The 121,896-nt window shown below is 42.3% G+C and overlaps 1 protein-coding gene across 6 annotated transcripts; it reads right to left on the bottom strand.

The window, feature by feature from the left end:
- Positions 1–2,307: 2,307 nt before the first annotated feature.
- On the bottom strand, positions 2,308–82,906 carry LOC149859743 (phytanoyl-CoA hydroxylase-interacting protein-like). Of its 6 annotated transcripts, none has more exons than XM_090058429.1 (6): positions 82,825–82,903; positions 82,348–82,421; positions 19,719–19,915; positions 11,904–12,078; positions 9,855–9,972; positions 2,308–4,267 (listed from the first exon to the last, which is right to left on the bottom strand). In XM_090058429.1, the coding sequence occupies exons 3-6, from the start codon at positions 19,881–19,883 to the stop codon at positions 3,733–3,735; spliced, it is 993 nt and encodes a 330-aa protein (XP_089914555.1). In that variant the 5' UTR covers positions 19,884–19,915; positions 82,348–82,421; positions 82,825–82,903; the 3' UTR covers positions 2,308–3,732. The 6 variants fall into 6 exon arrangements, with proteins under 6 accessions (XP_089914555.1, XP_089914550.1, XP_089914551.1 ...); XM_090058424.1 differs by lacking the exon at positions 82,825–82,903 and adding an exon at positions 21,682–21,738 and having other exon boundaries at positions 82,348–82,410; XM_090058425.1 differs by lacking the exon at positions 82,348–82,421 and having other exon boundaries at positions 82,825–82,906.
- Positions 82,907–121,896: the final 38,990 nt, after the last annotated feature.

Genomic DNA, 121,896 nt, shown 5'->3' with positions numbered 1-121,896 from the left:
TGTTGTTTCCATCTTCTTCACTGTCTTTCTTTTTCTGCTTCTCTACCTTTCCATTTCACTTTCCACCTCCTGGTTATTTGCCACCACTACTATTATTTTAAGCTTTGGGTTTCTTTCCTCTATTCCTTATACCCTGACATTAATACCTTGAGTTAAAGCATTGATCAGGCTTTCAGCTTCATCTTGGCAAAAGAGACCAAGAAAATATTGATGGAATTCTACCGCAAGATTTAAATTATGCAGCCCATCTGAATAAGATATATGATATTATCCATTGCATGCAGTTCTCATCAGCACTGACACTTTTTCAGATCATGGTGAGCCACTACACTGAATACATTTTTACTTCTTTACTCCCACAGATGAGCTGCACCTTCCTTTTCCATTTCCAATTAGTCCTTCACCAGCTTTAAATTAAAAGTCTAGCAAATATCATCAAATGCTTCACCCTGAATCCCTGTCATGAGAGAAGGACTAATTAGCACATAGATCCTTTGTATATGGGGTTCACACAGATACGGAACAGTGTTCAACTGTGGGATCAGCATGTCTTGAAATGCTGTTGACTTTCCTGGGGCCTAGCCCAATGAATTATATGGTAAATTATATGGTATATGGCCTTTTCACTTTGGAATAATACCATGCGTAGTATGTATAAGTAGGTACAAACATGCTGCTTAAAAGTGTGTTTATGGAGTATCAGTGCTAAAATTTGCAGCAGTTTCAAAAAAGTAAAAATATACTAATTTTGGATGAGCAGTTTCTGGATACTACATGCAAATTACAAGTATCTCTGAGGGCAGTCTTTTCAAATTTGCTTAGGGAGAACAGGTTCTTACAGTAAGGAGAGGAAGAAGGGGGCTGCAGCTGGAAAAATTCAGGGGGTGCAAAGGGCAAAGGGGCTACCTGGTCCCTTAGATTTATTTATTTATTTCTGTAGCAGTGGGAAGGGGACAAATTCAAGACAAATTTCCAAGAATTAGATTCAGTACCTGGAAAATTATAACAAATTTATAAATTTTCCATATATAGAATCTAATTATTAGGTGTCATCTTAGACTCAAGTATATACAGTATAGTTTTTTGTTAAAAATACTTTCATAAACACTGTGACACCTTGAGGTTTAATTAATATTGTATTAATGTATCATCATAGTAAAGTAAATCCCCAGCTTGCCTTTCTCTTCCTTTCCACATTTCTGGTTCCAGTTGTTGTACTGAGCATTTGTGTGTTGTTTCCGGTTGTTGCACATTGTTGCAATTTCCGGTTGTTGCACACTGAGCAATGTGTGACATACATTTAAAATTATTGTTATAGAAAAACTGGTCCAGATTCTGCTATATTCACTGATACTTGTGTAGCATTTTTTCTATGCATTTTCTCCATGTATTTCAGTGGTACTTCTTGTAGAGCGAGACATCACTGCATATGACCAAAGTTAGCAGATACTAGGCCTTTGTAAATTACTCCTCACACCTCAAAGAAAATACTAATTTCTGAGTCCTGGTGTCTGTGTTTAATAATTCAGGCAGGTATAGTCTTATACCTGATAAGACAGGTGATTTATTGCCAGGGCAATAAGCTTCTTAGATGACATTGGAAAAGACGGCTTTAACTTTGTAATAAATGTTTTGTTTCTGAATGATTGTAAAATGTCCTTGCATATATTTGTAATGAGCAATTGCTCACCCTTTTTTTTAGCTACAAACAACAAGTAAAAGTGTGTGCGTGTGTGGAGGGCAGGGATTTGTATTTTGGTGTCATTGTCATTCTGCTTTGGTTGTTAACATTTTTAAGTCTACAAATAACTTTGAAACAATGATTTTATACATAATACAGCTTTAATTTATGAAGCCTATTATTAGTGCTAGATGGTTCAGGTTCCTTATTTGCAGAATTTTGTGAAGGACAGCCATGCCACACTACTCACTTGCATAATATTGTTGATTTCAGTGAGACTACAAGAGAAGGAGGGGGTGAAGGATTGTGATCAAGCCTTTTTTGTTTAAAGATGTACTGGTGCAAGTTTTTACTCAAATGACTAACCAGTGGTGATAAATTAATTGTTACAACTACCTAAAGAAGTCAGATTCATGTTGAAAGCTACCTTATAACATAATGCTCTCAAGAGTTTGTAAGAAAACGTCAAGACATTTTTAGCTGTTATTTTTTATACTTGTAACTCATTTTAGTAAAGATATACCTGGTAAGAATCGAATTAATTACTTTGATCATCCCATTAATTTTAAAAGATATAGTGCAGGTGGTTATTTTGATAATGACATTACATATTACAAGCAGGAGGAAGAAGATTCAGCTGAAGACCATTCTCAAGGCAACCAGGAACCATGATCCAGCTCAGCATCTTGCTTTCCTGTTGAGAAGCATCTATGTTTTTCACATGAGGAAAATGAGCCTGCGGTTATTTTACCCTTGGATGAAAAGAAGGCATTCCAGCAAACAGCCCTGTCTCTGTCTAACTTACACGAGGCCACAATGTGAGTGCTGCCATTTTTCCTACATTTAAGGCTTTTCTGTACATCCTGAAGGTACAGCGTGATCTATATTTACTGTGACAAGCTAAGCATCTTGGAAGCTCTAGAAAGCAAGTAACCAGTTCCTTGCATCTTGAGAGGAGACAAGTACAGGATACTTATTTGTAATAGAAAGATACTGTACTAGTTCTGGGACATATTTAACCTAATTATGGAAAACTGAAAAATTAGGTTATGTTGCATCATATTTAGTGTTTCATTTAAATTGCCATTTTGTATTAACACACAGCACCTGTTTTCTATCCTAATGAGAAAAGGAACATTTTTTTTTTTTACAGTCTAATATATAACAATCATGTTTGTACTTTATTGTATGTAATGGTTCAGCATGATTTTAAAGAAGTACACATTTTAAAATAGTTTGGAGGAAAAGGACAAGTGTTGTTTTTATTTCTGTGATATTTGCTGTTTCAGTGTATTGACTTGATTTATAACTTAACTTTTATTAATCAGAATGATCTTCATAAATCTGTTTTAATTAAAGTCATTTAAGAGCAACAGGAACAGATACACAATTATTTGAAGTTTACAAACCACGTCTTTGATAAGAGAAAACGGTTTCATGACGTATACAATTGCTATTAAAATGTAATCTATATATTCTATATGATTGTATAACATTTTATACATCAATACAAATAAAATATTTTTCTATTATATTTATTATGTTGAAACATGTTTTTGTTTCCAGTTAGCTAATATAAATAACATAAATAATACTGTCAAACAACAAGTTGGAAGTGCTGATATTTCTAGGTTTTGAGATTTAATCATGCTGCAATTACAACCTCTCATGCTATCTGCAGTTATCCCAGTATTTGTTCAGTAGATTAAAATGAATGCATATATAAACACTATTTATAAGCCATTATTTTTATTTTGTTAAAGCAGTTTATATAGGATTTTGTTATGTTTGGCAAGAAACAAACAAAAAAAAATTATTGCAGCATCTAGATATAAACAGTTGCCAAGAAGAAAATCAGGACTCTTAATAGTTTAAAGCATTTGGGGATGAAGGGGAAGGAGGGAGAAAAGAAATATTAAAAATGCTATTAAAGAATTTGAAAACTTGTGTTTGCTTCTGGTGACAGCGGCATGTACATGCTTCTGAAGAGAACATCTGACTATGGAAATGGACAACAGAGGTTCAAAGGCTCCTAAATAACAGGGAAGTAATTAACGTCCAACACTGATGTTGCAGGTCTTGCAGCTGGGATCTTTCTTTGCATTTGCAGTAGACAAGCTCATTAGCTGATGGCCAGTAATTTCTGCAACCGTGCCAAGGGATAGATCCACGGGATCAGTGTAAATTACTTCCAAAATAACATCCTGGGCATGGTGGTAAACCATGATGCCATCTTCTTCAGTGCAGGTCAGAAATTTATTATCCTTTATATTTAGCTGAGGAAGGCGCTGCTTACAGAATTCATCTCCTGGTGATCCAACCGGGGCAATAACAAGAATGACATAGTGATAGGCTGTGTACATGCAGTAGAAGTCTCCAAAGTATAAATTAGTGTTAGGGTTGAAAAGTTTTTCAGCTATGATCTCAAATCTGTATCGTCCATAAGGTGAATCTTGTGGTGGCTTTCCAGTGTTAAACTCAGTGTTGCAGCTAAAAAAGATGCCTTCCAACTTCCCACTGATTGGAGAGCCATGGCTACCACTGTTATCCTTGACAGAGGGCTGCATAATATTTCCATGATGCTCTCTAAAAATGAATGACTACCATTGTTTATTTTGAAATGACACAAAAAAACAATAATTAGTTAAAACTACTGCTTTGCCCTGTCCCCTTTCTTTCCCAGAGGAAAGAAAGAGAACCTGTTAACTAGAAAAGTAAGGTTACAAAAACCCAACTTTAAGATAAGTAAAAACCAAATAAACCCAAGTTTGGCAAGAATTAAAATATCCATGAACAAACTGAATGAGAGAAGGAAATGTTCTTCCTATCTTCTCTCCTCTTATGAGTGTGAGCTCTTGTAGCTGTGGAAGCAGAGAGTAACAAAAAAACCAAGAACCCTATCAATTAATCAGCCAACTTGTTTAAGCAATTAATACATTTGAATTCAAATGATGTTTGTTCAGAAAATTTAAAATTCTTCTGGATAACATATTGAATAAAGGGCCAAGTGGTGGGTCCATAGCTGTTTTTTGCACTCGTGCTATTTGGGACTATTTCTATTACCCTCTCCCATTTCTGCTTTGCTTGTGTGAAGAAATGAAATTATGACAGTGGCTCAATACAGCTTTTATCCCAATAGCCTAGAAACTAAAGCATTTGTCCTGGAATCAGGGGAGCTGGGTTATAGACACTTCTTCCTCCCCTCCCTCCCAGTTCATCCCAAGTGGATTTCAGCCTCTGCTCCTGCTTCCCACCAGGCTTGAATATAACTGTATAAGAGCACTCTCAAAGCATCCAAGCCTGGAAGCTGGTCTACTGCACCTTGTATTTAATTGTCCTGGAATAAAACAGATAAACAGCATACGGAAAAATCTTCTGCCTTACTGGGAGCAGGGATCCAGGCTGCTCCCACTTTTATATGGCTGCATATATTTCAATGAGCCACATATTTGCTGCTACATTCTTTTCATTTTCATTCTACATAGCTCCCTCTTTGGTCTGCTCAGTGAGCCAGCTTCAAGAGAAGAGATGGAGAGTACTTTGTGCAATACCTAAGCCTGATGGTGCAGGGAGTTTGCTGGGAAATACAGGAGCAAATCACTGGGGAGCCTAGAATTCATGTTCCCTGCTGACTGAGCAATTGCACCCATCATTAGGATATTAGGATATACAATTAGGATAGCTACTAGGTAGGAGGACTTTCCTCCTCAAACGTCTAGTTGTGGTTTATCTCTGAATAAAGCTTTGTGTTGTCCTGCAATTACACATTCACCTGGGTGACTAGTCTCCCCAGGCAGCTGAGGAAGAATATATCCAGTAGGCAATTGTGGGCTATGCTGAGTCCCCAAAACTGAAGTTTCATGGCTACATACTCACCTAAGCATGTGATGGGGACCCAGCCCTCAATACAGCAAATTTGGCTGTAAGGATCTGGCCCTCAATACAGAAAATTTACCTAAGCGTTATTTTTTTAACATTTTTCAGTGAGACCTACAATGGTAGAGGATATTTTCTTCTAAAAGAATCTGTTTCCCTACAGTGCAAGATAATGCAGGAGCTGATAACACTACCAGCTTCTAATTTGGCTGCTACTGACTGACTTCAATAGGAATAGCAGTGAGACTCTAACTATGAAACAACTTGGGTCACTTTTCTACAGCCAGACACCTCCTTCAGCCACTAGTCCTATGAGTCCTACCTTTTTCATAAAATGCTGTTTTCAAAATGATGCAAGTCATTTGATGTATGAGGTCATTTCCTTTATCAAACCTGACTGATTCTTTTTTTCTTAAACTCCTTGTTTTTACTCAACAGACTGCTCCCTTATAAATCCTGCCCTGGCCTACACCTCAAACCTTATTTCTTCTTTTTCTTCTCCACATCAGCACTTATTTTTGGCTTTTCTTTTCTGTTGCCTTCTATCATGGAGGTTACTCTGCCTCTTGTCTTATGTCCCAAATCACCATTTTGTCTTCATGCTGATCCACCATCCACATTATCCCATTTAACATTATCCCATAAAATAATCCTCATGGAAAAAGTACCTTGGACTCTCTTATTTGGTGTTTAAATGCAACAAAAAACACAAAGAAGTTCCATCAAGACAATGCTTTGTAAATACCACATCTTTGACCACACCTCGTATCAGAATAAGAGCAAGAAACATGCTGGCAGACTGACTAGATGCTGAGCCTAGTGAGGTACTTATAAAAGGACATTAATGTTCCCTGTATAACATGCCCCTTATGTCCCTGTCCTTAACATAGACATTTTGAGCTGCTTAAGTTTAGTAAACTGGGTTTTGTTAGAACATTTACATTGTTTTCAGCAAATCAAATGCATGTGTACAGCACATCTGTGCCCTAATGAGACTGGTGTCCTTTAGCCAGTCAGAGCAAAGAGAGAGTGTGTGTAAATAAAAATATTCTATAGATAGATACATAGGAGTACACAAATGAGCACTGCTGTCACTGAAATCAAAAGGAGATTAGAGGGTGTTTAATATGATATATATTATCTATCAATAATATTTTTATATTAACTCCCCGCACCCCAAACCTCCTTGTGGATACAAACACCAGAGAAACCTTTGGATTTTTCTGTCACTGGTAGAACTGAAAATTTGCTTGCTTGTTTGCAAGGTTGCAGAAGATTCCTAGTGCTTTCATGCATGCTAGATCTCTCTCTCTCTCTCCCGTTGCTTTGGAATATTTTTTAATTTGTTTTCTGGTATATATTTTAACCTGTGACAATCCCAGCTACAATTATGACTAGACTTTAAAAAAAAAAAATTAACAAATTAACGAACGACATTGAACTAATTTTGTACGTGCTTATGGAAAGCAAATTTAGTATCAGCTCCTGAGATGAGTGTGAGCATTGATTGCTATTAACTTTGGAGGCATCACAATCATTGAACTATGCAAGAAGCTCAGGTATGAGGATTGTAAATGCAGTAAAAAAATAAATTTGCTTCATCGCTTACAGTGCCACTACTAGCGATTATACCTCTTCTGCCTACTAGAACATCTCATGTTGCTTCAAGGTAAACACTATATACTCACTACATCTCACATGATCTCCATCTTTATTGTTACAGAATTACCACTTAGAACAGAAAGGGTCTGGAATTGAGATCAGGAGTTTATAAACAAAACAAATACCAAAAGATTATAATCTTTAACAGCCACCTTCCTGCAACCTGAAAAATGTGCTTGCAGATGTATATCTGTGGAAAGATACTGACATCCAGTGGCCAATTAGACTAATAAGATAGTCTTCCACAGGGATTCAAGCCATTTTACGTGCGGGCTATTTATAGAAAGCAGTTAGTATTTATTAAAGCAGCTGTTACTGTACTTATATGTCATGTATAAAACATACATTTGGGAGCTAAGTTAATGGTACTCCAGAATACAGTTATATTGTCCATGATGCCGTCTGTTATGAAATGCATTCCAGCTCCTATCTAGCCCCAGCACATAGCATTTGACAAGCTAGTTAGGATTCCATGCAAATCCATCTGAGCTCTGTTAAATCACATAGCTTTCCCAGTGTGAAACCCAGCTTTCACACTGGGATATGAAATGCTAATTAGAACTGAAAGGTTATACAGACTGTGATTTAGTTTTTTAGATATATGTTGTGGCTGCATTGAAGTTCACACTAAAAGAAAGTGTATTAGCAGTCATGAATATAATGACTTTATTTCCAGAAATTCTTACTGAAGTGTTTAAAAAAGTGTAAATGTACCTGATTCCTGTAACAACAGATACACATTTTGATATATTCCAGCTGCCACTTGGTACATCACATTAACATAAACTCAGTAAAATTAAATTCCATTTTCCTTTCAGGTAATGTCTTAACAATCTATCCAACTTCTTTACAACAAGGAAAACTAGCTCAGGCTAGAACCTTATGAAAAGAAGGAAAGAGCATGCAAAACAGAAAAAAGATACAGGACAGCCACTTAAATAATACAGCTATGAGTTCTCACTCTTTGAAGCAGCAAGTCTAAAACTGAATTTGTCCACAACTGCATGTCCAATCTAGCCAAATATCTCTGAAAACAACAAAATTAAAATTCAGAAGTTACTGTGAGATTTTATTCGGGGGGGGATCCAGGATAGTTGCAAGGTTTTACTAGGTTCTCAGAGAAACTAAAAAGAACACAATTCATTCTACAGCCCCACTGCTCTCAGTTTTGCCATCAATTTGATTTGCTTAAAAAAATCTGGCAGAAACACAACACAAAGCCACAAGACTCCCATCTGGTAGGTACAAAAGGTACACAGAATGCCAAATCTAGAAATGTCTGATCATGGGTTCTTATCACTGGACTAAAAGGACCAATTCCATTTTATGTTGGTTTCATTTTACTGGTATCAACAGGAGTCATTCCCATGTAAAACTGAAGTTATGCAGTACTAAACTAGACCCTGATGAAGGTGCAGTCAGAAGTGACAATTTCTGTTTTATCTGGCCACAGAAAGCAGCCATGACCAAACAGAAATGCACATCTGCAGACTGCTTTAGAAATGGCTGATCAGGTGGAAATCTGAACAGTCATTGCATGAGGGTTCAGATAAAGATGTTACAAAATACAGCACCTCCTGTAGCTTGTGTCTGCACTTCCTCCCAGTCTGTTGCTAGTTTCAGAATGGGAAGGGTGAAAGGGAGCAGAGTGAATTTGGTTTGGGTTATTTTTTAATCCCCCACTGGAGGGTGGGGGGGCTCCAATCGACACAGTCCGCCCTCCAGCACCAGCTGGGGAACACCTAGAATGAACTCCTTCTGCTCCCTTCCCCCACCCCCATCTGAAAGTAGCACAGGCTCACATGGAGGAGGGGGCCATTGGTATGGGCAACTGGCTGCAAGGCTTGAAGCTGTAAGCTAGTTTTCCCTCCCCCTGGAATCAACAGGGAACTTCCTGTTTGGTCCAAGGGATTGTTGTAACCCAGAACACTTCCTGTAATGTTCCTGACAATGTTACAATGTAAGAAACAACCATGTTAAAGCCTGGTCAGAGCTGTTATTATTCTGCACAGCTTTTTTCACATGCTTTGAGGGTACCCCAAAGATAATATTAATGCCACCACACTATTTTCCTAAGTTGGTTCCTGAGTTCTAACCACTTCTTTGGAGGTGAATTAATTTATATTTAAATTGGAACCTTGTCTAGCCTTGCTGTTTGTGCAAAGGCATATTGCCCCTTCAGCAATAATAGATACGATAACCTCCACCTAATCTCTTTCATCAAAAGATACACATTAAGATACATTAAAGTTTCTGAAATAGGGTAGATAATACTGGGGTTGCATATGCATAATTACTCAGTGTTTATCTGTAAAAAAAAAATCTCTCTCTATGCATGTTTATATTAAAATGTCTTCAGAGACTTTAATTAGGACAGATGTCACACTATGATAGAGGCTCTGCACATTCAGTTCCTACTCCCAAAAACAAACTTTTATTTCCAGTCCAAATTAAGTGCCAACTTGTACAAACTTTTATTCCTGAACAGGAAATGTAGTCTCACACTTTCTGCTGTAAAACTGAAATGGGTGCTCTCAGTTAGTATGCTTATTTTCATACTAACTACAGTCAAGTTATAATATCTATACTGTACCTCTCTTAATTTGCACCATTGATTCTGCATCTGTTTTCTTACCTGATATAATCAAAGTATTCTTTGTGCTGATTCCGATAAAAAACAGAAAGTTTGAGCATACGTCCTGCAATTACTTCGGCTTTTCCCAGAAGTTGTGTTAGGTGAACTTTTGAATAATCTGGGAAGAAAAGAATTTGTTAGCAAGGAAAGAAAAACACCATTATCTCCTAGTTTTACAGTCTGAATTTACTTTAAATAAGATTCCTTTAAATAAGTGAAACAGGCAAGTTGAACTGATTTAACATCAACTAGCAGGGCACAGCCTGCAATAGAACCCAGTTGTTCTGCCCCAATCTAGTAGAACAAGCTGCTTCTCTTCACTATGTCATAAGTGCCTGATCATAGGTGGGACAAAAAGATCACAGTATTACAAAAAAAGAAGTTCCAGAGCTCTGATCCTTGTCACAGGAACTTGCTTAAGTTTTTTTACTATGTAGAGGAGGGCTTTCACATGGGCAGGACCTAAAATACAGAGGAAAGCTTATCCCCACAATACTATGCAAAACTGAATTAAGAACCAAAGGTACATTATTGGAGCACAAAACCAAACACATGGAGTAAAGCTGGTGGTGCCTTGAGGTATTCAAGGTGTTTAAGGTGGGCACGAGGGGATGCCTCAGGCAGGGCAGCTGCTGCAGAGAACACTATAAAGAGAAGTACTTACTTATACCTTTTCAGGAAGCTGCATATCCTGTTACATAGCTGTCTGAGCCTCAGAAGAGGTGAAAGGGCAATACTGCTCCAAATGGTTTCAAAAGACCCTCCCTCTGGACTGGACATTGCTGCCAGGCACACAGGCTAGCCAGCTGGCTATTGTCTACATGCTGAGACTCAAATCCTGGAACTTGCCTTGAGTTTACTTTGCTATTGATCACAAATTAAATTAAAATCCAGTTCAGTTTGCCATTAATTGTGAAGTCTCTCAGGAAGCCTAATCCTATTATACCCCTAAAGCACCTAAGTGCTCCTGTGAAGGAATCAGCATCCAAACAGGATAAAGGTAGCCAGGGTGCCTGGCAGCCTACAGGCCAATTGTGTTGTACTCTGGGGAGATGGACACAACTTGGCATGTTTTGTTGTCTCCCATGTATCAATAAGGACACTTATGAACTGTATAATGCACCCTGTCAGGCACTGCTTGAGATTGCTCAAAGACAATAAGCAGCAATGATTAAGTGATACCTGCACACAGTTAGTGCACTAGTACAGTGTGCACCAGAAAATCTGGATGGCAGCCTTTACATCTTTTAGCCAGCAACCCAGTGGTTAGAGCACTTGCCCAGGAAGTAGGAGACCCAAATTTTAAGCCACTTGCCTAGAGAAGGTTTGAACCCACATATCCTACCTCCTGTTACCATGTCACTTCCTAGGTTAGTGCTGTAACCAAAGGTGGGCACCAGCCCTGGCACCAGCACCACAACCTGGCTCCACGCTCTTGTTTCTATGTCTAACAATCCCTGACTCTGGTCTCTGTACTGCATGCATTACAGGAAACTATGTAGATCTGCTGCCTCCTCCCAGGAGGAACAGCAGAGAGTGATAGTGTCATTAGGCACCTTGGTGGCTGCCTCAAGTCTCTATTAAGCTCGGGTGAGCAAATTTGTCAACACAAGGGACTACAGGGAACATTTTAGGCTAAGGCAGAAATACCTACATGCAACCTCAGAAATTTAGGTATACAAACAGGAGCTATGTTGTTTTTGTGGGAATTTATTAGGATGCTGTTTAGTGGCTTAGGTGTCTAAAGACTGTCTAGCTGGCACATATATGCAATTTAAAGACTTAACAGGATTTGGCCTGAGTGCTCTTGATGAAGAAGCACTGAATGGGAGGTCTGACTTTCTTTTCCCCACCTAACAAAGAAGCAGCTTCAGTTTACATACAAATTTCCAACCCTTCCATTTCCAGTTTTGACGAGTACCGGAGATAAACACTTATACTGGACTAGTTTATCTGACTGACTCAAACAGAAGATAAATCTTTTCATGTAGCACACTTGATCTTTGTTTTATTTATATTCCTCTATGATGTATATTTTTCCAAACTCACCTGCTGTACAAAACTCTATGATTTCACTCCACTCAGAAACAACATAGTCCCCATCAATTTGCTTTGATGCAGTCTGTACTGCTACTGTATATTCTGTTCTTGGGCTCAAGAACCAGTGTCCACGGACAGTCATTGGTAGAGGAACAGCTTTTGCCACCAGTTTAGTGGGTACATCCTGATGGGATTCGAAAAAAAAATCAGATCAGTCAACTAGCAAAAAAATGGACTCAGAAAGTCATGTAAGTTAAGGTAATTTTTGAAGGTAAGTTCCTGTAACTCTTTTTATTCCTCTTATCTGCAAATCCAACTTGCATTTTTCACCAGTGTCCCAATTAAGTTAACACTGATGCAACAGAATGATAGTATTAAGTACATCATAGAATATACAGAGAAGATGAATTTGAGGGAAGGTGAGCAGGATAAACTTTGATCACAGTAAAGGATACTGATAAGAAAATGCTAAAGATGTTAAAAAGTTAGACAGGTCTGGGGCTCTTCTCAGAGTCTTAATATAATTCTGACTTCAGTGGAATTCCTTCTGATCTACATCAATGCAAGGGGATAGCCAATAATTAATTTCAAAACAAATTAAGATACAGAATCTTAACTAGTTCAAAAAATAGTTCTGCAAGTGTTAAAATAATCAAACCACTTTTCCTAAAAATATCACTGGGAAAGTCAAACACCCATGAGCTGACTTTGGGTTTTATGTCTATCAAAGAGTTTTTCTGTGTTTTATTATTCTAATCTGCTTAAATTGTTTTATTTTGTTTTTCTGTGTCAGTGCTTCAGACAACATCATGCTGACAAGAAAGATGGAGGTTCTCTCTCATAGCTAGGGAAGTTGCTCACAAGATGCTGAAGTGCTTGATCTCCACAATATCAAGGACTGCAGCTTAGCTCTTGGGAGGCAGATGACATGTAATGTTTTTTTTCCTGTACTCTACAGTAAACAGCTAATTTCTGCAACCTACAAAACTGTGGATAAAACAGTAATCCCCTTAGAAAAGGCTTTCACTGTTCCTGAGAACTAGATGTTCAAAAATATTAAGAAGCAGATTTCCAGTAAAAGCAAATGGCCAGTGTAAGATTATAATCATATCAATCCATCTCAAACTGTGTCGTACTGGAATAAGATTCTATTTAGGAATAGCCAAGTAATGTTAGGATTAAACAGGGTTGCAATGAATCCAAGACCTGCATTGGGCACTATTTCAACAGGAAGTGTCAGTATTTACTGATGAAACAATACAAACACTGACCATCACTGAAGGAGCAGAAGGATGAGAACAAGGAAATCTAGATTTGCAGAAAGCACAGCTGAAACAAAAAGGGTGGGATGGTTGCTTTGGTCAATTGATGAGAATGAGGGTAGAATCACTAGCACTAAGGATAAATGGTAAAAAGGAATCACAGAAATAGACTGCGGCAGAAGGAACCATTGGAGGTATTTGCTGCAAGTAAGATGGCCAGGGGTCATATCAGATGCAGTAGCATGGCACAGCTTCACCTCCTGTTTGGCTGTGTTGCAAATGAGCTCGTGTTACAAGGTATGCCTGGAGTTTCTCCTTTCCCATGATCTAGAGCCCAGGGTGCGAGTGCTTCCATTGCTGCTGCCAATAGTTCCCTCCTTCCCCCTGCTCATGAATTCAGCGGTGAGGAGAAGGAGAAAGGTGAACAGCAGCAGTATTTACCTCCTGGACTCTGGGACCATAGAAAGCAAGGGAGCATGCAGGGCACAGTGAAAGTTGGGAGGCTGCACCCCACCCCCTTCGCCCTATTCCTGGATCCACAACTGATTATGGGTGGTAAAAGGAAGCCACCGCTTAAAATGGCTGCTGCCATGTGATCAATAGCTGCTGTAAATAAATCCATATTCACACAGACAAGAATGACATCAATGCAGCCGGACAAATAATAGTAAAAAATCATGGCATGTTCCCCCTTTTTTTACTTTTCCATTATTGTAAGTGATTTCTTATGATAAACAATTTTGGATTGCTTTATTATAAATATAGTTCTTTTCTCTTCCCTGCTTTTTACATGAACACAACTGGAAGACTGTAAAACTCGTTGGCCTGTGGCTGTCAAGAAACTGAACAGTGATTAGCTAAGAAAAGATCTGAATTGATTTGATTTTTTAGAATCTTATTTGGCTAATCCTGGACTAACAAAAACACTTAAATGCTAGGGAGAAAAATATCCATCTCGGTTGATCTGCCTCAAACTGATATCTGCGAATTGTAAGGTTTTGGGGATAATTTCATCAAAATACGTGGAATTACAACTGTAAAATTACTGTCATGCTGTGAGACTTACTTACACATTTCGCCACTGCAAGTGAGTTATCATTGTCTTTAATGGAAAATATTAGGTAGACTACAGACCAGAGATTTGAAGGACGCATCTGAGGATCATACGTATGTATGTTTCTTCACATACCCCAGGGAAACTATGCAAATAGCAAGAGGAAAACTATGCAAATAAACCAGATGAGATTTCCAAGACCATAGGTCTTAAAGTCATAGCTAGATCCTCATCAGAAGTCTTTTATCAAAATTTCACACCTTCCATAATGGCTGCAAGGGATGTTCAAAGTGGGTGGGTTGTGGGGAGTTATAGGTGTTTGGAAGACCTTATTGGTTCATTTCCATATTTAACTATTTGGATTTATTTTTAAGGTATAACTTTAACTTTGAGTTTGAAGAAAAACAGTCATCTCTTTTGGAATTTTCCTTTTAAGTAAGTGAAATATAGGAAGAAAGAAAAACGAAAAACATATCATTTTAAAAAACAGCATTCAATTCATCTCCCTAAACCATATTTTTTATGAAGATGTTATAGGAGTCTGTCCAGATTGTTAATGGTGCTGGTTTCAAAGTCAATAACCTGGGAAACAGAAATCATTGTTATTTAGCCTCCTTATAATATTTCCTTTGGACATGCAAAAAAATTGTCATAATCCCAGAACATATCACACATTCGACTATTTCCACCATGAACTTTGCCCTATTCCCGCGCACCTGAAAATGCATATTTCCAGCTATCACATCATGGTATGTCAGAAAAATTCTTCTAAAATAACAGAAAAGCACTGACCTACCTTTAGATACAACATTAGATCAAGGAATTACCTTTAGTATGTTTAAGAGGGCTAATATTACACTTTTTTTTTCTAATCTAAGGGATTTCTTTTAAGATAACTGCCTTGACTTCAAAAACAAATATGTCATTTGAGATTTCACTTGGTACTGTCTATTTCTTCTTTCAATCTCTTTGGTTATGATTCTCAGCTGTGTCTCTAAGGAAGTGCAGAGAGAGTGTTGTATCATTTCTGCACTGCCAAGATTTTGGAGCACTTGTTCAAGCCTCAGCAGAAGATAGGACAGCTCTAGTATATTCATAGGCTCCAACAATTTCCAAGAGTTCACACAGCAGAGAATAGGCAGTGTAGTGTATGCAAGTCTCATCACCAGATGCCTCTTGTTGGAAAGATCTGACTGTTTCTTAGCCTCTTTTTTGCCACAGAATCAGCAAAAGGGGACTGGAATACATCCCAGATTGGGAGCCTTTATCTTATAATTTTTCTTCTTCCATTTTTTCCCAGTTTTCTTGTTTGTCAGTTTTATTAGTAACAGAACTGGAAGCCAAGAATCAAACATGATTTGCCAAAAATTTTGTGCCCTGTTGGCTCCTCATGGGTGCATCCAGACATGTGTGGATGTTTGTTTCCTCAGGGAAAAATAGCAGTGATGCACCTTGGGCTGCTGCTACTTGCCCCCAAGGAACACCCGTGCCACACACACTTTTGACACACAGCAAGCTGCCCCAGGTGGGGTAGGGGATGTCCTAGGGCTGCAGCCATGATGATTCTGCTGCATAAAGCCTGGCTGGCAGCCACAGCACATCTCCAGGCAGCCTGGGTCCACTTTTCAGCAGTGTGCACTGGCTGAGAATGCATTGAACCATTTTTTCTCCCATGGTTTTTTTTTTACCCTTGGATATCTGCGGGGGGGGGGGGCGTGTAAAAAAAACCCCCATGGACAAAACCCCCCAGTGCAGTGCACACTTGGGCAGCATACCCTTGTAGCATGGAGAACACCAGACTGCATGGTATGTGGCTTGCAGTGTCACATACCACATGACCATGCTCATCTGGATGAACCACATTTGTTCACAGTCTAAAGTGAAAATGACAGTTGAGAAGAGTGTGGTAAAGCTTGATAAATGCTTGTAAATGTTTGGAGAACCTCCAATGAATGAGTAAATTTTATTATGTCTATTTTAATAACTACAGACTAGCAAATATTTGTCTTTTTCTATGAATAAGACGATACTATAATAATAAATAATACAACCCCCCTTCCCTAAGGATAAATATTATCCCAATATGGAACATTTAACATGTTTTATAGCTGTACCTCACAAAGACTTAATTCCTCAAGGATTTTGGAGCTACTTATTAATGTTTTAATTTGCACTGGTTACTACAGTCAACTAACTGCAGGCAATGAGAACAAAAACATTTTGCTTTTTTCCATGTGGGCATGGGGCAGCAGTTGTAGCCTACCCCAGGTCTAGAAGGAGGGAACGCTCAGGCAGAAACAACTTTGCAAAAGTGAGGAATAGGTGACTTTCCTTCTGAATACACTACTCCATTAACAAAAGAATACTGAAATCAGCCTTATGGTCCAAAGCCCAGTGGATTCAATAGAAAAAAAATAATTGATTTTAATAGGTTTGAGACCAGACGTTTGTCCAAAGATAAAAATTGTCTCTCACAAAGGAAGATGGCATGGAGTAGTAGGTAGAAGAGATACTGCCAAGGAAATAGTATTCTGTTCCTACCCCTGTTTCAAATTACAGTGTTACTTTCAACATGTTGCTCAGCAATTGATTTTAAAAAAGGACTTAGACACCCAAAATTTAAGCGGTACAATGCCTGACTTTTAGGCATATAGTCCTTGGACTAGAATCCAGATCCCTGAGTGAGACATCTCTGTTCCCTGTACAGTGCAATGGAGAAATGAGGAGCCTTAAAAGAGAACTCAAAGTGACCAGCATGCTCAGTGGGCAGCTGCCTAGAGCTGACCAACATGCACTGCTGAGGAGAGCATTAGTCTTAAATGCTACTTTTCAGGTGTCTTACTCAAGGCTACAGAAAGGCGTCATCTCCTACTCAGGTTTCATAGCCTTTAACCCTCTCTGGAAGGTGATATATGTTTTGTCTTTTAAGAGTTCCTAAAAGCTGCCAAGGAAAGAGGAAGCGAGGCAATGGGAGTGATGGTAACTGATGGTAGTACTGACTTCCCAAAACTTTAGTAATGGTAATACTATAAGGAAATCTTTGCATGTAGTCATACCACGGAACACTGAATAAGCTCCCATTCCTATGCAGCAAAGAATTTCAGTAATTTCTAGATATGCCAGGTGTCCTGTAACAGTGGTTGGCAACAAAAATTGATTAAAGGAAGTACAATATGCAACAGAATGCATCATTGTCAAACTACTAAAAAAAATGTTTTGCATTCTGTACTAAACAAATCTGCTCCATCCTTCTGACCAGAAGAAATCCAGCTTTTATCAGGTCAATATATTTCAAGTTAAATCCAATAACACAAGACAGATCTTATTTACTCTTCATTTTAATTAAGTGATCCAATCACCCTCATGTTGTTCTACAAAAGCAATTACTCATTTCCTTAGTCTAAGCAGTTTATCACAGTGAGGAAATAGGTAACTGCTGAGAAAAAACAAAATAAAAAAACTACTTGCAATCATAGTTATACTACTAACATCCAACAGTAGATTAATTGTGATTTATGTTTTGAGGACAATGTGCTCCTACTTGGACAGCATAGTTTTTTCATAAACAGATTTTACATTAGTTGTACTTGGAAAGCAATCTGAATTATGAGAAGCAAAGCAAAGAAAAAAAGAAAAGATTTCACCAACTATGCATGTTATTGGAGGGAAGATATATTTATATATCCAGCATAAAATGGGAATTTGACTTCAAAGGCTTCCAATGCAAAGCAAGATAAACAGCGAGAACAGTAATTTTAATTCAGTTGGTGTCACAATCATAAATGGGTCACAACATTAGATGCTGTAAACTGGAATAACTTCATCAATAATCAGTAGAATTATGCTAATTTACACCAGCTGAGCATCTGGATCAAGAAAGTTTCATGTTTTAAAACTCAGTATATAAAATAGCATTAATGATTTTGAAGTAAGCACACATGGCAGTTGCAGAAGTAAAACTTCTTTCAACAATTCTTGTAAAACAACCAGAATGAAGCAGTAAAGGAGGATGGGAAGTTTATAAATATGATATTAATAAGAGTCAGAGTAATAATACCTTTGAAAATAAAAAGGTCAATTGTATTCTATGGATATGTTTCTTAATTAGTCCACAATCTTTTAATGGCATACTTGGTAACATTAAAGATTTCATGCTTCACTCTTTTCTCCTTGGGGATTTGTGCTCTGATAGCACTTACATTTTACGGATCTTGCCTACACAATTTTAGTTAGCAGATGACTGTGCTTTTTCTCTGTGTCCTTACTTCACCTCCATTTCAGTTCTTTTATCAGAATTTCAGAACACAACTCATAGTACTTCAAGATCAATAAATTTTTTCTTGGGTTGAAAAGTACAGAATCTACCCCAAGAGCACCAATAAATTTCAGTGTGTCCTTTTACAGGTATTTAAGACGAAATCATGCCAAAGTAGTATATGGGTCACAAATACCGAAAAAGGGAGAAATAGCCACTTCATCTGAATGAGCACTAGGTGACAGAGAAGCACCAGTAGAACCCTTTTGAGAAACAAATTGCAATTTTTGAGTTTTGTGTCACCCGTTTGAAGACATCATTGAATACAAAAAGTTAGAGAAAGCATAAGTGTATAATACAAAACCTAGAGTTGTACAGAAACAAGAATTTCTTTTTTGCCAGATATTCTGCAGGTGAGAAATCTGTTTTTAGCTCTAAATCAAACAAAAACAAAGCAATTTGGAATTTTCTAAGAAATTAAATTTTGGATAAAAACTGTTTCAGATCCAACAAAATGTTTTACCAAAGACTTTTACTTTCTATTTTATCTTATATTAAAATTTAGCCTAGACAGTCTAAAAGAAAAATTGTTTCAAGTAAAACAAACTAGTCAGAGGGGACCTTACAAATTAGTCAGAGGGGACCAGCAGGCATTGGGGGAGTCCCTGTTCCCCCAAGCACGACCAGGAGTGACTAGGAATAACGGTCACAAGCTGGCAGAGGGTAGATTTAGGTTAGATATCAGGAGGTGCTACTTCACGGTCAGGGTGGCTAGGATCCGGAACCAACTTCCAAGAGAAGTGGTGCTGGCTCCTACCCTGGAGGTCTTTAAGAGGAGGCTAGATGAACACCTTGCCGGGCTCGTCCGACCCCAGTACTCTTTCCTGCCATGGCAGGGGTTGGACTCGATGATCTGCTTAGGTCCCTTCCGACCCTGCTAACTATGAAACTATAATAAATAGTTCAATTTTTAACCTGTTAAAATGGAGCATTTTGATACTGTCTAAATTTTAGATCTAATTTTTTCTAAATTAATTTGGTTTAAATTGATAAATTATGAAAAGTTTCAATTTTAATAAAATGGCACTTTCTGATGAAACTATTCCAAACAAACCTTTTTCAATCATTTCTGTCAAGCCACACCTTTGTAATATGATCTGTACCTGGCTGCCCAAAGTCCTCAATAGAAAGGCTTCACAATACTTTTTATATATATATTTAAACATGTGTCAAGCTTGCTGTTAAAACATTACCTTGTGTTTAAATTTGTTGGAATTCTTGTTCTCCTTCTTGTTTAAATCAATGAAATAGTGAGTAATACGGTCCTTAGATTTAGAATCCATGTCCCATGAAATCTTGAAAGAGTCACATGTGATGTTACTTATTTTGATGTTGTGTGGCACAGGAAGTTCCTCCATCTCTGCAATCCCACTGTCTTGTGATTTATTCCCTGTGCAGAAATAAGCATTAGATAAACAGGCACTGGGATGTGACTACTGGTATTCTTTTACTAGAGATAAACAATGGTATTGGCCAACCATTCAAAAATATACCCAGTTAAAAAGCTATGATCAGGTCCAACTATGTAAGCCTGGTTCAGACTGCCGAGAATATATTCGCTTTGAAGCAAATAGAGTATAAGTAAGGATTTCACAATCTGGTCCATAATATAATATAATATAATATATAACATAGTTGTTGATTCTTAGGGATGGCTAAAAATTATTAGTAGCTAATAATAAATGGCTACCATCCAACCTCCATATCTGGAAGGAATACAATTTGAAATAATTTGAACTGATATTTTTAAGCATCAAGTATAAACAGTTTCTATATTTACAGGTGGCAGGTAAATGTAAAATGTAAAACCTGACACCAGCATATTTATAAATTGTTATATTTATCAAACTGTTGATACTATGATAATTTGGTTAAATTACACTGAACAATAAACACAAAGACAGCTGATTTTAAAATTTGTCCTACTGTAATATTTCATATAGTGCAGCAGCTCATGCTAAAATGAGGTAGTCCCTTGAACTCCTACTTATTTAGGACTTCCCAGTAGCATTGCCTCCAGTAAACATTAAATTCAGAAGGATGAAGTGATCTTTGTCAGACCTGAACTGTGTAGGATAGGGGAAATACAAACAAATAATACTGGAGGGTCAGGAAAAACAGAGAACTGAGTGGGTAGAAGAAAGAATACAGCAAGCAGTGACAAGGATAAATAGAGAGGTGAGATGGCTCACAAGGAAAATGAGAGAAGCATCGATAAAAACAGGGAGGGAGGTAAGAGGCTAGGAAATACCAATGAAAACAAGATGGATGTTAGAGGAAAAGCTTCTAGACCTTACCTAGATTAAGAAAATGAGGTGCGTCGCAGAGCACTTAGGTGCCCTGCTTCTTCAAAGAGTGGAAACTGCTAGGAAAAGAGCCCTAGCAGTGAGTGGGGAGTCCCAGCTGCTGGTTACCAGGGCAGAGTGAGCTAGTGGCCCATACCTGCCAGTGGTCAGCTGACCAGAAGGGGCAGAGCCTGGCTCACATATAAACCCCAGATCTGAGGCCAGGACAGCAGTGCCTTGTCAGCAGCTGAGCTGAGTGACAGAGCACCCCGGTGCTGCTTGAATGAGGTTATAGTTGGGTGGCTGGAATTTATGTTATAGCCCAGGGGCTTGTGTTTTGTTTACTGTTTAAGACTGGTAGTTTGGGTGAGGCTATTAGGGGATGGAGGAGGTCTCATAGGGGACCCATGGCAGCATGGGGACCTGAGCGCCAGAGGGGGTGCAGCATTGGGGGCGCACTGAATCTGAGTGCAAGAGGGGGCGCAGCATTGGGGGTGCCAATGAGGGCACAGAGCAAGATGGGGCCATGGTAAAGTGATGGTTGGAGCCATGCATAGCCCATAAGGCTAGGGTGTGCCAGAACACCCACTGTAGAACAGGAACCCCAAGGGGTCCAGGAGCCCATGGGGTCAAAGTACAGCAAAACAGTGTCCAAGATGCCGTAAAGGCAGTCTCCCTAATGTATATTTACCAACAAAGATGTGGCGGGTGAGAATTGAGGGTGCCCTTTGGGCCAACTTGGCATGGGAAGGGGGCCTTAGGGAGATCATGGCCATCCTGCAGGACTCCGCGCCGTGACAAAGTGTGTTCTCATTTTTAAATGCCAGTTTGTATAGGGGAAAACAGTGGTGCTTAAAGGATGGTATATTACCTGGTCATGGCTGATTCTAGGTTGATTCCAAAGACTTCATCACAACGAGCTAACATCCTTTAGGGTATGAGATGATCAAATACAGTTTCTTAAATACAGTTGACAGGTAAACTGACTTTTTGACAACATCCTAATTTATACAGATTTTTAGCATTGATCGGGCATCTCTACACAAGATGTTTATTGTGGAATAGACTAATTAGCTCTGCAGTAAGAAGAGCTAATGAATCTAGTCCACAATTAGTCTGCAATAGCTCCTGCGGTGGAGTTATTTACTTTGCAGCACTGCATGCTGATGGGGCTGGCTGGGGCATGACGGTACTACTGTGAGGGTACTGCCTGCTGGCTATCCCCACACAGCCAACCCCTCTGCAGCATGTTGAGCCACGTTAGAGCAGCCCCAGGGTGGGAGGCTAACCATCTCCCACCCCTGGCTCCTTGCCAGCCAAGGCTGCTTTGACCAGACTTAATATGCTGCGGTCCTGGGCACACATGTAAATGCAGCAGCTGGGAGCAATGAACTCCAGCACAATAAGCACCAGAGTTTATTGCTCTACATTTAATAAGCATATGTAGTCACGCCCACAGAAAAATATGTTGCCTTTCTTGTTTAGAAGCCTAGTTTTACAACATACTGAGGTGCTGAGCTTCCAAATTCCCAACCTGCAATGTGCAAATCTAGTCTAGGTAGTTAATATATTAAATCATAACCACCTAAATGCATTTCAGTGCCAAATGAGGTGCCAGTGCAAGTCCAGCTGTTGGTGGTGAAAAGCCCCCATCACCAGAAACCACAGCTGTAATTGATGTTAGACAGACTCATCAAACAGACTGAGAACAAAGAGACACGGAGACAGAACCAATGGTGTCATTCTTTCTTTCAGTGTTAGGGGACATGAGTACACAATCAAATGCACTTTATTCATTTTATTTTATTCAACTGATTTGCTATCCTTCCCAAAGAAGGCTCACGGTGGCTTACAAAGGCTCAGGCAGCATGCATGAGTATGTTTATATATGTTTGTATGTGTAAATACAGAGATCCACACACACATAATAGAACAATATATGCATGCATTATGTCCATGTGTTTCTTTTTATTACTCTGTAGCTTAGCATTTGATACCAGCTTAGTAAGTGAATCATAATGTATACCTATGTTCAATTATTTTATTCAGCTGGCATCAAAATGCCATGGGAAATACTACAGTGCTATAAACTACGCAAGAACAGTTCCTAATACAGCAAATAAATAAATAAATAAGGTAAGATACAATTCCAAGGAGCCTAAAGTATGTGGTTGCTCTTTAGAGCTTGACATGTTGCATTACTGATACCAAAAGCAGAAGCTTTATAACCTAAAGTCCGATGGGTGAATTTTTAAATTGATATGGCAGGGCAGTGGAAATGCCAAATAACCTCATGGTAATGATGTGGGTGAAACTAAACAGAAATTGCATTGGCATGAACGCTCACAAAAAATATATATAAACAACATAAACATCATAGAAGTCCATTTTTTCACAGAACAGCTACTCAGTTTTTGATTGCCTGATTCTTATGCTCAAGGGAATCTACCAAACTCCTTTAAAAGGCCAGTTTGGGAACAAAATTCATAAACTGGCTAGGCATCAAGAACCAAGGGCTGAACACTGGTATTAACTTTATGACATAATATAATCTCCCTGATTCCTGAAATTCTTCTTCCTCTCCTTTGATAGGCCTTGGTTTCCCAGTAATCAAGCTTCTTTTCTTCTATTAACTGTCTGTCTGCTAGTTCTGGGAATTTCTCCCCTCTCCAATTTCAAAGCACTAAACAATGTTTTTAATCATCACTGAGTATCCTTCACTCCTCAGACCCGATGAAGAATGCCAGCTTGTCCAATAACAGGTAGCACTCCAAAAGGTCCTTGTGAATTACAAATTGCTCATTCTTTTCTTAACTCAATATTTTCTATTTTAACCACCTAAACATATTTACTCATTAAGTACAATAATGCATCTTATGTAAATAGTAAGGTCTTATTGTAGTCTGCAGAACTGAATTCTAAGCCATGACAATAACTGTAGCAACTGTAACATGTAATTACTTCACACAACTATCTGATGATGATGGGTCTCCTCCTTTGGCCTTTCCCCTAAAATATATGCTTGTTGTTTGGAAGCATACATAAAGAGCACGTATAAGACAATTCTGTCATTTTTCCTTCCAGATAATTTCACTTAAAATTTTCTGACTAGTATACTCCAGGGTTTGGCAACTTTTTGCCACTGGGGGCCATCACTTGCAAACCAGCCCTCACCACAGGCTGTAAGTTTCCACAAGTACTTATGCCACGAGCCAGATCTAATCTCTACGGGATGGCTCTGGCCTGTGGATTGTAGGTTGCTGACCCCTAGTGTATTCAACTGCTGTCTAAGAGTCCATATTGACCTTTACTTTTCTAATATTTTGATTATGGTCCTTAAACTTTCCAAGTAATCAAAAGTATGGCTGTTAGTGGTAGGCATAGTGTGGAAGGGTGTTGAGTTAGGGCTGTATAAATGCAGCCATCACTTGCCTTCTCTCCACTGGATGCCTGCTACTTATCCCAGACACCCATCGCTGCCTCCAGATTCACTCTTGTCCCTGGTCCCACTGCAGCTGCTGCTGGCCATGCAGATCCAGGCTGGAAGGTATCCCATTGTCTGGATCTGACCTTTGGCCTGGGTGACTTTGACACCCCTGAAAAGCACTAGGAAACTAATCTACAGTTTAAAAAAAGTGGTGGGCAATTATTTTGGCTAGAGGGCTGCTTAATAACTTTTGGTGAGGTGTGGAGGGCCACAGTGGTGCCCTGCCCCCTGGCTGCCATCTTGGGACTGGAAATCCTGACCTTTGCCACTCAAAGTCCCTCCCCTTGCCCCCAGAAACTCCCCTTTTGGGATGGGGTCTGCCATCTTGGAATGGGAAAAAAAACAAACCATACACTAAAAATCAAACATCTACTATAACATTTTAAATTTTAATTAAAAAAATATTTTGACCTGATTTGTGTTTGTGTAGTGTACAGAGAGGTGACTGTATAATAAAATAACTCATAATAAAGATTTACTCTTGAAATTGTGTGTGGGGGGTGTGTTTGTGTGGGGAGCTGTGGGTGTGGGGTTTGTGGAGGGATATATGGGGGTTTGTGGGTGTGTGTGTGTGGGGTGGTGGGTGCGGGGGGGTAGGATTTGTGAAAGAATGTGGGGGGGTGGCCCCCAGACACTTAACAGCAGGTAAGGGCCCCCCAGCAGAGGTCTGGCTGAGTTCTAGAGCATCACATGGTGGTACGGAACCAACCTGGCCTGGTCCAAAGGCACACAGCTCCCAGATAGTGCCAGGAGCCGCATGTGGCAGCACAGAGCCCACCTGGCCTGGCCCAGTGGCATGTGACCTCTGAAAGGCCACACCTCCCACTGACTTTCAGAGGGGCAGCCACAGGCCAGTAATTATCTTTTGGAGGGGCCCCACAGGTTGAATAGGATGGCCTGATGGGTCAGTTCCAGCCCAGCGGCTGTATTTTTCCTGCCACTGGTTTAAAACCTTCATTGTTGGGGAAAATGTCCTTTTTGCAGTTTCACCCTTTGATTTCTTGGAAAAAAGTTTTGTTTCACCCTAAGAAAATCATCTCCTTACCAGACATAAACAGTACATGTGTGTATATGCCTGTCTCACATAGCTGTCATTAAGTTCAGACCTAAGCTAGTCTTTCAAATGGACTATACCCATATACTTACTCCCATGATCATGATCTTATTTAGCACATTCATGTCTTCCTTTTCAGTCAGTTATTTCATCTCTTTAATTCTTATTACTGTTCAGATCCCTTCTGATTTGGTAGTATATTTTACAAAATGCCAGTTCAGAAATATACACAATGTTCAGGTGCAGCTACCGATAAAGGATTTTACCCTCCTTGGTCTATGATGTGATATTTGCACTGCAAGCTCATATTTAATTTGCTATCTACTATATCCCTTGGGTCTTTATGAGAACTTCTGGTTTCCTAGTAACTCCATCCTATTCAATATCTATGTTTATTTTCCCTTACATATCCTAGCTGGCATATTTCCAGTTTGATTCTCATTTTTGCATTACTTGACCATTTGCATATGTCAGCTCCTTCAAATATTTCTGTCTCTTGGGTGCTATGCATCACTCAGTCTACTATCATCTCCAGAATTAAAAACTGCACTTGCAGTTCTTCTTTCATAATCCTTATCAAAGATGCTAAAATGGAATCCCATGCTGTATTCTGAAGCATCTCGTTGATTCATTTACAACATGAGGCACTGGCTTGTGTCATTATTCTTAATTCTTTGTTTACTGTCCTTCAGCTAGTTTTCAATCCACTGTGACAGGACTATTGTCCAAATAAAATTAATTTCTCAAATAAATTTCATGAGTCTATCAGATGCTTAACTAAAGTTTAGTCATATGAATACTCCAAATAGTGACCTAATATCCTATTTAATTGTATGGAAGGGTACCTCCATTTTTTGTTTTGCCTTTAGTATATCAACCTCAGAGTTTTGTTTTCAGTATCTGTAGTCAGATTACTTAAAAACAGTGGGTAAAATACAATCTGCTGCAGAGGCCTGGCACAAGGCCTATATGCTTGTTAACCAGAACTCAGCCAGCACCTATCCATTTAACTGGTGCACAGGCAATATGGGTAGCAGAGGTCTAACAAATAGTGCAAAAGATACCACACTTGTAACTTTCCATTGAAAGATTCCTTTTGTTACCTGCTCTTTAGACAGCTTTTTTTATCTAGCACCCAATTTTCTCCTGAGTGCTGCCCAGTTGTCCATTCTTCTCATACTGGCAGTAAGAAATGAATTATTATATTTTCTCTCCTATAATATGTACCCACATATAATACACACGTTGTTTTAGGAAGGTGGAATGAAGGGGGGGAAAAGCCTCTTCCTTGAAAATACAAAGTAATTTAATATAACAAATTTATAAAAAGCAGCAATCTTTACAAAAAACAAGTTATAAAAATGCAAAACAACCACACAAGCTTTGTGGATCCCTCATCCCTCATTACAATATTGTGGCACATAGCTAGCAATGCAAAGGGTTGGGAGAGCCTATCACTGCTCCATTAACATCCTAGCAGCTGCTGGTGTTTGACTGCTAGCTACACACCACAATATTGCAATAAGGAATATATGAGGCATTTGCAAAGCCCCTATGAGATGCCCTGGACAGAGTGAGAAGGGGGAGGGATGTGGGGACTACATATTATGTAACTGCTGGAGGAAGAGCCTGCAGCAGCCTGGCTAAGAACGGATAGCCTGCTCTCTGACCCAGCCTGCTGTGAGCTGGCTACAACTCCAGCTGGGGACAGATGTACCTGAGCAGTCTTGCGGTATGGGATCCTCCTGGGGGTGCCTATGGCTAGTCACCACTCTCCATCTTGGCTGGCAGCTAAATGGCATTGCTGTACTTCATCACAAATAATGTGTAACTAGATTTCTAGCAACTTGTGTTTTTTGGAAAAAAGGTGTGGGTTATATGCAAGAAAATATGATACACAAGGCATCCATGCATTTTCATGCTACTCCAGCACAGGAAACAACAAAGGGCTGGTGTAAAAAAACATGTCACAACTCCTTCAACTGCAAATGGAGAAAGGACTAACAACCAATTATTGTCAATATTAAAGGATGGCATACATCCTTCCATGAAATTAGTGACATGTATTCTAGACCCCCCTGCTTTCTACAAAAATCTGAGTCACTTATTTAATAGGTAAAGGTCAGGTGATTCTTGACCCTTCTAATCAGAAGCTGAAGAAATCACTTAACTTTGTGTTGTTCACACATTGAATATAAGGCTTTTGTTCTCAAAGCTCCAGAATAAACATGAAATGCCAACTTCACTGAGATCAACTGGAGAACCAAAAGATTAATGCTTTATGCTTCTATTCACAGGGTTCTCTCTCTGCCATATCCAGAGTTAAATTTCAAGTTAAATTGTCTAATCAATTTTAAAGCAGCCATGATAGTGACTACTGCAGCTGAACAAAAATGCTGGCAAATGAGAAGCAAATAGATTTGTATTTATATACCCAGCTACACATAATTACATATGTGTGTACACAGGCCACTTAAATCAGTATTCTCCCAGTTACATAAATGTTATCTATCAGTTACATAAATTAGCCGAGTGAAAACTAAAGGAAATAGAGATGTTTCTGTTGGTTGTTCATGGTTTTCACTTGCAGACAAATTACAGGACTTGGGAGTTGATAAGACCAAGCTGGAAACATAGATTCATAGATGGTAGAGTTGGAAGGGACCTCAACAGATCATCCAGTCTGACCTCCTGCCTAGGTAGGAAAGAGTGCTGGGGTCAGATGACCCCAGCCAGATGCCTATCTAGCCTCTTAAAGATCTCCAAGGTAGGGGAGAGCATCACCTCCCTTAGAAGCCCATTCCAAATGTTGGCCACACTTACTGTGAAGAAGTTTCCTGATATCTAGCTTAAATCTGCTCTGTCAGTTTGTGACCATTGTTCCTTGTTACCCCAAGAGGAGCCCTGGTGAACAGAGCATCTCTGATTCCTTGCTGTGGCCCCCTAATGAATTGGTAGGCAGCCACAAGATCACCTCTCAGCCTTCTCTTGTGGAGGCTGAAGAGGTCCAGGTCCCCCAGTCTCTCCTCATAGGGCTTGTCCTGTAAGCCCCTAACCAGATGCGTGGCTCTCCCCTGGACCTTCTAGAATCTATCAACATCCTTCTTGAAGTACAGCGCCCAAAACTGGATGTAGTACTCCAACTGCAGTCTGACCAATGATGCATAGAGGAGAAGTATCACCTCCTTGGATCTATTTGACATGCATCTGCTGACGCATGATAAAGTGCAGTTAGCTTTGCTGATGACTTTGTCACACTGATGACTTATGTTCATCTTGGAGTCCACTATACTCTGAGATCCCTTTCCACTTCTGTGCTGCTGAGAGGGCCACTTCCCAGCCAGTAGGTGTGCTAGATATTTTTGCACCCTAGGTGCAGCACTCTGCACTTGTCCTTGTTGTACTGCATGCTATAGCGTACTGTCCACTTTTCTAACCTGCCCAGGCCTGCCTGCAATCATTCCCTACCCTCTGGAGTGTGCACTTCACCCCACAATTTAGTATCATCCACAAACTTGGACAGAGTACACTTCACATTCACATCCAAGTCACTGATGAAGATATTGAAGTGTACAGGTCCAAGGACTGAACTCTGCAGGACCCCGCTACCCACGTCCTTCCAGGTCAATACCGACCCGTCTACTACCACTCTCTGAGTGTGACTGCTAAGCCAACTTGCCACCCACCAGACCATGTAATCATCTATGTTACAGCCCCTTAATTTATTTATGAGAATAGGATGAGATACCATATTGAAGGCCTTGCTAAAGTCCAAGAAAATGACATCTACCTCTATTCCTGCATCCAAACATTTTGTTACCCTGTCATGAAATGAAGCCATATTGGTCAGGCATGATCTACCTGCTACAAATCGATGCTGGTTTCCCTGCTGCATTATTTTTCCTGCTGGACTCCCATAAATATGATCCTTCATAATCTTTTCAAAGACCTTTCCACGGATGCAGGTGAGGCTGACTGGCCTATAATTACTCGGATCCTACTTCCTCCCCTTCTTGAATAGCACAGCCTTGTCTTCCCTCTCTGTCACTAATTGCTGCTCCTTGTTCAGTAGGGGTCCTATATTGCCCTGCACCTTCCTTTTACTTCCTACATACCTAAAAAAAACACTTTTTGTTGTCTTAGAACATGTAGAAGAGGTATGGGAATTCTTCTGAATTTGTCTCATCACTTGGGAAACAAACAACTTAAATCATTTAGTCTAATGTGGTAACAGGATGAAACACAAAATTCGTAATGAAACTTCTTGCTGAACAGTAATTGTTATGTGTTCACAATTGCCTCTCACTTTCAAATGGGAGAAGTCCAGAGGATGGAATACTTGCCTACTGACTTCTATTTAACAAGAAAAAGGTTTTCTAAGGTACGCACAGAAGAAGTCCTAAAAAAAAACAAACCAAAAAAACCCCTCACCTTCAAAACATTTTGAAAAATATTTACAGCTCAGGACATGATTTTTATAAAACTGGAAAAATAAAGTAACAAATGCTTCTGGGATACGATGATCTCAAGTCATGAAGTTTTAGCTCTGATATCATCCCCCACAGTCAAAGCAAGAATCTAATATTAGGCGCCATATAATTATCTTTAAATATACCAGGATTAATAAGCAGCAACATGTACAACAGTAGTCTCCAACCTTTTTAAGTACCGGGTCACTTTTTGAATTATAGTGCAACCCAGGATCTACCACGCACCATACCCTGCCCCCCCCCCAGCAGGTCAGTTTGTTGGGGAGGGAAGGCGGGTGGAGGTGCAGATCAAGGCCCCTATGGTGAAGGAGGGAGTGGGGCAGAAGAAGAAGTTCAGTGCACACAAACCACTTTCAAAATGGCTGAAATTGGTTTAAAATAAACCTGGATGGATGTAGCATCAGATTTTGCTGATTTAGTTTAAATTGGCTTTTTGAACTTCTGTCCCAGATCCCCTCCAGGTTCAGGTGAATTCACAGTCCCCCAGCATCTCAGGGTGCTTTGCACCTCCCCTGCAAACTCACCCTCACAGGATGGGCAAGCTAGCCTTGGCCTAAGCTGTCTGGTCCAGCAGAGCCAGGAGGCATGCTTTAGTGCCCCCCAGCTTCTGGCCTGAGCCATTGCAGGCATGTGGTTACAATTCCAGAATCAAAAGTGAATGTCTGTTCATTCGACTATTGGTTTCATGTGATACCTAACACTTCATGGACAAGCTGAGAGATTGCATTTTCAGAATATTTGTCTCCTAAAATATATTAGATCTGGGGTGAGGGGGACATTTTCAAAAGCTTAAGAAATAGTGGCAGAGACTTGCTTGAATTGTGATTTTAGTACTTATTACACAGTGAAGAAAGTTCCTACAAATACTGTTCATGTTCTCAAGGCTTTGTTTTGCATTCAAATGCCTCTGCACTTCATTGAAAAAAGATTTTAAAGCTAAAAGCTTTTTAAGTGTTTCAGAACACCCAATTAGAATTGATCTCTGTGGGTCAAGTTCAGGGTTTTAGTCACCATTGCTTTAATGCTCAATAATTTGCTGAACAGATTTTCATTTAGGTTTAATTTTAAGTCTCTCTTTTTAACATAATTTTGCACCTATGATTCACTGGAAGTCACAAATAATAGTAGATATCTAGCATTCAACTCTACCACAGCAACTGAGTAGAGTCAGTTTCCTATGTATTTTCAAGAAGACTCTGAAGTACGTAAATCACTTTTGACTTCACCTCCTATAATACTTAGATGTTTTTGGAAAAAATTTCTCTAATACTTGCATTTATGCTTTAATAAAAAGGTAGATGAAAATTAGAAATACAATTTCTTATTAATCCAAAGCCTATTCTAAATATGTTCTCCATTATAATAATTTTTGAGACCCATATATCATGTCTCAGTTAACATCACTGAATTTGCTTTATGCTAATAAATCAGTTATTTCAAGAATAAAAATCTGCTATGTTCTAATATATGTCTTATTTTCCTGTTTTCCTTGTGCTTTCTCTTTATAGAGAATCTCAAAATTATCAAAGATAATTGTTTAAGTGAATTGTCTAGATAGAAATATAATTTAATAAAAAGTATTATTGGTATGTAGGGTATCACCTTGTATTTGAAATCACAGAAAATTAGGGTTGGAACAGAACTCAAGAGGTCATCTAGACCAACCCACTGTTCAAAGCAGCACCATCCCTTACTAGATCATCATTGGTTCAATTTATGCAACTTAAATTAAGCTGCGAAGATTGAATCAATTCAGCCTGTGACATTTTGACTGTTTTACCAGCACGCCTTTTTTTTTCCCCCCTTAGTCTTTTGGTTGTTATTGTTGTCTTATGAATTTAATGAGGACACTATACTATGCGCACATGCACAAACACATGCGCACAATCAATTCCTTTCTTCTGTCCTATAAAGTTAGGGGGAAAACTTTCAAAAAGAAAAGGAGAAATTTAAATGTGAAACAGGACATATATCTAGAACCCTGAGAATAATATAATGGATATACCATTCTTCTCTAAGAAAGGTCTATAACATAATGAAAAGAAAATTAAGCTGAAATAATACAACAGCTACTCTTTTCTCCCTGAGTTAGGGAGAAAAAAGGCTTGCATCCATGACATATTGAAGCTTACACTGGTTTTGTGAACAGTTGTTAACTACAAGGTGAATATACTTGATGGATGTTAAAGAACAGGCATGATGCTATCTGATGTGGGATCACAACACTTGCACTTTCTGCCTTGCCACACATGCATGGCAGGAGACATGATTATAGTAATCTACATCAGATCCCATCAGAACTTGGATTTGACTTGATAGTGGAATTCTAATGTATTTAAATAACCATAATTAATTTCATTTTAAAAAATCCTTTAAAATAGGATAAAAGAGGGTTTATCATATTGCAGGGGGAGCCTGATACTGGGTTCCCCCTGAACTAACAAGTACCAAACTTGGTTACCAGCTGGGAAGCGCACCAGGCGCTTATGTGGCTGAAAGCCCAGTCAGTTGATTCTTGAGTTCCCAGCTGTGGGAGTCTGCAGTGTCCTCCCCTTGCTGGGAACTCTGGTTAGCTACCAGGGCTGCCAGCTGCAAGAAGTACATTGGTGCTCCAATCATCTGAGTAAGGCTCCCAAATGGGGGAGCACATGGTACACTCCCTGGCTGGGAGCCCTGAACAGTTGATGGGTCTCCTAACCTCTGGAGAAACACAGGAGCCTTGAACAGCTCTAGTGTGCTCAGAAACTTGGCACTGGCCACACATTCGATTAAAGGCATGATAGGAACCAGTCACAAAGTTACTATACATATTTTGTATAACAACTTTGTGGCTTATTCCTCATTTTATCACACCATTAATTGATAAAATGTGTGGCCAGATCACTATCTAAAGTATAATGTCTGACAGGGGCCTCAGAGGTATAGCCAGGTATTGCAGCACCCTGGGCAGAGAGTGGTGGTCAAAATGTGCTGAGTGCCAGAGATCAGGGGGTAGGGAAAAGTCTTACCTAGTACCTCACCGTACCCTGGGTGCTGCTGATGAGGCATGTGCTTCAAAGGCCAAAGAAAACTGCTTTACATGTTGACAATCAGCATGCAGATATACTGAGATTTTTCCTAATTTACCTCTTACTCTTGTAAGGCCCCATATCAAGGTTGAAGAGGTCATGCTTGGAACTCCTATTGTAAGGCAACAGTTCTAGCTAATATGTTCACATTAATTACCAGGCATGAGCACATGCAGGATTTACTAAAAGGGCGTGTGGTACACTGCTTCTCAGACCATGATGGGATATGGAAGCACCCAGGAAGTAGGAAGGACCCACTCCTGCTGCCACTGTCCCTGGGTGATCTGGGGGTGGGGTGACCCAGAGCTACTCCTGCCGTGTTCCAGCCAGAGGCTATGGGAAGTGGATGTGGGGTGCGGGGCTCAGCCAGGGCACCAATGGCAGCAGTTTCCTGCCTCCACCCTCTGCTCCCTGCACACCCACTCTCCCCTTGGTGTCTCCTGCTGGGTGGGAACAGGAGCTGGAAGAAGAAATCTGCATGCTACTGTCCCCAGCTGAGCCCAGCCCTCACACAGCTCCAGCCCATGAAGGAGAGTGCAAAAATAGTTCTGGGGCTCCCCCTATGCCTCTATCAGCTTGGGGCAACAGTGGAAGGGGAGTGCAAACACTGCTGCATGCTCTCTGGATCTGCCTCTGCCCAGACAACTTATACTTGAGAGCAGCAGGCACTCCAACTGCAAACACTGCTGTTTTGGATAACACTTCCTAGGTGATATGAGCAGGGAAAAGGACCATCTATGTCTAGCTTGGAACTTCTATACTAACACATTATACTGACAAAGTGCTCCTAGTATAGACAGCTCATACTGGCAAAGAAATGTTTTCACCAGTATAGCCTACTCCACCCCACATCCTCAAGCATAGCAAACTCAAGCACTGCAAAAATGCTATTCCATCTATCTGGGAAACTTTTGCTGTCACAGCTATGTCAGTCAGTCATCACATTTTTCCATAACCCTTACCAACACAGTTTGGCTTAGAGCATTCAAAGCTTGTCTGCTTCATAATAGTCCACAACCCTAGATCACCGCAATATCCACTTCTAAAGAAAGTAATATTTGCATTCTATTTGGTGAAGTAAGATGACACTACAGTAAGTAGCTCTTGCCAGCATATGCTGACTGCAAGATAAATTTTTAAAACAAGCTTTAATTAAAAATGGAGTGTCTGAGCTGCTAAAAGGTAGCTAAAGTGGTACGAGGTGCAGGCTTATGAGGCTGTTAACCTTCTTTTATCCTATTTTAAAGGAATTATTAAATGAATTTAATTATAGTATATGTTTATTTTAAAAACATTAGAATTCCACTATCAAGTCCAAGTCCTGACAGCCCATTGGGCTCTTGTGGTTTTAGGCATATAGGCTTCTGCAGGCAACTTACAGAAGGGAGCAATGTAGCTGGCATCACAACTGTCCACCTTTGACTTCCTAGCCCAAATAACCTGGTACCCATTTACAGCTGTGGAAACCAGAGACAGCCTTTGGCATGAGTCTAGGATTTCACATTATGCCTTTGGAGCAATAATGAAACATCATGACTTCTCTGTCACTGTGTCCCAGAATTCCACTATTACTCATCCTAAAACTGGAAAACCTATGACATATTAATGAATGTGGCAAATTACCAAACAAAAAAGAAGTACTACTGTATTTAAAAAGCATGGATTATGTATCACTACATGAACTTTATTAATTTATTTAGCAATTGAAATTTAAATAGTAATGATAATATGTTGTTACATGCTAGTAAGTACTGTCATATACCTTTTTAAAGTATTTATTACTACAAGACTCTATTACATCTCCGTAATATTACATTAAATAAATTAAAGATGGGTATTTTTCTGTGGGTAGGTTCTCAACATTGGATAAGTGAAGACTGTAAAAATGTAAAAGTATTTTGTGTTCCTTATCATATACATTTTCAGATTGCTATGATAAATAAATGGGTACCACTGATCTTTAAGACTATACCTGAAAAATTAATAATAGAATAAAGATTATCTAATAGGTTCAGGCACTGACAGTATCACACTGGGCAAGTCACATGGGCCCAGACTCTGATCTCTGTTTATTGGTCTCACATAACTGCACCAAAAATTTAAATTTAAGTTAATGTGTGACATTTAGTTTTCTTCTGCTTGCAAAACTTAACTTTATTTTACAAAAGTATGTAATCATTTAGACAAAAGTTATATTCAGCAGACACATGCAAGTCCATTAACAAAGAGCTTAAATTGGATTAATTTTGCAAACCACATCCTCTTTCATTTTACTTAATGTTCCTATAAATTTAACACAAATAGTAACTTGTATTTAAAACCCATAAATTAAATCATAAACATTAGAAGTCTGAATGCTATACACCTCTCCAAGTGAGACTAACATTAAGTTTTAAAAATAAATTCCATCATTAAAACAGAAGCGTATGTTGAATATTCTTTACTTTATATTATCATATGTATTTTAGTAGCATTAAAGTACAATCTGCTCTCATGTTTTGTTTTAAATTTTATCCTAAAGGTCAGAGAAACATATGCATAATTTCCTTCTAAAAGGTAGAATGAATGGGCTTTTGAAGAACCTAACATGTTTCTTTCAACTATGCTTCTGTTCTAGCACTGTGGCTGACCAAGAATAAAAGAACTATTTAAATATTACGTTTTACTGATGATTTTGGTGTCCCTATGTCTCCTGATTAGAATACATATACATGTAAAATGTAGAGATGAAAATATCTTTTAAAATAATATGTATTTTTATTATAAAACCAAAATAGACAAAATCCTTCTGAATAAATAACTTGAAAGGATGGGAGAGAGTACTAGAAATGTATTTGAATAAAGTAAGAATCCATATGCACTGCAAAAAAAATAATGTTACAGGAAAAAAATTGATTGTGCATCATGGTTTTGATTATGCAAATATTTACACACATATCTAATTAATTTAGCCATGCAAGAAGTCCCATTGAAATGAACAGGAGTGCCCAAGGGAGCAAAGCTATGCAATGCATTTTTGCCAAGTTGAGGTCTGCAATTTTTACTAATTCAGTGCGATGCAGAATCTAGCAGTTTCCCAAGCTATCATATATATTTGACTTGCAACATAGAAGCAAATTCCATAAGTCAATCAATACCAAAATCCAAGAGAAAGAGCAAAGCATCTGGTAATACTTCTTCCGGTAATATAATAGGAAAAGGAGGCAAAAGGATAAGGAGAAACTAGTTTTATGGTTTCGTTTATTATCACTAGCTAAAAATGTTATGGTTCAGAGAAGATGTCAGTTAATAAAACAAGGGTAGTCAATGGTTGTTTTTGAAAACATCCATGCAAAACAGGTTATTAATTCAAGCATAAATAAAACAAGAACACTTTGCGATAACAATAAAATAAAATTGATTAATGATTCAACTACAAACATTACAATGAAAACTGATTCAGCTACAACCATTACCATGAATTCTATACAAATCTAATATATTAAAAGAAGCAGTTTGCAAGGTCAATTACAGCATATCCCTCTACATATGATCATGGAATCATAGGAAGGTAAAGCTGGAATGGACCTCAATTCTTAACCACTCTCAGTCAGAAAGTCCTTCCACATCTCTAAGTTAATTGCTTTATTAATTTTGTAAGGGGCCTATGGTTTCTTTGGTTTTATTCCTCTTGAAGTACTTCTAGAATACTTTTTATTGCCTTATGTATCTTGCCAGCTGCATCTCAAACTGCCTTTGCCTTTCTAAATTTTTCTCTGTATGCCCATGCAATACCTTAATAATCATTACTAGTAATATGACCAAATTTCCACTTTTTGGTAGGATTTCTTTTTTGAGTTTCAGCTTATGGAAGGGATTGCTGTCTAGCCGGGATTGCTGTGTACCACCTATTCTTTAATTGCATCAGAAGAGCTTGCCTTTCTGCCCTTAATACTATCCCCTTAAAGTACAGCCAGCTCTTCTGGACTCCTGTTCCCTCAGACTTACCTCCCAGGGGATCCCGTTTGCCAGTTCCCTGAGTTTATTAAAGTCTGCTGTTCTGAAGCCCAGTGTCTATATTCTGTTGCTGTCATTTCCTTTATTCTCTTAGGATTCTGAACTCTATAATTTCTTGGTCATTGTCACCCATGTTACCTTCCATTTTCACCTTGTATGCAAGAAGCAAGTCGAGAACAGCTTTCCCCTAGTTGGTGTCTCTACCATCTGTAACAAAAAATTATTCAAAGAATAACACTCCAAGAATTTGCTGGACTGTTGTGTTTCTCTTCCAGCAGATGCCCTGATAATTAAAGTCCCTCATGAGAACCAGGTCCTGCAATTTGGATGCTTAACAACATACAGTACAAACATTTTAAAGAACAACTTAGAAAAGCATCTTCTGTTGTTTCAATATAATTACCATATCTTATATTTTCAACTACAATGCTGAAAAATTTCACTTAGAAAGTTATCATATATGGATAAAAAATGGTACTATTGATTCAGATAAATTATAAGTTAAGAACTGATATCAAAGAAAAGAAAGTATAATGGCTAATTCTGGGCTGCATTTAACCAGCATTAAATAAGGTATTGTATGTCACACAAGCACAGAAGGCCATGTATGCTGACAACATAATGGGCCTATGTACTATATCCAGTGACCTGCCAAAGAGAAAAAAAAATCTAGATGTGTAAAGGTGTTCCGTATTCCAGATCTCCAACACACAATATGCTAGACATCCTCAGCCTTGGAGGACCCCCCACCACAACCCCCAAGCAGTACAAACAGAACTGAGACCTAACTTAATGAGACATCTCGACATTCCCCCATTATGGGCACATCCTAGCTATGCTAATCTATCTCACTTATAAACTAGCTCTTTCACATTATCCTTGAGTATAGGTAGTTCTTACTTATGCTGAGTTTGTTTTGCTTTCTTACCCAAACAAGAAAGAATTAGGACTCAGAGTGACCTAGACAAATTGGAGAACTGAACCAAAGGAAATCTCATGAGGTTCAACAAGGACAAATGTCAAGTTAGGACAGAAGAATGCATCGGTACAGACTGGGGACCAACTAGCTAAGTAGCAGCTCTGTAGAAAAAGACTTGGGGGTTACAGTGGCAATAAGAAGAATATGAGCCATCAATGTGCTCTTGTTGTGGAGAAAGATAATGGCACATTGGGCTGTGTTAGTAGGAGTGTTGCCAGCAGATTGGGGGAAGTGATCATTTCCCTCTCTTCAGCACTGTTGATGCCACATCTGGAGTACTGTGTCCAATTCTGGGCCCCCCACTACAGAATGGATGTGGACAAATTGGAGTGAGAGCAGTGGAGGGCAACAAAAATGACAAGTGGGCTGGGGCACATGACTTATGAGGAGAGGCTGAGGGAACTGAGCTTATTTAGTTTACAGAAGAGAAGGGATTTAATAGCAGACTTCAACTACCTGATGGGAGGTTCGAAAGAGGATGAGCTAGACTGTTGTCAAATAGAATGTTGAGTTCTCTCTCTAAGTGTATCATATTACCAAGCAAGGATATAATAGGGCCTCTCTATACAACTCTGGTGTGTTATATATGAAATGTTTCATTCAATTCTTTGTTAGAGTGACTGTATTTGAATCTTGGGGAGCACTGGATTTGCAGCTGAATAAAGGCTTTCTTCTGTGTCTCAGCAGAGCTGCTGACCACAAGGCAAGATACAAATGCTTGGGCAAACAGTTTTCTAACAAGGTTATAGTGTTGTAAAGTATAGGGCCCATTGTGTAATAAGAACAAATGCAGCCCACCAACTATCGTCAGGAGATAATGCAGAAGCAAGATGTTGCAGATGAAGAAGGAGTCAGCAAGAAACCAGAAAGAACCAGCAAGTGACCAGAGGAAGCCGCGGTCAAAGTCTCGAGTATGCACTTTTAGCAGAGAGGCAAGTAAATGAATAAAATGCATAGGCAATTCCATGCTAATTAAGTAAACAATAAACAGAGGTGGAGCTTGAGATGGGAGGAGAAATGGGTGAAACAAAAGGAGGGATGAAGGTGGAATGAATGTTAATGAGCTTGAACCAAGGTGTATAAAATGTGAAAAAAAACTCCCAATATTCACAGCAGATCCCCTGGTTCATGGGCTGTGTGTCTGTGAGGAACCTTTGCCCAAAGCTGTCTCCATTTTGAATAAAGCTGTTGTGAGCAACGTGTGCTTGCTAATGAGTAACAGGATCCATTAGCAATTGGATTGTCATCTAGTCATTGGGTGCCACATGGAGTTGGAGTTTCATACAATTCTTCATTTCATTCAAATCTTCATGCTTCTTTATAGACAAATTGCAGATAGTTTGGAAAAGAAAAAGATAAAACGGTCAGGAGGATGGAACAATTATTTTAAGAGGAAAAGTTAAAAGAGCTTAACACATATTAGCTAAAATGCCTAACAATGAATAACATGTGACTGCAGAATGTAACCAGAAACAAGGAAAAGGAACAGGAAGGGAAAAAGGATAATTACGGTAGAAGTAAAGTAATTGAATTGAATGAGGGGAAATTTTAGTTAACAGTGAAAAAAGTCATTTAAAAAAAAGAGGTACAGTTGTTGATTGTAGAGTACAGTCTCAAGACCTAGAAGTCCCATGTTTGGGCTATCAATTGAACAAAATATATGTAAACATGAAATAACCTAGTAATCATATTTAATCTTTTGCATATCTAAACTCTAGAAAATTATGAAATTGTTGATGAAGGGACTTCCATTGTAAGGTCCCTTATGTCTTCTACTCAGCATCTGAAGATCAGCAAAAAAGTCTGTTTCTCAGAAATACTGAGTCTTTTCTCTCCCCTCTCATGGTACACTATTTTGGGAAGTGTTTAAGAAAACATAAAATTCTTTCTTCACAGCTCTCTAAAATTTCTTCCATGTCTAACAATAAAAGATCTAATATGTGAAAAGCACAGACCTGGGCAAAAGTACAAATGCTGAAACTGTAATAGGTAATTTTTTGCACAGCTCAGTAGCTGAGCTACTATGGTTATTTCTTGACACACACAAGCAATAGTTGTTTAAAACCCTAACAGCAATAGAAATTCAGTCATTTGATGGGAAACTCTGTGGAAGAACCATTTCCAAGCTATCCACAACAACCTGGGATATAGTTCATAAATATTTCCAAAGGTATTTCAGTTTCTACCTCTATTTAAGTGTTCAAATTCCTGTTAGCTAAAAAAAAAAGAGAAAGAGAAACAAGCACATGAATTTTGCGCTTTAGATATTTTAAGAGATCTGTAGACATCTCTTTAGTATGCTGGAAAGGATGACAGCAAAATGGGACCTTTGTACACGTGTAGTTGGGATGGCCATAATTGAAATATTATTGAACTACCCTAAACTCAAAACCTATAGTCTTCCTTCCTTTTGGGATTCAGCCTAGATTTCCCCCTCTTGACCACCACTGAGACTTATAGAATCATTACTGGAACAGTAAATATTTTTCTAGATAATGCTGGAAAACAGCATTATAGAATGGATCCAAAGATTAGAGGATATCTTTTTATTCACCCTGTTTGAAAGATAAATTCCCACATTATGATGCTCAGCTACTTGACCACTATTCCACCAAACACTAGATTTACCTACCAGACCACTCTGCTAAATTAACTATAATAAAAACAAATGCTGAATTAATAAAAGGAAACAAAACCAGACTGAAAGATGTAGATAATGCTGACAATGTTATTGGTTAATAGTTGGAGGTTCTGCGTATATAAATCAGGAGAGAAATGCTTCCCCGGGATAATATAATGCACAAGTACAAGGATTTTGGATTAGAAATGGTTTGGGACTGTGATCATATCATTTATACAAATGTAAACTCCCTGATGCTTGGGAACTTGGTTCTAATAAGGCCATCTAAGCTCTACCATAATACAGCTACATGCTAGAAAAATATAAAACTATACTAAAAGAACATTTTAAAATTGCAACCCTGCAGCAGTTGGAAAATATCCAGAAATAAGGGGGCCTCTGTATCTTAAATTGTATGAATGAGTTATGATTCAGTCTTTAATTACATGATCATGTACTATTTTTTCCACAAGAATCCTGCTTCATTCAGTGTACATAATGGATGTTGCTCATTTAAGTGAACTATTTAGTTCAAGACAACAATTCACTATTCTGTTTTCTCCTTATTGTTTTATTTGTAGACCTAAGCCCTATTAACTGCACATTATTCAAATCCTGCCCTCAAGACAGAATTATTAATTTCCCCATGGGATTTTCTATGGTGCTTACTACTACATAGTAACTATTTCACAAGCACATATTTTGACAATATCTTGTAAAATGAGTGGGGAATTTAGGTATGTAGAGATTCCGGGTAATGTGGGGCCCCTGTAGGACACACTAGGAAATTTAGTCATCACACCACATGACAAAGCCAACATATTTAAAGATTTCTTTGCCTCCATTTTCCTGACTAGGGACCAGAACAGTCACCCCTCCCTCTTGGCCCCCCCTTAGATCCCAGGGAAGGCGCACCTAGGCCAAGGGTTAGTGAGGAACTAGTTAGCAAACTTCTGGAGGGACTGGATGTATGCAAATCAGCTGGTCCAGACAATCTCCACCCTAGAGTACTGAGAAAATTGGCTGAGGTCATTGCGGGACCCCTGGCACAGCTGTATGAGCACTCGTGGTGCTCTGGTGTGGTGCCACAGGACTGGAAAAGGGCCAATGTGGTTCCCATCTTCAAAAAAGGGGAGGAAGGAGGACCCGGGAAACTATAGGCTAGTTAGTCTTTTGATCCTGGGCAACCTTTCAGAAAATTGTTTTGGCGCATACCCATGAGGGGCCAGCAGGGTAGATTATGCTTAGGGGCAACCAACATGGGTTCATTAGCGGCAGGTCCTGTCAGATCAACCTGGTGACCTTCTATGACCAGATCACCAAATCCTTAGGATGCAGGGGTAGCAGTGGACATAGTCTTTCTGGACTTTCGGAAGGCCTTCGACACCGTCTCTCACCCTGTTCTCATTAAGAAACTGGGGGGCTGTGGTGTTTACATCCACACAGTCAGTAGGGTCGCCAACTGGCTGGAGGGCCACACCCAGAGAGCGTGGCAGATGGGTCATTTTTGACCTGGAGGGATGTGGGCAGTGGGGTTCCACAGGGCTTGGTCCTTGGGCCTGCACTGTTCAACATCTTCCTCAGTGACTTGGACGAGGGGGTAAAAAGCACCCTGTTCAAATCTGCTGATGACACCAAGATGTGGAGGGATGTGGGCATGCTAGAAGGAAGGAATGGGCTGCAAATCGGATCTAGACAGGTTACAGGGGTGGGCGGATGAGAATAGGATGGGATTCAACACTGACAAGTGCAAGGTGATGCACCTCGGGAGGAAGAACCAGCTCCATACCTACAGGCTGGGGAACTCCCTTCTCGTCAGTACAGAGGCAGAAAAGGATCTTGGAGTCATCACTGATTCCAAGATGAACGTGGGCCGGCAGTGTGGGGAGGCAGTCAGGAAGGCCAACCATATCTTCTCATGCATTCACAGATGCATCTCAAGCAGGTGATACTCCCCCTCTATGCAGCACTGGTCAGGCTGCAGCTGGAGTACTGCATCTAGTTCTGGGTGTTGCACTTCAAGAGGAATGTGGGCAACATGGAGAGGGTCCAGAGGAGGGCCAGTTGCATGATCAGGGGGCACCAGGGCAGGCCCTATGAGGAGAGGCTACAGGACTTGAACCTGTTCAGCCTCCACAAGAGAAGGCTGAGGGGGGATCTAGTGGCCTGTTACAAACTAGTCAGAGGGGACCAGCAGGCACTGGGGAAGTCCCTGTTCCCCCGAGCACTACCAGGAGTGACCATGAATAATGGTCACAAGCTGGCAGAGGGTAGATTTAGGCTAGATATCAGGAGGCGCTACTTCACGGTCAGGGCGGCTAGGATCTGGAACCAACTTCCAAGAGAAGTGGTGCTGGCTCCTACTCTGGGGGTCTTTAAAAGGAGGCTAGATGTACACCTTGCTAGGGCTGTTTGACCCCAGTTCTCTTTCCTGCCATGGCAGGGGGTTGGACTTGATGATCTGCTCAGGTCTCTTCCAACCCTAGAAACTAGGAAACTACTGTCAACAATGCGCACTAAATTTTGGATGTACAGCTTTCAAAGCACTTATACTATGTACAATACTTTTCAAAGGTCTATATAGGTGTTTACAAGTCCAAAGCATAATATAAATTGCAGCTGTGAGTGCTCATCTCTTCTGAAAATAAGATCCCAAAGTATCAAGTCAGGTTCCCAGAAAATTAACTTACAATTAGTGACCACAAATGAAAACCATGCTTTAAATATCTTGCCCAGTAGTATATGATTTTTGTGGCAGAAACAATGATAACCTCCAATTTTCCATGGCAGCATTCAGCTATCTTAATCATGCTTTCTCTTCCTGCAGTCTCCTCCAACCCACTGCCTTTATTCATTACACACTTCACATCACAATTTCTCCAACAAATGCACAAGTCTTCCTAAAAAATATTCTTGACCTAGCAATTCTGATCATCCAGGATATGACCATCCAGGAAATCTTAATTCTGGCATTTTCTAACTTCTGCCCTCTTAACTTTGCCACCCTAATAAAGTTATTTTAACATAGCTTGTATGTGTAATATCCTAGGTTTTCTCCTAAAACCTCCTCCTCATACCTATGGGCTCCCTATTACTCCCCAGACTCTCAGTTTTGCCCTCTGCAGTTTTTTGTCCCATTCTACTTCCCCTTACCATTAACCCTTCCACAGCTCTCCTCTTTCTCCTTTTTGAGGCTACTGCACTCAGACCTGTGTTAGAAGAGGGGAATTCTAATCTGTACTACAAGGCAAAGTGAAAAAGCAAAAACTTCACTGTACTGCAACATAACAAGGCCCACATGGGCTACCATTATTGTGAGATTTGTCACACTGACTTCTGTCACATGAACCAATGAAGCAACTAATGACAATAGCACAGTGGTCAGCAATCTTTTTAGGCTGTGGGCTACTTCAGGTCAAAGGCAGGTAGGAAAAGAGGCACACTGCCACTGCTTTCCCCCAGGCAGCACAGGAAAGCAACAATTATCAAAGCCCCACACTGCTGAATACTACCAAAACCCCAAGCCATGTCCACAAGCTGGGTCAAATGGCTTTGAGGGCCAGATCCAGACCATTGAAAGTAACTCTTGCCCATAGTAGGCTGTCATTCACTATGTGGACAAGGAACAGAGAAGTTTGAAATACTGTGCTAGTAGGACTTGCAAATATTTGCTGTCACAGGAATGGTGAGATTCAGGAGTCTTGGGTTTCATTTCAGGCTCTGAAAGGGAATGTATGCTAATGAATTCTTTTGCCTGTTCTGCCCAAGCTTGATCTCTTCTTTCCTAATCCTCCAACTTGTCCCATCTCTTCTTTACCCATGGCTCATTTTCCCAGAGCCCTTGTATCAGTTCTAATCTCCACTCATCAGATTTTTCTCTATCCCAGTTTCCTTGCCCACCTACCTCCAGTTCCATCTTTTGCTCCTTGCTCCCTTTGTATCTCTCCTGCATATCTGACCTCAAATTATTCTTACCAGCAGCTACCAATCTCATACTCCTCATCCACTTTCAGCCTGTCCCTCCTCAATTCCTTAGCCAAGGCTCCTTGCCAAGACAATCTTATTCCCTGCCCCTTATCAGATCAAACTCCTCCCCTCTCCACCTCCTTTCCTCTGGCCCACTTGTTCTCAGTTAGTCTCCTTGCCCAGCTAGTACCAGTAATTCCTCTGACCCTTGTAATGTCTTCCTCCCCATACCTATGGGTTCTCAGTCCCTCCCCCAACTCCCAGTTTTGACTTCTACAGTTTCCTGTTCCACTCTACAGTTCCCTCAGCTCATCTCTCCTCTGAATTTTAATTGGGCAACTTCCTTCTTCTTGCTGCTTTTGCAAATAGAGCACTGATGGCATAAGTGAGCTATACAGAAAAAACGAAACAAAACAACCCACAATAAACATTATTTTTAATAACTGCTTTACTCTGGCTCTTGTGTATCCAAAGGTAACCCTGAAATCAGGAGTATTTTATGTTTTATGTTCAAACTACTGCAACATTTTTATAAATACATTTTTTTCAAAATGATTATCACATGCCATCTTAGCTTTATGCAGCTTAAATAAAAGAACACTTTTTAAAAGATCCCAAATCAAATGTAAAGTCTCAAGGTGACTGTTTTAAGTTTAAGACACGGCGCTATGGAAGCCTTGTTTTCATGCTAAGGAGAAGCATTAAAAATACAGTGTTTTAAAATAAATCATAAATATTTATGCATGTAAAGCCATTGGCTAAATATAGGTAATCAATTAAGTGCCTAAATACACTGAAAGTATAATTTGCACTCTTACCTAGAGAGCTAAATGCTTCCAGGCTTGTTTACTTTTTTTGTTCATTTTAGCATGTATTTTTGGTACTTAAGTGCCATCTGTAGGAAGCATTAAAGTATGCTCAAGTTCAATTCTGTGCCCAATTAGGTATGCAATTGTATATTTATATGTGCAAGGCAGATGCATCTTTTTAAAAATGTAGACCTCTATGCATGAAGCAATGACCCCAAATTATGTAGTGGCTTAATATGCATCAAGATTCATTTGTACAGCAGAATCTAGAGAATAGAAAAATTGTTTTCTGATTATGTGAATTTAAACTGGAAATATTTTGACTTTAAAACAACCTAGAAGAAACTCTTTGAATCTGCTGGTCTCTATGAGACTATTTCGTAAAAACCAAGCACTGCTTAAATACAGTATGCTGAATCAATTAGGAGTCTGCCACAATTAACATACTAGACTTAGTTAATAAAGGTTACATAATTTATCAATTTCCTATTCACTGTAGTATCAATAAAAGTAATCACATATAAATGGGGTACTTTGCCAAAACAACAGCAATATATTCTTTCAGATCTAGGAGAAGATGTAATTGAAGTTAACGTTAGCTGCAATAATAAATTGTGATATCAACCTACAACACAAGCTCTATTTCTACTTGTGATTTACTTCATATATAAATTTAATTATAAATCAAATATAAATCTGTGGTTAAAAATGCATGTTTGTTGTTGTTAGTAAATGTAACAACAGAAAGAACTATTTAAAAATAACTTGACAGTCCCTTTAATACTAAAAAACAAGAGTTTTTTAGTCATTCATGGGATAGTTAGCCTCAGTCATGGGATAGTTAGCTCAAAAGTACTGGAATATTTCATAATGACATGTCCATAGTAAAATACTAACCCCCCCCCCCCCCCCGAATCACCATTTCCATCAATACCTACAATATGGATCCTCCTACAAAAAATCCACTATAGAAAAAAGTTAAATGAATTCAAGCAATTAACGTTCAAGTTGCTCAGTGAATTCACAGTGCAAACTACATTCAATTGAGCTTTTCCTTCCTCACTCAAATTGCAGAACACCATAAAATGTTCAAGCTGTTTATACTACTTAATGGCAAAGAGGAAGGCAAAAATAATTTGGGTGACATCACAAATGGATTTAGCAGCTGCAAGATCATTTTCTCAGCTATTTTTTTGTCTACACAGAAGTTTATCTCATATTATATTAATGCCATGCATCTCGCTGAAGCCACACTGCAAATAATATTAACCTCGCTTCCGATGCTTAATCTTCAGTGTGTGTGGCTAATATGGTCAGTGGTTTCCTTTTGGCCCCTTATTACAGCCTCAGAGTTGTTTGGTTGTTGCAAATCAGCTAGGGCTTAGTATGGCATCTGCACTGTGAAACAAAACTTCATTCACATGATACCTACCCAGGGCCCTTCTGCCAATCTGGATCTGCCATCACTACAGACATGGTAAAGGAGGTTGTTTGCTCCTTCCCAGCTTGCCCATCTCCTGTTCCTGGTCCCTCCCCAGTTCTGCTGAGCTTTTGGCTTGGGACTCTAGGCACAGAACAAAGGTTGGGACACAGCTTGGGCCACTGGACCCATCCGCCAGGCTTGAGCCACTGCCCAGGATGAGGGACCTTGTCCACGGTGCTGAAGATATGTCAACGCCTCTTCCCCCGCCCTCGCAGACCCTAACTGGGAGCAGGGCTGAGGTCCCTCGACTCCTTGAGGATGATGATGTTTCTTATATGGATTATATGACATTATTACTAATAATCTAACGCTATACTATAATATGCAGTAATAATAATGACAATGATTGAAAGAGCCTGATGACAGGCAACAAGTTTCCATGCTGCACCCGAGGCCTCACAAAGCAGGGAGAGGCCCCGGCCGTGACCAGCCCGCGGCGCCGAGAGCCTGGCGCTGGGCTCCGCACCCCTCGCCCGCCCCTGGCTCCCCTCGGGACGAAGACGAGCCTCAGTGCCTCCGCCCGGCGCCCCCTGCCCGGCTTTTGTTCCCGGCGAGGCGGGGGGATACACACAAAGGCGGGCTGCTCTCACCGTCCCTCTCACAGAGCTGGATCGCCTCGAGGCTCAGGTTCTTGATCACGTCCTCGCAGGGGCTGGCGGGGCTGCTCGCGCTCTGCTCCCGGCGCGGCATCTCCATTGTGCGCGGCTCCCGGTGTCCCTGCCCGCGGGGCGGCGGCGGTGGTGCAGAGCCGCGCGCGGCAGTGCTTTCCCAGCTCTGGCGCTGAGACGGCGCTGGCGGAGGGCGGCGGCAGGGCTGTCACTGCAGTGGGGCGGGGAGGGGGCCGCCGAGACGCGCTTCGCACAGCCCGGCTCCGCGCTTAAAGGGGCCGCCGCAGCGCTCTCTGAAAATGGCCGCTGCGCGCGAGGCCGGACCGGAGGCCCAACGCCCCACACTTACCATGGCCCGGGGAGGGGCAGCGCCTGGCCCCGCAGCGCTCGCCTGAGGCTTCGTGGCGCCCTCAGAGCCCCGCGGCCCCCGCCCAGGCTGGGCCCTGCCGACCACCGACCCCTCCGCAAGGCCGCGGCTCGGCCTCTACCCGGCCCATGGAGCCATGGGAGCACGCCCGGGAGAGGCCCGTCAGGCACACGAGGCACTGGGCCCAGGAGGAGGAGGCCAGGGGCCTGCACCAGGGGTGCAAAGGCCTGGTCAGACACACACGGAGCTGGGGCCAAAGTGGAGGCACCCTGTCCAAACACTGGGGGCCAGGGCACAGGGGCCTGATCCACCACATGAGAGTCAGGGCAGGTCAGTGCAGTGCAGGGCTGCTGTTGTGACATGGTGTGTGGGACAAGAGCCTGATAAGGCACTGATCAGGCCTTGGCCCTGTGTGCAGCCAGTCAGGCCCATAGACTGGATCTGCTCTGTGGACCTGCCCCCACCCCATTCATCCAGCCTATGGGGCCAAAAGGTTGGGCCTCACAGCTCTAGGATGAATAAGCTGGGGCACACATTTCAATGTGCCAGCTCTCTATTGAAGAGGAAGGTCAATGCAATTTGCCTCCCTGAAAGCTGTTTGCTTCAGTTTGCTGACAGCAGTTTGGTTGTCCCTTTTTAGACATGGCATTGTTTTGTATTTTAAGGCCTTGCTCCACACCTTTCAGTTCCTTCCTTTAGTGTCACTCTGCCTAAGGATGTGGAAAGCAGAACAACTATACTATAGCACAGAACAAAAAAGTTAGAGCTCTATTTCATGCATTCCTCACACACTACTTCACTGCATTGTTAAAATGTTTTGAAGGGCAAGGAGAAAAAAAAGCCCAAGGTGCACCAAAGCTAATTTTACCAGTCTTTTGTTGGAAATAAGTTTCCGTACTCTTGACAGGATGGTTATTTACTGTCAATAATTTCATGAATGAGAACCATGGGGAATTCTTAAAGCTGAAAAGCTTTTCATTGACATTTGGAGTTTTTTTTTTTATAGCAGTGTATTTTTTTTTTTTTAGTATCAGAAAATTTTAGCTCTGCCACACTTCCCCTTCTTCCTCCTCCCTCCCTGCTCCCCAGCACACCCCTTCAAAAAGCCGGTAAATGAAGATTAAAGAATAAACCTTGGAGAGTCATTTTGATAGTATGTCAAGTTTTTCACTTTCTAGGTTGTGGGTTTACATTCAGATCAGGTTGACAGTACATGGATATAGCTTTAATAGATTTTTAGGGTTGGAAGGTACCTTAATAGATCAGTGAGTCTGACCCCCTGCCTTGGGCAGGAAAGAGCATTGGGGTCGGATGACCCCAACTAGGTGCTTGTCTAGTCTTTTCTTAAAGCCCGCCAAGATAGGGGAGAGCACCACCTCCCTTTGAAGTCCATTCCAGATTTTGGCAACCCTCACCATAAAGAAATTTTTCCTAATGTCTAATCTAAGCCTGCTTTCTGTCAGTTTATTGCCATTGTTCCTAGTAACCCCCCAAGAAGCACTCTGGTAAACCCTATTCCTTGCTGCCCCCCTCTCTCTCCTGATGAATTTGTAGATGGCTATAAGATCCCCTCTCGGCCTTCTTTTGCAGAGGCTGAAGAGACTCAGGTCCCTCAGTCTCTTCTTGTTGAATCTTACCTGTAGATCCTTAACCATATGAGTTAAGGACCCTATCAAGGTTATCCACATCCCTCTTGAAGTGCAGTAGTCAGAAATGGACACAGTACTCCAGCTGTGGTCTTACCAATGCTGCATAAAGGGGAAGCATTACCTATTTAGACCTGCTTTTGATGCACCTTCTTATGCATGGAAGAGTGAGGTTGGCTTTACTTATCACTTTGTGACATTGATGACTCATATTCATTTTGGAGTCAACTATGACTCCAAAATCCCTTTCTCTTGCTGTGCTGCTTAGAAAGTCACCTCCCAGCCTGTAGGTGTGTTGGTGATTCTTTCTCCCTAGATGCAGCACTTTGCACTTACCCTTGTTAAACTATTCTGTTCTGCCCACATTCCCAACCTGTCCAAATAGCCTGAATCTGCTCCCTGCCCTCCAGTATGTTTACTTTGCCCCATACTTTGGTGTCATCTGCAAATTTGGACAGAGTGCTTTCTACACCCTCATCCAAGTCACTGATGAAGATATTGAACAGCACTGGTCCAAGGACCAAACCCTGGGGAACTCCACTGCCCACATTTTTCCAGGTCAAAAATGACCCATCCACCACCACCCTCTGTGTGCACCCCATAAGCCACTTCTCTATCCACCTGACCGTGTAGTAATGTACGTCACAATCGCTGAATTTATTTATAAGAATGGGATGTGACACTGTATAAAAGGCCTTTTTAAAATCCAAGGAGATTACATCTACCTCAACTCCTGCATCTAAGCATTTTGTGACCTGGTCATTAAAAGAAACAAGGTTAGTCAGGCAGGATCTACCTGCTGTGAAGCCATGCTGGTTGCCTTTCAGCATTATTTTACCAGTTGGACTCCCACAAATGCGATCTTTAATACATTTTCAAAGGTTTTTCCAAGGATAGAGGTGAGACTAACCAGCCTGGATATGCTTATTAGCTGCCAGTAAACTTCCAGAAATGAACTGCTACACATGAATTAATATCACAGTGCTCCCTTTTGGCACTTCTCTTGCAGTGCCAATAATATTAAATTGGTATCCACATGTCATAGCCACAAGTGTTAGAATAGTGAAACTTGTCAATTTGATGTAGGATAAAACCACCGACTCATTTCACAAAAATACCACACAACATTCAAAATAGTAATACTTTTTGGTCACTATCAAATTCCAAGTGATCCGAAATGGTAGCTAGGACAGAACAGGCCCGTATTCAAGTTAATCTGTCTCCCTTATTTGGGGGGGAGGGTGGAGTGGGGTGCTGGTGCATCTTCAAGGTCCCTGCTTATGTTAGTGCTTACCACATGGGAGCACTTTTCCACCCAACACTGGGACTACCCCTGCCTCCAATGCTACAAATATAGGTTAATGAACCCTGGGGCTCCCTTTTCACAAAGCCCCTTCCACACTCCATCCCTCCCTCACTTTCTAAATCTCTCCTTGTCTTCCTCCTGCTTTTCTTCTCCCAGACCAAAAAATGAGAGGGTGTACAAGATAGTTCAGATGAAGAATTAAGCAAGTGGGATGGAAAGCAAAGGGAGAGAGTGAAAAGGGGAGTATGGAACAATATCAAGTATGAAATACAAAATTAATGTAGATGGTGGGTCTGAATCAGTGCTGTACTGGGAAGGAAACAGAACACATGAATGAATATATAGACAGAATGAAGATATAAACAAAAGAGATGGGGAAGGAATGGAAGAGGGAGAGACTGTACTAAATGGTTTTTAAATTTGGCTCTGGCAGACTTTTACTCCACACACAAACAGGGATACAAATCAGGAAGAACAATGTTCCTCACTGTTCTAACTGTTTCTATTGCCCAGACATTTCCAGATAGCAAAGCTGACTTCTGCTTGCTGAAGTCACATAATACTATTCCAGGTTTTCCCTTCCTGTACCACCCTCAAGAATTCCTCCTCTTCAAGTTGACAAACTCTAATTTCTCAATTTCCCTTCCTATCTTGTTTTTTTCAGTATTAAAGACATTTACACAGCCCATACAATCACACTATCTAGTCATCACAACATTATGACTTACACGCACAGTTATTCTGAAGTCCCTGTTCTTGAATATAAAGAGAATTCCCAATTTTCCCTCATCTCTACTCTTCCATACCCATTTTTCCTTTTCTGTCTTCTGTTTTTCATTTTCTGTAAAAAAAATTGCTTTTTAAGATTGGATTTTTCACTGAGCTCTGAAAACAGTCAGCCATATTCTGATTCATCCAAGGGCTTTAGCATCTCAGGTGCTCTTTAGCAAACAACCTCTAGTCGCTCTCCATATAATTTTATTGGGAATTGCCCTGAACTATTGCATTTTTTGAAGAAAAAAATGTAAAGCCACAAATACTGGGGGTCTCTATGCATTATTAGGGCAGACAAAAAACCATGGTTCTGCTTTTCAAAGAACACATGACATTCTTTAGGACTACCTGTGGCAGATTTTTGCAGTCGTTCCAGAAACTCGTAGCATTTTGCAGCCATCACTAGGTCCCATAGTTGTGCTAGATTTAAGCATTTGTTTTAAAGCCCAAGAGTCTAGCTCATCCCTACTGTTACTCTAGTAACTTTAATGGAACCAAACCAGGATTGAATTCAGCCCAGGTTATTTCAGTCTCAAAAACACATAGCATTCCCTAGTATTTCTCTTACCTGAAATACTACACTCTGCTTGTCTTAACAAGGAGAAGCATTATCTGAGGCACATTTATGGTTGTGGTACAAGACAGTCTCAACATATAATCAGAAAGTTTTTTCCCCGTAATGGATTATCCCTGACTGTTTAGCAAAAATGTCACATATCACAAATATAGATTAACATTATGTAATGGTGAGGCTGCCAATAGTTGCACAATATTAGAGACAGTGTAATGTTGTAGATCTAGGGCTGCAAAAACTTGTAGATATTTTGCTATGACAGCAATCTAACTCTCTCTCAGTGTCTTCAACATTAGATAAATAAAATATTTCTAGAGCTCAACAAGAGGATGTACCTCTCTGCACCTCTTAAGACAGTGTGGTACACTGCAAATTAAGCCAATAATAAAGGAAGCATTTCATAGGCTCATAGTTGTTAGGGCCCCCTGCACTTGGACATATTAGTGAAAAATTAGACAGGGCACACACATCTTTTCTGGCTATGCTAAATAAGCTGGACTGCTTGCCTGGAACTCAAAACCTTTTGAAGTGCGTTATGATGACATTTCTCTAAGGCAATGGTTTTCAACCATTTTCATTTGTGAATTCCTAAAATATTTTGAATAGAGGTATGGACTCCTTTGGAAATTTTGAATGAATGGAAGTGAAGACATCTTTGAATTGCAAGTGTGGGTATTCACATACTTTTGATAGATCATACTTATCTTTCACAGACCCCTTAGATATAGTTTGCCGACACCCAGGGGGTCCACAGACCACAGGTTGAAGACTATTGCTGTAGGGTAGCCAGTTGAAAAAGAAAGTCACACTGTCATTCTGTTTTTGTGATACATACCTCATGTACGCACACACCTACTAGGAGACAGTCTTGTCTATCACGAGCCACAACCTCATCCAAACACTAGGAAGCGATTGGAAAAGGTACTGCACACAAACAGTTACTGTGTTCCGCTTCTGATGTGTTATGGTATCCCGAGAGAGAGTGATTTCAAGAAGAGGGCTTAGCAGAAACACCATGGGAAAGAGGACTTTTGGGGCAACTGAAATGATTTCATTTAAATATGAATGTTTTCATATTTCAGGGTTGTATTTACATCAAAAAGAAAAATATATCATGACACAAAGTTCCCCACTCTTCCCTTTTAGTGGGTAGAAAGGCATTTCTGCCTCCACAGCCCACTGAGCAATAAGAGTGCAGAAAAGCTACATAGCTGGGTTGCAGAAAGGCTATACGCATGGCTTGCAGGGAAGTGGAGAAAAAGGGTGCTGCATTTTTCCCCTGTTTATATTGGTAGGACAATTCCAGTCAGATCATAAGCCAGTAAGGATAGATATATGGAAGTATCAGACAGCAGCAGGCATTTAGGACCAATATGACTAGTGATATTAAAACCACACTTCATAAAAATAAAGATTTGCAATTTAAAGTCATTCTTGGTTTTGAGTGGTAGCTAAATTTGTACAATATGCAAAGGCTTATGGGACATAAGAATTATGAGGGATATAATCAAAGTACTATGGAAATGAAGGAATACAGTAGGACAGGTGACAGCTCACAGAAAGAAATCTAATGTCCCTTATTGTAAGCTATGGCTGTGTAACTTATTTTTTATGTCACAGTCTAGTTTCCATATCACTGTCAAAAGAGCATGGATATAAGGCAATTGAGGGATGTAGGTAAAAAATGACCAGCACCCACAGTCCCCCCTCCACACACACACACACTACACACCTCCCTTTAACTGTTATGCTCTGCTTAGAATGATAGAGGCTCCTCTCTCTCACACTACCCTTACTTCCCCCAACATAAAGAGAAACAGCATGCGTCCATAGTCCTTTAGGAACAGCAGCAAAGAAACACTTCCTTTGAGAGACAGCAATTTGAGCCCTTCTCCCTCCTATCACAGCTAAGGGTCCCTTAGTACTTAGCCAAGCAACCAGCTTGTACCTGTTTCAGTATATGGGAAGACCTGTCTTCTCTGGCATACGACTCAAAGCTGCTGTTTCTGAATGTCTGTAGTCATTACTTCATTAGATGTACTTTGTTCATATTTTCAAGCTTTTCTCCCAACCACAAAGATTAAAAGCCACTTTAAAAAAGGAAAGCTGAAAATCTATTGTAATTACATATGTCCAGGAACTGTGGGCCCTAGTCATGAATTATACAGCCTATGCCCATCTAGCACTCTGTTCAACAGATAAGCAAGTTATTCTACCCTATAATCTTGATATGTAATTTCTATAGTTTGTGTACCATAAACCATTAACAGAAAACTGTATCCATTCTATTCATCTTAGACACGCAGGAAGGTGCCAAATTAATTATCATTCTATTCATGCCACTAAAAGATATACCTTTTCTTTTGAAACTTCACTTTTCTATTCTAAGGCACAGTTTTCCTTCATAAGGGATAAAACAAAATATTGGAAAAAAAAGAATTATGGTCACAAACAAAATCGCTGCATTTATATCTCTATGTAATTTATTTATTGCCTTCTGGACACAGTCCTCAAGAGACCAGGTTGCTGTTCAACATCAACTGCTCCATTTATTAATTTGTCTATATAAACCTTTCTTTATAATATTATCCTCAGCTCTTCCTTAAAGAACCTTTTTATAATATTTCCTATTCCTCTATGCTGTTTACCACTCCTCCTAGTTTAGTAGCATTTGAACATTTCACAAGTTATTTTCACCTGCAGATAGTTTATTAAAATGTTAAATTATATATTGATCTTTATAGGACTCAACTGGATGTCTATGTAGGCTCTCAGGCAGTTGTTCAATAACCAATCTATGATCCATTAAATCCTGTTTCTGCCTCAACCAAATTAATTTGATATTTCCATTAGGACACTGCACTCTATTCAAATACCTTCCTAAGGTCCAAATATAGTGCTATGTTCTGTTCATTTTCCAGCATTGCATGTGCAAAAAATCCTATACCAAAAAAGGCTAATTTGTCTGGCTTGATTTATCCTTAGTAAATCTTTGTTAGTATCAGTTAGTATCTATAAAAATACAACAGGATCACAAGATCATAGGAAAGTAGGGCTGGAAGAGACTCTGCAAGGTCATCCTGTCCAGTCTCCTGCTCAAGGCAGGATCATCCTCCCTGACTAAACCATCCCAGCTAAGTGTTTGTCTAATCTGCTACCAAAAATGGCAAAGGATGGAGAGTCCACAACTTCCTGACAGTCCATTCCAATGCTTGACTTCTCTTATATTCAGAAAATTCCTCCAAACCTTCATCCTAAATTTCCCCTGCTGAAGCCTGAGGCCATTGTTCCTAGCCCTGTCTCTTCCCCTCTATTTCCTTCCCTCTCCCCACTCCTCGCTCCTCTGCCCCCCCATTGCCATGGAGAACATCTTCTCCGTAACTGCCCTTTAGATAAAGATGGTTATGAAACAGCTCCTTAGCCTCCTCTTCTCCAGACTAAGTGACCCCAGTTCTTTCAGCCTTCCTCACAAGTGTTGCCTCCCAGGCTCCTAATCATTTTTGTTGTTCTGCACTGTACTCTTTTCAAACTGTTCACATCTTTCTTGAAATGTGGGCCTTGAAACTGGACACAGGACTCCAGGTGATGTCTCAGCAGTGCTGAATAGAAAGGAACAATCACTTCCTTTTATTTGTGACACTCCTGCTAACACTACCCAGTGGATGCATCTACCCACGCACATTTACTGCACAGTAACCAAAATTACTGCACAGTATGGGTGCACGTCTACACATGCATGCCATTACTGTGCAGTAAATATGGTGACTTATGCTGACTGAAGGGTAAATTTGATACCTGCATCATGTAGGTATCAAATTTACACCAAATTAGTTACTGAAGAGTAACTGTGTATGTGAACTGACTTGGGACTAAAGTTAGTCCCAGGTCAGTCTGCACACAGCATTAATGCACTTTAATGCCTGCATGTGTAGATGCTGGCCGATTCCCTCTTACTGTGCAGTAACTTTCTGTGCAGTAAATTTAAGATGGCATAAATGCACATGTAGATATGCCTAGTATGTTGCTGGCTTCTTTTTACAAGAGCATGCTGTTGGCTCATGTTCAACTTACAGTCCATGGTAACCCTCTTGTTCTTCTCTGCAGTACTTCAGCCTAGCCACTCATTCCCCAGCCTGTATTTGCACATGCAATTATTCTGTCCCAAGTGCAGGATGTTGCACTTGTCCTTGACTCTTATCTGATTGGCTGTGGATCATTTTCTCAGACTATCCAGCATATTCTGCATCCTAGCTGTACCCTCCAGAGTATCTGCAACTCCACCCAACTTGGTGTTGTCTGCAAATTTTCTAAGTGTGCACTCAATCCCATCATCCAAATCCAATGATTTGGATGTTTCACAGTGTTTCAGCCAGGAATATATGTTCATAAATAAGTGGTTCCCAGAGTTACTCTTTATTTTTAATGACTGGTAATGGGCTGACGTTTTATTAGTCTCCTGATACCTCCCTGTGACAGGGGTATCTCTGCTGGAGCCTTTCTATTGGTGGCTCCGCCCTCCTGTTCTGGGCTAACCACCTGCTTACTCGCCTGCCACACTTTGATCTTAATTGATTAATTGACTGATGTAATTAGTGGGAGGCTGCCTACTTTATGCGCCCCGGTGCCAGGGGGCGCTACCTGCAGCTCCTTTTCCACCCCTACACCGCAGCCCAAGCCTCGCAGATGGTACTAACATGGTCCTTGCCTTCTATCTCTGGGGCTTCTCACTGCCCCTCTTGCTCATTAAGCATTTCTCCATTCTTATTTTCCAGAAATTCACAATTACCTCAACAATTTCTTAACCAAGATATTATTCAGAGGCCTAATCCTGGTCCCATTAGGCCTTCACTGGGAATACAATCCAATTCCAAACTTTATTCCTGATGACAAAGAATTTATTGGTAAAATCCTATTTTGTTGCCTTGCTCCATTAGGACATATAAAGTTCCTTCACATCACTTTTAACATTGTGGCAAACTATTTTGTTATGCCATCTTGTTGCCTCTGTTCTTCTCTCAGAGGAATCAACACCTAGAATGTAAAAGTCAATCTTGGTATGTTTCCAGTTTTCCATTTCTATTGTGCTTCATTTTTAAAATTTACTTCTTTAAGTAGCCTACAGTGGCCAGTTCCTGTGGTCAACATTTCTTTTGAAACATAACAAATTCCTCCCAAACTTACAAGATCCTTTATATTCTTTCCTAACAGCCTTCCCTCCAGCCACAAAGATCTTTCTAGAAATTCTAGGCTGCCACCAGTGATTTTGTACAGTAAGTTTCTATTATAATAGTGTGCAATTAATTCACTTCAAGATCTTAAAGCACCTTTAAAGAAACCTAAGAAGAAGGTTTTATTATCTCCAGCTTAACAATATGCAATGTGAAGTGTAGCAAAGTTAAGTGATTTTTTAAAATCTAATATCACAAACTCTATGCTTCACTTTTTCTTAAAAATTCTTCCATTTTTCCACTACCACTTGTGGAGCTCTAGTGATGGTAGCAAATGTAGGCACTCCAATCTAGATAAAGCCCATCTGGCTACCAATATTATTCATCTTTGTCTATCAAGATTTGCTCTGGCACAGTTACAAAAACACCACTGCTTTGTCCACATTAAAATTACCACCATTGTTACCAGAGCTGAACAGGTTGTAGTGAAATAGAAATCCACATTAGGATCAAGCTCTGTGTCTATAGGACAGACTGAAAAACAGAACCCAAGCAACCCGTCTACTATTCCTTTGCCCTAACCATTAGATAGGCATCCCATATAACTATTTGTTTCTAAGTAGTCTATAATAAAATCAGTCTCTTAACTCATAGCTATTTATTCCATGATTTGCAATCTATGATTACCGTACTGCAAGATTCACAATTACAATTTATTTCATGAGACCATAAATCCACAATCCCAGTTTAAGTAGTGTTATAATGGAAAAGCTTGACAACTGCACCACCTATTCCTATATAAGTAAATGATTAGATACAGAGGACGCATCCACACATGGAAGCATGTGTGCTTGCAGCAGCTCAAATAGAAGCGGAGCAAATTTGAGCTGGGGCTTTTTGCCTCAGTGGACGTGCTCAGACATGCACTTTGTTGTGGAGCAAATTGTGCCACTTGGGGTGAAATTACCCTGTCTGGCTCCTCCCACATCTGCAGCCAGGGTAAGCTAGAGCACAGAGCCAGCATCTGTACTGTCTCCAGCAGTATAAAAACCTGCCCTGGACAGCAGCTCAGGGTTACTTGCTGCAAGCTTGGTTTCAGGAGCTTCTGGGGAGAAGATGGTCAGGCCCTTTCATGCCTCTGGCTACAATTAGCTGCTGGCTTGGTCTCAGAGGTTTTGGAGTAAGTTGGCTGCACCCCTTCCTGCCTTGGGCAGCTGCTGTTGCTGCCTCCCCTGGGTGGGGGGGGGGTCCTCTGCTGCACACTGCTACTCCCCCTGTGGGGGGAGGGCATTACACTGCACCACACTCCAGCTTCTGCACCCCTGTTCCAGTCTGCTGCCTAGCCTGCCTCCAAACCATGGTTGGGAGAGGGCCCACAGGCAGCACAGGCTCCTCCACCACCATCACTGCCAGAGCCTAAAGGAACCTTACCTGTCCCAGCTCCCCTGGCAGGCCAGTCCCACCTTCACCTCCACTTTCACCAGAAGCACACCCTGAGTGAGTGAACTGGACATCTCCTACCATTACAGCCGCTGCTGCTGCCCCCTCTCAGGTGAGAGGGAGATTCCCTGCTGCACCACCTGATGCCACACCTGCACTGGATTACTTCCTAATTGACTGACTGCTTCTACCCTCCCTCACAGCTACCTCACTGCATCTGATCCTGATTTGTCTTCTTGCCTACTGCCCTGCTGCTGAGTGACTGGCTGGAGGCCTGAGAGGGTTCTGGACAGATTTTCCACAAAGTACCTCCACTGCTCCAGCCACCTTTTCCACCTGCCTCACCAGCCTTCCCAGTGTGTGTTTTTGTTTTTGCCTTTGTGTGGTAAGTCCTGTGGTCCACTCCCCTTGACACGGTGTTTGTCATGTGGCTTAGTAAGGCGGCTCGAGTTTCCCCAGACCTTGTGTATGTGTTCCCCCTCCCCACTACAATCTCAAAGCATAGGCATCCCGGTTCTTTTTTTCCTGTGGGGCTGTGGCTCAGTGAGCTTCAGCCTCCTTCTTCCCTATCCTCCTTCTGTCCCACAACCCCAGCCTGCCCCTATTGGATTTATCAGCCCTGTGGGATATTGCATTTGTTCTTTATTGTCTTCCCCGCCCTTGTGTGAAACAATGGCAGGACAGGAAACTTTTGTGGGGGCAGATGCCCTCCTGAGCTTCCTGCAGCCCCCCACTATATGGGTGGATACTAGCCAAGCCCCCAAGGGGTTGCATGACCCCGTGTCCTGTGCTCCGGAGGCAGAGTCCAACCAACCTCCTCCAGGGGTGGAGAAGCCTGCAATCTCTGCTGCAGGGGCAGGTGGGGCTCTGTTAGGGAGCCAATAGGGCCAGAGGGTTGCCTCTGGCCAGGCCCCACTCCCAGATGGGTTCCCAAGTCCCCTCTCCTTTCATGGGGGACCAAGGGCAAGAGCAGTAGGAAGGGCTCCTCTTTAGCCCCCACAGCTGGGGGTGGGAAGGGGAAGGGCCCTGCCCCAAAGCCTAAATCACCAGTGTCTTAAGGGACCAGGTGCACTACACCAGTCAGCACACCCTCTCAGTCAGTCCCACCAATGTGGCCCCTCTGGGGGCGGGAACCGCAGCTATGCACAGGCAGCTGCAGGGAGACCCAAAGCCAGGGTGTCTGGATCCTCTACCACCAGCCCTTCCAGCTCGGGCAATGGGGCTCCCTTTCCAGCACTCACCCGCACTCTCTCCAGCCTCCTGTTCATTCTCTGCTACTGCCAGTGAGTGTGTGTGTGGGGGGCTGGGAGAGCTAGCGGGGGCGAGGGGAATGAAAGGGGAGTGGGGTGAACCAACAGGGAGTGGGGTGAGTGAGTGGGGAATTAAGGGAATGAGCCGGGAGTGGGGAAAATGAAAAGGGAGTTGGGGAAAGTCCCCTCCCTTCTCCTCCAGCCCCCCAACTCCCTACTTACCTGGCAGAAGCTGAGTCCAGGTCCCTGCAGCTTGTACCACATGGGCAGGCAGCGTGCTTCAAGACTGGAGAAAGGGCTAACCAGAGAGATATGTTGGCAGGATGCCAGAGTAACTCTGTGGAGGACTGAGCCTCCAGTTGCTCAGCCTCCGGTGGAGGACTGACCTGGTTTTTCTCCCAGGGTATTGTTTGACCCTTGGATAATTTTGCTCCCCCACAGCAAATTTGCAGCACGGGGGACATTTTTTTGTTCCTGCACGTTCCCCTTAAGAGGTTTGAGATGCTGCAAAAGGCATGTGCGGGCTCGTCTGGATGTGCCCAAAGAGGCTAAACAAGACAATAAATAGATGATTTAATTATGATTATTTTAATAATATTATGAGGCTTTAATCGAATCTGTATTTTTGCTAAAAGTAATCTCCTTGTCATCACTAGTTCTGTTATGCCCTTGTGGAGCTCTGTAACTATTGTTTATTTGTATTACAGCAGTTTGTAGATCCCAACTGATATACATGCACATAACTCCTACTCCTAAGAGCTAACAGTTGACAGAAAAGTTGTGGAAATCTGAATTGTCATGGAAGGAGCGAAAAGCCAAATTTCTTCTGGATTTCATCATCAATTGGCTCACTTATTTGGGTTCCTAAAATAGGAGTAATAGTTCCTTGGACTTCATATCTGCAATAAGGGTGACTAAGCAGAAATGAAAATCTCACAAGAAAAAAAAGTTAAAAAAAATACAGTCATCTACTTACCCAGATATAGCTGTTATCTAATGAAAAAGAATTTACAGGTATTCTTTCATGTTTGTTTTTGGCTGTGATTTCAAGCCAATTCTGCTTGCTGCTTACCTATAAAATAGAGATACCACATCAAGCCTACATTCTGGAAACTATCTTCTTTTAATATGTGCTTTTTCTATTGAAACTGTTACCCTAAGTAAAATAGACTAGACTAGTAAGTTAGCTTAACTTGTTATAATTGCTTTTCTATTATTCCCTTTTTAATTTCAGTATTTTACTTGTTTCTTTCACTTCTTTTCTCCTCCTTTTTCAGCCCAGCCTCTCTGTCTTAGAATGCCAACACCTTATTAACACAATTTCATGTAAATTCAATTTGGCCAGTCAGTGGCAGGATTCTTTTTAGCTTTAGAGGAATGACACATCTATGTCATTTTTCTGGTGGAGGCAGATTTTTTTTTCAGTGAAACTAAATTCCCTAGTCTCTTGTCCTTAGCACAGATATTTACAGTAGCTGCAAGTAGACAAGAAAGCTGTCTTCACTGATTTTTGTCATTTCATGGCATATTCTTCTTTGTACCATGCGGATGTGAGTCAGTGAGTGTAATTGGCAGAAGACTTTCAGGATAGCAGATCTAACAGGACCATAGAAGAGAAGTAATCATGTATGCTTGTTCTATACAATTCTTCTATTTAAAGTGTAGTGGTTTCAACTGATATAATTAAGCCAGTACAACCCTTCAGGGTTGGTGATAGGTATACCAGTACAAAAGGTTCTTATAGTATGTAACATGGTAGGGGCCCAGGGGTGGCCGTAAAATCCTCTGATGGCTCTGCAACCTGTGCCTTGCTCTCTCTCTAGGGTACCTTAACCTCCTTCTCACCCACCATGCTTTGATGTGCCTATTGTATAGGAAGGGGGACTGCCTTGAGAGTGCTCAAGCGAGCCTTATTTTGTCCACTAGCCATCAGGTCCCTCCTGCACCACTGGTCTTGATTTAACTCCTGAGTTGTGTGGGTATTCTCCACTCATCTGTGCCCCAGGGCATCTATAAGCCTTAGAGACTAATTGTGTGGCTCTCTCTGCCCCTACACCATATCCCATGCCTCCACAGATGTCACTGTATCATCATTCTCTTCTTTTGGGACTTCGGCCTCCTCAGCCTCTGCCCCTTTCCTCTAGCTAAGCCTTCCAGCATGGGCTCACTGTACTGGACCTGGCTTTGAGGCACCAGCTCTAGTCTTGCCTTGTTCTCTTGGGCACTGGACCCTTGGCCCCTGTCTCCACTCCACCCCTCTCAGGCACTAGGCCCTGGCCCCTGTCTGCTATGTTCCTGGCCCTTCTGTCTGCCCCTCTCGGGTACTAGGCTCCTCAGCCCTGCTTTGGACTCTGAAGCCCCATGCTCTGCCCTGCTCAAGGCTCACCACTCACTCATCCTTGAGTCAGCAGGGCTCAAGGTGATCACGTACCCTTAGGGCAATAATGGGACCTCCAAATACTGTCCCTCACAATCCCAACCCAAACCACTGGTATGAACTGCAACCAAAAGATAAGCCTCCTTCCTATAACATACACTCTCTACTGCAGGCCCACCAAAATCAACAAAAAGGGGAAGCGGCTCACTGCACCTTTAAATGGGAAAGCTGTCCTCAGCTCTAGTACCAGGATAGCCTCCCAACTTTGGGTTATACCCCTATGAGCTCCCAGGGCCTCAGTGGTCACCCAAGGCAACTTTACTGACTTGCTAGCTCAGGCCTTGGGTTTATATGCCCCACAGGGCCCTAACCCCTTTTGGTCAGGAGACTACCCTGGGCTGCCTGCTAATTGAGCTCATTGCTGAGTTACTATGGCAACCCAATTACAGCTGTGTCCTTGCCTGGCCTGCAGTGCTCCCTCTCTGGGCAACTTGTCTCCTGAAATAACAGAGTCCCAGGCTCTCTGTTTTGTAGTAGAGCAGTTTACTTCACTACACTCAAAGGAACAAATTATACCCATGTAAACTGGCATAAGTGCATCCCAAGTGGGTGTGTCTACAAGATGCTTTCTTGCACAGCAGATGAATTTGCTGCACAGTAAAGTGTCATCATCTACATATGAACAGAAATTAGGGTGCAGTAGATTAATTTACTGCTTTGCTGGATAGTCCCATCAGATACAAGTGGTATCTGGCAGCACATGTACTTGGTGACATCAGGATTAATCTACTCTGACTCAAGTTGAGCCAGTAGGAAGCACTGGTTTAACTATGTCTGTACATAAGCCAATATAGTTAAAATAGTACAAAACTGAGCATAGACAAACATTTCATCCTGGAGGCATGAGTGACTGATGCTGGAGGAATCTTGGATGTTTCATAAAACCTCTTGTCAAAGTTCTATCAGCACCAAAATATTACGCAGGTTAAAGTGATGGAATGCTTCTAGAACACTTCTTCCTATATATTGCTATATTACTTCTGCCAGCCATGAATTATTTCCAGTTCTGTGACATCACAAAATCACTACCTAATTTAGTAATGTGTACAAATTACACCACTGGCAGGTAAGTCTTTAGAAAGGTCCTATCAACAAGAACAAGTGCAAAGTTGTATACTTAGGATGACATAGTTGCATGTACAAATACAGACTGGGGAATGATTAGCTAGGCTAAAGTGCTGTTGAGAAGAACCAGAGTTACAGCGGACCATAAACTGAATATGAGTTTGCTCTTGTTGCAAATAAGTCAACAACATCTTTCTTAATAGGAGTGTCACTTGCAAATCAAGGGAGGAGATTCTTCCACTTTACTCAGCACTTGTAAGACTGTACCTAGAGCACAGTGTTCAGTTTTGCACCCCACACCTGAATAAAGAATCCAGCAAAGACTGAGAAAGATGAGCAGAGTTCTGGAAAACAATTTATGAGGAAAGGCTGAAAGGACTAGGATGATTTAGTCTGGAGAAGAGAAGATGGGGAGGGGGGGAGGGTTGGCTTCTTTAATCCTAGACTTTGGCCCCCGCATGCCCCCATACTACTGATTGGTGGAGGGGCCCTATCACTCACCACCCATGCCTGAAGGCGGTGAGGTGAAAACTGCAGTTTAAATATGTTGCAGTTTTCGCCCCCCAGCCACCAGGCATGGGCAGCGAGCAATGGGGCCCTTCCACAAATCAGAGGTGAGGTGGCATGTGGGAGAAACTCCAAGATTAAAGAAACTGCTGCACCATGGGGGCGGGGGGGGGGTCTCTTCCATTCCTGTTTCCCTTGATCCTAATACTTTATAAAAGGTTAAGCAAGTTTGCTTACTGACAGTGAGTATTGTTGTGTTAATAAATAAAGATAAGAAAGAAAATTGTTATAAAAATTATACAGATTAATATACCAATGTAAAAATATCATGTTTTGTTTTTAAAAGCTGCAAGGGCATATGCACTCAATGCTGAGGTAAAAAAATCAATGGAGGATATACATGCTGTTTATATGGGAATGACAATGCCCTGCTATTGTTTTGTTTACAGACAGTATCAAAGAACATACTGCATATATTTATTTTTACCTTTAAAAGAATGCAAGTGCAACAGATTGCATATATTGGTAAACAAAAAGTATTTTAGAAAAAGGGAACAGGAAAAAGGTGAGCTTAAAAAGTTTCAGAAAACTTTCATCCAGAGAAGCAAATGAATGTGTCTAAAATGAACCAGGTGTATAGCCCATCACAAACTACACCTAATGGACAAAACCCAAATGAGTCAAGGTCTTAATGGATAGGTTTTTGAAACGTAGTCTCTGAGGGTTTAATATGATTTTGAAAAGCATCTATTAATAGCTACTGTATACTCAGTGGGCCACCGTTTAGGTTCTGGCTAGGCAAAACCCACTCCCAGCAATTCCAAAAAATGCCTCTAATAGATAAGTATTCGGGGAAACTTCTCTGAGATCTGTTGGTACTGTCTTAGATGGTAGGAGATGTATCTAAAAAGGAAATAGAACCAAAATAATGAAGGGAAAGTCTTTATAGCTAGTGCAGGAGTTATATTTCCAACATGGGTGAAAGTAACAGATAATTTTTTGAAATAATATGGATTTGTGTTTCTTTTCTATCAAACTTAAGACTGTCTTGGCTAGTTTAGCTTATGTCAAATGTACATCTAGGTACGCTAATTACATTTCTTTTTTATTTTACTCCACTTTTCTTTCTTTGTAGGAAACCTTACCTTTGTATGCTTTTAGATTCTCAAATCTGCAACAAAACCAGCCATGAAATCAGCCATGCTATGCAACAGACAAATAAAATACCTACATGGATGACTATTGAAAGATGAGGCTCTTCTACCTCGTTCTACACGCTAACATCTCAAATATATTAGCTCTCAGTTGTACTGGGATTTGGATACTGCAGATACCAGAATCTGACATTCATACATGGCCATATACTAGACAATTTTGGACATGAACACAAGTTTATGTGCTTCTACTTATGTGGAGGCCTTAGTCTGAGAGAATCCCATACTGAAAATAAGTAGAAGACATAATATAGGGGAAAATGGATCAAATACAGAATATTATGCTAATGCCAACTAATAACAGAGAACTACATGCCACAATTTATCTCTTTCCCGCACGACAATTTACCAGATTGTAAAATATGGCAGCATATCCAACTCTATCACCTGCTCACCTCAAAAATTCCTCAACTGTCCAAAATACTAGAACTCCTCAAATTTTGTACAGAGTTATATTATTTCACCAGTCTGGCAGCTAATAGATTCACAGTAACTCATACAGAGTTATGAGTTACTGTGTTTATAGAGTTACAGATCATACTGATATAACAAAACAAAGAATTAGCACTAGATATCTCAGCCACACATTGAACAGAGCAATATAAGAGATTAAGGGAAGCAGCTCATTACATCTCATTCAACAAAAAGTAGTTTTAAGCATTATAGTCACCCAAAATACTTTCCTAGATTAAGAGTCTTCCCAGTGGTTGGACTGACAGGAGCCATACTTGAACATGTTCTTCTCATGCACTATTCTTTCAGTGTTGTAAGATGGTATTAAAACCAGAATTAACAAGATCCTGGACACTTTGTGTATTTTAAAGTGGATACCTGCATACCCAGGCACATACCCAGAACATGTAGGCCAGGTGTATTAAAGGTACAGCCCACACAGCTGTTTCATCCAGCCCTCAGAGCTTGTGGTGGGGATCAGAATTTAGGGCCAGGACAAGTGGGAGTAAGGCCCACTTCTGAATTCTTGGGTATAGAGCCCCTTGAGGATGCATGTCAGTGGTGTGGTGAGTCATGGTTGCAGACTCTTGCTCTGCCACCCACTTCCAGGTCTGGATCCACCCTGTGAGCAACTTCATGTTCTGCATCTGAGCCAAGGGGCCAGTTGAGTTTGACACCCTTGATCTAGGCTCTCACTTGTCAAAAGTATGTCTATAATTTCTGCTGGAAGCTTAGTTGAAAGACAGGAGATACTTCTATATGCAGCATCCCTATTTCCTCTGCTCTCGGTCTTTTTCCTGTGTTTCCTCCCCCCTACCATTTCTTCTCTTAACTTTCCCAAGTTTTAAAGTTATTTTATTTTGATATCTATCATAACAAAATATGTACAGGAAATATTATGAATAATGCACAAAAATCCAAATATTGTGTAAATATGCCAGTATTTGCCACTTCTGGTTTGTAATAGTTTGGGATCTGTTCTACATACTGGCATTTAAATTGTATTAATTTCTTAGAAAAAATATTACATATGAAAAAAGCCCCATTCTGAGCAAAAATATTCAACTTTTGCAGCTGTGTGGCAGTCAGGCAGGGAAGGTGCCAAAAGCAGCAAAAAAAAAGGTGAAATTTAGGGGAGGGGTTAGGTTACAGCAAGGCTTGGGGTATCTCTGTGCCCATTAAAAGGAGGGTCTACAACTCACATCTAAATGAACCTGCACAAATGTTTTTTTCAGAAGGCAGCTCAGTGAAAAACCTGTACCTCTTTAAAATATTGTTAACAAGTGTATTGTGTTTTGAGTGGATTAAAAACCAAGGTTACCTGACTTAGCTTAAATAATTCTTGGACCATCCTCTTCATTTTGGACTTACCTATTCTTTCTGTACTCCTGATCTTGTACCCCCTGCTCAAATAAAAATCTTAGTAATATCAACAGAAAATGTGAGGTACAATATTAAGCCTATTTCCCTGAAACCTTGTAGTTATTTTTTTTTCAAGATTTGTAAAACTGGCTACGGTCTCAACAAAACAAAACAAAACAAACAAAACAACAGCCAAGTTTCCAAAGCAGAGCAATAAGTAGCCATTTTCTTTAATCTTTGTAGCATATCTAATTATAGGCCCCGAGAGTGAAAATATTGCTGCAATGAGGATCCTGACAAATCTATCATTCTTAATTTTGTTTCTGTAGTTTTCCCACTTCTACCAGCAAAGCAGTCTTTATCCACCTGAACCCTACAGCAAAACTGTCAGTGCTGGGCACACTCTTGCTGAGAGAGTGTCCTATAAATTATAGTCATGGCTTTCAAATACTACATCAGTTCTCTTCTTTCAGGCTGACTTTATGAATGCTTATTCATCTTGAAATTGTGATATACTAAGGAGTCATTTACACTCTTATACCTCACTCATCTCGTACCCAAGCTTCTCCAGGGGAATAAGCAAGGTTCTCAAAAATTTAAATAGCAGTAATACAATTTGTTGCTTTTGTATCAGTTGTCTTTAAATTAAGAGATTATTCAAGCATAAATAAAACATGGCAGTACATTTTCTAAACTCAGTTACCAATACAATTTTTGATTCAGACTGTCATTCCCATTTCCAAAAGGTTATTACAAAGGCACAAAAAGAACTTCCACAGTATAATACAAATTTATGAGATGGGTGAAGGAAGGGGGAGAAGATGCATGTAAAGAATGCATAGTTGGGTGGTGTTCTGGATGCACAGAAAAATCTTTCATATGCACTCATAAAAGACGTGGAGTGGGGAAAAGCACATGCAATCATACAGGTCATCTTCTGTCACTGCAGGACTATTACCTATTATATAAATATTTATAAATAAATAGAATTCCCATAAGAGAAATATCTTCAAACAAAAATTTATTTCCATCAAGAATGATAGTGACCATCACAGTGTTATTTATCTCACGGCAGTACTAGCACAGCACTTTAGCACTGCACATGCAGAAGGACTAAGTCATACAGTTAAAACAAGTGCAATAAATCACACCTTTCAGCAGAGAGGATGCATGGAGAAGAGGGACATGCACCACAGAGGAGACCAAGTAGAAGTCACTTGTAGTATTCTGCCTGATAAGTAGGATGCAGACAAAAAGCTTTAGGTGTGGTTGGACCTGGAGCAAGTAAGGTCCACAGTGCTTACTGTACCACATAACGTGCCCTCCCTGTCCCTGCACCAGCCACCAGTCTGTCAAATGAATAGGAGCAGAGAAAGAAGGCATTGCCTAGGATTCCAACTAATCTCTGGACTGGAGTGTTATGAGTTACATTATGTAGCACTTCTCGAATACAAAGAGTTTATGCCCTTCCTGGTCCTGTGCAAGTGCAGAAATAGGAAGTGGGAGACTGGACTCTGTGCTGGTAAGAAGTGGGGGGCTGCAGGAAGGGGGAGGGGAGCATGGGAGGACCCCTGGCATCCACTGTTCCTGGACTGGATTCAGGCTCGAGGAAAAATTAAATTGAGATGTCCGTCCTGCTCAACCACCACACTAATAGCACACTCTGTCCACAGCTCCTTATCATGCTGATTTATAAAATCATGGCAAGCTGCTAATGGGTTGTCCCACATTGCTGATCAGTGTATTCTTCTCCAAGCATTCTAAGGTCTGTTAGTAAGAATTCCTGCATCCAGAACTGATCATTCACCATAAACTGATCTCACCACAGTCAAATGAAGTTAAGAGTGTCATTTAAAAAAAATAAAAAGTATATAACGTAGAGAACAGGAAGAGGAGGAGAACATGCAACAAAATACATGTAGATGTAGAAAATACAAATAATCATCCAGCAAGAAGTAGAGGGAAAATGGAGGGAGGTTTTATCTCGGATTTCTATTATATTTGTCCATTTTTCCATTGTACTACTTTTTTTCTTTACCTTTCTTCCTGGTCTTTTTTTTTCACTACAGGCACTTATATAGGCACTTTGGTGAACAGGGAAAGTGGCAATACGTCAATGGATGTAGCTACTGAACTTAGGGAAATTAGACAGCTTTCATGGATGGAAGTTTTAGGTAATGATCTGAGGAGAGTTGTATTTCCAGAAAACCAATAAGCTTTAAACTTTATAACCTTAACATATGTAAGATGAATTAAAATCATTGCAGAATCTACCCCATGATTACTGAGCTACTATTATGTATAAAGCTGGGTGTATAACATTTATGCTGATGACTCATTTTAGTTAACTACCAATTTTAATAGGTTTTGGAACAGGCTTCAATAGCACTGAACAAATCCTGCAAAAAAAATTGCACTATTTGCCCAAAAATTCTTCATGATTTCACTTCTGTACTCAGACCCTTTTTATAGGTGTTCTTTGCAAATACTTCTGTGAACCAGTTTGCTGATGATAAATTGTACAAAAACAGAAAACTGCAGCAAACTGAGAAAATCATTTTGCATTTGAGTAATGAGTAAGTAAAGACAGAAAATTCCTAAAGATAAGAATACAATGGAAAAATGTGCCTCTTTTCTGTACCTGCATGAATTAGGGACCGGCAGACTCAGATATGTCCTCAGTAAGAAAGAACTCTGATATTATATTCAATTTTGAAGCAGGTTTTGCATGTTTGGTTTTACTGGTCATCCAAATGGACAATGTATCCTAAACATAACTTTTCAAAGCTTTTGTTTGTATTCATTTTTCATGAAAATGAAAAACTGGTGGGCTTCATGTTACTGTTAATAAGGTCAAGCCACTGATGAAGGAGAAAAGGTTTCAAGTTCCTGAAGTCAGATGCATTTCAACGTTAAATATCAAAAGCAGCATAAATCTGAACATAATTCTACAAATATAATCTCAAACCTCACAGATTATCTCTAAAGCTAAATGATTTGGAGAATGGCCAAACAGGAGGAGAGAGAGAAAAAAAAATAAAGGGAAAGAGGAGAAATGGGCATATCTCTTGAAAATGTTCCTCATTCTAATGTCACAGACACAACATGTGAATGCCGACCTTGGCAGCAGGTCTCAGACAGCCTAGTCCTCTTTCCCTCCTGCCCTGCTGCTCCCTGGAGAAGGCACCACCAGATGGGTTCCTGGCTCCTTGAACCATGGATCAACAGCTCTTATACACCAGTCTCCTGTTCCTGCCCTCCTCTCAACCTCCACCATCTCCCAATCAATGCATGATGGGGAGCATTCCCCACAGCTATCACTCAGGTACCCCTCCACCCTGTGGGACTCCCAGGTTCCCCCAGAGGAGAGTCCCTAGAGTGGGGCTCTTCATGACGGGGGAGGAGAGGTGGGCAGTAGCCTGCCCACTCCTGCCAGGGTGGGTAATGAGCACTATTGAAGGTAAGGCATCAGCACCACCACCCACTCAGTGGGTGCTGTGGCTGGATACTGGCATCGTGACTCTCTCAGACAGTTGGTGGCCACTCAAGTTTCACATTGCATTACTGAGCCTGGACAGCTCATTCAAGTGCTGCAGCAGTGCAGGTACAAACAGTTGCCAACCTATCCATTCCAACCCCCCACATTGAGGGTCCACTTTGGTCGCCATTTTGACAGCACTGTCTATGTAAGTCTCCAGCTGACCATCCTGAATCCAGAATCTCAGGCTTCACAACCAGGCCTGCTTCACCTAATTGTGGAGTCTGCAGACAAGGGAGACAGCAAGGGATCTAAGGTGAATCCCCTGCCTGTACCCTTTCGCTTGCCCAGGGATGGAAGCTGTGCAGCTGCTCACAAACCAACACCTCCCAGCTGTGAAAACCTGGACACATAGGTTCTATTTCCCTGCTGTGAAAGCTGGGAAGGTTGGGAAGTAAAGTGTCCAGGCCCAAAGGGATAAGCCTTTTCTAGTTCTCTAGGACAGTGGTCTCCAAATTTTTTTGATTGCGTACCCATATCAGTAAGAAATTTTTGAGCACGCACCCCCAATATATGTATATTTATATAAATATACATCTCAATAGAAGTTCTAATATTTTCTTCCTGCATCCCAATGGATTGTCTTGTGCACCCCCTGGGGTGCACACGCCCCACTTTGGAGACCACTGCTCTAGGATGCTGGGTTGGGAGGGAGGGAGTAGGGGGTAGGTTGCTAGGGAGAATTCCCGTTTCCCGCTGTGCCTTACCTTCAGCAGTGCTCATAAGTAGATTCCCTGCCAAACAGTACCCAGGGACATACCAGTGAAAACCTACAGTTGTGACTGTTGGTTATACCTTGGCTATGGGACTCAGAAAAAAAAATGACAGTGTCTTTTGGAGTCTGTTTGGGTGCTGTTTTGTATAAAGTGATACCTCATAAACATGCTGGCCCCTCTCAGGAAACCAATGCAACCTTGAGGGATCAGATGGCCAGTTGAAAATTAACCAAACTTACGGTCACTTAATGTAATACAAGCTGCTAAGCCTCCAGCAACAGTAGGAGGTACCAGCCCTGGCAACTCTGCTTCATTCCAGGCCAGTGGCATAGGGATTTGGGAGCTGGTGTTTGAGGCACGAGGTCAATGGGAAATACTGATAAATCATTATCATCACTCTTCCACAGGGACAAAGTGAATATCAGAGTAAGCAACTGTATCCTAGGGAAACTCTTTGGGAAGATCCTCATGGAGCACATCTGTGATGGGCCAGCTTCAGGAATGATGCTCAAGGGCAACCAGCACGGTTTCATTAGGGGCAGGTCATGTCAGACCAACCTGATTGCCTTTTATGATCAGGTCACAAAGACAATGGATGCAGGTGTCGCCGTGGACGTAGTCTTTCTAGACTTCAGCAAGGCCTTTGACACCGTCTCCCACCCCATCCTCATTAAAAAACTAGGCGACTGTTATTGATGCCTACACAGTCAGATGAATTGCAGATTGGCTCAAGGGTCGTACTCAGAGGGTGGTGGTGGACGGGTCATATTCAACCTGGGGGGATGTGGGCAGCGGAGCCCCCCAGGGCTCAGTCCTTGGGCCTGTGCTGTTCAATTTCTTCATCAGCGATTTGGACGACGGGATGAAATGCAACCTGTTCAAATTCGCTGATGATACCAAAATTTGGGCTGAGGTGAGCATGCTAGTAGGGAGGGAAAGATTGCAGCAAGATCTGGATAGGTTACAGGAGTGGGCTAACATAAACAGGATGCGTTTCAATACTGACAAGTGCAGGGTGCTGCACTTAGGCAGTAGAAACCAACAGCACACTTATAGAATGGGAAACTCCCTTCTTGAGAGCATGGAGGCAGAAAGGGATCTTGGAGTCGTTATTGACTCCAAGATGAACATGAGCCGACAATGTGAGGTCACAGTTGGCAGGGCTAACTGGACCTTGTCATGCATCCACAGGTGTATCTCAAGTAGAGCCAGGGAGGTGATCCTCCCCCTCAATGCGATACTGGTCAGGCCACAGCTGGAGTACTGCGTCCAGTTCTGTGCGCTCCATTTCAGGAGGGATGTGGACAACATTAAAAGGGTCCAGAGGAGGGCCACCTGCATGATCCAGGGACAACAGGGCAGACCCTACAATGAGAGACTGCGGGACCTAAACCTGTTCAGCCTTCACAAGAGAAGGCTGAGGGGGGACCTGGTGACTGTCTATAAACTCATAGGGGGGACCAGAAGGGTTTAGGGGAGACCCTGTTTCCCCTAGTGCCCCCTGGCATGACAAGGAATAATGGACACAAATTATTGGAGAGTAGGTTTAGATTAGACATCCGCAAGAACTACTTCACTGTTAGGGTGGCTAGGAGCTGGAACCAACTTCCAAGGGAAGTGGTGCTGGCCCCTACCCTGGGGATCTTTAAGAAGAGGCTTGATGCCTACCTGGCTGGACTCATTTGAGTCCATTTTTTCTCTCACCCAGGCAGGGGGTCGGACTTGAAGATCTACAAGGTCCCTTCTGACCCTACTTCTATGATTCTATGATGTGATTCTATGATATCCTTCCCCATGGGCATACCCCCAACTTATCAAGGAGTCACATTAGGCCATTTCATCCCCTATAAACATTACATTCACAAGGTCACCAATAAAGTCTCTTCACAGGTCACTGCCTTAGAGTGCTCAGAACCACTGCACTTGCAATGGCATAGCCGCACCAGATTACTGTGCTCCTGTATGGTCCAGAAGTATGGTCCAGAAGTGACACTAAAGAGTTTCACACTGAGACTCATAACAGGCTGAACAACTTGCACACACAGAGATGTATTCCCTGCACTCTATGGCATTAGACCAAGTGACATAAGAAGACAGACCCTAACCGCTCCCCTGTTGCCAGGTTTCTGGGCCCATTGAGAGCCCAGCAGGCTAGGTACTATGGCCTTGTGTGTTGCACTACATTTAGATAAGGGGTGGGGTGAATGGAAATGAAATGATCATTCAGAGTACTCTGGTGTATTCATATACCATTTTATAACAACACCAAATGAGTTCTCCATTTGGCATGAGCTTGACAGAGAAGCACAGGTCAAAGTGAATAGACTAAGATCTGGATACAGCCTCTTCAAAACAAAACTGTGCAAGATGAACATCCCTCCTGTGTGAATACAATGCCTGGAGAACAGCACAGCACTTAATTGAAAGCTGCAAACTTTACAAATGCCCAGATGGGGTTGATGAAATCCCCACACTGAGCAATAATACTAAACAGTGCTGGAGGGAGCAAGGAAGGAGGGGAAGAGGTCAAAAACAGGGGCTTTGCCACATCAGGTCACTGAGAGCCTAGGCTGGCACGGTGCTTGGTCAGACCACGTGAGCTTTGGCCTAGATTAAAGCACCACCCTGGGAGGGGGTGAGTGGGGTGCTGCAAAGACCCATGGATTGCTGGTAGAATGCAACCTAATGTGAGTCATGATAGGATGTTCATTATAGAGCTCTAACCTACAACACTGAAGTCTGATACCACATCCATCCAGGGTTATCTTAGAGCAGGATATGCCATTTGTACAGCACTCTATGTGCCCTGACTGTCTCTTAGGTTACAGCTATAACATGTGTTCTGCACTCCTACTGCACAATAAGTATAACTTCTGTACATAGCCTAGTATGCTCAGATACTGAATTCTGAATTAAGTTAAGTTCTTGATCTCTGCTGACTATTTGTCCTGGGTCATCCTCTACCTCATGCCCTCTTGGATCACATTCAGTTATTCAAATATCACCTTTGGCTGAAAATGGGTGTGGAAATAACTAGTTTTAATAACTAGATGGAAGATTTTTTTTATGACTACTTTGTTTGCTGTATGATTGATTGCATCTAGTAAGAAGACTTGAATGTGGCTGAGCTCTTTGTGCTGGAAGTTTTATCTGCAGAGCAGTATTGCTGAATTGTCACTGGATGGCTGAATTTGCTCAGTGCTTGTCTATACATGTTACTATAGACATAGTATCTTGCTAATAATCAACAGTGCTGCTTTTCTCTTCTGTGAAGCGGTAATTTTTTCTGCCTTTTAAAATTGTTTTTTCCCCTTTCCACAGTCAGACAGTCTTAGAAAAATAGTGCATTTCTGGAATCAAAAGTGGAAGTGTGTTCACTTGCTTATCAATTCAATCTGTGCAGCTAAGACTAACCTGCAAAGATTTAATCAATTCAGCCTTGGTTTTTTTCAGCCAGGTTTTTGACCTTCTGTACTTAGCCACCAGGTCTAAACTGGTCTAAACCAGACCAAACCAGTCTGTGCCATTCAAAACAGTTCCAAGTGATCTACACTAGTCCAAACCAGGCTCCACCAGTCTAAACTGGTCTATGCTAGTCCATACTGGTTGATATTGGTCTAAAGCTGTTTAAACAAACCAAGCTAGACCAAACCAAATTGGTCTACACTAAACCGGCAGTTTAGATTAAATCAGTCCTAACTGGCCTATATCACTCCAGACTAGTTGAGACTAGTCTACATCAGTCCAAAACAGTCCAAACTAAGTCTATCTAAAAGGGCAAGAGTAGACAACATGAAATTTCCCATTTACAGCAACACAACTACATTTGTGTTTGCACGACCCAGGATTTCCTGCCACTTTAAAGTCCATTTAGTGCCATATGCTAACACCGCTCCAAGATGTTTTACCCTGCATTGCTTCTGTGCTATGCTGCTCCATGTGCCAGTTTTGTTTGTGCAAACAGGCAGAGACTCCAAAGACTTGTAATGAATCCCCTTCTCCATGAGGGGCCACTTTCGTCAGAAGGTGGCACTGTCTTTTTTTTTTTTTTTACCCTCTTCACGCCTCGCCCCTCCCTCCTCCAGAGTCAGGTCACATTGGGACATGTGTGCTTCCTTGCTTGTTTGCCTATCCTCTACTTTTAACAATTTTATTACTTTCAATCAAAAGTAAAATGACGGGGCAGAGATTTCATTTTCTACCCCCTCTTAATTGTTTCCACACCTATTGTCTATGTCTTACCACCACCACCAGTGTACCCTCTTGTCCTCCAGCCTCACCTCTCTTGGTACCCTCCACTTGCTGTGACCCCTTTGCACTCCATCGACTGCCGGTGCAGTAACCATGGCTCCCAATGGCTGTGACGGCTATGACAGTACTGGGAGAACAGTAATTTTTCTGTGACTATATATTTTGAAACTTTGTTGGAGGGAGTGAGTGACTTTCTTCAATATTGCAAACTGAACTTGCACCACATTCCCTTCCAGAGCTGCGAGTCCAAGACGCTGCCTGCCAGACTCGGCAGCTGGGGTATGCAGTGTCCCAGATTATATTTAGGTAATATATCCCACTGACCCTGTGTGTCAGGGGCGGGGGGAAGGGAAGGAGCGGGGGTGCGGTTCACAAAGTCCATTTTTTCAACTATGCACCAAGCCCCCCCATTCTTCTTCTTCTCTTTTCCTTTCTCCTCCAGAAAACTTTAATAGGTGGAACTCACCGGGGATGAGCCCACAGGCCATTGAGGAGGTTGAGGTCACTGCAACTACTTTCCCTTTTTTTTTTTTTTAAAATTTACATGATGGACAATCCTCAGGGCACAGACAAGTGTTATCAGGTGTCACTTACCAATGGTGTAGTGTAGCACATTGCTACATTGTAGCACGTTGCCACTTCATAAAGTGGGGTGTATCTTCACTGCACCCCACTTTATCAGCCTGCAGTCTTTGCAAACCCTGGATTTTCATTGTTGTGAGCCCCAGGGGCAAATCTCATTCCTGGGATGCATCCTTCTCTGCCCCTGCTGTGCCTTCTCTGCTCCCTCACCCATCTCAAACCTCCCTCATCAATACAGTGAATGCATACCATGACCTCTGCTCCCCCAATTTATAGTGTTCGAGGGGGGCACCCCCCTCAGCAGCCTTGTTTTGGTGTGGAAAATGAGATAATCTGGTGCTGGGTTGGAAAAGGTGTGAAAAGAAGGCGGAAAAGCTTGCAAAGTCCCTGGGTTCATGTACAGGCAAAGGTACAAACCTCAGAGCCCCACCGTCCCCACCCTAGGCCTTGCTCTGGGATTCCAAACAAGCTAGACTGGTGGGGGGTGACAGAGGAGGCATCCTTTGTCTATGTAGGCCAGGAAGCAGCCCCTTTGTTTACCTGTCCCTGAAGCCCTCCCCCCACCAGTGTACCTGTGCAAGTGGCTGGTTGGTGGTGGCTTGCAAAAAAGGAAGCCAGGCTGGTAGAGGGTGACAGAGGAGGCAGACATTGTGTGCAAGCAAAGCTGCGAATTCCAGGCCACCTCCACCAACAAAAGGCCTCGCTCAGGTGTTACACACACACCAGGAGGTTTTGTGTAGAGAGAGCCGAGAAAGAGCATGAAGGAAGGGGGGATATGGAGACAGACACAGGAAGCCAGAAGACTATGAGCTTTTATTGTTTGCAATAGAGTATTACAGCTGCTTCTTGGGCTTCTTTGCCTTCACCCCACCATGACCCTGAAATGCCCCATCTCCCTGAAACACAGTGGCACCCTCCTGGCCCTGCTGGCAGTCATATGGTCCTGCTGTGACCCCACAGAGTTAGGGGGAACAGGCTCATGTTGTACAGAGGCAAGATGAACAGACTGACTTTTCCCTTTCAGGCGTCATAGGTATTTCTCTAAGGCCTCCTTGAAAATGTCATTTGAACTATGGAACTCAGCACTGGACTTGTTGACTGCATCTTTCAAATTCCTCATGGTGTCCTCGCACTTCCTCGAGGATGGCACAGTGCTTACACAGGGAGTCACGAAGTTTGTCCTGTCAGGCAGCTTTGCATTCTGCTCTGGCAACTAAGGAGTCCACCAAAGCCTTGAATGAGGTTTCATGGGTCTGTCTTTGCTTGCTCAGAAAATCTCTGCAGCACTCTGCTGAAGTGCAAGCAGGGTGCTGTTCCCAGCAGGTTGCGGCAGCTGATAAACAAAGAAAAAAGCAATGGTTGCCTTCTCCCCAGAGGAGGAAAGTACACCCCTCCCGACCATGCAGTGTACAAAATCCCGGCAGGCATGGAAATGGATCCTGCAAAACTTTGGTACCACTTGTACTGCCCAAAACTTACGAATGCTTGCTGCTCTGGGAGGAACACATCTATGGCTGCCACTGCCTATGCTAGCCGCAACAAATTAAAGCAAATAATTAACTATCAAACCTGGCTGGCTTGCACCACCACCAAAAGAACATGGCGATCCACCTACAACAACACATGGATTTCCCCCCACCCCATCCCCCTGGTGCCCTAAACCCAACCAGCAAAAAGCTGGGAGTTGCCTGGCAGTGGCAAGAGGCACATTATAAAGAGACTTACCAGATGTTTCTTCCTGACCCCCCCACCTCCTCTGATTCATCATCTGTGCTACTCCATGGAATGGGGAGGCTAAGTGGGAATAACTCTAAGGTGACTGATGCTTCTTCCTGCAACTGGTCATCAGGAGGGAACACAGAGCAGTCTCTGAACAGCTGAGACATAGTTTCAACCAGCAGAGGGGCTGCTGCCACCATCTTCTCCTCCTCCCCCACCTCCACCTCCAGCCCAACCCCGGTGCTGAAAGTCTGCAAACCCGGCATGTCACCCACATCTCTGCAGAGAACGATGGACAGCTTGTTATAGAAGGGAGCAAGTGTGTGACCTGCCCCAGAATGAGAGTTGGCATCTTTTGCTAGTCATGATTGTGCCCTCATGCATGCATGCCTTTTGCAATATAAGCATAAACAGGCTTATTCCTGCTACTCTCCAGCTTGTCTATGATCCTTTGCTCTGACCAAATGTTGATTAAGTCCTTCAGTTCTTCCCGGCTCCATATAGATCCATGGGTGTTGGAGGTATGCTGTTTTACTGTAGAATGCTGCAGGAAGTCCTCAGCAGGAATAGGACACTACATTTTTCAGTGGTAAGTTGTGTGATTCCTGCTCTTACAGCACAGGATACATGGTGTACATAGGGGAGCAAAGCGAACAAGTGGAATCTGACCAGGCTCTGTCAATAAACCTCAGGAGGACCAGCAAAATCCACATGATGTGGGTCCATGAGAGACTGGTAGAAGTGAATCGTCTTGACCACTTGGAATGACAAGCAGTGGCTGGAGATGTTCTGAATGAAAAGGGAGACATTCTACTATATCATCTCGATGCTGGGCCCACACATCATGAGGCAGGACAGAAACATGCATTGGGCCATTCTACCAGACAAGAGGGTTGCAATGGCCATCATGAAGCTAGCCAGCCCATCCAGCCTCCGCTACATTGCCAACCAGTTCAGCGTGGCTATCTTCATGGTGGGGTAGGCGACTTGTGAGGTATACCAGCTGCTTACAAATTTATCTTCCTGGCGAATCCACAGCAAAGGATGGCTGGCTTTAATGAGAAGGTGTTCCCAAACTGCACGGGGGTTTTAGCCAGCACTCATATCCCATTGCTGTGCCCTACAGGAAAGGATATGCCTCGTGATCCTGTAAGCTGTGGTGGACCACCAGGGCTCGTTCATGAACATTTTTACAGGGTGGGCCGGCAGCGCGCATGATGTGCGGGTGTTCTGAAACTCCTCTCTGGCTGACATCATGGAGAAAGGAGACTATGCACCTGGCATGGAGGAGAGAATGATTCGTGGTGTTGCCGCCTCCCCGGTCATACTAGCGGATGCTGCCTACTGAAGCATCCCTGAAGTCCTGGTTCATGAAGCCTTATGGAGGGACGTCACAGACCCGCAGAAGCTCATTTTTAACTACCACCTCAGCACTTGAAGGATGGCGGCGGAATGTGTGTTTCAATGACTGGAAGGATGATGGAGGGTGGTTACGTGCCGGCTCGACATGGATGCAGAAAATCTAATGGCCTTTACTGTGGAAGTATCTGTGGCCACTTCTGGGAGCAGCCCCACTTCCAGACTGCTGCAGTGATAGGCCGGTGCTTGCAGGGAGGGCACTGGTGCTCCTGCCTGCCCCCCTGCCCATCGTCTAAGCAGTGAGTGCGGCCAGTCAGGGGGTGCACCGACGCTCTCATGGGGTGCACCCCCATTCATTGCTTCTGCAACTGATCTAAACCAGTTCAAACCTGTCTAAACTAGTTCAGGAGTCAAACTGTTTCAAACTGATCTAAATAGTTTCAAACTGATCTAAAACAGTTCAAACCACTTCAGTCCGACTCAATCTGGTGTAAACTGGAGCTGACAATCCCTTTCCGATTCATCTAGACATTAGATTCAAAATTGCCTTTGTGGCAGCTGAAAAGTATGTCTGTGTGATAAAAGAGCTTGCTGAAAGCTCTATAAAGATTAGACCAAGTGTTTTTCTGTATTTGTTTAGATATTAAGCTATAAGTTGTTGCTAAAAGCCTAATTATAGTTTAAGATGTAGTGAGGCCTTGTATAAAGTAAGGCCTAGTAAATTTAGCAAAGCCTAAAAGTAGTAAGGCCCTGTGGTGCAGTTAAAATTACCTTATCAAAGCAATGCAAGGCTTGTACTGTTACTGGTCAGTCTAAGGACAGTTGAAAAAAGGAACCTAACTGGTCGTACGTTATCAGTGTCCTTCAGAAGCTATAAATTAGCTGAAATATTTGGAAACCATTCAGAAGGAAGACGCAGCTCTGTGAAAAAGGCTGTTGCCTGGATCAGTGGGCCTATAGACCTCGAGGAGCGCAAGAACTGCATTCCAGGGTCCTTCCTGGCACCCCTCAGACAGTGTTGTTTGGGGACACCTGAGCTCACTGAACTTTGTGGAAAGAGAAGCTTGCTGTGTATCAGGCAGAGGGACTACTGATAAGTTGCCGATGCGATTTGCTTTTGTCTGTCATTGTTTGTCTTGTTATTATGCGTAGTTGTGTTTTTCTTAAGTCAATAAATGTTTCTTACCTTTCTACCCCCAACCACACTTTCAATCCTAAACCCTCCGCAGGTGGCTGGGACAGCCTTAAATCAGGTTTAAAGGCCCCAGTACTGCCAAATGGGACAGACAACGCAGTTTTAATCAAACCAGTTCAAATTATGTGAACTGGTTCCAAGACACCTATAGTTCTCTAAATGAGTTTAAATCAGTCTAAACTACTCCAAACCAGCCAAAACATGTCTAAACTTGTTCAAACTGGTCTAAACCAGAGACATGACATCAACTGACTCCCTTAGCACTGCCTGTCTTGTATAATCAAGTACTAAATAAATGTGCAGTACCCAGAGTTATTGCGCAGTAGCCTTTTAAGTGAGGCTACTGCACAGTAGCCTAATAGTGTGCAATAGCATATTAGCATTGTTAGTGATGTGATGCAATAGTGCGCAGTATTATTTGGTGACTGCACTGTCAGCATCTTGTGTAGACATGCCCACTACTCACTGTCCTACGGTGGAGTAAATTAATCTGCTTTACCCTAATTGCAGTGCATGTGTAGATGGTTAAGCTTTACTGTGCATTAAATTAATTTATTGCACGGTAAAATGCACATATAGACACATCCAGTAGGTATTTATGTTCACAGGCACATAAATTTCCTAATTTCATATTTAAAATATCAAGAATTGTCATTTCGAACTTTTTATTAAGAACTAGATTTGCACATTTCCTATGAGATATATTCAATAAGCCTATTTATATACAGGTCTTTACATTCAGGAGGCTATTATTAAAAGCATAAGGAAGAGAAGTTTTTTTCCTGTTGAAAGTTTAAATTCTGTATATGTAGAAAGCTCAAGAAAACAGTTTATCATACAGCATTTAAGTCACAACTCCAAGATGGAGAAATATTGTACTGAAAAATAAGCCACCCAGATACATTTAGCTACATACCATTCATGTGAAGGAAATAGTAAATATGAACAAAAACATGGTTACAATGAGCTTTTCATAAAATATTTACATTCTGTCAAATAAGACTTTTCAAGTAATATTTAAAAACATGAATCCATTTCTATGGTTCACCTAATGTGAACCATAGATCTTGATTTACTTTTATATAAATACCAAAGGTGAAGGCTCCATTAAATCTAAGTATATGATTTTTGGACCCAAAATGTCCTCTTTGCTGAAGAAAATTACTCAAATTTATGACTTTATTGTGATTTAGGATTCGTTCATAGCCATTTTATCTTAAAATATCATTTTATTTCAAGAAGCTTTAAACATGAATTCCAAGTACCAAACTGAATTCCAGAAACAAGGTGGCCAAACTACTGCTGTAAAATTAGATTTGATATAAAAAAAAAGATCTGTAATATATATAGGATTTGTTTATATAAGCTTGAGTCCAATTTCTTTGTCAATCAGAAATAAACAACGATGTATCTAAATAAAGCTGGCCTGAACTTACTGTCATACATATACAATATTCAAATTAAAAAAATAAGTAAATGCACACAGACTTTCCCATATTAGATTTAGAGGGTTTTCAATATTCATGAATTAAAAATACAGGAAACAAAAGGTCTTTGAAGTATTCAGATGGTTAACTAATACAGCAATATTTAATTTTCATTTTGCAGTGCTCCAGTACCCAGCCAGAATCTTAAGACTGTAGAGACATAAGATTTCACCTTCTCCACTAACTTGCAACAGAAGTTGCAGAGTTAAGAATCACAAATGGGTCTGCCATTCCATCCAGTATTATGCACTGTTTTACACATGGGCACACAGAGACATTAAAAGGGGAGTATGTTAAACTGGTCAGCTAGCATCTCTTATATGAAAGTGTTCAAGTTCAAGAAGCTGGTAACAGCTGTGCAAATCATATTTGGACTGGTGCACCATTTAGGCATATGAGCCACACTAGAGAACAAGACTACATTTGGACTGATGCACCATTTAGACATATGAGCCACACTAGAGAGCAACACTAATCTTCCATCCAGAACAGGACATTGTTTCTTAGCCTCCACCCCATAACCCACATAGCCAACCCCCTTCCCTACCTCCTATACATATCACTTACATATGCAATAGAAGCAGCCATAACTCGAGGAAGAAATGGAAAATCTGATTACCCAGATGTAGTCAATCTCTCTCCTGTGGATTTCACATGAAAAAAGCAGTTGGCTTTGAATGCTGATTTGCAGTAAGTCTCCAACATAGTTGTATTACTTGAAGGTTGGGCAGAGAGTTTATTTTTTTAAATGTATATAGGCATGTAGAAGCCAGGCAACTAAACAGAGCAAAATGCCTAAGAAAAATGGGTTACAGTTGCCCATATAAATTACTAAGTTTTAAAGTTTAGTGGCATGCCCAGTCCAGAAATTCTTTGGCTCCCTTGATTGCCCTCACAAAAATTCGATCTGTCCCTTTCTGCTATAAGTGCCTGCCTTAGTTCTGGCTGCCCTACTTTATTCAACCTCCTTACAGGTCCCCTTTTCCCCAGTCCTCTTTTCCTTCACTCCCCACCCCTCTGTTCTTCTCCTCCTGAGTCCATTACCTTTTATGCAGGTTGGGCTGGATGAGCACCTTGCTAAACAGCTGCAGTTGTTTTTGCTGGTTGTGGCAACTTCTCCTAGCCTTTGTTCTTCCCTTACTGACTACTCAGCACTCTCTTTCCTTAGCTCCACCCCTTCCCTCATTAGAGAAGAGGAGACTTGCTGATATCAAGGCTATGGCATGACTGTGAGGAAGAAGAAACTCTCAGTTCTGCTCAGCTAGCCAAAGGCTAGAGGCACCTGGTGAGGAAGCAGTGGAGGCAGGGGGAAGAATGGCAAAAAACAGGTTGAAAAGCCATTGATTCAACAAAAACCTCTGCAGATCTAGGTCTGGAATTCACATTATGAAGATAATCTGCACCCTCAAATTTTTTGCAGATTAAGTGGTATCCTTCTCATCTGCGGGTACTGTAACTCTCTCCCAGTACCAAAATTAGTGGACTGCAGAGGCAGGAGAGGAAGCAGAGGAGGAGGTTTCTCTGCAGCCAAGCTCCATGCTTTCCAGCTGTCCTGATATTCACAGTACATATACATTATTTGGTGGCCTTTGTTATCACCCTTTGGCAGATACCCAGAGGACTTTCTGTACAACTGTGCGCATTGTACTGCAAGGGTATAAACACTGGCTTGCGCAGAGCATTTTCTATAGTTCTGGAAGAAATCCATGAACATCCAGTGTCATAGAGACTGGGGTGAGCGAGGTGTGTCAATACCAGTTAGCTAATGTTGCCTGTATTCTTCTTCCCAGTCTCCTCAATAGGCATTGAAGTCTTCTAGGGTAAGATAATAAAGTACAAGTTCTTTGGTTTTGGGACAGTTTTTCTAATAGTGAATTGGTGGTGAGTATTTTCCAGAATCATGCCCCTGGCAGGGATAAGCTGAGAAGAAAGGAAATATATGCCAAAGTAAAAAATGAGGACAGCAAGAACATAGAGGAAAATAGGAAAGTTCTGGAAAAGCAATTAAATAAAAATATGTTGTGGGGGAAGGGAATGCAGAGTAAGAGATAAAGCACTGAATAAAATAACTCCCCAAAACCAGGAGAAATTCAAATGGGAAAAGGGAGAAAAATCACAGGACACAACTGTAAAAGAAAGGGAATGAGACTGACAGACCACGGCAAAAATAAATCAGAAATTTAAAATAGGCTTTAAAAAATAAATAAGAGAAATATATAAAAAGAACAAAAAAGTAATGGAAAGAGAACCAAAACACAAGTAATTTTTTAAGGTCAGAAAAGTTCACATGGAACTATCTTAAGGGCTTTTCTACCCTGGCTTTACACAACACAGGAATGAAGAACAAAACATTTTAAAGGATTTAAATGCAGTAGGAATTCAAGGCCTTTTCCTTAGATTCATAGGTTGAAGAGTTGGAAGGGACCCCGAAGGATCATCGTGTCTGACTCCCTGCCCCAGACAACCCCAGCCAGGTGCCTATCTAGCCTCCTCTTGAAGAACTTCAAGTTAAGGGATAGTACCACCTCTCTTGGCCACCCATTTCAGATTTTGGCCACCCTTACTGTGAAAAATTTCTTCCTAATTTCTAACCTAAATCTACTATCCACTAGTTTGTACTCATTATTCTTAGTTATCCCTACAGGTGCCCTAGTAAATAGCACATCTCCAATTCTCTGTTGTCCTCCCTTGATAAACTTATAGGCTGCTACAAGGTCTCCCCTCAGATGTCTCTTGTGAAGGCTGAAGAGATCCAGATTCCTCAACCTCCCCTCGTAGGGTCTTGCATGGAGGTCATTAATCATACAAGTGGCCCTCCTCTGGACCCTCTCCAGATTCTCTGCATCCCCCTTGAAGCGTCGCGCCCAAAACTGGACACAGAACTCCAACTGCAGCCTGACCAATGCCACATAGAGGGGGAGCATCACCTCCCTCGATCTGTTGGTCATGCACCTGTTAATGCACAATAAGTTGCGATTGGCTTTGTTGATAGCTTCATTACACTGCCGGCTCATGCTCATCTTGGAGTCAACTATGACTCCAAGAACCCTATCTTTTTTCAGCAATAAATTAGTATAGAAAGCCAAAGCCACTATATTTTGTCATCTTGTACTCCTGTATAGGACAACCTAGGAGTGGCTTTGGACTGTGAAAACTACATTTATAGGGTTGCCAGCCCTTCTGGATTGGCCAAGAGTCTCCTGGAATTGGCATCAATCTCCCAGAGACTTTTGAAAGCAATCTGGGAGACTGATATTGTGAATGGGTCGAACACTACAATTAATGACTAGAAGTGCATACATCAGTCCCAAATCGGATCAGCACTGATATAAGGAAAATAGACACCATAGCCAATCAACTTCTTTTTGGCTGATGTGGCCAATAATGTCACTGATAAATGCCCTGTGCATGTGTGCAGCTGCAGCACAGCATACAGGTGGCCAGGAGGGCAGACTGGAAGCATGGAGAGCAGCTGGGTCCAGCTGGTAAGTCTGTTGTGGGGGAAGGGACGTGGTGGTGTCCAGATCAAAGCCTCAGCAGTGAGGGAGGCAGTGGGCTTGGGCCTGGGACAGGCACTGCACAGCCAGGGTGGGGGGTGGGATAGAGTTGCAAGCAGCTCATTCAGGCAGCTCCCATTGATGCACACACCATAGGAGGCAGGGCATAGGGGTGTATACTCCAGGATCTGCACATGGGGTGGGAGCAGGCTACCATTCTGGGCTGGGGTTGGGGGTGGTTCTTCCCAGTGTGGGGGCTGGGCTGGGCCTGTATTCAGGCTGGGCAGTGGCAGTGGCAGTGCTGAAAGGGAGGGCTATGGTGAATTTTGGGGTGGCTGCAGCTCCCCCCCTCCACCCATAACCCCTTTTCCAGTGCCACCACCACCCAAACTGAGCACAGCCCTGGCCCAGCCCCCTTCTGGAAAGACCCAGCCTTTGGCTCCAGCCCTCAGCAGCAGACCACCCTTACCATGCACTCCGGGGGTCTGTGCAGTGGCAGAAGCTACTCCTCCTCCCCGCACCCCCCAGACAAGCTGCTTGCGGCTTCATCCCACACCCTGCCCTGACTGTGTAAAACCTACCCTTGCCCTGCCCCAGTCCCTCCCTCACTGCAGGGACCTCAATCTGCCCTCCCCACATCCCTTCCCTCTCCCCTTGCTCCTTCCCCGACAACAGACCTATCAGCCAAATACTGCTCTCCACGCTGCTGCACTGCATATCAGCAATCGGATCAGTATTGGCCAATATGGCTCATTAAAAACTGGCCATTGGTATTAGCCCAAAAATCTCTATTGATGCATTAGTAACATTATGTCATGGCAGGGTGGGGGGGGAAACAAAGCTCCTGGAATAGCTTCAGCCAGAGTTGGCAACCCTATATATGTACTACACAGAGATAAAGAATAATAGAAAAATAGGGCTGGAAGGTACCTCAGGTGGTCATCTAACACAACTCCCTGCTCAAGGCAGTGTTAAGGGAATAATTAATTAGTGGAATAATTAATCCTACTTATATGGGATAGTAAGTCACACAGGCCTTCTATCAAACCCTAGAAGAACACCAGCTCTGTTCTGTAAAGGATACAACACATGAGGTGTTAAGTGAAACAAAGAACAAATATATTATGAGCCACAAATCAAACAGATACACTATAAACAAGGTCACTTCCAATAACTGTAATAAAATAATCCATTGGAGACCTTCTCCTTTTCAAAGGACTAACAAGTCATTTAAACCAAACTCCATGTACAAACACAAACCCATGAATGAACCCACCTCAGATCAGGGGCTATTGACCTCCCAGGCCCTCCAGCCCTCTCACAGTCTCAGACAGTGAGACATTCTGCCCTCTATCTCCCACTATGGGAGACAGGAAAATGCAGGAAATCTCTCTCTTTTACACTCACACTCTCTGGCACTCTCTGGCTGCCACCATGAGGTATAAGTGCCCAATAAATCAAAAATACCCTATAATTTGCCACAAGTAAATCAGGGGGCACAAGGGCATTGCCAATATCCTGTTGCTGCAAGGACATGAAGTAGTTGTTAAAATACACTTAAGGGGCATGTCCAGATGAGCACGCTTGTGCCTCTTATTGCATTTCAAACTGCTTTTGACAAACAAACATTTCCCATGCTGAATATTTGCAGCAGGGGCTCAAAATTTGATACCTGGATATCCAGGTATAAAAACAAAACATGGGGGGAAAAAACAGGGCAGTGCATGGTCCAAAACCATGCCCTGAGGCAAGGAGAGGCTCGGGTCCTTTAAAGAGACACTCTGGTAGCCAGCCAGAGTGCCTCTTTGGCTGCTTCTTGCCCTGGCGCTGAAGCATGCTGCTGGCCTGTGCAGGGCAATCAGCAGTGTAGGCTGCATCAACCTGGACCTGGACTCCGTTTCAGGTAAGTAGGGAGTGGGGGGGGCTGGAGTGTGGGGGGGCTGTGAGAGTGTGGTGGACCATGGGGGGGCAGGCTGGGAGTGGTGGGCCTCCTGGCCACCCACTGCAGGGCCCACATGTCTCCTTGCATGGTCTGCAGCTCACTGACAGCAGTAGTAACTATTGGGGTGCTTGGGGCCTTGTGGCACAGCCCCCCCCCCATGCAGTGCGGGGCAGCACAGCTCAGTCCTGGTCACCTGGCACCCAGCACTGCCTCTGCCACATTGCATGGGAACTGGCCTGGCCCAATGGTGCATGGGGCCCATGCATGCTGGACCCAGCTCAGTGTGACAGGTGGTCTTTGTGAGTGGTGTGGGGCCACAGGTGACAGACCAAGTGGCTTGGAGCTGCCTGAAGATGCACAGCCCCATGCGAGCACCACGCTGCAGTGGGCCGCACTTGCTCAATGTGGCAGAGGCAACACTAGGTGCCAGGCAACTAGGGTTGAGCCATTATGCCCTGCACCACACGGGGCAGGGAGAGGCTGTGCCATGAGGTCCCGAGCATCCCAATGGCCACTGCTGCTGCCAGTGAGCTGTGGGCCATGTGAGGGGGCTGGGGCTGTGCAGGAGGGCTCTGGGCCCTGTGGGAGTGGGGAGCTGTAGCCCCTGTGTGGGGGGCCCTGGGCCCTGCAGGGTGAGCTGTGGCTCCTATGGGGTGAGCAGTCCATGAGCTGTGCTCGGGGGGGGGTTCCCTTTGGGAGGCAAGGGACCCACCCCTCCTGAGTAGTCCCCCCATACGAACCCCCCACAACCACAGTCCCTCCACAATCCACCCACAACCCCCACACCCCCAAGCCAACCCCACAACCCCTCACCCACATACCTGGCCCTACGGGTCAGGAGTGAGGGGACTGGGATGGGAGGCAGGCTGTGGGTTGAGAGTGACTTGCAAGGGCAGGGGCAGGGCACTGGAATATCAATGCTGCTCAGCACTGCACATCCTGGTGAGGGAAGGGGGTAGGGGCAGCACTGATTTTTCTATGACATAAAAGCCAAAATTAAATGCCAAAAAATGTATAGATATTTAGAATTTATTTTATTATGATGACAGAGGCACTGTTAGACTTCCAAATTGCTTTAAACTTGTAAATATATCAATAAAACATCACCGACCTGATCTCGCTATCTATAGTGACGTTTCATTTTAATAGTGAAAGAACCCTATTTCAGGTATTTTAATGAGACAATTTGGGTTTCTTATCAGAAAATTTGTAACCAGGGAACACCAGGATCTCTGCTGGTGAGACAAGTAGCAAGATCTGGGCAGAGGAGCCTGTCCAGGGCCAGCACTGGGGACCCAGCTGGAGGTCAGACAGGGTGGATGACCTGTTGGCCATTTGGGGCCAAGAGAACACACTTGGACAGTTCAGAGTGTGCCACTGAAAGGAGCACATCTTCTGGGTTATAGGTGTCCAGATGGCAGATTGGGGTACCCTGTCTGGGTTTGGCAGGCATGCAGCCATGGGGCTGCAAGTCCAAGGTGAAAACAGATCATAGCCAGGTAGCAGCCCCACTTCCAGACTGCTGCAGTGGGTAGAGGGAGCAGGGGCCTCTCCAGGTCAGGGCTGTTTCATCAGTCCAGCTGGCACAAGGGGTTGTGTCACCAGATACCAATTGGCTGGGCCTCAGAAACTCCTGAGGGCAAGTAGCCCTGAGCTGCTTGCAGGGCATGTTTTTATACTGCTGGGGCCAGCACAGGGCAGGTTTTTATACTTCAGGCTCTCACTCCCCATGCCTGCAAATCTAGGAGGAGCTGGGCAGGGTTATTTTGCCCCAAGGGGCACAACTTGCCCCACCCCAAAGCGCATGTCCAGGCATGTGTGACGAGGCAAAAATCCCTGGTACAAATCTGTGCCACTCCTATTTGAGCTGCTGCAAGTGCACATGCCTGCACATGTAGATGCCCCCAAGAGGTGTTTTCGAAGTAGTAGCTAGGGTCAGGAGGGACCTGAACAGATCGTCTAGTCTGACCCCCTACCACAGGCAGGAATGAATGCTAGGTTCACAAGACCCCCAGACAGGTGATCATCCAACCTCCTCTTGAATTTGCCCAAGGTAGGGGTGAGGACCACTTCCCTAGGAAGTTGGTTCCAGATTTTGGCCACCCTAACTGTAAAAAATTGCCTTCTGATCTCTAACCTAAACCTATTCTCCATCAGCTTATTACCATTGTTCCTCGTCACCCCAGGTGGTGCTGGGGAGAAAAGGGCTCTACTTATTTCCCATTGATCTCCCTGATGAGTTTGTAGGCAGCCACCATGTCCCCCCTCAGCCTCCTCTTGCTGAGGCTGAACAGGTTCAGGTCCCTCAGTATCTCCTCATAGGGCCTGTCCTGCTGCCCTCTCACCAAGCAGGTGGCCCTCCTCTGAACCCTCTCCAGGTTGGCCACATCCCTTTTGAAGTGCTGTGCCCAGTACTGGATGCAGAACTCCAACTGTGGCCTGACCAAAGTCGCATAGAGGGGAAGTATCACCTCTCTGGACCGGCTTGAGATGCATCTTTGGATGCATGACGAGGTATGGCTGGCCTTGCTGGCTGTGGTCTGGCACTGGCAGCTCATGTTCATCTTGGAGTCAATAATGACTCCAAGATCCCATTCCGCCTCTGTGCTTTCAAGAGGGGAACTCCCCAGCCTGTATGTATGCTGTAGATTCCTTCTCCCAAGTTGCAGCACCCTACATTTTTCTACATTGAACCCCATCTCATCTGCCCAATTTTGTCTGTCTAAATCTAGTTGCAGCCTCTCTCTCCCTTCAAGTGTGTTCACCTCGCCTCATATATTAGTGTCATCAGCAAACTTGGACAGCATGCTTTCCACCCCCTTGTCCAAGTCGCTGATGAAGATGTTAAACAGTGCGGGCCCAAGGACTGAGCCCTGGGGTACCCCAATGCTCACATCTTGCCAGGTTGAGTACAACCCATCCACCACTACTCTCTGGTGCATCCCGATGAGTGCGCATATGCAGTTTGCAGAGGTTCAAAGCAGTCTCACGTGCCACAAACTGCATGCAGCACATGTCACCCATTCACTGTCCTGCTAAGTAACGTGTAGGTAAGTATAGGTTTTTTTGACATTGGGAGAACAAAGCAGCGTGATGCACATGGCAGCAGTGAGCACCATCAGAAAAGGAATGCTGCAAATTTGCAGTGCGGTACACATTGTAACATTTGTCACATGTGCTTTGCAGTACCACAAAGAGGTTTGTGGTGCCACAAATTGTATGTGCCTGCATGTTTGGATGCACCTAAGAGATCCAAAAAAAGACAACTATGCTCTCTGTTACAGAGGAAGGTGAAAACCCCCAGAGTCTCTTTCAGTCTGACCATGGAGTAAAACTTCCTGATCCCAAAACTTCCTGACCCTGAGCAGAAAAGCAAAACCTCTTACCCAGGAACCTCCAAGTTCCATAACTTCTAGCAGGAGCATCAGCACATACCAGATACACTCTCTGATATCCCAAAAAAAACAGTTTAATTGCCCGTGTAGAAAGGGGTGTAGATGCCATTTACATTGACAGGGCACACATGCATTCTGTGATTTAAAGGCAACTCTGGGCACATCTACATGTGCAATTAATATGAAGCAATAAACTCCAGAGCTTATTGCTCTTGGGCTCCAGTGTCGGGCTATCTGGCAGACAGCCCTTACACTGAAGCACCCTCATGCCCCAGCCAGCTAGGGCGGTGTATACACGTGCTGCTGCAGAATGAAAAACTCTGCAGCAGTATAGTTCTTGTATTGACAAGTACTATCCTGCTGTAGAGTTAATTAGTTTACTCTAGCTTAACAGGGGCATGTGTGTAGAAGCACAATATTTACTGTGGAGCTAATTAGTCTACTCTGCAGTAAATGTCTCATGTAGATGCACCCCCTTTGAAGCAAGTTTAACCTCCAAAGGATATGCTAGGCCAGTTTTCCCAAATACCCTCCATACATAATTGCAACTGCAATTTTGTGAATACATTTATATATCCTTAAACAGGGCAGATAATAGAATTCCATGTCTAACTTCCTATTTGTAGGACTCAAGCACCTGGGAACTAATACTCATCCAGTATTTACTGTCTTCTATTGATTCAGCTGAGCTGATTCCCCCCTCTCCTTCCACCAGTGGTATTTGCTGTCTTTTGCAGGAGGAAATAAAAGTGCAGAGATTAAGTTAAGACCCTTTTGAAAATCTGACCTCTAACTTTATAGTCCTAAATCTAAACCCTGTAATGACTTTTAAGAAAAGAAAATTCAATCTGCACTAAGTGCCTTACAGTGTGAAATTAACATTGCATTAAACAAATAAAACTCTTAAAAATGTTTTCTCCTCAGAATCAGTAGCTATTTTTCATGCAGCATTCAATTAAAATAAAAACATACTCTCAAAAATCTATTTCCTTTTGAGTCACCCAAACGTGAAAATTTCACTTCTGTGGTAGATACAGCACTCTCAAGAACAGAGCCATCTACAGAAATCTTTTTGATAATGGTGTCCTTATTTCAAATCCAAAAGTGTCCTTAATGCAGAATACAAATTGAGCTCTAGTTTATAAGTCAACTAGGGTTTCAACTTGGCCTTTATACTTTGCCATTAATTAATGCAGGCCAAGAAATTCAGACAAAGGTACAATCAAAAAGTTCTCTAGACCCATTACATAAGGCATTCCTAATATTCTGATTAATTCCCCTCCAGGAGCACACAGAGACAAAGAATAGTGTGCACAACATGTTTAGACACTATAAAAAGCACTAAAACCTGTAAGAATAATTTTAAAAACATTTATTTAAAGTATTTCATTGTAAGGGCTATAGGGAATATTTGTTAACCAGTTTGCACTTCAGAGTTCAAAACAATTGCAGCTTAATGAAGTGTTCATTTCTTCACTTCAGGAAACAGGAACAAAGGGTTTCCTATTAAGAGGGAGGAAGTGAAAGCAGAAGGCAGAAGGCCTCCTCCAAAAATTACTATAGTTTTTGAGAGGCAGGGATTTTTGTGGGTGATATCTTTTATTGGACTAACTGTACTTTAAATATGAACCAGAAAGTCAGCTTCTCTTTTGTGTCCTCTATCTGAGCCAGCTAAAACAATATCTGATGAACCAACTTCATCTCTCTTCAACAATACAGTACAATAAAATACTGTGTGTAATACTATGACAAAGGAGAGGCCCTCAAGGCTATCAAGGAAAGCTCATAAATCCTTATCCAAAAGTGTATTTCTTATATTGTTGTAGCTACTACAATGAAACCAAATTACTGAGAAGTTGGGTCAATATTCTGTTTAGGGGGGAGGCAAACAGATGGCATTACTAAGCCAACTGATGTACAATGGGCGCATCTACACAAGATGCTACTGCGCAGTGGTATTCACCGAATTGAATCACTGTCCTCCAAATTGGCCGAATCCAAATCCAAAGCGAATACTAGCCACTTCACACCCGCCTACTGCACAGTAGTTTTCTGGTCAGTATTATTAGGCTACTGTGCAGTAAGCATTGAAAAAAAACTGTGTGCCAGCATTATGGAGCAGTAGCATGGTAACCAAGCACTAAACTTAATGCACAGTAATTAGGGTGTATTAATGAACATGTAGACATGCCCACAGAGTTCTTTTAAATTAATTCCTAGGAGAGCCATGATTGGTGTATACGACACACAATCAGCTTCCTTTAACAAAGTGTGCCAGAATATTCCTCCTCACTGCTTGGGACCTTACTAACAACCAATAAAGATTTTTGTGTCTGCGACTGTGCATTGTCGTCTCATTTTTGCCCACCATAACTTTGGTATAGCATATCTTGAGTAGAAAGCTTTCCATGGGTCTGAGATGTATAAGCGAGACCAGTAATCACCCGAGTCTTCCTGGGGCTCATACCTCCATTTATACCCTGTCCATTCACCGACCAGTTGTTTCACAGACATACAAGATGGAAGGCTTCAAAATGAACAAAGAACCTCTTTCTAGAGACGGAAGTTGAAATTATAAATAATCAGTCCAGTTTCTAACAATATAACAAATTTATAGCTGAAATTGTAATGTAGGCAAACTCATGGTTAGTTGCTCTCTCACACATGGTTAGTTGCTCTCTCTATCACGAAACCCCTCTCTGCTGCTCCTCCATCTGGGGTCCCTGCTCCAGTGCTCCTCTTACTGGACAGTCCTCCAACTATCCAGATTTACAATGCTCCTCTTCTGCTCTTCTCTGGGGCTGGCTTCCTATGTCTAGCTGACCTTTTCCTCCAAGCCAGCTATCCTTGATCTTCTGACCCTTCTCCTTGTGCCAGCACTCACTCTGTTGCTGGCTCTCTCTGGTGAGCAGGCTTCCTCTAGTGTACCTGCTTCCCCCAGCTTACCTGCTTTCCTCTGGTTGCCAGTCCTCCCCAGCATGCAGGCTCTACCCTGAGTGTTAGCTCTCCATGGCGTGCTGCCTTTCCTCGGAGTCCCTCCTCCACAGCATGCAGGCACTTTCCTCCATGCCTGCTCTCCTCTGTATGCCAGCTTTTCTCCTGGTGCTGGTTTTCCCCAGCGTGCTGGCTGTCACCTGGCTGCTGATTTTTCTCAGGAGCCAGCGCAAAGTTTCTCGTATAACTGGAAGCAGCCGGCTTCCTGCCCACCTGTACTAAGCACACGCTCCTAAAGCATGTCTGAGGTTGTTTGGGCTCTGGATGCTGCTCCCCTGATGCTGCTGGGACTCTCACCCCAAGGTAAGCAGCTCTATTGGCTCTTCCTGGGCCCTCCACTCTGCTCTCAGTCTGGTACCTCTTCCCTTTCATTCCCCATCCCATGCTCTTCAGGGCAGTGGGAGATGTGCTCCCACAATGGGTTAAATGGTTTGGTATCCAGCCTTTGAAGGTCCCTGGGATTAAGGGAGAAAGCAAGATAGATTTGTAGTTTATACGCTAACCAGATATATGGATATAGATATACATGGCACAAGCTCACTCCATCAGATGCTACATCACAGCTCACAAAAGCTTGTGCTATATATATCTATCTACTTCAGTTGGCCTATAAGGTGCAAATCTGCCCTGCCTTCTATTTGACTTCAGATCAACATGGCTAACTATATCTTTCTGCACATTTTTGAAGAAGGGTAGCTGTGCCCAGCAGGGAGGATACAGTGGGAAGTCATGGTATAATTCTCTATAGTTCTATATGGTTATACTATGTGTAAAGGTGCTGAAGGTTTCCTCAGAGCTTGCAGTCAGGGTGTTTGCACTCTTGGGACAAGGATCTCCAGCAGGCAGTACACACAAAATGCATGTATGTGATTGCACAGCTGTAACTCCAGGGTGGGAAGCCCAGGAAAAAAGAACAGGGGAGACTAGCTGGGGAGAGGGTAGCTGAAGCTGTGCTGAGAAGGGCTGCTTCTGAGGGGGCTGCTACCAGGACAATTGCTTCTGAGAGGATGACTGGCAGAAGAATTGTGACTGTGTGTGCGCTGCTATTGAGGGCAGAGAAGCCACCAGCTAATGAGTACCGAAGATTGCCTGGTATCCTTTCCTAAAGGAGCAGGGGTTGTGCAAAAGGGTTTCTCTCCTCACTTTTAAGATCCCTGGGTGCAGGAAGGGCATCAGGGACAGGGGTTCCTAGAGGTTTTCTGGGAGAGCTAGAGAAAGCAGCAGGGAATCGTGGCTGGGTAGAGGTCCAGCAGAGAGCTCAATAAAGTACAGCTGAGAAGGGGCACTCCAGGTGCCAAACACAGGGGAGCTGCCTTGGGAAGTGTCTGGGGAATGGGGTGATTGATTGCAGGCACCCCAGAAAGACTGGAAAAGGGAAGAAACTGTGGACTCCAGAGCAGCCACACCTGAGGTCCTGACAGGCACTCCCCATCTTCTGTCCAAATGACAGCATCACCACACCTCTTCTGAGGCAGAGCGAGCATCGCTCCCTGGTGCTCCACTGAAGCCACTCCACAGTGGGCTACTTCACTGCAGGCAGAGTAATTTTGTGAAGACCTGGCTAATTAAGTGTATATACCTGTTATACGTTGCCTGAGTGATAAAGTTGATAAGGTAATTGCTTTTGCTATATGATAAATATTTGTTTAATCTGCTGGTTTAGATTATTATTGAGCTCATTGAAAATATTTTGTTATTTATGGGATGTCGAATTTGTCAATCTCTCAGTTAATATTGTAAATAATAAATTCTTGTAATTTAGTGTGTGGTCTGGTGTGAAGAGGACCATGAGAGAGCATGCCAATGAGTGGTGCTCCAAGCCTGTAGATGGAGTGGGAGTAGGCCGAGACCTATGGGCACCCCAGGATCCCCCAAATTTGGACACAGCTGCGGGTAGCGCTGCCACCAGGGTTACATATGGTTTTCTGTAGTTTCTCTGCAGTACCTCTGTACCTCGTCAAAATTCTAACGCTTTTCCAAACATTAACTCCCACAGATACCTGCATGGTTAGGAGAATAATATGATTCAAGAAGAATCTAAGGAAAAGGAAAAGAATGCCATGTAATCACTGGTATTCCCATCCCCATCTCTTTCCTCACCTGAGATTTGTTCTTAAAAAGCATCCATTGAGCTTTGTTTCTGTCCTAGATACAACTTAACTACCTGGTGAAGAGATGCTAAGTGCACTTTTTGACACAACAAAACTGAAGAATTTCATTACTGAGCATAAACTTTGAGCCCCTGGAAAAAAAAATGCATACTTTCTATTGCAACCACAGCTGTCAAATCACCAACTCCAGAGGGCCTTTCCTGAAGCTGGTACACCCATTACTGTATCAAACTGACAACAGACTTCTGTCTGTTCCACAATTACTATTTTAAAATAATTTCCAAATATATCAAGTTGCAAAAACCATGGGAGGATAATCAAATAGAGACTTACAATCAAGGACAAAATAAAACTGCATCAATAACAGACCTTCTTGATAAAGTGAGACATTTTGGTTGTGTTCCAAACCTAGACAAACTGAGTGTTTTCTATGTTCAAGATAATCACTCACAAATGAACAGGAAATATTAATGCACTGAAAAATAAGATAGAGTCATCCCATCAGTGGTGCTTGGATATTATCCGTTAGCCTTGAAATACTGGCAAATTATAAGGTTTTGAACTAGAGTGGTTAATTTTACCTTACCTGCACCTGCTCTTCTGTTCTGGATTTACAGCTTTTTTTATATATATATATTCCACAATGATGGAAGTGTTCTAAGAATAAATAAATAAATAAATAAAGATATTTAAAAATGGATTTACTTGAGACTACAATATCACAGGGAGCTGCAAGTTTCAATATATTAGAAAATTTGTCCCAGTCGAATGGATAAGAGCCAGTGGAAATATCAGCATAGCTTATTTTAAACTCTGATTATCACAGTAAAGTAAAGTTTGCTATTATTTTGAGGTAAATTTTACTTTCCTGGGAATATGTTGGTGGTCCAAGTTAGATTGTACACTTTAACATGCTTGTTTTAAAAAAAGAAAACAAAAGAAAACAAAAGTACAGCAAAACTGAGCTCTACTCATGTAGAGATCTCACATTTGTGTTCATTTGTGCTAGTTATTTTGTTTCCTACAAATGAAAACTGTGGTGAACTTGTGAATACAGAACTTGTCTTGGAAATTTCTTCTACTTTAGCTCAATTTCTAGCAATTTGTGAAATCCTGTGAGATCCTACATACCCACACCATATGACCAACTCATTAATTTTGTTCTCCATAGTGCAGTGTAAGCAATACATATAGCAACCTAGAGTCTGTTATTTTCCCATCAGTAGGTTTCTTCCCACTTCTTCATACATACCAGGCATCTCTTCACTGTCAACCAAGATTAGTACAATTCCTTTCTTTCATTATGTTTAAAAGGTATACCATGCATTGATGTGTGTGTCACATTTCAGTATATTTCTTTTCTTGTCTTTTCTTGTTTGCACTCTATTTGCTTCAGCATTTAATCTGTAAGTCTAGCTATCAGGCAGTGAAAGAGCTGAGTAATGGGAAGGATAACAAAGAAAAATACTTGTCAAGTATGTATTTATTTTGTACATGTTCAAGTCTGCACTAATGCATATATTCCCATTTAAACAATAAGGAAAGTTAATGCCTTAGCAAAATCATTAAATCTAATTGTCTTTGCTTTAATAAGTTTAGTAACGGAGGCCTTTACAAGAGTTATTTATGATGTCACATTTCTAGAATTTAAACATAATTTAATGAGAAGTTAATTCTTCCTATAGAGTTAGTAATTAGTTGAAATCAACTAAGAGCCAGTGAAAAACAAAAGACTACATTCTTTGCTGGCACAATTCCATTGCCAAATATGTCTTAAGATAATATTTTGCTTATGATGGGTTGCTGTGGAGATTCCTGATATGAAAGATCAATAGATCCCACAATGTGGTAGAGAAAAAAATAGCAACTTACACAAAGCAAAATATTTTGGGGGAAAAATGTAAGATCTGTCAGATTATTTGGCCTGGTCTGACAACCACAGCAAGAAATAACTACATCCATGATTCAATGCTTACCCAAATCAGTGGAAGATCTTTTTAACTTCATAGAACATTGAACTAAAGACCTTTATTCAGCAAGGCCTTAAAACATGTATATCAATTTAAACTCCAGAGTAATGTCAATTACTTAATTTGAATTAATCACGTTTTTAAATTTAAGCAAGTGTTTAAATAGCTCACTGAATCAGTGGATAAGTCAATAGGATATTCTAAAACCCATTTGTCAAGAGCTGTATAAATCAGGTGTCCTTTTGTTATTCTTGAAGAGGATTTATTAATATAATTTTAAGAGGAAAGAGAAAGTCAGCTACTACAATCTCCCTCATGAGGTTTGCTTTTAACACCATTTCACAAACCTGGCACAGGTGAAAGATTACAGTAGATTTTTTTCCCATTAAGAAAGAAGGAATAGGAGCAAGAACATCTATCTGGAATTAGATGAAATAACTGAGTAAGAGTGTTGTTTTCACTATTAGCCAGACACTGTTCAGGGTGTCACTAATTGATAAAGAACCTTTTCCAACCACACCAAATTCATGTTATGTAATCTACAAATAACTACTGAAACAGGAATCAGAAAGTAAAGGCTGTATTTTACTAAATTAACTTTGTGTGGCCAATTCAGAAATGGTTGAGTTAGCTTGACATCAGTATTTATCTATCTAATAAGTGAAGGCATCACTGTTCTTTTAGATTTTCCCTGTAAAACCTATACGGTCTCATCAAATGTGTGGACATCATTCTGAAGAATGCATACCAGGAGCTGCAAACATTGTTCTCATTAAATAACAAGAAATCCATCAATGCTGTGTTTATGAAGTACTTAAAATATCAAATTGCAATTCCTTACACATTCTGTTAATCATCTCGATTTAAAAATATATCAATTTGGACTACGATTTCCAGAGTTAATTTTTGCTCTCTGCTGATAGCATAGGATGTCTGAGAGCAATCTTTTATTTTGGCATCTTTTTAAGGAGGTTATAGGTCTGGCATATGTAGTAAAGAGAAATAATAGTAATGATTATACTAAAATTTAGTATTTATTTTGGTACAAAAAGTATTAATAGTAGGTCATCAATTAAGGCAGATTATGTCTAAAAGGATTTGTCATAAGGAGGTTTCAGGAAAAAATGGTGAATATCACAGTATAAACATTTCTTTTGTCTTTCTGCCAGTAAACTTTTGTAGGCATAATTCAGCCTTCTGCCTTTCCAGTTTTATACAGACTGTTATAGGTCTTTGCAATGTGAGTGGCTTATCTGAAATGGGCAAGAGTTTCAGAATCTTACAATGGCTAATTTAGGCAATAATTTAAGTTCTGTGTCCTGAAATCAGTAGTATAGCAACACGGCTGGGAGCCCAGGGTACCAGGGCAACAGTGAATTCTAATTCTACTAGTCACACCTAGACAGCAGCCATTTTTTATCCTCCCCCCAAGTCAGTAACCAGGTCATTTGCCCCAGTCACCTCACCCTTGTTATGCCACTGATGGAGGGTAGATGTTAAGGTAAAATACATAGCACAGATTATTTTTTTACCCAGCAAAGACATTACACATTTTTCACCAAAAAAGAAAAGTCCTGGCAAGAGAAAAGACTTTTTGTATGGGAGGACATGTATAATAGAAAACATGAGGAGGAAACTAGAAGTTTGAGAGTAAAAGCTCCCTTTCATAGGTTGTTATCTCTTTAGCCAACCAAGGCAATGTTTCTCTGTTTGCTCAACTTTCCTAGACAACTACAGAAACACTTCTTTTATGCAACACAAATGCTGATTTCTTTTCTGTAAGCTCACAGGATTTGATTTGGTTCAGTAGTTCAGAAGTTCAACAATTAAGAGTTCCCGGAGCGAAGAGAGAGGAGAGCAGCCTGGCAAAACAGTCTCTTGTATTGAAAAACAGCACATGTCTGTTCATGTGCATACAAAATGCAGGCTCTGAAACCATTTCCTGAGGAAAACAATTGTATGTACTTTTGAGCTAGAAAGAGAACCCCATAACACATGAGAGAGAATAGTTTGCTATTCACTGCTGAACATGTGGTACATTTTTAAACACAAACAAATGAGATCAGTTAGAAAAATACAATTACCCAAAAAATACTCTCTTGGAAGTTAAAACAAGCTGTAACTTTGTACTGTTGTGATGGGATATAAGAGAAAGGGCATATAAAGCAATAGCTAAGTAAAAAGGAAAAGACAAAAAGTTGTTAGTGAAAAGTACCCACACTATTCTTTGTAACAGAAGTAACACAAAATGACTCCATGTTCAAAACAAATATTAGAAAAAAGATAGAAGGTGCCAATAAAGGTTAATAGGCAGAGGTTTCACTTACAGTTGTCTAATCATGCAAAATGGTTTGAGGAAAAAAATCAAATAAAACTAAACTAAACTTGAGCAACACAGTCATAACAACCTTAAAAAATGTACCTATTTCAAGGATATACCTTATTCACAAATAAAGGTCTCAGTCCTTTTATTGAAATCAATGGCAAATATCTCATTGGTATTAACTTAACTAGAGCTAGCAGGCACAGACTTGAAGGAAGATCTAAATTTCTCCATACGAGCCTCTTCAATTTGTATAGCATTTTTATCCAGACAAACTTGAAAAAGCTTAATACTGATGCAAAAAGCGGTTCGTTTCTCTGGAGGCCACCAAAATCACAGACACACACTTATTAGCAGCACAAAAGGTGTATTTGCAAATAGGGTCAGAGCAGAGCCAAAGACTCAGATTACTCCTAACCCCTGAGGAACTTTGCAGCTCGTATTTATCCTTTCCCTCCTGGGCACGTGTGCAGAAACAGGAACTCTTACAGCTCATTTCCGTTTCATACAAACATGTATGTGGTTACGTTACTACATCCGTCGCATGTACATTATAATTAACTACTTAAGTATGCAGGGCGGAGAAGTAAATATGCATCAGCTAATTGCACATGCTCAGAAAGTTCTTTAGGTCACCAAGAGTTTAAATCCCGTCCCCTTTCAAGGACACAGTCAGTTGAATTCCAGCTTCTGTAATCTGCATGAGAAAGGCTAGGGGGAGGCTGGGGGAGTGTGTGATTTAGTATAAGAAGAACTGTGGCAAGGCTGGCCAAGGAAAAAAAAGTCCTTGGCAGTGTTTTTTTTTCTTATCAGGTACGAGATGCAAACTGTGCATTTCTAACAACACTCCATTTCTAACAATATGTTCTTCTGTACTCATGGGACAATTCAGCCATCAGTACACTCACTAAGCTTCCCTGGAATGCCTTGCCAAACTCACTGCCTGCAAATACCACCAAGTGGCGGTACATTAAGCCTTCCATTGGAGGAAACTCCAACAGTGCTACTGCAAATACTTCAGAGCTCTCCTTTGAATGACTGGCTGGGATAAAGTACTGCAGAGAAGCATCTGGGGTTACAGCAGACCGCATGCTAAATATAAGCCCACAGTGTGCTGTTGTTGCAAAAAAAGCCAAAAGCATCTTGGATTGTGTTAACAGGAGTCACCTGCAAATCAAAGGAAGTAAGTCTCCCACTCTATTCACAGCCTAACCTGAAGTTCTGAAGTATTGAGGCCTAACCTGAAGTTCTGTGTCCAGTTTTGGGCCCCATACTTTAAAAAGGACATGGACACTGTAAGAGAAAATGGCAATACAATCATAAAAAGCAGATGACCCTTGAAAAAGCAAATGATCTTTTTCCCCTAAGATGAAAGATCGCCTCTTGCTGACAGTAAGCAACGTGTACTTCTCACTGACAGTAATGTATAACCACGAAGCCAGTCTAAACTAGCCCAAGCTTGCTCTGTACCATGTTTTGTAATTTTGTAATGGCAAGAGGAAAAACCTAGATGCCGCAGAACAATGTAGCAATGCACTGCTTAATGTATAAATACTAAGCTGAAAACTTGGTTCAGGGGAGAGCTCTTTGTCTTTGTGACACTAAGTATCCCTCTGCAGAACAATAAACTTAAGATGGACACTCCCTCGTTCTTTGCAAATTGATCACAGCTAGGAATGAGCCCAGAGACGGGACGTGGCCAGTGCTCCTCGGTGTATAAGCACACCCTTCGGTGTATGGGTGCTACGCACTAGCTGACCAATTTCCCCGACAACACTTTAGAAAGAGTCTGGCACAGCAACACAAATTATTAGGGACGTGAGAGGCAAGAATTATGAGGAAAGGCTTAGCTTATTTGGTCTGGAGAAGAGAAAATAGAGAGGGGATTTGATAACAGTCTTCAAAAAGTAAAGGGTGATCATAGAGAGGATGTATATGGGCTTTTTCTGTGATCATAAAGGACAGGACTAGGAGTAACAGCCTCAAGCTGCAGCAAGGGAAATTTAGGTTGGAGATTAAAAGGAATGTTTTGTCTATGCAGGGTCATCACCGTGTAACAGCTGTTGCTGGCTTTGCAGCAGGACTCAGGAACCCTGCAAAGGCAGAGAGGGAAAGTTTCCAGAAAGTTGTTGCTTGCAAGAGCATATGCATGTTTTTGACTGGCTCCTGAGGCAGGGGAGGGGAGAGTGCAGCCAGGCCCGGAAAAGGGAAGGGACCCGGGATCAAAGAGCTCAGGGAGGAGCCACCTTGCACCATGCCTGAGAAGTGAACCTGCTTAGTAGGCAACCTGGTATCCTTTTTCCCTCTGTGAGACAGAGGGAATCCTAGATGAGCCTCCCAAAATGTAACCCTAGCCATGGTGCTACCCATGGCTTTGTCTGGATTCATGGTCCTGGGGTGTCAAATAGCCTCGGTCAACCTCCCAGTCCCTAAGGCTGGGGCCACCTCTCCATGGAGTGCTTTCTTGTGGTTTCCCCACACACTGGAGTACATAAACTCTGTAAATAGTTAGACTTTATTATTGACAAAACAGTTAACATATGAAGTAAGTTAATAGCAGAACAGGATATCAATAATGGAATTACCAAAGGCAATGAATTACAACACTGTACAAACAGAATCACAGACACCCTCATACAACTCTCCAGCTTAAACCCGGTGACTCCAGTTAATTTCAGCAGGAGCACATACAGTTAACACAAACATTATCTCTCCTTCACACTGGCAACACAATAACCATGGCTGGTGTTGCTGTTTCAGAAAGCCTTGCTCTCTGCTGGAGCCTCATGGGGATGATAAATTGTCTGCTCCAGCTGTCTGTGGTAGCTGCAAAGAAACACACACTGTCCCCCTGCCCCAAAAGCACCTTTCTCCAACTCCCAGACAGGGCCCCTTGTGCTGGTAACTGAAACAACTCTGGGTTTATCACCCAACTGGCCCCAGGCTGGTTCTCAGTTAACTCTCCCCAGAGCTTTTCCAGATCAATACCCTGCCCTCCTAGACAACTCTACTTTACCACCCTTTTTCCTCTACATGGGTTCCCCTGCCTCACAGAGGGAAAAAGGATACCAGGTTGTCTGCTCCCCATCACTTAAGGGCAGGTTCACTTCTTGCACAGGGAGCTTGGTTTCTCCCCAAGCTCTGTGATTGCAGGTCCCTTCCTTTCTCTGAGCCTGGCTGAGTTCCCTTCCCTCCCCTGCCCCAGGAGCCAATCAAAAACATGCATATTCTCTTTCAAGCAACAACTTTCTGCAAACTTTCCTGCTCTGCCTTTGCAGGGATTCTGAGCCCTACTGCAAATCCAGCAGCAGCTGTTACAACTGGAATACACTAACTAGAGAAATTGTGGACTCTCTATCTTTGGAAATTTTCAAGAGCAGGTTAGACAGGCTGGAGGGTCTAGTCAGGGACAATCCTGTTTTCAACTGTGGGCTGGACTAGATGACCTTTTGAGGTCCTTCCAGCCCTGCTTTCTTATGGAACCTCTGATCATGATTTTCTTTTTAAAGAGCATTGTGATCTCTGGATGAAAAGTGCAATAGAAGAGCTAGGTGATGTTATTATATGAGAATACCATGTAATAACACTAAGAAAAAGTTCAGACAGAGACAGAACTTCGGCATCATTTTCTAGGTAATAATGAAAAATCATTCATATATCTTATGAGATTTATGATTTATCTGTGAATCAGCAACTGGAATGGTTTGATTTGTGTTAGTTCAGAACAAAGCCAAATCTTATAACTTACTTTGATTTTCTCTCCGCCTTTATCCTCTTTTACTATATAAGACAAATAGTAAAGGGTTTTAACAGTATAAAACCTAATTCTGAATTGATACAATTGTGTACTCATGTCTATCAATATCTACTCATGTGGATGTTAGAAATGGAGTATTGTTAGAAATGCACAGCTTGCATCTTGCACCTGATAAGAAAGAAACACTGCCAAGGACTTTTCTCCTTGCCCAGCCTTGCCACAGCTCTTCTCATACTAAATCGCAGACTCTCCCCCAGCTTCTCCCTAGCCTTTCTCATGCAGATTACAGAAGCTGGAATTCAACTGACTGTGTCCTTGAAAGGAGGGGGGGTTTAAACTCTTGGTGACCTATAGTGTTCTCTGAGCATGCTCAATTAGCTGATGCATATTTACCTCTCCACCCTGCATACTTAAGTAGTTAATTATAATATATATGCAATGGATGTAGTGAAGTAACCACATATATGTTTGTATGAAACGGAAATGAGCTGTAAGAGTTCCTGTTTCTGCACACGTGCCCAGGAGGAAAAAGATAAATACAGCCTGCAAAAATTCCTTGGTGGGTTCGGAGTAATCTGAGTTTTTGACTCTGCTCTGACCCTATTTGCAAATACACCTTTTCTGCCATCTAATGAGTGTGTGTCTGTGATTTTAGTGGCCTCCAAGAAACGGACCGCAATTTTTTGCATCATGGACATTAAAAAACCTCACCTATGTCAGCTGGGCAGCTTTGGCTTCTTTATCTGTATCAATTTTTATGCTCATACTATTATAGTACAAAATTTCAGCAACTAACACATCAGGAAAATACAGATCAAATTTGTATTATTAATTTTAAAATAAAACTAGTAGTTCTTAAATCAGATTACTTGATTTGGAACAAGCGTTATAGTAAATTGATCCTATAATAAACTAGAATTATGCCAACCAGATTTTATACTGTTCTCTTGAGTGGTGCAGCAGTTTGTTCATGTTTTAAGCTTTTGCTGCTTTCATTTTCACACATTAGTCCCAAGTTACTATACATGTCAGGTAAACTTCTTTCACTGATCAGTGACTATTCAGCGTAGGCATGATTTTCAATTTACCTTTTAGTACTTTAGTCAAAAGATATTAAAACTTGTTCCTTTAAAAATGCTTCACTTACTTTATAATTAAACATTGAGATCTCAGCAGCATCTCCTATTAGTTTCCTATTACTGTCATCAAGAAAGGCAGGTAGAAAAAGATAACTTGTAAGGGTTTGGTGGTGCAGCACAAATATAACAGCATAAATTAAATCCTATCATAACTTAACTGGAGGAACTTGTTCTCCTGCTAAATGCAAATAACTATGATGTCACTGGGATAACGGAGACCTGGTGGGACCTATGACTGGACCACGGGTATAGATGACTATACCCTGTACAGGAGGGATCGAGTGGACGAAAGGGGTGGGGGCGTAGCTTTCTGTGTGAAGGAAAGCTAGGCATCCCTGCAAGCTGACATTGGCACCCATGATGGATGACTCGAGATGCTCTGGGTTAAAATCTGTGGGCAGCACAGTACAGGGGATACTATGGTGGGAGTCTACTACAGACCCCCTACCCATAGTCAAGACCCTGACCAGGAGTTCACCAGAGAATTGGCTGAGGCTGCACGATCACAATGTATGGTTGCCATGGGAGACTTTAACTACCCAGACATCTTGTGGGAGGAGTGCTCAGCCAAATCTGAGTGGTCCCAAAGCTTCCTCTTGCGTGGATGCCCTCTATCTGATGCAGGAATTCTATGGGCTGACAAGAGGTAAAGTGATGCTTGACCTTGTACTGGCAACTGGGGATGACCTAATCAGTGACCTAACGATCGAAGGGAAGCTGGGTGACAGTGACCATGGGTTGATCAACTTCACCATCTGCCGCAAAGTTGGCAAGTCAGTCAGTAATACAGAAGTCCTCGACTTCAGGAAAGCTGACTTTGACAAGCTAAGGAGGTTGTCAGAGAGGCCCTAAAAGGCCACAACCCAATGGTGAGGGGAGTTCAGGACAAGTGGTTGCTCCTCAAGAGAGCAAACCTGGATGCACAAGCAAAGTCCATCCTGTCTCGGAGGAAAGGCAGCAAAAGGACACAGCAGCCCCCTTGGCTCTCCAGGGAACTGGCAGACCTCCTATGTCTTAAAAGGATGGAGGACGGGAACCACCACCAAGGAGGAATACTCTGCTCTGGTCTGGACCTGCAGAGAGCAAATTAGGAAAGCCAACACTGTGATGGAACTCCCGCTAGCTCCAAATATCAAGGAAAATAAAAAGTCATTTTTTAGATATGTGGGGAGCTGGAGGAAAAGCAAGGGCAACACTGGACCCCTGCTAAACCAGATGAGGCAACTGACAACTGACGATCAGAAAAAAGCGAACTTGCTAAATGGGTACTTTGCATCAGTTTTTCACCAGTCCCATGGGATGGCCCAGGTGAGTGATATTCCTTGCCCTCCGTTGAAGCTGACCTCGTGAAGGAACACCTGGACATGCTGGATACCTTCAAGTCAGCTGGCCCTGATGGGTTACACCTGATGGGTACTCAGGAAGCTGGCTAACATCATAGCTCAGCCCCTGGCATGGATCTTCGAGAGCTCTTGGTGCTCTGGTGAAGTGCCCAATGGTTGGAAGAGGGCCAATGTCGTGCCTATCTTCAAAAAAGGGAGGAAAGTAGGTCCGGCTAACTACAGGCCCATCAGCCTGACCTCTATCCTGGGGAGGGTCCTGGAAAAGATTATCAAAGAGGCCTTCCTTAACAGACTAGCTGAAGGCAATATCCTGAGGGATATTCAGCATGGGTTTGTTGCGGGTAGGTTTTGCCTGACCAATCTCATTTCCTTTTATGACAAGGTGACTTATCACCTGGACAAGGGGGAAGAGATTGACATTGTATATCTTGACTTTAAAAAAGCCTTCAGTCTGGTATCCCATGACCACCTTTCGGCTAAACTGGCTAACTGCGGCCTCAATCTCACCACAATCTGCTGGCTGGGGAATTGGCTCTGTGGTAGGGCCCAGAGGGTGGTGGTCGATGGGAGCCATTCGTCTTGGTGCGCTGTGACCAGTGGGGTGCCCCAAGGCTCTGTCCTAGGGCGTATACTATTTAACATCTTCATCAATGATGTGGACATTGGTGTCAGAAGCGGACTGGTCAAGTTTGCTGACGACACCAAACTCTGGGGTAAAGCATCCACACCTGCGGACAGGAGGGTGATCTACGCAGATCTTGACAGGCTCAGGAAAAGGGCGGACGAGAACCTGATGGTGTTCAACACCAAAAAATGCAAGGTTCTCCACCTTGAGAGGAAAAACCTGCAGCATGCTTATAGGCTTGGCAGTGCTACGCTAGTTAGCACTACAGATGAAAGGGAGTTGGGGGTCATGATTGACCACAAGATGAACATGACACTTCAGTGTGATGCTGCAGCTAGTAAAGTGAGCAAAACACTGGCTTGCATCCATAGATGCTTCTTAAGTAAATCCCAGGACGTCATTCTCCCATTGTACTTGGCCTTGGTGAAGCCGCAGCTGGAGTACTGTGTCCAGTTTTGGACTCCGCAATTCAAAAAGGATGTGGAGAAGCTTGAGAGGGTGCAGAGGAGAGCCATGTGCATGATCAGAGGTCAGGAAAACAGACCTTACAATGACAGGCTGAGAGCCATGGGGCTCTTCAGCCTGGAAAAGCGCAGGGTCAGGGGTGATTTGGTGGCTACCTATAAATTTATCGGGGGTGCTCATCAGGATCTGGGGGAATGTCTGTTCACCAGAGTGCCCAGATCATCACAAGGGATGACAAGATTGAATGGTCACAAACTCTGCTGCGACCGATTCAGGCTGGATATAAGAAAGAACCCCCAAGTTTTGGAATAGACTGCTGCGGGAGGTGGTTCTAGCACCCACTTTGAACACCTTTAAGACACATCTGGATGCTTATCTTGCTGGGATCCTATGAACCCTGCTGCCTGCCTGCCCTTGGGGCAGGGGGCTGGACTCAATGATCCTCCGGGGTCCCTTCCAGCCCAAATGTCTATGAAATCTATGAAACTGAAATAAAAATAAATCTGACCCACTCCCTGCAGTGCAGCACAGCACAACACATATATGATACAAGGTAAGAGAACTTCTCAGTTCTTTTTATGGTTGTTTGCCATTTGTCTATATACTATCACTTTTCATAATTATGTATTTTCTTTGCCTCTTGACTAATCATAAGGAACGTACAAAGAAAAGTGACATGGATAGGTAAAAGATTATGACAAATCAAGGTTTTATAATGTCAAACATATTTATTCTAATATTCTCACATGCCATCCCTTGCAAGTATTGTTTCCCATCCTCACTTTCCAAATAAATAAGAATAGTCACATGGGATTAGAAAAAAAAATTGATATATTTCGTTTTCAGAATAACATTGATTTTGCTACACAGTTTTGTCTAGTGATTGTGCATCGAAAACGAGGGCATTTCTCTTCTTGGCTCTGCTACTAAGCTGCTGAGTAACCTTGTGCAAATTACTTCACCCTTCAATCTGTCATCCCACCATTCATCTGTTTTGTGTATAGATTTTAAATGCTTCAGCATAGGGGCTGTCTATTGATTTAATGTACACTTGGATTGTACCTAGTGCTATCCATCTCAGTTAGGTCCTCAGGTACTACTTTTGTATTACTTCATGTTGGGCAGATAATTTCTTTGACTTGCTCATAGTGGTGACCAAACATTTTATTTGTTCTGCCCTTCCTTGGTGGCACCTTGTTTTTCCAGTTCTAATCCTGTAGCACACTGTAGTTTTTCATTTTTATCAGGTGCTTTGCAAATGTGGTGTGCAAGGTCGGATGTCCTTGTGGACCCCTTTGGACCCATGTCTGTTACAAGGTTGCCCATGAACACTGGATTTGATAGCCTGGGAGGACCCTTCCAGTCCTATGTTCCTACTTAGACTGCAATTCATTTAGAATCTATTAGTGTAGAAGAGAAAATATTTTTTGTTCTTCCAGCATGCATTGAATTATGCTTGCTTATACAAGTTAGACATAATATTGTGTTGTCCAGTTGCCTTGTTTTAAACCCTTTTGAATTTTTTTGGTATGTTTAATACGGTCTCTAAAGCCTGGATGACTTTAAACACTATCAGCAGTAGGACTTGCCCTTTTGTTATATGCTTCCAATTGCTAGTTACAATTTCATATTTACCATTGCATTACTCCTTGCTTGCTACTGCTTCCTATGACTTTTTCTGTCCATGTCCAACTGGTTGGATGGAATTCCCACCTGGAGTGCCTTCCATTGTCCAGCATTAGTGAGAGTGACCTCCATAAAAGTTATCTTTCAATAATGTCAAGGCTACCAAAGGTCCAGGGCATTACTGATCTCCAAATGAAGTGGACAGAAGTTTTTGGTTTCACCAGGTGCTGGGATGAGCCCCAAATTGGTTTATAAATTGTAATAATTATAAGGAAGTTGGAAGGAAATACTTTTGATTTAAAAGGTTAACTTTTAAATTCTTAGAATTTGAGTTTTAATCTGATAAGGAAAGTATGGTCTAATTCAAGAGTATTCTCCCCCCTTGTTTTCTTATCTGCAGTCAATAACCTCAACTATTTAGCTGACAAGATCTTAACAATCTGAGTGATGATCTGGAACAAACCTTGAATCAGACTAGTGCTGGCAAAAGGGTACGTAATATTGAGCTGGACTTGATTATATGATGTGATTACCAAGAACAACAAGATGCTGAGCTCAATGGACCATGAGGTTCCCTTCAGTTCTATGTTCTTAGGGCCTTGCTACACCTAACACTGCAATCTGCTCCAATGTTGATCTGTGTAGGCACATCTACATGAGATGTTTACTATGCCTAATTAACTCCTCAATAAACATCTCAGCATCTACTTGTGCACCCCTATTAGGGTGCAGGAAACTAATAAACTCTGCAGCAGGGTAGGACTTGTAAACACACATCCTACCCTGCTGCAGAATGTTTTTGTGTACAGGAGTGCATGTGTAGAGGCTCAGTGGCTGGTTGGGGCATGATGGTACTTCATTGCTGAGGCTGCCTGCCAGCTAGCTCAAGGGTGGGCAAAATATAGCCCGCGGGACAGATCCGGCCCACCAGTCTATTCTAGCCAACCCATGGGGCCCCTAAAATTCAGAAAATTAATATTTATCTGCCCTTGGCTGCCTGTCAAAGATCACAGGAGACTGGGGCACTAGGACCCAGGGGAAACCACCAGCAGGACCAAGCTGCTGCAGAAGCAAGGCTCGCACACCCCCAACCCCCAGCTGGAAAATCATGCCTAGCAGAGGGTTCTGTGGGGCTGTTCCTGTCTCCCTGTGCTGGAGTAGGAAATTCAGATAAGAAAGTGGGGTGGGGGAAGCAGGGGAGGACCACGGGTGATTGCCCCAGTCTTCAGGGCTCGGATGAGTCAGCTGCAGCAGTCCTGGCACTGCAGCCAGAACCATGTGGTGCTGGAGTGGCCAGCTGGGGAGTGGAGAGGAGCAATGGCAGCAGCAGGCAGGAAAGCGGTAGAAGCAGTGACAGGTGGGAGGATGGGGCAGCGAGCAGGCACATGGGAGTGCAGCAACAGCTGGGCACAACTGTGGGGCCCACACAGGTGGGGCCCAGAGCAGGGCAGCAGGAGCATGGGTCCTGGGCTGGCAGGGGCTCTGGAGTTGAGCCAGCTCCCCCTCTCCCTGCTGGCACAGCCCAGCCTGGCTCCATAGAGCCCCTGATGGTCTGGGCCCCATGCTCCTTCTGCGTCACTCTAGGCCCCACTGGTGGTGGCCCTGGGGCACTGGCATGTGATGCTGCAGCCATTTGCCCACTGCTGCTGCCGCTCCCCTCCACCCTCCCACCCCTTCTGCCAGTCACTCTAGGACCATGTGGCTCCCAGCTGCAGGACACTGCAGGAGCTGGCCTGGACCCTGCCATTCTTGGCTGGCTCCATGCAGTGCCGGCTGGGCTGGTCCAGTTCCTGCTGCATCCTGCAGTCTCGACTGTACAGCTGGGATGTGGTGCTGGAGCAGTGAGCAGGGAGGACAGGGAAGCAGCAGAAGGGCAGTGGTGGCAGATTGAGGGGGAGTTGGCTGCAAGTGGGACCAAGGGGCCACACAGGTGCCCCGGGGCCAGGAGCAGCAGAAGCATGGAATCCAGGCTTGGAGGAGCACTGGTGGGCACTCTGCCTGCTGTGGTGAGGCTGTGGGCAAACTCTCCCCCTGCACACATGCCACAACCCTCCCCATCCACCCCCCACATACTCACAGGCCCCGACAAACCTCATATCCACCCATACCCCACATGTCCACACACACACCCACATGCTCCCACACCCACATCCCCCATGCCTATCCACTTCCCCAGAAACTGCATACTCTCCCCATACCCACCCACACACCCCCACATATCCCCACACATCCACATGCTCCCTCACCCCACATACCCACACACCCACAGCCCCCACAAGCCTATACCCAGCCACCCATACCCCTCAGAATATACAAGAGTAAGACTAATTTAAGCTATTATACAATCAGCTCTATGTGCACTACACAAACATGTAAATCAAGACAAAAATATTTTTTTAAATGAAATGAATGAATATTGTAGTAGATGTTTGATTTTTAGAATATAATTTGGTATTTTTCTGGTTCTGAGATGGCAAACCCTTGCTGAAAGGAATACTTCTGGGGGGGCAAGGGAAGGGATTTCTGGTGGCAAAGGTCAGGGGCTAGGGGATGGGACTTCCAGTCCAAGATGGCAACCAGAGGCAGGGCACCTGTCAAGGGGAGTGGCCCTCGACAGCCTGCCAAACTTGGTAAGCTGCCTTCCGACCGAAATAACTGCCCACTCCTGGACTAGCTCCATGCTGAAGTGCTCCATCCAGTCCCTCCACAACATATTGAGCCCAGTTGGAGCAGGCTCAGGCTGGCAAGGGGACCCCTCAGGCCCTTGCCAGCCAGGGTTGCTGCAATCCAGCTCAATGTGCTGCAGTCCAGGTGCACACGCAGACACATGCCTGGGTTTTTCCCAGGAGCAATAAGTTCTGCAATTTATTGCTGCCCCCCATGGGCAACTGGTGCCTCTGAAGTCTGGGGGAGCACCAGATTGCCAACAGAAAGGGGCCTCCCACAGCCGATCACAGACCGGGGGGGAGGGGTCCCCCAGTGGCCAAGTGCTGAGCACAGAACCACCAGCAGTGAAACCAGAAGTGCACTTCCACTGGCACTTCCTGTTTCACGGCTGGTGCTTACAGGGGGTGCATGGCCAATCTCAGGAGGTACACATGCACCCATGTGCACCCCCTATGCGTTGCCAATGCTGCCCCCAATGGCATGTGTAGATGTGCCATGTAAGTGTTAGATTGAGTTTGAAGCAGTTACATGTTGAAGCCTGCAGGAATAAAAAGTAAGAATCCCCTCTGCCCATTCTGGCCTTCCTCCTCCCCCTGTGGCTCCCTTGTCATCTTCCCCAGGGTTTTCTCTCCACTTCTCATAATTCCCCTGGTCCCCTCCAAACATGCTATTCCCTTCTGTCTCCAGGGTTCCCCCCCACTTCCTCTGCTTACTTGTGGTTGCCTGCACTGTCTGTCATAGATTCATAGATTGTTAGGGGCTGAAAGGGACCTTGTAGATCATTGGGTCCAGTCCCCCTGTACTAGGCTAATGACCCCAGTGAGGTGACTGTTCAGTCTCCTTTTGAAGATTTCCAGGGTAGGTGACTGCACCACCACTGGAGGGAGTTTATTCCACAGTCTGGACACCCTGACTATGAAGGAGTTTTTCCTGGAATTGAGCTTGAAGCGACCTTCCAGGAGTTTATATCCATTGCTTCTGGTCTTCCCCAGGTGTGCTCTGGTGAACAGCTATTCAGCAAGCTGATGTAGCGGTAAGCAGCTATCAAGTCCCTTCTCAGCCTTCTCTTCTGTAGGCTGAAGAGACCCAAGTCCCTCAGCCTCTCTTTGTATGGCTTGTCTTGCAAGTCCCTGATCATATGGGTGGCTCTTCTCTGGACCCTCTCAAGGTTTTCCATGTCCTTGTTGAAGTGTAGCACCCAGAACTGGACATGGTACTCCAGCTGCGGTCTTACCAGTGCAGAGTACAGTGCAGAGTAGAGAGTTTACTTCCTTAGTTTTGCATTAGATACAATAGTTAATGCATGCCAGTGTGTTGTTTGCCCTGCTGGCCACAACATTGCACTGCCAGCTTATGTTCATGCGATGGTTGATCACTACCCCAGGTCCCTTTCGGCCATGGTGCAAGTCAAATTGTCGCCAACGAGCCTGTAGGTATGTCGGGGATTGTTTGCCCCCAGATGGAGCACATTATACCTCGGAGTGTTGAACTTCATCTGGTTCTGGTCTGCCCAGCTCTCCAGTCCAGGTCTACCCATATCTGCAACCTATTTTCTGGCATGACCACGCTCCTGCATAACTTGCTGTCATCCACAAACCTGGGCAGTGAGCTTTTCACCCCCACATCCAAATCATTGATAAAGATATTGAAAAGCACTGGTCCAAACATGGACCCCTGAGGGACACCACTGGCCACTTCTTGCCGGGATGACATGTTCATGAGAATTATCTGGGAGTTCATGAGAACTTTCCTACCATGTAGCCAGTTTTCCACACACTGAACTGTTGAGCAGTTAAGCCCACAATCTTCCAGTTTTTCCACAAGGATATCATGGGAGACTAGATCAAAAGTGACTGGAGTGGCATAACTTTAAGTAGCCTGAAGAGTGCTTAAAACTAGTTTCAGGTGTTAAATATGCAGACAATCCAGGAGTTAAGAGCTCCAGGAGCTATCTAACATTAGCATGTAACAAGGCCCTTACTGTCTCCTTATTTATCCTTTCTTCACATGTTCCTGAAAAACTCTTACATCCTATTGTTTTTTAACTATTTCCTTTCAATGAGCTGTATCTGCAGATGGTCTAATGTATTATCGTTCCACTGATGTCAGGAGACCTCTGTTAATTCTCTCCATCTGAGAAACTAGCCTATTATTTCCAACATTTCATGTGCACAAGCACCCTTATTTTATTCTTAAGTGCTCAGCTGCTTATGATATGGAAGGTTCCTTCTTTTCAAATTCTGCCCTCCAAAATAAATATCTACTATTATTTGGGTATATGCATGAGTCAGAGGAGCAGCTATTACATCAAGGCATGTCAGCCATACAGCCTAATTATGTGCCTCTTAATATTTTTCATTCATTTATACAGAGACCTCTATACATTAAGGTGACAAACAGGTTATATGCCACTAAGGGAAAGGGAGGGAAGGCGAATCCTTGTACCCTCATAGTCTGCCTAGCGGTGAGCTGTCAGGGAGCCTTGTATGAATCTTGCATGAGAAAATCTGCCCCCGCACACATACCAAGCAGCTGATGCTGTGAGAAGGAAGCATTCTTTTGTGGCGGGAATCCTTCTCAAGCCCTGTCTGGAGGCATGTGGAAGTGGGAGACAGCTGTGCCAGAAGGAGCCTTGCACCTGCAGGAGAATTGTCTCTCATCCCCTGCACACCTCCAGGTGGACTGGGGGGTGGAGGGAAGCATAAAGAGGGTGGGAAACAGCTATGCCATGACTGCAAGGCTCCCCACACTCAGGGAGCATTGCCACTCTGGCAGAATCCCCTACTTTGCCCTGCGTCAGCCAAGAATGGGTCTGTTTTCCTGTGGGAGGAACGAAGAGAATTCCCACCATAGAAAGAAGGCCCCATCCTACCAATAAGTTAACTGAGAGTCACATTTTCACAGGGCTGCACCCCTCCCCAGCTATCTGTACCAGTGGCTGCTTTTCAGCAGCTCCCTACAGCCAATCGATGGCCTACCCCATTCCCAGGTTGGGTAGAGGACAGACTGTTAATTAACAGGCTCCTATGAGGAGAAGGCTGGCTCAGAAAGCATTCCTTTAGTTCCCTCTGGTAGGAGAGCTTTCCTGTGTTGCTCTGCAATTAAAGGGCTGGAACACACACACTTCAGCTCCATGTTAAATTCTACCAATAAGAATTTCAAAGCTTAAGTCAGGCTAGATTATGGCAGTGGCTTGAATAGGGGTGTATTACATCTGTTACTTTTAGGGAGAAGCAGCGGCAGGGAGGTCTCCAGGTGGGGGAAACACAGCCCATTATGGTAGGTTACCAGTGCCTATTGCCCAGCAGTAGGACAGTTGTGCAGAGCCCTGCTTGGGCAGCAAGAGCACTGCTACAGTGGCCAGAATAGCAGCCCTAAAGGAGCTCAGTGTTTTGGTTACACAGTTATACCATTAATCTGCATGCTGTAAAAAGAAGTGTCATCTTTATTTTTTTTTTTTTACCAGACTAGGCCCACAAGCTCCATAAACATTTACTTTACTATCAGATAGATAATTACTTTTACATATCTTTTCATGCGCAAAATAACTATTCTTTATTATTCCTGATTAATTTTATTCAAAGACACAGTATAATTTTCAAACCTCATAAACTAGTCATTTAAACATCCAACCTAGATGAGCAAATTCAATTTAGGATTTTAAAAACTGGAAGATTTCAGCTATCCTGTTTTTCGTGCCCTTAAAAATTCTGAAGAGTAACTTTACTGGCCCCAGTCTCAAGACTAATTGCAGGGAGCTGCAGGGAGGGCCACAGAGTTTAGATCTAAGTTGGGCTGGGTAAATGCCAGTTAGTGAAATGCATGTCTGGTTTGTATAAAAGGAGCTTTTTTGAATGAAAATAAAATCCTTTCATTGACTGGATTTAGACATGTTTGCTAATATAACTCAACCCTAATCTAAAAGGTTGCTTTGATAAACATGTATCTCATGGGGAACTGATTCATAATCAGATAGAAACTTTCCATTCAAAATTGCTGGTTTGAAATTAACCAAATTGGAATTATTATTTTCTTTATTATCCAATAATATTGTTGTCTTTGATTTCAGATGCCGATGGCAAAAGGTCAGAGACAAAAGGTCAGAGACTAACACAACAAACTTTGTGGTTGTAATTTATCCCTCTGTATTAACAGTGTTGCATATACACACCCCTATCTGTGCCTCATTTCAAATTACTTGAGCTTTTCATATGAAAGAGAGAAACTGACCTTGACAGCCCAGCACAAAAGATAAAGTACCTATAGTAACAAGATTAGCTGACTTTAATAAAGTTGTAAAATTAAATATACTATGCCATCCTGTGCCCAAACAAGACCAGTACCACCCAAGTAAAAATAACCCCCCTTTTTTATGAAACCGGAGCAAACAAAGAGAGCACAAGTGCCAGCTCGTTAATTATTTATGATTGACGTATAGTAATTGGTCACCTGTGTCAAATAAAACTCTGAACGAACTTCCGCCCAAAGCAGAGAGCAGAGAACTGTGTATACATTCAAGAAGAACAGATCGTGCATCTCTCCGCCTACGTTATCTTTCTGGCGTATCTCGTCTTACCAGTCCGTTTATCTCTCTGTCTTTGGTGTTATCTTTCTTATCAAGAGCTCTTAGTAATCTGCAGACTGCAATGGCTCATATGAATCGCTCGGAAGCAACTGTCTTACCCACCTTGTAATTGCTGGGTAACATGATATCTGCATGCTGTAACTAAATCAATCAGCTCCTCTGCCTATGCTCCAGCACATCAGAAGCATAAGTAAAATAAATCTTTTGTGAAACCATCACGCTGTGTTTAAATCATACTGACTCCTGCTCACCGTTATCACCCACCTGCCCAGTCATAAATCCCCCTCCTCGCGCCAAGCCGGTCGTGCCGACCCAGGTTCGCAGGTCAAGGGTGCACCAGCGTTATGGGGTGCGACAATTGTCTGTAGCTGGTAGTGTACATTTTGCTCTTCACACAGTATGTAATATGAAGGAAATATGGTTAGGACCAAATAACTGTTAACTTTTAAGGTGATACTTCATATATACACTGCTGTTCCATCAGGTTTTTTTTTAGTTTCTGACACATCTGATCACAGACCAGACCCAAACTTTCTGTGGTCTGGATTTGGCTTGAAGGCCATACTTACACCTAGTTCAACCAGTTACTCCACAATTTTGTATTTATGTGAATGCAATGCATTGCTTGAGTCCAGTTCCTCTGGGATAGACCCCCATGTAGTAAAATGACTATAATTAGAATGAATAACTACTTTTGTTGTCAGTCTCTACAGTGGTCAATGAATGAGGACTTGGGAAGACTGAATTACTCTCTCAATTCAAAAGTAATGGTTGAAATATATCATTAAGGTCTATTGGAAAACCCCTTCTGTTGCCTTCAGTGTAGCTATACAGAGACAACTTTAGCAACGTGACTTGGGAGTTGGCAAGCCAGTGCCTTTGACCAGGAAGAAAATTCCAAAAGAAGAGCAAATAATCAATTAAATACCCCACACTAAATTGTATACAGCAAGAACTACTGGAGATTCACTTAGCTACTCCAATACAAGTATTGGAAAGAGTTGGTTAAATATTCTGTAAACTTTCTAATTGCTTATCAAGAAAAGGCTACATTTTCAAAAGAAATTTTAGATGAAAATCGATTCTTTTAAATTCATTAAACATTTTCACTGTAGAAAAAATAATGCCCCAACCAGCTCAGAGTTCAGCATCATAATACAGAAACATCGATGTTTACAGTGCTGTTTCCCTGAGTTACAAATATATCTGTTCTACTCAAATAGCCATAAATTCATAGAAATTAAGGCCAGAAGGTACAATTAGATTATCTAATCTAAACTATATATATAATTAAATAATTATAGAATATATTTATAATATATGTATAATATATAATATAGAATTATATATTTTTTAATTTCATTGTTTCCCTGTATTGAGCTCAATAACTTCAGTTTGACTAAAGAATATAACTTAATAAAAGACAACTAGTCTGGATTTTATCCCTAAAATGAAGAATTCACTTCTGCCCTTGGTAGGTTGTTCCAATCATCTTTTTAGTTAAAAATATATGCCTTATTTCCAATTTTATTTAGCCTGGCTTCAGCTTCTAGCTCTTGGTTATTTGTCCATTAGATTAAAGAACATTTTAGTATCCACCATTTTTTCCCCATGGATTTACTTATTTGCTTTAATCAAGTCACCTCTGAACCTTCTTTTGGATAAATTAATAAAAGTTTCACAGTTTCATAGTTAGTAGGGTCGGAAGGGACCTGAGCAGATCATCGAGTCCAACCCCCTGCCATGGCAGGAAAGAAGACTGGGGTCAAACGAGCCCAGCAAGGTGTACCTCTAGCCTCCTCTTAAAGACCCCAGGGTAGGAGCCAGCATCATTTCTCTTGGAAGTTGGTTCCAGATCCTAGCCGCCCTGACCGTGAAGTAGCGCCTCCTGATATCTAGCCTAAATCTACCCTCTGCCAGCTTGTGACCATTATTCATCGTCACTCCTGGTAGTGCTCGGGGGAACAAGGACTCCTCCAATGCCTGCTGGTCCCCTCTGACTAGTTTGTTACAGGCCACTAGATTCTCCCTCAGCCTTCTCTTGTGGAGGCTGAATAGGTTCAGGTCCCGTAGCCTCTCCTCGTAGGGCCTGCCCTGCTGCCCCCGATCATGCAAGTGCCCTTCCTCTGGACCTTCTCCATGTAGTCCACATCCTTCCTGAAGTGCAGTGCCCAGAACTGAACACAGTACTCCAGCTGTGGCCTGACCAGTGCTGCATAAAGGGGGAGTATCACCTCCTTGGATCTGCTTGAGATGCATCTGTGGATGCATGCCAAGGTGTGGTTGGCCTTCCTGACTGCATCCCCATGCTGCCTGACCATGTTCATCTTGACATCACTGATGACTCCAAGATCCTTTTCTGCCTCTGCACTGACGAGAAGGGAGTTCCCCAGCCTGTAGGTATGGTGCTGGTTCTTCCTCCTCAGGTGCATCACCTTGCACTTGTCTGTGTTGAATCCCATCCTATTCTCATCCACCCACCCCGTAACCTGTTTAGGTCTGATTGTAGCCTATTCCTTCTTTCTAGCGTGCCCACATCCCCCCACATCTTGGTGTCATCAGCAAATTTGAACAGGGTGCTTTTTACCCCCTCGTCCAAGTCACTGATGAAAATGTTGAACAGTGCGGGCCCGAGGACTGAGCCCTGCAGAACCCCCTGCCCACATCCCTCCAGGTTGAAAATGACCCATCCATCACCACTGTCTAAGTGCAGCTCTCCAGCCAGTTGGCAACCCATTTGACTGTGTACCACAGTCCCCCATTTTCTTAATGAGAATGGGGTGAGAGACAGTGTCAAAGGCCTTCCTAAAGTCCAGGAAGACTATGTCCACTGCTACCCCTGCATCCTAAGGATTTGGTGACCTCGTCATAGAAGGCCACCAAGTTGGTCTGACGGGATCTGCATCTAATGAACCCATGTTGGTTGCCCCTAAGCATAATCTCCCCTGCTGGCCTCTCATGGACATGTGCCAGAATAATTCTCTCAAAAAGCTTACCCAAGATTGAGGTAAAACTAACTGGCCTATAATTTCCTGGGTCCTCCTTCCTCCCCTTTTTGAAGAAGGGAACCACATTGGCCCTCTTCCAGTCCTCTGGCACCACACCAGAGCACCACAAGTGCTTGTAAAGCTGTGCCAGGGATCCCGCAATGACCTCAGCTAATTCTGTCAATACTCTAGGGTGGAGATCATCCAGAGCAGCTGATTTGCATACATCCAGTCCCTCCAGAAGTTCCCTGACTAGTTCCTCACTAACCCTTGGCCTAGGTGCACCTCCCCTGGGGTTTAAGAGGGGCCCAGAGCGGGGGGATGGCTGTTCCGGTCCCAGCTCAGGAAAATGGCGGCAAAGAAATTGTTAAATAGGTTAGCTTTGTCGTCTGGTGTGATGACCAAATTTTCTAGCGTGTCTTGCAGGGGCCTCACGTTACCCAGAACCTTCTTTTTGGCCCCCTGTGTATTTAAAAAAGGACTTCTTGTTGTCCTTGATCTGGGAAGTTAGTCCCAGTTCCATCTCCGCCTTGGCCTTCCTGACTGTCCCCCTGCATCCCCGAGCAACCGCAGTATAGTCCTCCCTGGTGATGGCCCCTCCCTTCCATTGGGTGTGCACCTCCCTTTTAGCTAGGAGACATTCTCGGATGCTTTTGGTAAGCCATGGGGGCTTTTGTGCCTTCCTGCCCCCTTTGATTCATGTTGGGATTACCTCCCTTTGGGCTTGGAGGATCATCTCCTTAAGGAGCAACCACTCTTCTTGGACACCTGGCTCCCCTCTCCTCCGGGACGTCAGTGCTTCCCCAGTTTCAGGTTTTCACAGTATGGCATTTTCTTCAACCCAGAAATAAGTTTTGTGGCTCCTTTTCTGTACTGTCTCCAGTTTTTCAATGTCCTTTTTTAAAACCTGGACACTAGAATTGTGCATAGTCATTCAGTATTGGTTTCACCAATGCCTCTACATAACTCCCCTTTTTATAACTTAAAAGATTGCATTAGCCCATATTTTGGCAGAGATCATGAGCAACATAATCCATGATGCTTGTCTGCTATGATCCATAAATCTTTTCTGAAGACCTCACCCTTCTAGGGTGCCTCCTGTATTCTGTAAGTGTGGCTGGTACTCCTTGTTCTTAAATGTCTAACTCTGACTTATATTAAGAGCTATCTGGACTGATTGGTAAGACCAGGCCATGCTTGCAATTTACCCAACATTATTTACTTTTCTGCTGTATCTTTGTTCCGTTCCCAGTTTTAGTAGTATGATTTAATATTTACTTGAGTATCACTGATGAAAATGTTAGCCCTTGTACCAGTCCTTGTAGAATCCAGCTAGAAATGTGCCCCTTCAGTGATGATTCCCCATTGGCAGTTACTTTTCTCAGATCTGTTAGCTAGCCAATTATCAATCAATTTAATGTGTTATTGATATTATGTAATACTCATTTTAATCAGTATTCATGGGTTACACACACAGTTATCACCCAAACTGGTAAAGTCCTCATAGAATTAAATCAGGTTTTACTGACAAGATCTTTTTTTCCAAAAAACTATGCTAACTGTATAGTCATTATTTTACTACAGTCTATTTCTTTATTAATTCAATACCACGTTAGTTTTTCCTTTATTTTTTTCTGAGTCTCCTTAGTCAGCTCTTTATGGATTTTATGTTGCAAGATTATCTCATTAGAGATTGTTTAACATCTTTCATTAACAGTATACAAGAATGTCTTTCAACATCATGCTTCCCTCCCATTATGAGAAGAAATATATATTGAACACACTGCTTTTTTTACATCATTATTAGCAATTTTCTTAGCAATCTCCGACTATTAATAGGTCTATACCATTGCTAGACTAAGTTTTTATTCTTAACATACCTAAAAATTCTCACTTACTCTTCTTAGTTCTACCAGCTGTGGATATTTCCTTAATATCTTCAGTTTCCCTATCAGTTTTCTATACTTATTAATTTATAATTTACGTTGATTACTATTTTCCACTTTTGTTATTTATTATATATAGCTTTTTGATTTTACTTGCTTTTTTCCTTTTCCTACTGAAAAAGTTGTCTAAAAGCCCCTGATTTTGACTTATTTTTCTATCTAAATTTTTTGACCTAGTGATTCTACTCATAGTTTTCCTTGGTTTTAAGAAAGCAATTCTTTTGAATCATCCAGTATAGATGCATTTGGTTAGGACTATCCTCTGCCCAGATCAGAAGTAATCAGGTCATGATCACTCATTCTTTGGCTGGTGGTGCATCCAGCCAAGCGATTAATTCATCTTTATCTCTCATAATGAAATTCCATATAAAGATAACCTAGGAGACTAGCATATGTATTTTACAGAAATGTTGTTGATTGCACAGGTGTACAGCATACACATCCCAAAAGTGAATGATCTGTTACAGACAGTTGTTTTGGAAAATCTTGTAGTTTCTTCATTTGATTTGGTAACAGATCATCACTGATGGCTTCCTGTGAGGTTTTTTTGGTTTATGCAATGATGCATCTGTATCTAGAATCATGCTGTTCTGATTTATCAATGCCATTGAAACAAGTAACGATGTTTTAAATATCATGAATAGCAAAAAAGTATATGACCAAGAGGATCCCCATAATCAGTTGATTTGAGACTAACAACATTTCAGCATCTAGTTTTGCTCTGAATATTGTCTGGATTCTTAT

The sequence above is a fragment of the Crocodylus siamensis genome, chromosome 7 (genome assembly GCF_052110815.1).
Source record: "Crocodylus siamensis isolate JL-2025a chromosome 7, ASM5211081v1, whole genome shotgun sequence".
Classification (NCBI taxonomy): domain Eukaryota; kingdom Metazoa; phylum Chordata; order Crocodylia; family Crocodylidae; genus Crocodylus; species Crocodylus siamensis.
The sequence above is the reverse complement of the archived record's forward strand: the minus strand, read 5'-3'. Positions and strand labels throughout refer to the sequence as shown.

Coding starts and splice junctions, on each gene's coding strand:
- LOC149859743 (XM_090058423.1), bottom strand. CDS start 47,458: ATGGAGATGCCGCGCCGGGAGCAGAGCGCGAGCAGCCCCGCCAGCCCC. Junction 12,079..19,718: donor CCAACAAATTTAAACACAAG/GTAATGTTTTAA, acceptor GAATCCCATCAG/GATGTACCCACTAAACTGGT. Junction 9,973..11,903: donor CATAGAGTTTTGTACAGCAG/GTGAGTTTGGAA, acceptor TTTTCTTCCCAG/ATTATTCAAAAGTTCACCTA.